General features: G+C 42.0%; 2 protein-coding genes across 11 annotated transcripts; both read left to right on the forward strand.

The window, feature by feature from the left end:
- The first annotated feature begins 615 nt into the window (after positions 1-615).
- Positions 616-68,297, forward strand: PUM2 (pumilio RNA binding family member 2). Of its 10 annotated transcripts, none has more exons than XM_071440136.1 (21): positions 616-819; positions 22,136-22,204; positions 27,842-27,947; positions 28,230-28,417; positions 29,039-29,211; positions 32,203-32,473; positions 32,771-32,864; positions 34,735-34,860; positions 35,748-35,887; positions 37,564-37,702; positions 44,648-44,791; positions 45,804-46,085; positions 50,780-51,016; positions 57,222-57,489; positions 58,074-58,203; positions 59,750-59,884; positions 60,147-60,284; positions 61,970-62,095; positions 62,633-62,754; positions 64,445-64,637; positions 65,378-68,297. In XM_071440136.1, the coding sequence occupies exons 2-21, from the start codon at positions 22,154-22,156 to the stop codon at positions 65,507-65,509; spliced, it is 3,195 nt and encodes a 1,064-aa protein (XP_071296237.1). In that variant the 5' UTR covers positions 616-819; positions 22,136-22,153; the 3' UTR covers positions 65,510-68,297. The 10 variants fall into 10 exon arrangements, with proteins under 10 accessions (XP_071296237.1, XP_071296194.1, XP_071296221.1 ...); XM_071440093.1 differs by lacking the exon at positions 616-819 and adding an exon at positions 987-1,068 and having other exon boundaries at positions 34,738-34,860; XM_071440120.1 differs by lacking the exon at positions 616-819 and adding an exon at positions 987-1,068 and having other exon boundaries at positions 34,753-34,860.
- A 10,904-nt stretch (positions 68,298-79,201) lies between these two features.
- SDC1 (syndecan 1) lies at positions 79,202-106,015 on the forward strand. Its single transcript, XM_071440160.1, has 6 exons — positions 79,202-79,356; positions 79,882-80,137; positions 101,233-101,314; positions 102,345-102,838; positions 103,018-103,147; positions 103,670-106,015. Exons 2-6 carry the CDS (start codon positions 80,081-80,083, stop codon positions 103,834-103,836), a joined length of 930 nt encoding a protein of 309 aa, XP_071296261.1. The 5' UTR covers positions 79,202-79,356; positions 79,882-80,080; the 3' UTR covers positions 103,837-106,015.
- Positions 106,016-144,179: the final 38,164 nt, after the last annotated feature.

Genomic DNA, 144,179 nt, shown 5'->3' on the forward strand with positions numbered 1-144,179 from the left:
GTTGGCCGGACACTGGAACAGGCTCCCCAGGACAGTGGACACAACACCAAGAGAGTTCAAGAAGCACTCGGACATTTTAAGGCACATGGTGACTCTTGGAATGTCATCCTATGCAGGGCCAGGAGTTGGACTTCTTGATTCTGATGGGTGCCTTCAAACTCAGCAAATTCTATGATTCTGATTCTGAGCACCTGCCTTTGACATATTTATATGCACTAATGAGATTCCCCTCTGTTTTCTCTTGACTGAACAGGCCCAGCTCCCACAGTGTCTTCTCATACGGGAGATGCTCCCGACCCCACATCATCTTTGTGGCCTCCGCTGGACCCTCTCCATTAGTTCCTTGTTTTTCTTGCACTGAGGACCCCAGAGGTGGAGACAGTAAGTGAGAGTGAGCACAAACACACAGAGCCCGACACTAACGCTGTCTGGCGGCGGGAAGGGCAGGGATAGGGACGTTCCCCTGCCGCGGTGCCCGCACTGAGGGGCGGCGGGCGGCGCATGCGCGGCGGAAGGGGCCGGGGGCCGCCGCCTCCTCCCTCCGCCTCCCCGCGGGCCGGGCCGGGGCGCGCAGGCGCGGCGGGGCCGGGGCGGGCGGGCCGAGCGGCGGCGGCGGCCGGGGGGAGCGGCCGGGGAGGTTCAGCCGCGCTCTCGCTGTCCCTGTCCCTCCGCGCCATGTTGTTGTGAGCCCCGGGCGGGCGGGAGGGGAGGCAGGAAGGAGCGGCGCCCAGCGGGAACGGCAGGAGGAGGAGGAAGGGGCCGGCGGGCGGGCAGGCGTGTCCCAGCGGCCGCTCCGGCTCCATCGCCGCCAGCCAGCCCGTGAGTACCCCCGGGGGGCCGGCGCCGCGCTGGGAAGGCCGCAGGCGGGCGGAGCGGGCGGGCGGGCCCCCCTTCCTCCAGCCCCCTTTTGTCTGCGGGCTCGGCTGCGCGCCGAGGGAGGGGAGAGGGAGGAGGAGGAGGAGGAGGAGGGAGGAGAGGGAGGGGGCCATGTTGTGGCAGGTCACCGGGCGGCGCGGGGCCTGCGCGGCGGCCTCGCCGCCTTTGTGTCCGCCCGGGAGCGGCGCCGAGGTGGGGACAGAGCGAGCGCCGTGAGGGGCGGTGGCGCCGGGGAAGCGGGCGAGGGAGGGGCGGCATTGTGCACTCGGAGAGGCTCGGGGGGAGCCGACCCCGGCCCGGCGGGGTGTGCGGGGCCGCGTTGGTGCTCGGGGGAGCTTCGGGGGCCCGGGGCAGACGGGGGCGGACGCAGCACCGGGGCTACAATGGGCTCCGGCTCGGGGGGAGCGGAGACGGGGGCGGCGCTCGGACCCCACGGGCCATTGCGTGGCTGGGATCACACGGGCTTTGTTCGAACGTACGAAAAACTTGTGTTATTTTTTTAGTGCTCTTAAAGATAATAACCGCTTCCTGAGAGTGCAGCGAGAAGGCCGAATGCCTTTAGTAGCTGGTGGCACACAATGAAGCGCTAGGGTTTGATTCTGCTTCAAACCTGCCCGTGCAGACCACAAAAACAAAAAGTTGAGGAAAATGCCTCCTGTCCTGAGTGGATCGTGCGTACAGCGAACAGTTTGGGGTTAATCTCCGTGGCAGTTATTGTGCAAAGATTTTTGGGTTTTGTTTTGGCATTGTTTTCTTTCGTGTATTTCCTAAGGTCAGACCTTATTTCTTTGAGAGAAAATATTTTGGGACGGTTTATATTCTTCTCGTTTACAGTTTGTAGCAAGATGGCTTAATACCAAAATGTGTAGCGTGTTTGAGATGTGATAAAGAGGTTCTTATCACCCGATTTCGGGATGCTTTTTTCTGAGCAATTAGATGTGTATGAGCAATGTGAATCAGTAAAACTTTTAATTCGCCTAATATTCCCTATATATGCTGCATGTTAAAGAAATAGTTTGAGGTTTATTTTACTTTCTCTTTGTTGCATTTCCACCGAGATATCAGGCCTTCATAGTTTCAGTGAGCTGATGGTGTAGCTCTTCAGGTATGTGGGATATGAATGCATTTGAAATATAATAACTATGCCATGTTACCGTTTTTACACATAAAGCATAGTTTTGTGTTATATTTAGTCACGTCTAGGTTTAGAACCAGATGTTAACAACAGTCGCAGTTTTGTTGAGAAGCTGAGGCAAATGTTGCCTGATTTGCTCAAAACTCTGTGTCAACACGAGTATAAATATGCTAGGGAAGTGGGAGAAGGAAACTCACATTAAAAGGGAAATGCTAATTTAGTGGTGGTGTAGTTTGGGTTATATGGGTGGAAATGACACCAAATCACCTGACAGTTTTCTGAAGTGTTCAGAGTTGAAAATTTGGAATTTGGCCCAGCAGAATGGTTAGTAGGCAAATGCATGTGAGAAACTGCTTGATAATGCACATTCTGCAGTTTATAATGTGGATGGTGTGCATAGGAAAGCCCATGTTATTTGAATACTCTTTTTTCTGCATTAATAACAATGGTTTGTTTTTATTTTTTCCTTGAGTGTCACTTTGTAGTAAAAAATCTTCTGTGTTAGGGATGTTGGCACAGCGCTGAGGCAATTGTAATTGTATCTGGTATCGTGATTGAGCTAATAGTGCAAGGAGCTGGACTCGCCTGCCTTTTTATGAGAAGATACCTCTTGTTATGACAGTTTATATTAAATCTTACAGTGGATTGTGGAGTACACTGAAGGCTTTATGTAGCTGTTTTCCTTGGGTGTTCCTCTGCAATGCTCTCGGTGGGCCAGATGTTGCACATGTTTAGGGCAAGGGTGTTAACAGAACATCAGCTTGCTGAAACTGTGAACTAGATCTGATTTTTAAACAGCACTTTCTAGTTCTTGCCCTTCTAGATATTGCCCCCTCTCCTTCATTTAGTGATATTTGAGTGTGCTCTGAATAATCAGCATGTGTAGAAACATTCTCCTTGATAATTTCATCTTTTTCTTTGTACACTGGTTTCCAAAATCCCCAAATTATTAGACCAAGTTTTTATACACAGAGGCAAGTAAGCCAGTAGAAGGTTTGAATTCCTGCTTGTATGTCTTCCTGCTTTTTTTTGAATGTGGAATGATATGAAAATCAGCTGTCTATTGCACTAAGAAGAAACCTAAATTCTCTTGAATGTTAAATTCTTTGTTGAGAATCTCCTGTAAAATGAGCATTAGTACATTGTATTTTCTTTTTACAAAGTTTGATAGAATCTCTACAGAGGAAACAACATAAGACAGTAGACATGGTGTGTAAGTGCTTCTCATTGTGTGTATCAAAAGTGTAGGCATGGAAGAGAGTTATCAATCTTCTTTCTTTTCGAGTAATTCAGGTGAAAATGTTTGCCTCATTTAATTGGGATTTCCCCACCCATAACATAACTGTTGTCTTGCTTGTTGCACATAAGCCAGTGCCCAGGCCTTTGTCTTGGCAATGAGGAAAGAAATCTTTCCTTTAAAAGCTCCTGTAACAAATAATACCAATTGTGTAGTGTTGCTAAGTAATGAAGTTGGAGTCACTTCACAGTTGTATAGTAGAAAAGCATTTTAAATTGCATCAAAACATGTGAAGAATTCAGTTCTAGCTGCTTCATGTCATTTCAAACAAGTTATATAGAGTTTATACAATGGCTTGCATGCTGAAACTTTACAGCAAGATTTAGTTTGGATTTCACTCAGAGTACCTGCTGTGGCTTTTAGAATAGTAGTCAAGAGCTGATATGTGAAATGTTTAGCTTACAAATAAAGACTACTTTTCTCTAAAGATTATATTTCATTATTGCTTAACAGATACTTTTTCTAAACATGGTTATTTAAGAACAGTTGTAGGTATGTAGAAGAAATACATCTGAGGAGGTTATGACAACCATCTTAGGAGTTAAGAAGAAAATGCCTAACTCCATAGCAAAAACATCTCAGTAATGAGCCACACTAGATTTTTTTGCCAGTTCTCTGTATATGCATCTCTTTGCACTAAACTTGAGTGGTGATGTGATCTGCTGTCCTCTGCAGGCTATGCTGAAAACACATCTGCGGCCTTTCTAGCAGGCTTATTTTTTGACACCAAATATTTGTGTACCTTGGACTAAATAATCTGGTTTACATTTTGTAGTTGTGATTATTTTTAATCTAATTTTTCATATAACTCCAGGATAGGTTGCCTCTTGCTTCACTGAGGTGTTGGCAAAAGTCTCAGTTACAGGTAATAGATCTGGTTGTCTGTCTTTCCAAATAATGCTTTCAGTATGTAAATCCTAGTGGAAGTAAGTGGAGTCATGTCAGATCTATGTGTTCATAACTTTGCTCTTAGGTTTCATCCATGTTTTTTTAGGAAGAATTTTGGGTGATGGATTGAACTAGTCATATGGTCATTTTGCATGGCTGATAGGAAAGTTTCATGTAGAATTAGATCATAAATCTCTTCAAAAAGGAAGTGAGTTTTTAAAAGCTGCATTAATTCTGTAACTCTTCACATGTGTGTATTGATTAAATACAAAGCTAGACTTGCTGGAAATGACTTTGTGTAGTTGATCTAAAAATAAGTCTAGCTTGACTCCTATATTTCAAGTATCTTCTGCTTGTCTCCTCTATGATATATATTGCTTAAATTTTAGTTCTGGCATGGTACAATGATGAGTTATTCACATAGTCTGAAGAAGTTGCAGAGCTTATGTTACTACGGTATTTTGACAATAAGCAAAAAAATACTGTAACAGTGCTGATAAGACAAAGTAGGTTTAGATCTTGCATTACTCACAAAACCAAGATTGTTCAAGATTAGAAAAATACTCCTACCATATAACTGTCTATATATTATATTTTTCCTTAAAGATGTGACATTTGGTAGTCTGTAAGACTCCGTGAATATGGTAGAACTGTGTAGAGGGATTAAAGGACTGGTTTATTTTGTCTATATTTGGGATCTAAGTGTTGTAGTCTGATTAAATATCTATCCACATATGTTAGATTTTAATTGGACTTGCCATTTTCCTTTAGCATGAAAAATAAGACATTTCTAAGAGTTGAATTTTTTTTCTCCCTTAAGAAGTACTTATCTGAGATTGTAGGTGGTATTTTGTGCTTTATTTATGTCCATTCAGATACCAAGAGGCTGATAATAGATCAGTTATGGAAGATTAGGAATGTGTGGAGATCATTAAGTGTGGGTGTTCAGGCAGGGATAGGTGTTTTTTCCTGACAAGATTTTGTCGATACCAGAGTGTTTTGCTGCTGTCATTTATAATTGTTTTAAGCTATGTCTTAAATGTTTCACAAGTGAGCTGTTGAATTTAATTTTAATCTGAGTCTGAAATCTTTGTTTTGTGAAGACCCCCACATGTACTGTTGTGTGGGTTAGAGACCTTTAATGTCAATTACTATGTTAGAATGTTGTGTGGCTTAACACATTTGAAAGAACAATTGAGACTGGGGTTTAAGAGTGAGATGTAGTTCCCATAGAAAAGTTAGTTTTCTCTGCTACTTTGATACATAGTCTCCTAATTATAGAATCAGACATAGCAGTATAACAGAATTAGTGGTTTTACACATCATGAGTAATAATGTAAAAGAAACTGCTGCCTTTGTGATTGAAAATTGTATTTTGATTTTTTTAGCAAGGAAATACGTGGGCAAGCATTTATAATGTATGGAGCTCTACCATTTTAATATACTATTTTGTAAAAACCTCTGTGGTGCTTTTTTTTGCTTGTAGAGTCGTAGTTTGGCAGTGGCATTTAATATTTAAAGTTTAAATCAGTAAACATATTTCCTAATAAGTATTGTTCTTGTATTGCTTGGACTTCTTTTGTTTTTTTCTAGTCCTAATTTATTAGAGCTATATATTTTAAGATACGTAGGAGAGCCTTTTTTGTTATTAAAAGTTTTTCTTTTTAGCTTTCTGTGTGGAATGAGCATTTTTTGTGTCCTAGGCATGGATGAAGTGTCCTGGCTGGAGATCAGGGGAATGATGCATTGGTGTGGAAGCCAGTGGGGTTGGAGTAGGGGTTGCCCCACCTGAAGCAGTAGCTGCAGTAACATCAGGGCCCAGTTCAGGTGGAAACACTCCTCACACCATCCCTGTAACTCTGGTGTCAGCTGCTTCCAGTGCCCAGCTACCTCTCAGTGAAGGTTCTCCATGCCACAGCTGGAATTTCTTCCAGCAGCAGGCTGGAGGGCAGCTGTGTCTGGCAAACCCTGCTGGCCCACAGGAGATGGGGTTCATATAAGTCATCCAGTAGGTCGTAGATTTGTTTTTCATTGAAACAGTTGCTGTGTGTTGTGTCAAATCCACATCTTTAAGAACAATATGTGTGAATTAAGCTGATTTTTCAATGCTGTAATAATACAACCTAAAACTTACCATTCATTTTGTTAAAGCAGTTATACATTTAACTGCATAAAATAATTTTGAAATGTTCAGTTGGAACCATTTTTTAACTTGCATAAGCATATCATATTTCTCTGAGTGCCTGTTTTTTATCAGAACATGATAAAATAATTAGTTTTGAATTTATGCAAAGCAATTGGTTCAGTTTGAAAAAGCATTCTCTCCTGGTAGGCTTTATGAGAAGTAATATGCATTTAGTACTGAGTCTTAGTTGTTGCACTTAGAGATAAGAATGTTTTATTCAGGTGAAATAGAAATCGAATTAAGTGTAGTTTAAAATGTAACTCTCCTTTTGGTAACCAAGAAGAAAAACAAAATCCAGTTTTAAGTCTTTTGCCCTCAAATGTTTGACACAGCTTCCCAAGTTTCTTTTAAAAACTTTTGTTTGGATTTGAAGGTAGGAATTGCTTTCTCCCCCAGGATTCTGGTAGCGTGGCGCAGTTTAGGTCCACAAGGAGCTTCTTGCACTGTCCCAAGTATGTAGGGACTGTACATAAAAATGTAGTAAGTATTGGAGCAAATGTAAATAAGCAAAATTTGCTGACCTTATAAGCAGGAATGCCTGTTGTGTCTTCATCTTCTTCTTCACCTGTTCTTTCTCATTCTTTGATTTCTTCTGGCATTTTGTTTTTGGCTTTCCCTTTTACTATTTTCTTCCTCTTATATTGACCTACATAGCAAAATAGAAAACCTTTTATCTGATGTCCTGCTTCATGCTGTATCACACTCTTTATTACTTGTGCAGAAGCTATAAAGCAGTTTCGTAAATCTAAAGTTTGACAATATTTTATTTGTCCATTTGGATACACTTCCTGAGAATGAAAATGATGAGTTTTTCCTCACTAGTGGAAGTTGCAGAAGTAATGGTTCTGATTTTCACTAGCATTTCTCAAGGCTGATAGGTTGTGTAGGTAAAACTATTCCCAGAGAAGTAAGTGCTGAATAACAGTTGCATCTCCCTTCTGCCATCTGCTTTCCATCCCTAGTGATCAGAGCCATGCCTTTATCAGAAGCTTTGCTTAGTTCAGTTAGGTCCATCCAAATACTTCTGGATTCCTCTTGCCAGGTGACTGTCATGAACCTCATATGTGTTTTCTGGTAACTTGAATGGGGGATGCAGAGGAGCTACTCTTAATTTTTGAAGTGCTTCACTGGTTCTGTGCATTATGAAGATTTGGTGAAGGGGAAGCTGCTCTTTGCTGTGCATTATCCATGTGGGAATAGCAGTTTTCACCTTACTGTCATCATCATCTTACTGTTGTGCCATTTTTTGACTGATTTGCTCTCCTTCTTCAGTAGCAATATAAACCAGCAGAAATCAAGGACAGATCAGGGGACTTCTCCATTTCAATTTTTTGAATTCTGTGTACCAGTGTTCTTTGGGATTTAGTTAAGATGAAGGTTACTGTTTTGTTCGAGGTGTTTCTGGTTTTTCTGGGTTTGGGGTTTTTTTGGGGGAGGGGTGTTTGTTTGTTGTTTTTGTTGTTGTTTTGGGGAGTTTTGTTTTTGAAAACTATAGAGTTAGATGTACCAAAGAAATGGGTTTTCTAAAATCTGTATTTATGCAAACAGTGGAAGGAGTTTAGCTAGGATTATGTTCTGTGTCTACTACACAGACTGCATAGGTTAAAATACTAAAAATAGAAATTTTTTGCGCATTCAAAGAAAAAATGAAAAGAAAACTAATGGAAGCAAATATAGTAGATAAGTATCTTGTAATGTCTGATGTTCAAAGAATCACTGAATGGTTTGGGTTGGAAGGGACCTTAAAGATCATCCAGTTCCAAGCCCTCCACCCTGCCATGGGCAGGAACACATTCCCTTATATCAGGTTGCTCAAAGCCCCATCCAGCCTAGCCTTGAACACTTCCAAGGATAAGGCATCCACAGCTTCCCTGGGCAGCTGATGCCAGCAGTGCCTCCCCATCCTCATGGTAAAAAATTTCTTCCAAATACCTGCTGTAAACCTGCTCTCTGCCAGGTTTCTGGCAGAGGCTCTCTTACCCTTGCCCTATCCCTCCCTGCCTTGGTCCAGCTTTCCTGTAACCCCTCTGGGTACTGGAAGGTGCACTAAGGTCTCCTCAGAGCCTTCTCTTGTCCAGGCTGAACAACCCCAGCTCTCCACCAAAACCCCAAGAACTTCTCCTTAGCATTGTGCTCCATGCAGTTTTTCAGGGATATGTTGCAGGGTGGTAGAAGTGCTGCAGCCTTCTTTGAAGTGTCTCCTTCAGAAGCTGCTCAGAGTAAAGCCACAAGAGCAGCCATTTCAAGCCCTTGCACACACACGGGCCCAGACAGCTCAGCAGAGGAGAGACAGGAAGGATCCTTGTATGATGTACTCCAGCGAGGGTTTATTGCATCTACAGCGCCAGAGGGAGCACGGACAAAGACAACAAGGTTAAGTAGGGGGGACAGAGGGGCAGTGCAAAGGGCAGTGGCTTACAGGGGAGACTGGGCTGGCCACCAGAGGTACCACAACCAGTGAGGAAACAGGGAGAAGAGAAACCAGGGGAAGTTTGGGGAAAGGAACTGGGATGGATCGGTGTTAAGCAAGAGTCCATGGGGGAGTCCTCTCTGTCCGCCCAGGTTGGGAAAACTCTATGGTAAGTCTCTCCAAGGCAGTGCTCTGGGGGTTTTCTTGAGGGGGAAGGATTCAGAGGATTCCACAGGGATTGTCTTCTGTCAAGTAAGTCCCATGAGCCTGAGGCCTTAATTGTTAATTTCAAGTTACTAGAGAATGTGGAAAAACCTTATATCCACTTTCATACTAGAAGATACCTGATACTTTCTGAATGACGCTAAGTGATACTTAGAAGTGAGTTGAAAGAGTTGCTGTTGCGAGCAGTAAGACAAACAGACCAACTTGGTTGGAGTCACTAATGGATTGTGAAGAATCTTCAAATTAGTTAAAATGCTAAAGAATCTCTGTAGGAAAATAAGAAGTTGATAAATATACTTCATTAACTGCAAGAAATTAATTCCTGGGAAGACTACCGAAACATTATGTTGGTCTTCTGAAAGCCATCTGAAATAACTTCAGAAGAACTGAACATAAGGCAGACAATGTCTTTAGTAAAGATAATTACTCGTCTACTAGGACATATAATTTTTACTGTGGTTCAAGACTGAAGAGTTACTTCTCAGTGTCCCTGATAAGGAGTTATTAGGGATGAACTGTGGGAATTATCACTGAAGTGTCAATAGTTGGAAGGCAGTTCATGCCATTAATAAGATGCTTTAACTTTTGGTCAGCTCTGAAGTGATCAAGTAGTTGGATTAGATTATTCCTTCCAGCTGAAATATTCTAAGTTAATTCACAGTAGCATTGTAGGCCTTTGATTGCTCAGAGAAAGATCAAGTGAGTTATCCTGGAGATCCATGGTAGTATTGAGGCTTAGTGTACCTAAATTTGGAATTACCAAGACTAATGAAAGAACTCCAGGTGGCACAAATATTTAAAAGAAGAGGAAATTCAAGCACACCACAAGTGGATTCAACACTTGGTTGAAATGGAAAATTCTTTTGCTAAGTGTCCACTTGACACATTCGTGTCCACATTAACCAGCCACTGGCTCAGAACTAACATCATTGTCTTACAGAACATTTCAGCATAAGAGGCACAGAAACATGCCAGTTGTTATTATTCTCAGTCTGATGTGTTCATCTATATCTGCTTCAGCTGCACAATAAAAATTGAAGTGGTAGACAACGGTTACTAATGGTCAACACTTCAGAGACTTGAACTATTTTGCAGGCAGAGGGGAAGTCTCTAAACAATAATTTGCAGCATAGAAGAGAGCAGAGGGTAGAGGAGCATGCTTTGCATGAGAGGTAATAGCCAAAAACCTTTGGACACTCAGTTGAATACTCATGCATGCAGAACTCCTCAGTACAAGATGTCAAAGCCAGCACAGTTAATTTGAGTTGGGACACCACCATTGGCATCTTCCATATTGAAACAGTAGTGACCATCCAGTCACTGACAAGGTTAAGTATAAACTCCTTAACCTAGAGATAATCATCCCTGACTGTCATTAATCTTTCTTTAAAATATTGAATAGTGAAAAGAAATATAAAGGATAACAAACTAAGTATGAAAGCTATTTCACTTGAGGCTTTGACATTTTTTTTTTCCCCTCAACATCAAAAAAGCATTTCAGTCTCTGGTAGCAGAGCATTTGAGGAAGACTGCTGTGTGCTGTGGCATCGTCCTTTTGTTCACATCCCCATGGGGCTGCAAATAGGTTAGTGATCTGTTTGTCATAAATTCACATAATTTCAGGAATGAAGAATTATTTAGGATAGAAAGGTTTAGTGATCATCAATCAGTATGTAATATTTGGATTTACAGAGAAGTTTTTTGTAAAGTCAGGATATATTTTCTAGGATGTCAGACTACTTGCAGATGTTCTTCCACATGCTGAAGCAAGCAGCTACAGCAGTGTGATACTGCCCAGGCTACTTATCCTGTCTTTTCCTATTCACCTCCATCTACTTCCCTCCCTCATGGCAAAGGTAGTTAAACACTTCATTAGTTTAATCTGAATACTTTAGGTTGTGAATTTTAACATGACCTGGGTGTTTTTGTGTCTTGCTTTTGAAGAAGCAAGAGGTGATAGGCAAGACTGACAGAGAAAAGCTTTGGCTATTGCAGCCTTTTCCAAAAGTCCAAAGCGTAGTGGTGCTATAAACAAAAGAACATAAATTGTGTCTTTACCCAAAGTTTCAATTGAACTGCAGTTGCTGCAACTCATTTGTGTTAGAATTGACAAACATCTCAAAGTTTTGTGAGTAGCTGCTGTAACAAAGAAAAACCCTTTCTTGGAGGGGAAGAGGAGAGAACAAAGGAAAGAGTCTTACTGAGTTCAAGAGCTTTTTGGTAATTCTGTGGTCTGGAGGAGAAGCTGTATATTTGTAAGTATCCATCCTGACTTCCATGGGGGTCTGTTAGAACTAATATAGCCATGAGAAAATGTATAGATGCTATTAAACCAGCAAAATGTGCAAATACTTAACAGGATGAAATGGACAATTCCTAGCAAAAATTCTGCCTTGGTTTTTTTAATAAGATGATTTTGTTTGTTGTTCAAATAAGATAGACTAATATGTTTGTGCAATACAAATTGGGAAATCATTTTCCCATATGAGACCTCACAGTTATGTAGCCATTCCTTGAAACAATGAACATAATCTCTTCATTCAAATTGAAAACAACGTAATCTGTTTCCTGACCTTACAGTGGGAATTGCATTTCCTCAATCATTAGTTCTTCCTTTTATAAATTTTACTTAAACTGTCCCTAGAAATCTAAATATGCTTGCAGTCCATTTTTTTATTTCCAATCTTTTTTTGCAACTTTTACTTCAGCTTAAAAGTGTAGTTGTGAAATATAGCAATTTTTAAGTGATTTCAAACAAATTTTCATCAACAGATTTTTAAGACTTTTTCAAGTGTTAATCACCTATACAACACACAAGTACTTTGTTAGTTTTTCATTGTAATAGCTCAAGTTTTATCTTAGCTGATTGATGGGGGTGTTCTCCCAGTAAAGGTAACATCCCTTTGAAGCTGTTTGGAAGATCATTTATTTCTGTTTCTGCAAGCAACAAGTTCTCTAACAACTTTTTTTAAGTATAATCTTTCCATGCTTGGGTTTGCTCTGGTTTAATTTTGAGTTTGCCATTGTCATCAATTAGTTCCAGTAGCATTTAGCTCCACCAAACTAGAAACCCAGATTATGGTTGTTGAATGTATGATTTAAGCAGCTTCTTAAACTTGCAAATAGCTAAAACTTTCCAAGCCTCACAAACTAGGAGAAGAAATCTTAGACTGGCAGGATTTTCCGTTGTGCCTAGAGGAGAGCTGAGGGGGAGGAAATTTGATTCCTGTTTTGGAAAATCTGTTCCCTGTTAAAAAATCTTGTTCAATAAGTTCCTGGAGAAATTTTTCTGTCACAGTAGTGTTGTATGAGATGGGGCAAATACTGTAAGTTTTTTGAGTGAATTGTAAGGTTGGGCCTTTTTTTCTGTTAAAAAAATAAAATGTCTTGCAACTTGATTAGTGAGCTATCACCTTATTGCCTGCCTGCTTGTGACTGTCAGTTTGGATAGCAGACATGGCTGGAAAGAGGAAATATGTCTGTCTTTCCCCTCTCTTTGATTTGAGGTAGCTGAAAAAGAGTATTTTGTGATGTATTGCATGTGGTTTCATGTACTTGGACCAAAAGAAAAGCACTGAGAAATTTTTGGTGATATGCTTTAAAGCACTTCCCTAGATAGAGAGAGGAAAATTACAGCGCTGAATTTTGCAGATACTTGGGTTGTATTTTTAGTATTTTCCAGCATGTAGTGCATGGAATAGGCAGCTTAATGTGACCTGTCATCAGGGCAGGGAAAAGGAGAGTTATTGCAGTCACCTGACTGTGCAAGCACGTTTGTTCTGTGTGACTTCTGTTCTTTAGAGACTTTTTCTTAATCACTCCTTCCAGTCACATGTGCTGTTTCTGTGTGTCTGCACAGTTTCTGACCTTTTCAGCAGCATTTCAAACTGCAGGTGATGGTTTCAGCCAGTGAGGAACTTGACCAGTTTCCCCCCACTGCATATTGTCTCATGTGGTGTCAGGTGGTGAGCTGCTACCTCCTGCACATGGACTTTGTGTTAGTTGTGTCTTTATTAAATATCTTCACCAATGTCCTTGTGCTGTCCAACATACTCCTTTATAGTTCCACCTGCCTTGATGTCTCCAAATACCTGGCAAGCATTGTAGAATGTCTTCATGTGAATGACTGCCTTATCTCACTTTACCAATTTAGTTTCTTCTTGTATCAGTCTTTGTACTATGTCTTAAAGTTCTTTGAAGCAGAGTCCTTCATACTTTAGTGCTTATTCAGTAATTAGCATAGGGAGAGCCTGGTTTGATATTACAGGAAACAAATGGCATGTGGTCAACTGTGCATTATCTTATTTACATATATATAGATAAACTTCAGTGTGTGCTTGTGCAGCAGTGGCTCTGCACAGAGTCCATTCAGGTCTGTGAGGAGTTACTGGCAGCAGCATAAACCTGAACAGTAGTGCTGCTTCCAGAGGGGGTGTGGGCTGGAAGTGGCCTTGGAGCACTGCAGTGGGAGCCAGAGACCTGAGCTGGTGGTGTATGGAGCCAGCTGGAGGTTTTTTGCATTCATTCCCATGTGCTCCAGGTTCTAGATGAGATTGTGAGTGAGGCCTTGTTCTAAACACGGTTATTGTGTAGTTGTGGAATTTTGTCCTAAAGTTAAAACTTGTTTTAGGCATTCTAGGAGAGTTTTGTGTGACATCCAGGTGGTGGGAGCCAGAAAACCTGGCTAAAAAAGGCTGCATATAGGCCTTCAAGCCAAACTTGGCTAAAAAAGGCTGTGTATAGGCTTTCAAGCCTTTTGCATTTGCAGCAAATTTCTTGATAAGTTCTTATTAATTTCCTTGCATTATTCATGGTGTCAAGAAAATAAAAATGTGAGTTAGTGTTAGTTCTTTTGCTTAATCTAAGTTCTTATCTGTGGGTTTAGGATGCTGTTTGCCTTTTTTTAAATGTGATTTAAAATTGGTGGTTTTGAAAATATGACACTGCTGTATTGCACAGAGGAGCTGCATTTAGCTTTCTGAGCTACCTTGACTTGGTACCATGACATTAAAGTCAGGGTGAAGAAGGCCCTTGTGTGTCTTTGTGAAGAGTTATGTGAAAGCTTTTTTCTCTTCTGTGTAAAGATGAGGTGAAAAGCAAAGTGGATAAATAGTGAAGGGAAGCCTGTAGCTGGGTAAATGATTTCAGGGAATACTTTATTTTGTGTGAAGATGAATAACCTGGAATTTAGACAGCTCACCAGAGATTTTGCTCATAAAATCACTGTCTGATATTTTTTTAGTGATAATTCAAATGTGGGTTGTTTCTATTCACAATTTCTGCTTTTGCCTGCCGTACATAGTGTCTGTTCATGTACTGATAGTGGCTTTTACATGTAACTGCTCTGAAATTTTTGGCTCCTTAAATGAAAAAGTTGAAGTATTTGGCTTTAAATCCATTGAAGCACAGATGTATCAATAGCAATCTTTGAACTAATTTTTGTTAAAAACCTTTTGTTGCTTCAATTTCAATTCTAAATAGCCTGCTTAATTTTATTTTTTACTTTTGTTTACTGTCATTGGTATAAAGTCTTTGATGTTATTTTAGACTGTTTTTACTTCCTTTGGAGGACTATGCTAGCCAGCACTTAATGAGATATTAATGTCCAAAGCTAGGCTGCAACTCTTAGTGAATTAGAAGTGATGCTTACTGAGTTAAAAGTAGTTGTGTTTTTTTAGAGTTAGCTGGTTTTTCCAGCTTTTAGGCAATTGTAGAAATCTACAGGTAGTTTAAATGCATGTTGTCCAAAGACAACATCCTTAGAAAACAGCCGAAATCATTGATAACAGCAATTTCTTTAAATGTATGTTCACCTGCTGTAGACAGATAAGTAAAAGACACATGTGCTTCCCTGTAGCAAGGGAGGAACTAAAAAAATACACTGAAGGAAGTTAGTTTTACTATTCCCTGGCTCTCCTTGAAGTTATGCAGAGTTTAAAAGCGCAAAAAAATTCAAGGTGGATTTTGAAGCGGACTGACATATACTTGAAACCTTGGGCTTTTTCACTGTTGTTTTATGCTGGGATACAGAGAAGTTGTGTGTCATGTCAGCACCTTTCTTTGCAAAAGCTAGTTATTTGTAGTGGAATGAGGAGTCTAAAAATTCCGGCTCTATGTTCGTTTGGGGTTTTTTTTGGTACTATCAGCTGTTCAATTAATTGTATAAGAACTAAGTAGTTTCATCTCTGGTTGTAGCACCCACTTTGAGAAGATCAGACTGTGTTGGTATCACCTAGTTTCTTCTTGCCTGCTCAGGAGGGGGAAAAAAAAAGGCAAAACCAAAAGGCCAACATTTAGTTCAAAGGGTACTGGATCATGAGGGAAAAGAATTCATAATGCTGGAAACTTCTGAGCAGAATTACTGGGACAACTTCAGTTTTTCCATGTAGTGTTACTGAAAACGAAATCCTTGAGAAATTAATATTTTGTGTGGCAAATGAATCTTCCGTATTCTGGAGGAAACAAAATGAAAGTAAATGCTCTGCAGAAGGGGATTGTTACTTAGCAGTTGCTGGGGGTGGGAGGAATGTTTGTGATATCAGCTCTACAATAACACAAAATAAAACTGTTTCCTGCAAATTCTGTTAGAGTGACTTCTGGAATTTCCTCAGCCCCACTTTTAATAGGTGCAGTGTCCATGTGTATGTACATACATATGAAATAATTTTCTTCATATAGATGATACTATGTATAAATGAGTTATGTTCCATGGAATTCCTTAGGATCACATTAAGATGGTGTTAAAACCCCATAATTTGTCAAACAGAAATTTAGTCTAGGTTTTTGTTTGGTTTGGTTTTTTTTTTTTTACTTTTAAGACATTTGTGTAGGAGAGATGCTCTGTTTCAGATTTCTTGGTAATAAACAGAAAAGTGAAGATAATTGAGATTTCTAAAGAAAACACATCAGCAGAAAGAATATTGATTAAAATGTAGAAAATTCATTTATGGAAATTTTACTTGATTCGAGGCCTGTGGATTCCAGTGTTCCAATTCTTGTTAACACATTTAAGACAATCTTGTTGACTCTATTAGAATGGAAAGGTATGTTTCATTAATCATTACAAAATACAGCGAGATGAATTGTCCCTAGTTCCTGCTTGTGTGTAGATATCTCTAGAGATTATACAGTTTTCATCTTCAGAAAAGGCAAAGTTTTACACCTTTTTTTAATAGTATATTGCCTAGAAAGCACTTAAATTTTATTTAAAGTTTTTTAGTTTACTAAATAAAGCTTTTGAATGAGAGCAAATGATGAAGCAATGAAAGCTGACGTCTCAAAACAGCAGCACATCAAATTAATGTCACGCTTCTGTATAGAAGTAGCTGGATTGTTATTACTCACTGACAGAGCCTTTCTGTGTAGAACAGGATAATAATGGTTAGAAATTTGGCTCTTAAATTCCTCTAAACTTCTGTTACACCACTTGTAGCACTTGCTACTGCTACCAGAAAGGGGATGCTGACTAACCAGCTTAACAAGAAGTGTAGATATTTAAAATTAGGAAAAAAAGAGTTTAGTCATATGCATTTAAGTAATCAGAACCAATTAAATTAAGCATGTTTAGACAGAAACTGCAATTCATATTTCATTTCACAGCTTTGTTTTCAAATTTCTGAATATATTTAGTGTCTTCCTTTTTTGTTTCTGGTATATTTATGAAGGATCATAAGAGTGAGAGTTGCAGAATAATGTGTGTGGCAAAGGAAAGTGGAGAGTCTCACCAAACTACATGGGATTTGTACCTAAACTATTTCATATTGATAATTAAACCTGTATGGAAAAAAATTCTTGTATGAAAATTAGTTCTTCAGTTTGATTTCTGAGCAGTAAAGGACCAGTCAGCCACTTTTTTTAAGAATTACATTTTCATGTATCTCATTTAAATTATCTAAAAGGTGTATGGGAAATATTATTTTAATCACTTGTTCTAATTAAATTTTTAAAATAATTTTCTGTTTACAGAAGCTCTCACTGGACAAGTTTTTATGGGCTTTTTCTTCCATTTTGTAAAATTATGCTACATTTTAATCACATTTCTAGATTTTTATTTTGCAAACTTCTATTACCCTCCCTGCTGTGCTGTACGTTTCTTAGAAACTCTTTTGAATGGATAACTACTTACACAATTTAAAAAGTGAGAAACCTGCTAAGGTTATTTAGTCTAAACTATATGCCCTGTTTATGTAGGAATATATCACTTCAGCTTTTTAAATGGTGCAAACAGTGTGACTGTTACCAATGCTTATGAAATCTGGTTTCAGTACAAACACATTAATTTATGTGAGCCTGGTAGCTCTGCCAGTATTTGGCTGTACAGATTAAAATCCTGAGCTTGAGGACATTTGACAGTAGTTTAGGAAAACTTGTACAAACAGTTCTGCCAGTCTTAGGGCAAAGCTTGAACTGGTTGGGTGGGAAGGAGAATCATGACAGCCCGTGCAAAGAAGAGGCAAATTTCTTATGTGATGGAAGAGTTCATTTTTAGGGGGAGCAAGTGCAATTTTTTAGAATCCTTAGCTGGCTTTGAATGAACCATCCTGTAGTTCTGAAACAGGGGGCAAGATGTCCATCATTTTCCTCTGCTTTTCTTTGTGGACAGTGATGATATAATAATAATAATTTCTCTGTATCATCTGTTGGCAGAAGACTGTGCTAAGTAAAGACTATTTACTAAGTAAATCAGTATTTTCCAAGCTTGATGGTGACTTGTGACAAGGTATACTATCCAGCATACTTTGACATATCTATAATAACATATATGAATTTTTATACATGCTGCTGATAAAAACCTACAGAATTCATTTCTCCTCTGTGCAGGCTTTGAGGTTATTGATATTCCTGTTGAAAACAAGCAAGAAAAGAATATGAGTTGGCTTTTTCAGCAGGCTGGACTCTGCTTTGGCTGAGGGTATTTCCCTGCCCCTTCAATGTGCTGCAGAAACTCCACCTCAAAATCTGCTCTTTTCTGTCATTGACAGCGTTCTCAGTGCTGCTAGGATTGCTTCTCAAACTACAATACAAAGCTCAAAGGAAATAAAGCACAAGAGCCTTAAGATCCCGAGTGATTGCTGAGCCAAGCCAACTAAACTGAGAAATTTGATCTTGTTAGAATATTTGGATGTACTAGGAGTCATAGAGTGCAGTAGTACAGTACTGCTCAGTCTGAGAATGAGTTAAGAAGCCAAAAATACTGCAGTTGAAGAATTATTCACTTCCCTGCAAAAGTTTTGGTTGGTTTTAAAGCACTCTATTTTAACACAGTGAAAATTGTTAAGTGCTCACTGGAGGTAGATGCACTTTTGAGATTGTAGCCATATAAATATATGTTAGAACTTAAAATTGGTTGCCTAAGTGCCTTATACCTTCTTTATTTGGACAGCTTAAGGAGCCTGGATGTTTTGGAGTATTTTGTGAAATTTTCAGTTGTGCTACTCTTCCGTGTGGCCCTCAGAAAACCTTGCCTCTTATCAAAACACAGCACCTGTTGACTTTGAATTACTTGGGAGCAGCAACTTTCATTAACCAGTTTGGTAGTAAGTGAACCTCTGGTTCTCTGATGCTTCCAGGAGGTATGAGAAGATGCATCTACTCAAAAGCAGCTTTAATCAAACAAATGTCTTGTTTTCTTTTAGTGTTACAGAAAATTGTTGGTGCTTAGGGTACAAAACAGTTCTGTTGTGCTTCTCGTAGTTTCCTGTTCAGCTACTCAACAGCTTTTGTTGTCTGTGTGCACTGTGGGTTGGCCTCTTAATCAGTAAGGATGTTTTACGTAATCTTGGCAAAAATATGGCAGAGTAGAAGTCTCATAATAGGTTTGGTGATGTGCACTTTAGGCTGCTAGTATAGTTATTCTTTCTTGTCCTTTGTTATGAATCTGTTCTAGATTTCCGTCTAATATTTGTATCAAAAATACTATTTTTATTTCGTAATTTCAAGTTGGCCACCTATCTGAAAGGTTTTTGTTGAGCTGTCTTTTTGGGAGCTTTTTAAATGTCACGTGTCTGACATGGCTTTACACTACAGTGTTCAGCTTCATGGAGGATTGGCAGAATTGCTATGTATTGGGTGTTCAAAGTAGTTTAAGTTGATCTTAATGTTAAGTCTCTGCCATAAGCATATATATTGCATAAGATAAATACTATGGAAGAACCACCCCTGTAGAAAGCTGGAAAGGTATTTTGCATTGAAGACATTCAGTAAAACTAAGAAAAAAGCGGAAGCATTTGCAGTGTAAACAGCAGCTTCCCTGGAACTCTTTACCTAAAGACAGCTCAGTGTGTAATATCTGTTTGTGCGTAATTTGGGGGCCCTGTGGAATGATCTGGTGTGTGCTGGAAGTTTGAAGCCATTATCCAACCCTCTGCCATGGGCAGGGACACCTTCTGTTAGACCAGGTTACTGAAATCCCTGTTCATCCTGGCCTTGAGCATTTCCAGGGATGAGGCATTGATGTAATCAAACAAAACCAGAAAAAAAACCTTGTAAATGTTGAGCAGTATGTTCCACAGGCCTCTTTTGGACTTAGGAATTATTCTGTATAACAGGGTATGAATAAAAATAGAAAAAGGGGGTGGGTTAGTGTTGTGAATTCGTGTTTTAAAAAGTATTAAAATGTTTATTTCTGGAACCTATGAGTTAAGTTAATGCTTGTATTGAGTTAGAGAAAATAAAACTCCTTGGTAATACAGGTGATCCCAACCAAAGTTTCTCCCTTGGGGAAAGGGCATGTCTTTATACACAGGAGATCCAGCTGGATGTCATTCTGGATGTTTTCTTCTGGTGTTGTAATGATAGGGCTGGGTTAGTGTTGAAGAAAGGCATGGAGATACTGGTGCTGCCTGTGCTTTCTCCAGTTTGTAAACGATCTGTGACACAGAAATTTGTGATATGGGACAGGCTCTTGTGGGCTGTTGTTTTTGGTGGAAAAAAGGACTGTATTTATTTTCTTGCTACTCATAAGCAAAAGATAACGCTAACTTAAATTTTAATTTTTTAAGAAAGAGGCCGGTGAGCAAAATTATTGCTCGTTGTGCTAAAATGTATTTACAGTTTCATAAAACTTCAGTTTCTTATAATGGTCTTGGGACAGCTTAGAGGAAAAAAGGAGTTAGCTGTGCTCTTACCCCGATTCTTGGATTGTCTTTTCTCAGAGACAGGGAAGGAGGGGTGGTCGTGGTTTTTGACTTCACTGAATTGTGAAAAATAAGCATTTATTATTAGGTCTTGTAACACCAGAAGAACACAAACAAATAAAACCACCACCACTGAAAGTTAAAACCAACAAAAAAATTCAAACAACAAACCCCAAACAATCCACCCAAAAACCACCACAACCAAAAAAATGATGCCTCTTTCAAGCTTGGTTGTTTGTTATCTAACAGTGATTTGGGTAGTGTTTATGGTAAATAGAATTTGGGAAGCTTTACCTGCATATTTGTTTAGAGATCATTAGATCAAAACTACATATTGAGACAGAAGTACCTAAATTAATATTGGTTTGTAATTGAAACCAAAGTGCATGACCTCAGCATGAACAGTGGCCTAGCTAGGTAAGATAATCAGCTCTCTCAGCAATCCAGAAGAAATTATGTTTTCAGAAACTGTAATATTCAAATTCAGAAGGTTTGAGTTTCTGATTTTTCTTTTTAAGTAATTGCTCTTCTACTGTTATATTTTCTGTGTGCATGCACAAATATTTGATTATCCCTTGGAGCGAATAAAAGTTTTGCATAAAATATGAATCTGTTTTTTAAAATTTGAAGAAAAATTTTAGCTTTTTTAAGGCTACGTTAAAGTCGGCTTTTAGTTTTTAAAAAACTAAAATCAACCTAATTAAATGTCAGCATTACTGGAATAAAGCCAGTGTGCTGATGTGCCTACCCCATAATTCAGTCTGAAACTAAATTTGCTCTTCAGTATCTCAATGAAATTGTTGGAAAGTGATTTCAGACTCCATCTTAACTAAAATATTGTTCTTCTTGAGGGAATATTTGAGCTGTGAAATTTCTTTGTTAAAAGCACAGAGACAGTCTCAGAAGTTAATGGCTTAGAATGATTGAGGCAATAACAATAGTTTGGGAGTAAATTTTTGAGAATGGAGTATCTATTGGCCACTTTTCCAATCCTAAGAAAGAGTTGTTTGTGCAGGAATGTTGAACGCACCAGATTGTTTCTTTGCCTAGTATTTGAGCATCTATTGAAAAGTGTTAGTTATGTTTTATCAGCTGTGTGGAATAACATCAGTTTGGTTTATTGGCTGGTGTAAACAGATGGATTTACTGGTGAAAGTAACTCCTCAAGAGACTGGTGTAGGGAGGGAAATTAATTTTACTTTGAACTTGAATAACTTTGCCTGCTGGATGTCACTATTGGGGGAGAAGAGAAGGGAAAGAAACAACTCTGAATTTCCTTATTTTATTTGTTTTTCTAAACTTATCCTGGCTTTGAAAATTCCTTATGAAAACCATTTTCTCAGGAAAGAATGAGCCCAGTGCACTGTGTCTGTGCCATGGAAAAAGGAAGGAGGTGGTTTGTTGCAGCAGCAACTCTCACTTTAGTAAATATCCTTTTATATTTACAACAGTTAAAAAAAAAAACCAAACACCAAGCTGTGGAGAAAGAAAATGTGATTTCCTGGAAGAAGACATGAGGAATTGTGATAATGCACTCAGTTATTAGATTTTAAAGCCACGCATTGCTAGTAGGTTTTGTGACCTGCCTGGTGAGCTTTTCTTTGTTTGCTGCCGGGTGTACTCACTAACAGTGTGCAACAGTTCCTCTCCTTTCTAAAGGATTTTATATGGCCAAATCTTTAATTTCATCTCTTTCTTTGACGTTCATTGCAAAGGTGCTATAGTGAGCAATATCTGTACAGATATGTGGAGATGAAATTGTTTAAGTCCCTTGGAATTTCTTGCATGTTATTATATTAGCAGGGTGCATTAAATTGGTCACTAACTGTATCTGGTAATGAAATCCAGACTCATGTTCAGACTGAATGGGGAATCACATTTTTTGTGTGCTATCAATATTCCGAAATCTCCAGGAGTACTGAAAACTCTAACTTTTGTAAAGATATTTGACTAATGGATTTTTCTTTTGGTTTTCCCTCTGCAGGTTCGATCTGTGGATGAGATGAATCATGAGTTTCAAGCTCTTGCCCTAGAATCTCGGGGAATGGGAGAGGTAATTACTGAGGGCTGAAAATCCAGTTGGTGGTTTGGAAACATTGGTACAGTTTAAGAAGTCTAAATAATACAACATGAAGCAAAGGAGCTTCTCTTAAGAACAAGTTAATTGTTTCTGTCTTAGGTGAAGGGAAACTAATTACGTTAAAAGAATGTTGGGATTGTTATTGACTGGTTCTGCTGTTCTCTGTCGTTCTTGTTAGATGAGTGATAGTTCTAGGGAACTGAAAGGGTAAGTTTTTGTAAGAGTGTACAATTCTGTGAAAGAGGGCATGTTTTCAGTCTCACTGTATCTAAGCTAGTGGAACTTGCTACTCCTGAGAAGCCAGGGAAACTGGGATTTGGAAAAAAGGTTTGGCTCCAGAAAAATGAACTGGCATACCCAGCAGAAATGTGTGGTAATTTACTATTTTTTCACTGGTAATTACTCCTTAAAAGATTTTAACTAGGCTGAAGAGTGCTGTTATGTAATTTAGCTGGAGGGAAGGAGGACTATTTCTTTTGACTGATTTGATTTGTTTGGGTTCTTTTAAGTCAGTGTACTTTAAGGTTGGGGGAAGGAATTTAAGAACATGCAGGATGACTTGGCTCCTTCAAAAGCAGTTCCCTGAACTGTTTAGAAGGTAATTGACAAGTATTAGAGTTATTTGCCCTGACAGGAATCTGGTAAAGAAATTCATGTTGAACTAAGATTTCAAATGTGGATCCTTTTGTCTTGCTGGGTATTTACCTAATTCAATTAATGGTTGAACCAGTGACAATATTGCAGCCTAACTTTCTTAAAATGATGGTAGGAGTCTTTATGGAAACCATAACTACTGATAAAAAATAAGTGCTGTGCTCTAGTTGCTAAGTGTTTCTGAGCTGAGACATGGCCATTCCTACGTGATTTTTTTTATTTTAATGAAGCATTCAAGCAATCACTTGGCTTTTCAGCAATTTTTGCTTCATCCAGGGTTGTCTTTGCACCATCTCCCATTTGAAAAAAATAATAGATGGAGTTTTCTTTAGAAACCTGAGTAGCCACGCTGCTCCCCTCCCAGTTCTTAAGACTCCTTTTGAAAAGTAAAAGTGTTAGTGAAGTATCTGTGATAGTACCACCAGTGTGATAGAGTGGATGGGTAAAATTCATGGTGGTATTTGGTCTTTTGACATCCACAAAGTACTGTAAAAAGATTGAAAGCTGTAAAAAGTGAAAGTGAAGGATGGCACAAATGCCTGGGAATTAAATTACAGTATATATGACTGTTCATACCAATCTTTATTTTAGGTTATCTCAGATGGAGGGATGTATTTCTGCATGATTAGGATTCTATTGGTTTGTTCTCATGGCATTCAGTGGATCTATAAAGATGTTTAAAAAAGCCACACACAAATGTCAGAGTTTTGGTATAGTACTGCAGCATCAGAAATTGATACTAAATTGTGAACCTGCACTCACCAGGTTATTTTGTCTTTTGTTTCAATGGTATCTTCCAGGTATTTTGAGGTAATACAGGTTAACATAGCTAGGTTGACTTACTCAGTAACTTTCTTGATGCATTGCACAACAGTAAAGTAGCTTTGGGATACATTCCATGGCTGTTTTAATCTTCCTTTTGATTATAGCCTTCTAGAATATTAAAGGAAACGTCCTTATAAAGTAAGCTAGAATTGGTGGAGGCTCCTACATGCTATCCTCCATATGCTTTGAAAGGTGTGAAAGAGAGGTCATGTCAAGTGAACCATTTCTAGCTATTGGGAAATTATGTTCCTTGTTTTCTCTGTCTGCCAGGATTTTTCTCTGAACTGAATTTTTTTCCTAATCCTTACTGATATTTTTCTTCACAACTGGGTATCAATACCTGGCTGTTAAATCTGTTGCAGACATCTTTCTCTAAATGTGTTTCACAATTTTAGCTTGGTTAAATTGTTACATTGGTTATTCACAGATGATGCTTCTGGCTCCAGCTCCCAAAATCTATGGTGACCTGTAAGGTCACTTTAGTATTCTGAAGAAATAAGAGCACATGGCGCTGATTCTCTCTCTGCATCTGTTTGCTATATCAGGGCAAGCCAGAATGGTCTGCAGGACTTTAGTGTGACCCACCAACCACAGCCACACAAAACTTAGTGCCAAACAGCACAGAAAACTACATCTTCTTTTGATAATGTCTGTTGGTTTAACTTACAGGGTCGAAGCACACAGAGTTCATTTTAGGAACAAAGTATTCATTTCCAGTGTCAAAACTTCTTTCAGAGAAATTCAGCTGAGATGTTCTTTGAGCTCTGTAGGAAGAACTTCTGATCTTAAAGATAAATTTTAAATAATTTTAAAATCCTTAATTCGAGAGTCAGTAATGGAGACTGTGCAGTTTCATATCAGAGAGCTGGTTGAGAGACAGCGTTAGCATAACTGCTTGTTGTTATTTGTGTGTAGTAAAGGGCTTTGTTTGTCTTTGTCTGGCAGACACCTAACAGGGATCAGTGCTGGTACTGCAAAGGACACATTTAGTGTACTTTTGGGAGAGTAGTAGTAGTAAGAAATAGTACAACCTTCTCCATTATTTTTACTTATAATTGGATGTATCTTTGTAAAGTTTGTGTTTTATTACACTAAATGCAGAAAATGTTGAGGAAAACACATGCTATCAGTGTAAAGCACAATGCTTTTAACTATATGTATTGATATGAGATGACTTCTAGATGACGTCTTTTTCGGTAGAACTAATCAAACACATTGTTTTTCCTGTCTGTTTCGTTTTTCTGAAAAGTACTTATTTTATTTGAATTCCACAATTAAAAGAATTGACAACTGATAGGGTTGTTTATTTGACAATCCAAGAGCTAATACCTTCATTTTAAAAGAGCATAGTGTATGTCATACCCATCTGTCAAAATAAATAATAAATCTAAATCAGTGGCTCTCAGGGAGTTGCAGTATTGTTAACTTTGTAAAATTGCATTTATTTTTTATTTAAATATTTGAGGGACTTTGTTGTGTAGAAAGTTTGTGAAAATCATTTCAGTAAATCTGTTTAATTTTCAGTAGTTTAAATTTAGCCTCTCAGTATGGATCATGCATTATGTTTTGTGTTAAAGATACTTTATATTCTTTGTCTACCAAAGTACAACTGAAAGCAGTTGAATTTGTCTGTTTGAAATTTGAGAGTAAGTAGTTTAAAAAAAAGGCAAACCTCAAAAAACCCAAATCAAACCTTAAAAAGCCCACACAAACAAGAACAGCAGCAAAATTTCCCCCCCCCCCCCCCCGAAACAACTTGTACTTTTGCAGTGAGTATTATTGCTTCTTTCTCCCAGGGGATAGTTTTCCCTCTCATACAAATCATATGAATGAGTTTTTATATCAAAACCAGTTTTGCAGTGTGTTCTGCTCTAAATTTGCTTATTTCTTAACACTGAGTTGTCTGAACATACCTGTCTGATAGTAGAATTTACTAATTTCTGGGTAAGCATACTTCAGGTAATTCTCATTTTATGGCACTTGAGATATTACTAGATCTGTTTTATTCTGACAGGGTTGTGTGAGGTGGTGACACCTTCACTTAGGTATTTCAGAGCTCTCAGCTGGACACATATTTGAAATTGGCTTAGACAGCATTTAAAATAAAATATGATTCCCAAAAGCAAGATTTTGTAGATAACATTAAATGCTTGCTTTCTGTTCTACCACTCTCTTACAAAATGAAAATTAAGTAGTATTGCAAGCCTGATACAAATAGAAAGCTAAAAAGTATGTGTATATTCCATAGGCAGATCTGGATTTTGTAATCTTCTGCTTTTAGCTGAAAAACAGTTGTAAGATTCCATTAATCTATTTCTCTGCCTTCAGATGGCTAACTTCAGCCCTTAAATTTGACGTAAAGTTATATCCTGCTGCTCACAAATTATGTTTGGTTGACACTTGGTGGTGATTCTCCAATGCATTTGGAAGTGGGCATCTCTGTCAGGGCAGATCACAACAGTACAGCAATTCTTGCAAGCATAACATTCTCCTGTCATTTTGTTGAGCTTTGGCTGTTTATCATCCTCCCACCTGAATCCTTCTCTGTTAATGAATTTCTGTAAGGAACCCAGGGATTTGAGGTTAACCAGTCAGACACCTTCATTTCTGGTAAGAGCTCTGGGCAGCACAGAAAAACAGCAATCCTTAATTTGTCCAGAGGAGCTCTTGTCACCTCTTGTTGCACTGTTAGTGCTGGGGCCTGCAAGTGGCAGTCTTATCCACCTCCTCTTGAGGCTGTTTTCACAAGTGCTTTCAGTGTCATACTAAGAAATATCTATATTATATACTGACTCCTGTTACTAGTTTTATCGAGGCTCATACTAACCAGCTGTGAAGTTCAGAAGAGTTTTTTAGTCACTTAAGTTACAGAAGAAGCAAATTTCCAGAACGTACTCATTTATTGCAGACAGCTTCATCAGATTACGTTTGGTTTTTTTCTAATTTAACAAAATTTAAAATTCTAAATACAGCATTACATTATGCAGAATCTGATGGAATGTGCAGCTTTCTTCTTCCCTACATATTGCAAGTTGTTTTCACTTTCCTTTCTGTTGATGTACCTTGTAAAGTACCTATTCTGTCTAAGAATATCATTTTTTAGTTACATATAGGGAAAATATGACATGCAGAGTTTGGCAGTTGTACTGTAACTGATGGGAAAAGGTACAGGAATAAACTAGTAAAATCAGAGCAAAAAGAATGCTAGTATTTGAGGAATTCTTGTTTGTGTGGTGCTTCTGTCATGTCACACTAAGTCTTTCTGCTGTTGAAGACAGTACAAGAAGTGATCCTGATCTAACATGACACCTTCTGTTTTACAAGTAGGAATGAAAAAAACCATACATCTAAATAACAGTGTTGGTATGTGGAACTTCACATATGAATGTCACAGATTTTTAACAGCCCTATGGTCTAAAGGAGCTGACTTGCTACCATATGTATTAGTCACTTTCTAAAATTTGGAACATGATGCATTTCCAAGTGAAGAGAACTTCACAATGAACTGCAGCTCTTTCTGATTATCACAGTATTAGTTAACAGCCAAACTTCTTTGGCAGGAAGGCACTGTTAGTTAAAGCTTCTGAGAAGACTATCTTGACTTAACACAGGGATTAATTTGATTTGCTTTTTTTCACAGCTGCTTCTATATTCTATATTTCCTCCTCATAACTTCAGAATTTCAATACTGTTGGAGTTATTTTAGCAATTCCTTTTTTACAAAAAAAGAGGCAGAGCAAATTTTTACAAGGGCAGAGAGTGGTAGAATGAGGGAAAGTGGTTTTAAATTAAAAGAGGAGAGATTTTTGATTAGATGTAAGGAAGTAATTCTTTACTGTGTGGGTGGTGAGGCCCTGGAACAGGCTGCGCAGAGAAGCTGTGGCTGCCCTGTCCATGGAAGTGTTCGAGACCAGGTCAGATGAGGCCCTGATAACCTGCTCCAGTAAGTGGCAATCCTGCCCATGGCAGGTAAGATGGAATTAGATGGTCTTTAAGATCCCTCCCAACCCAAACCATTCTGTGATCCTATGATGTTAAACTAATTACTTGCATATCCTCTTAATATCCTCCTGCTATTTTTGCCCATCTATAAGCATATTTAAGTAAAACCATCATCTTCTTTTTTAACAGCTTTTACCTGCCAAAAAGTTTTGGGAACCTGATGATTCAGCAAAAGATGGACAAAAAGGGATATTCCTTGGTGACGAGTGGAGAGAGACTGCATGGGGAACTCCTCGTAAGTGATTGTTGTATATGTACTGAAAAATCAGTCATGATTACTGAATGTTACTCAAAGCAAATTTTGTAACTGAATCTTAAATTTTATTTTCCTTTCATTTTAGTTGTGAAAATGTAAACTGCATGGTGATTGTATTTCAATAGCACTTTTTGGAAGTTTGATTTGGAATTTTATGTTTAATTTTTTGTCTTAATATTTCTGTTGTGATGAAATGCGAAAACATTACAAGCTGTATTTTAAAAAATACTATAGTTTTATTTATTTGTTTGTTTTTAACAGACCATTCTATGTCCCAGCCTATTATGGTACAGAGAAAGCCTGGACAGGGTTTTCATGGAAACAGTGAAGTAAATGCTGTATTGTCTCCACGATCAGAAAGTGGTGGCCTTGGAGTGAGCATGGTAGAATATGTGTTAAGTTCCTCTCCAGCTGATAAATTGGATTCCCGGTTTAGGAAAGGAGCTTTTGTAAGTAATACAGTGTGTTAAGCTTGCCTGGTTACCTGCTATGGTCTTTGTTACATGGTTATATTTTCAGTTCTCTTTGTCTGTTTTTAATTTTTAACTCTTTAGAAGGAAGTAGTTGCTATCTGTCTGTCTTCCTTGGTTGGAGGGGGCAGAAGAGGGAAGTGGTTTGGGAATTTTAACTAAATAGCTATCTTAAAGTGCTTTCCTAAAAACCTTATTTAAAGGTAGGGAAAAGACTGCAAATTGCTTAATTTATAATGTGTGATGAACTTTATTCTAGATCTTCTGTGTTTTCATGTGGGTTTGTTTTGTAACTGGATGTTTTAATTGTATAATATAAACTTTTCTCTAATTCAAAGTGTTACTGCTTTAACAGCACCGCTATAGTTAAGGTTGAGTTAGCTCTTCCATTATAAATCTTGGCATTCCTTTGCACATTTTGGCAGTTATTAATTGCATGTGGTTGAAACTTGATGATCAAGTGACCCACCAAATGCAATTTCATTGACAACAAACTGTTTGTGTTGTTTACGTGCACTGTAGTGTAGAATTAGGTCACCTTGTGGTGCTCCTATTGTGTTCTGTTCAATACTCAGAATCAAACAGATTCTTTTTCCTCAGGGCACTAGAGATGCTGAAACAGATGGACCTGAGAAAGGAGATCAGAAAGGCAAGGCTTCTCCATTTGAGGAGGACAAAAACAGAGATCTTAAACAAGGAGATGATGAGGATGTTACTAAAATAAATGGCAGAGGTTTGCCAAATGGAATGGATGCCGATTGCAAAGATTTTAAGTAAGCTTTTAACTGTTTCTCAAGAAGACAAGCATGTCTCTTAAGGGCATTATTACAGTTCTGGTTTGTGTGTCAGCTTTAAACATTACCCAGCTGCAGACTGATTCTTCCCCTCTCGAGTCCTCCCTTTCCCACCGTGCCACGTGTTTCTTAGGATGTCATTAATGTGTGTGTCACTTCTCATGAGACAAATTCATCTTAACATAGTAACTATTAAAAGTAAATGGGTACCTTCTGGATGTGGTGCATTAAAGAGGGATGAAAACTTCAACCCTTTTAATATCAAACTAAATTTCTTTCTCTCTCTGCTTCTTTTTAATGCTCTTTTGCATCTGAGTGTTGTAGAGAGTAAGTCCTACAGAATTTTAGCTTTCCTTCTGATATTGCTAGTGGATACCACAGCCTAACACAACTAATCATTTCCCCATAAGTCTTTATAGAAGCCATATCTTTGACTAAGGTGGAGCAATGTATTTTCCTATTCATATAATTAAATGTCACCCATGGAACGGTGTTGCGGTTTGGTTGTTTTTGTAGGGAAAAATAGATTCGACCAAGCTCAAGCTTTTGAACAGTGAACTCTTATGTGACAGCACAGCCAGTCTGTTTTTTTTTTCTAACACTAAATTGCATTTTAAATTGAGTATTTTTTAAGGGCTGATTCTTCTTTCTTGAATGACTGTGATGCATTTGTAAGTGTCATACAGAAGAATTAAAAAGATAGAGAACTAGAGTGCTGCTCATAAATTTATATTAATGTGATAAACATGACCAGATAGTTGTGGTTTCATTAGTTCATTACTGAACAAGTATAATAAAATGCATGTTTGAATCCCATATGTAAGTATTTCCTACCCTTTAAAAAAATGTATTTACCTGAGGCTAAAGAGAGATTCTTGAGGTCTATTTTTCAAGACATATCATTGAAAATAATACAATTCCAAGCGTACCAGAGAGCTCATGTTGGCTCCTTTCAGTTGTGTGCTGCAATATACACAATAAACAAAGTTACCTTCATTGTTACCCATAGCAAATGCAGAAGAACTTCTATCCTGCTTTTCTTTACCAGTATCTATTTCAATTTTGAAATAGGTGTTTGTGAAGTACCTTCTGTATTATTAAAAGAGAGAAGTTATTGAAAAATACACAAATGCAAAAAAGCATCCAAAGCCAGTAAACCTCTCAGAAAAATAAAAAAATAAGGCCATCTAAATGAAATGGGCCATATAAAGTGATGGTATAGAACCCTCCAAACTGAGGTTTATAATTGAAGTATTGACACAACTTTAACTATAGCAACAGAACAGCACCAATGTAAGGAGCAACCTGTATTAGCTAACCATAAGTATTAACAAAGAAACTTCATCCTGTCCTCCTCATTGTATTTTTATTGTACTTGTAGCATTTTTAAACTAAGTATGTACTGAAATAACTGCCTTTTTTCCTTTTGTTTTTCACTTTGTTTATGCTGTATTTCACTTGGGAAAAATAGGGAGTATTAAATGGCTTAAACTCAAGTTTTCAGCAAGACATGGTTGCTTGCTAGGATACTTAGATGGTAAGCCAGCATGTTATATGCAATCCTCATGAGGTTGCTTTTTACATTAAAAAAGCCTCTTGTCAAAAACCTCTTCCTTTCTGTGACATATTTTGTCCAGAGTAATAAATCATACTATGTTGCTGCAATAAACTCCCTAAAAGGCTGATTTCTAGCTGTACAGACTTAAGTGGTATTATCAGCCATTACATAAGTGCTAGTAGATTTCTTTGCATTAGTCATGGGCTTCAGTGAGGAACAGATACTTTGGCTCTGGAGCCCCGAAGAGGAAGCAGAACAGGTAGTACTGAGGCTGTGTCTCTGACCTAGAATTAGCAGTACAGCAGACTGGTCTGGCACTGTACTGCTGGAATAAACATAGGTTCTTCCTGCAAGATGGCATTTGGTATTTGAGCCCGGTTTTCACAAGTAAAGCCAGCTAAACTTGAAGTTCTGCAATTCCTGAGAAACAATATATAATCATAAAGTTCTGCCAACACAATGTTAGTGGATCGTAGATTTTCTCACACTACTCTTTCCTAGAAGTTAACTTAGATTTTTGCCAGCAAAAATTGATAGTCTAAACAACCTGGGCTCCCACAGAAGGTGGGATACCACTCAAAGAGTCCTACATCTAACCAAATAGTGTTGGGAATCTCTTTAGGATGTTACTCTGTTGACATCTCACCTCATCAGTTTGCCTGTAGATGTTTATAGGTGTACAAAAAGTCCCCTGTAGACTGCCAATCAGATGAGAAAGCAATTCAGCTTTTATATATAATACTGTATCTTTGATGTTGTATATTCTTTTCAGGGTTATATTAGGAACCCTTTTTCCCCCACCAGTCATCACTGTAGTATAGTCTATTAAATGAGTTGTGTAGGAAATGAAATGTTTTAGTCACATGCTAAATGAAGTGATTATTAGTTTCATTTTACTCAAGGTAAAAATATATTGCTTGCTTTTCAGATGTGAAAAATGGTTACTGTATTGTATGTTTGTCTTTTCCAGTTGAAATTTTGCTGTGTCTTTCTGTTCTTTGGCATGAAATGCCCTTAGCCATTTCTTTTTTTTAAATTTCTCTGCAGTACCTTTCACGTCAGTACAAAAATACAATAAAGAGACATCCCAAAATTCGCAGGTGACCACAGTTCACTCCATTTGACTCAAAACAGCCTCACAAATCAGTTTATTTTTCTCACAAATGATTTGAAGAGCTCTGTAGTCAGTCTTAAACTTACCAAAAAACCAAATAAAATTATGCTTGAGAGTTAAATGCATCCTTTATCTTGAGCCATCAGTGCATGCTGGTTGAAAATGATAAAATTAGTCTGTCACTTCCCTTTGTAAAGTCTCTTGAGTTAGAGCTGCTTTGAAAGTAGAAATACTGTACTCTGTCCATGGACAGCTTTATTTAAGACTGAAGAGTCTGTCTTAAATTCCTTCTGAACAGTCGTACCCCTGGAAGTCGACAAGCCTCCCCAACAGAAGTAGCTGAACGCTTGGGCCCCAATCCCAGCACCACAGAAGGATTAGGTCCACTGCCCAATCCTACAGCCCACAAGCCTCTGGTAGAAGAATTTTCAAATCCAGAAAATCAGAATCTAGATGCCATGGAACAAGTTGGTCTGGATTCTCTACAGTTTGACTATCCTGGCAATCAGGTACAAATGGACTCTTCAGGAGCTACTGTAGGACTTTTTGACTACAATTCTCAGCAGCAGGTTAGTAATGGACTGTGGAAAATTGATCCTCTAAGTTGTTGATTGTCCTCTTGATAATCAGCCATTGCAACATTCAGTGCACTGAATATTCTTTTGTCTGTGACTAAGTCAAGGGCAAATAACTGTATAATTAATCTAGAAGAATATTGTTGCATAATTTTCTGGTTTAGTAACTTGCTATTACGGAAGCTTGGTTTGACATATTTTTTTTCCATAAGCAAATCCAAGTATATTATAGCCCTGACTTTGGAAAACTGAAATGCATCTTTTTTTCTTTTTTTTTTTTCTTCCCTATAGCTTTTCCAGAGGACTAATGCTCTGACTGTTCAGCAGTTGACAGCAGCCCAGCAGCAGCAATATGCACTGGCTGCAGCTCAGCAGCCGCACATAGGTGAGGTTTCTGCACAATACAGCAAGTGTCCCTGGCAAAAGTGGGTGTGTTGTTTTGATAGACTCCTTTCAATTTACCCAGTCTTCTCATTCAGATAGATACTGATCACTTGGCCCATTGCAATGGTTCTCATGAAAACTGCTCAGAATGACTGCCTATGACTGTACTGTCCTTAGTGGATGTTTTCTGTTGTAAATTTCCCCCTTTGGACAATTGTATACAAGGAAATAAAACTTGTATTTGCTTCTGTAGCAGTTGAATGTTGGTGAGAGTAAAAGTTAAAAATGCTTACTTCTATAAGCAGTAATAGAAACACGAGCTTTATATACTAAAAACCAGTATGCAATTCTAAGATTCTATTGCAGCTTAATATTTCTAGTAATCCAGTTAAAAACCATTGCACAGTAGAATTTTGAAATCATGCTGTTGTGTTGATTAAGTTTTAATTTTTCCTTGTCAATGGCACCATTTAAACAGCTCTTTCTTCTTGCAGGTACCCTAATGAGCTAATTCTTTAGCAGGCATTTTTTCAGTGCCTTTAGTTCAGTGAGTTAGTTAAATACACCAAGTTCTTCAAGTGCTGCAACTCGACAAGGAGCCTTCATTTCAGTGACAACAATTTTATATTTCACTGTGGAGAAGCTGTTGGTGTTTAGGGGAGGGAGGTTGGAACACACATGGAGGCAATTCCTTGTTTAAGGAAGGGAGATAGTTGAGGTTTAAAGATTTCTACCCTCTCCACTGGGCTGTTGAGGTGTGTGCACAAACTTCTTTCCTCTGTGAGAAAAAAAAGGATTCTCAGGATCAGACGGGCAGGCAGAAGTAGGAAGTATCTCCAGTGACTTGTGTCCATGCTCTCCTGTAAATAAGTTTTCCCACCAGCTTGTTGTTTAGGTAGGTTGTGAGGTCTGTTTAGACCAGGATCAGCAGCCTATATCTGGGATTGAAAAGTGACAGCTCTTCACAAATACAGGCTGAGAGCTGGAAGCATGGCAGATTGAGATGTTTGTGTGAGTCCACAGGTCGTGTCTTTGGCTTCTAAACTTTGGAGAAGCCTCTACTTTGTATGAAGTGTTGACTAAGTAGGCAGCTGAAATTTTTCTCTTTAAAATGCAGCCTCTTCTCATGTGCATATTAATAGAAGTTTATCAAGAAATATTTGGAAGAAGGAACATAGTTTGATGTGCCTTGCTTGCTGCAACAGTTGCTGACTCAGTGTTGGATAAAGTACATGAACCCGACCGACTGGGGAAACTCTGGGTAGCGATGCTTTGTTTGCTGAGTTTCTGCAGTTGTCTCTGCAACTGTCAGTTCTGCAGTTGGAATTCCATTGCAATTCCTATATCAAATTAGGATTCTTGGGAAGTAAGATTAGCATCTCATATCTGGCTGTTTAAAGCTAGGTATCTAACTTAAACTATGTGGTTAAATTTTTTCCTAATTGTTAGTGAAGATTTTTGTCTCTAGCAGGTGGTTTATTTCATCTGGCTGATTCACTTCACACACTAGATGACTTGTCTGCTACAGATTTCCTTGCAAGATTAGTTGAACTTTCAGATAGTTAAAGTTGGGCAAGATAAATTCCACTTTGAATAATCTCTTCTGTGTAAGGATGGATAGACGCATATGAGATGAAGCTCCTTGGAGTCTTACAAAACAAAACAAAGCTGTTAGGCTTTGGGATTAGTAAGAAAGGACTGATGAGAAGACGTAGAAGTGTTGATTTCTGTACTTACATACCTAGCCTTAAGAGCTTCCAAAGTACAAATAGTTCTGATTTTAACAGATAGGCTGTGTGATTTGGGTGGTGTGAATATGATGATGCTTGCTAAGAATGTTGGCTGTAATGAAGCTCTGTTTGTTACTGCAGCAGGCGTGTTCTCTGCAGGCTTGGCCCCAGCTGCTTTTGTGCCAAACCCTTACATTATCAGCGCCGCTCCTCCAGGGACTGACCCGTACACCGCAGCTGGATTAGCTGCAGCAGCTACCCTGGCAGGTAACTGAACACTGGAAGTGTCTGTCTTGATAATGCAACCGAACAAAAAGAGGAAAAAAGTGAAATCTGTCCTGTTTATTCTCTGCAAATATAGTTCTAGGAAGGAGAGAGTTGTAAAAAATGAGTACTGCCATTTTGAAAATTCTTACTACAATAGAAAGAATTTCAGTTTGTTATATATGGATTCCAAGTTTCTCTTGCCACTGGACTTTCACATAGAAATCCTAGCTAGTGCTCAGACTTGTGCATAACATTAAAAAAAACCCCAAAAAACTCCTTTGTTTCCACATGGTGTTTCACACGGAAGGCAGTAGAAAAAACTAAAAGACATGTATACATAATGGTTTATATGTACAATCCCATGATACACAGAGCTTATTCTTCTACAGGTTCTTCATTGATAGACTAGAAGAGTTAAGTGTGCCCACTTTGAAGAGCATCATGTATGTGCAGGGGAGGCACAGGCAATAGTGTTTATAAGCAAGGGCATCATACAGAAAGGAGGAATCATAGATTATCAAAGTCTCAGTACATCACTATCAGGAGGATAAATTTTGTTCATACTGTGATGTTCTGAAATCATCTTTTCTTCCAACCATGAAAACCGATTTTGAATGTTCTTTGGTACACAGACTCTGAATGCTTTAAGGTTTTACTTTGTCATTTGAGTCTCACAAGGGTATTCATTTTTTCATAAAGATATGGCTTGGTGTGAATTTTTAAAAATAACTCATTTGTATTCATGTGTCATTGTAGCTAATGTGGGATTTTTTTCTTTTTAATACTGATTTCTCTTTTGAAACTGAGAAGATGGATCAATGAGGGATGATAGAAACAGTATTTTAAGCAGCTGCACTAGATGGAATAATCATGCTTTCTGGTTTTAGGTCCTGCTGTGGTTCCACCTCAGTATTATGGCGTTCCATGGGGGGTGTATCCAGCCAATTTATTCCAGCAGCAAGCTGCAGCAGCAAATACCACAGCAAATCAGCAAGCGGCTTCCCAGGCACAGCAGGGACAGCAACCGGTACGTTCAGCATGAAAAGCAGAGCTGCCTTACCTTAACATCCCAGTGTGTAAGGGTCAGCTGCTGGAAAATTTTACATCATTCAGATGTTGCATTTTATTGTATAATAAATGAAGGTTAAAAACTCTCGATTTCCTTATTCATTGTCACTGTCTCACACCAAGTTATTTTACAGTCTCATTTCTTAAAACAATAAGCATTTAAAGTGGTTCCTTTCTTCCAGTTGCTTTTATGTGTGTAGCTGATGCTTCCTGTGTAGTAAATTAATGTAAAGTTTAATCTAGAAAACTGACATAAAGGGATGAAAAGATACATTCTGGTAATTTTAGGAGGATGTTGTTTCTTTTAAGCTTGGGGAAAAACAGATCTGTGTTTTCATGAATTAGCTGGAAGATTGAATGTTACACATTTTTCTGTCCCTTTGAAAAGTAGGGAAATAAAGGTGTTACCAGTAGTTTTGTTGCTTCACAGGAAGGAAGGGTTGCCCAGCTTATTTTTCTGTGACATTAATTGTATTGCAGCATCACCATGTGCCATATGGTGTTTTTGTCTTGGTGATGCAAGACTAAGCAATTGTTACAAGAATCTGTTGAAAATTCAGTTTCTTTAAGTACTTCTTGAAAAATGCTAATTTTCTATTGTTACTCTGGATACATTTTTAAACTATTGTATGAGTTTTCAGTATAAATTAATGGCAATTTTGACAAAGGAAAACCCCGAATTTTACAATAACTTTACACTTGAATGAATGCAAGCCTTTTAAATTTTTTTCCAGCAGTATGGTTAATTTCAATGCCATTCTTAGAAATGTAACTTAAGAAGTCTGAGATACCTTTAATTCCAGGGGTTTCATTACTGTTTTTATGTTCAAGTGGATATTTCTTTCTACTGCTTGTTTTTATCAGTGACCTGCATTGGTAACTGAACATATATTGTCTCTGCAGTTTCTTTTTGTTTTCTCTATAAAGTTAATACTGATTTATGCAAATAGCATATACAATTCTTTGTGGGAATATATTGTGAGTTGTATTTCTCCCTTATTTTGAACCTGAAAAAGCTGATTTTAACCAAGAGGAATAGAGTAGTTGCAAGAATTTAGATTGCTTTTCAATCAGATTCCCAGAGATTTGCTGTCAGAACATAATAAAATATGCCTGCGTTGCATGGTGATGGAGTGTTATGTGAATGTTTAAAACTTAGTGGGTGCATTATTTACAGCACTGTTGGCAGTGGAGTGTTAATTATTTAGACAAGTTACTACAAGTGCTGAAATACTCAGATTTACATCATTCAATTGCCTGGAAGTAATGTCAACAAATGTGTTTATCAAGGAAGGTCAGGTGTTCAGTTAATAAATAATGTAGGTTGTAAAATGTATCACTCTTACAGATTTTCTGCCTTCCTGTATACTCATTACCATTGATGGAACATACCTGAGTCCTGATGTCCAAAGCAGGGCAGATGTTTTATGGTCGCATGGGTCAACAAAATGCTGTATACCTTTTATTCTTTGTATGTGTATATTCTGGAAACCAATGAGGTGCAGGATTCCCAAAGTGAAAATCAGGGCTGAGAGGCATCAGATACTCAAAGCAACTGTTCTAGACCTTTGTTAGTACATAATAGATCGGCTTCCTTACCTTTTAAGGAAGGGGTGTTGTGTCGGCCTTTTCCAGGTCCTGCGAGCTGGAGCAACTCAGCGCCCGCTCACTCCCAACCAAGGGCAGCAAGGGCAGCAGGCAGAGTCACTTGCAGCAGCTGCAGCAGCAAATCCAGCTTTGGCTTTTGGTCAGGGTCTTGCTACAGGCATGCCAGGTATGTATGTTATCAGTGGATTAAGAGACTCACAGAAAGTAAGAATATTGGTGTTATTAGGTAACAGATTAACAAAGTACTGTTCCATTTACAATAAGCTGCTTAGAACTGAGTTTTATAGTTTTGTGTTATTCAATTGGTTTAAAATACTGGCACAGTATTTTTAGAGCACAAGAAGCTCCTCTAGCATTTGTTATTTGGAGCATTTTCTCTGTGTTTGCTGTTACAAATGCACAAGAAATAAAGATTTTTGCAAGGTAATTTCATATATAGTGAAGCAACTACATGCTATCTTAAGTCATTTGTCCTCTGGTTCCTTTGCAGCAGGAAGTATTAAGTTTTGCTGGAATAACTTTTTTTGGGGGGGCATAATAATATCTAAAATTCAGAATCCAAAATTAAGACATTTTAAAAAAATTACTACTTGATCATATCTGAAGATCACAAAATGCTTGGAAGCACTCCAGATGTTGGAGCCTCAGATTCTTCTAGTGTGCATGGCTTCTGACTTGCTGAGAAGTGGTTCATGTGTTGTGGAGTGGCTAGGTTGAAGTTCAACCATCTGAGTGTTTGGTACAGTTACCTGAGCAAGAGCAGTTTCAGTATACATGGCCGTTCCTCACTATGAAAGTTAATGTTTTTGCATAGTTGAGTTAGATCATGCTGATCTATTCCTTTGACCTGTGCAAGTTCTCTCCTTGGTCGACACCACTGTGAGATGTCCTGCAGCCTGGAGTCAGAGTTGTTCGCTACACGCTCTGAGGCTGCATCGTGCACTTGGCCTCCCATGAGCACATTTTTGATTCTAGCTGCAGAGCAGACTGGCTATGATGTTTTTCCTGTTTTCTTTTATAACTGCAATTTCTATTTCTTCTCATGCAGTAGTTATCTTCAGCTTATAGCATCTTTCTCCTAAAAATGAGGAATCAGCAAAGTACAGTCCTGGTACCTGCCACCTGCCAGGTGGTATTTTGCACCTCACTGAAGCAGTGGATGAGGGTACAAACAATGAGGCATGTAAGAGATGTTATAACCATCTTTGCACAAGCCTCAAAGGCTTAGCTATAACTTCTTTTTTTTTTTTTTTTTTTTTTTTTTGAGAGGGGGTGTGGTGTACATTTTTTTATGGTTACTTGTTAGTTCTTTGGATCTGGAGTAGTAGCTGTCTTAAGAGTAGTTCTTAAAACCCATGAACCCTGCCCAGGTGGATGATTGAAAGTAATACTGAGTGGTCAGATACATAACCTCAGTAGTGCAAGAGCCTGTCCTTTGAAGAAGGTACTTGAAGACTTTTTTTCCACTTCCACAAGTCCTAAAAGGTTTTCCATGAGGGCAGGAGCCTTTTTATTCAGTTTCTGTTGTAGGCTCCTGCTTTATCCCATCTGATGCTTCAAGCCTGGATGGCCAAAGAACTTTATTCTTCTGAATATATTTCAGACTGTTGTATAATAGGAATTGTGTGCAACTGACTTAAGCTTTACCAACCACACTATTACAGGGAATAGAGCTCAAAATATAAAGACATTTTTTCAGTCATCATCAGATGGATTTGTAGTGACTCAGGAGTGCTGGTGATGGTGATATTCCTCTTTTTAGGTTAAGAAGAATATAGAATGAGGAAATGAAATATGTGGGAATCTTGTTACTGAGTTTGGTGTCTGTATTTGAGAGAGATGCTTGGGCTCCATTTATAAGCAAAGAGAAATAGGAACTTTTACTCTTGATTTGTCTGCCTCTATTTTAGTTTCCTGATTTAGGATAAAGTGAGTTTGGCTCCAGAGATGCGTTTTTCTATTACCTTACTATAAAATTGAATCTGGATGACTAAATAATACCTGGATACCAAAATGTGATTCAGTGAATCCCAGACAGCAACCACTGAGCAACACCTGTAATAAACAAGATTTCTTGTGAAATTCATGTTTCAATGGACTATGACATTTTACAAGAAGATGAAGGTCCGAATTGAGTTTCAAGCTTTTAAATACTCTTTACAGAGAGGATATTTGTAGTTTGTTTCACTGTGAACTAGCAAGTCAGAATATATTGTTCAGTTTGTCCATACTGCTGTCTTGAAATTATTTTAGCTGCTTTCTCCTTGTCACAGCCTTTGTGTTGGATGAAATTCATGTTATCCCAACTATTTAATGGCTTTATTTTGAAATTTGATGTTTCATGTGTTTCTTTGTTAGCTGTTAAGGAAGATGTATTCCTGTGTCACTTAAGGTACCTATCTCATTCTGTGTGCAGAGAGAAGGGGCCTGAAATCCAGGTTACTTTGCACATAATGGTACTGTTAGGTCTCCTTTCAGAAATCATAGAAGGATAGAATGGTTTGGATTGGAAGGGGCCTTATAGATCATCTCGTTCTAACCCCTTGCCATGGGCAGGGACCTTTCCACTGGCCCAGGTTTCTCAGAGCCCCATCCACCCTGGTTTTGCCAGGGTGAGGTGGCAACAGCCTCTATGGGCAACTGTTCCAGTACCTCAGCACCCTCACAGTAAAGAATTTGTTTCTAATATCCAATGCAAAACTGCACTCTTTCATTTGGAAGCCATTCCTTCCTGTTCTATCACCTCATGCTCTTCGAAAAAGTCTCCAGCCTTCCTGTAGGCCCCTCTGGGTACTGGAAGGCTGATAAAAGGTGAAACTTAAGGTTCTTTTTTAAAACCACTTAATGTGAAATGCATTTTGCATTGAAGTTACACAATACCATTTTAAATTCTTCCTATCGTAAGTGAGCAAGTCATTCAATAACAAAGATTCTTAAAAAACAGTGTTTCTGCCTTAATATACGTGTGCAAGAAAGTATCAGAGGGTATTCCCAAATTCATAGGGCAATTAGTATACATTCTGCTTATGAATAAAACCAGTTCTTATCACAGGCAACTTCTGGACTTGGCTTAATCATCCAAAGTCAGGAGTCTACTTGAGACTTCAGCTGTCTTAAGGAGTCAGTGGAGATCTTCCTTGTGCAGTTGCTGTAAAGAGACTGCAGAGCTGCTCAGCTTACCCAGAAATAGATGTCTGTAACAGCAGGTCAGCCAAATCGCACCAGAAGCTCCACTGACTGCACTGACTAGATCAGATACAACTTGGTTTTATGGAGCTCACACAGTAAAGCTGTCATGGTGCATCTGGCTTGCAGGTGGACATGTAAAGTGAGTAGTCTGGGAAAAAACACCCAAATAAAAAGCATTGAAATCAACAATTTCTGTCCATTGGCTTAGCATTTTTTTGTTTTATTACCTAGAGGAATTTGAAGTGTGACATTGCATTGGGAAGTATGTAAAAGAAGTCAGATTTCATTGTTTCAGATATACAGTATAGGCAAAGTTACAGTGGTTATAGAAAGTATAAATGGGTTACTGGCTGGATAGTAAGTTCTGAATTTGATTTGTGAGAGGATCCAGAGATAAGGCTGAGCATGTCTTCATCAGTACAAGCAAAAGGTTATAGGGGTTCAGGTTTTGGACAAAGAGAATTGGGGAGGGTAGAGGTTGGCATTTTTAAAAGGACCAGATAATTCAGTTGCACTAAGGAGTGTCACAGCTGTTAAACTGTGTAGAGACAAGTGGCAAACTGGCATATATTTGGATGTCATCACTGAGGGAAGTTGCACTGCTGGATGGAGAAGGGCAATACTAAGGATGAGATGCATGAGCCAAGAGAGCAGATTTCATTTCCTCTCATTCTTAGGTATATTCAAGGTTTGTGTGATAAGAATCAGAAAGTTTTTCAGTGTCTGTGGTTTCTGGAGACATTTAGAAATCATTTCAGCAAAACACCATCGTTTTAAACTAGATTGTTTACTTTCACATTCCCTGCTGATACAGAGACAGTAAATATAGGTAGAGCAATTGAACTCTAAAATAAAAGGTCTGATTAGGAACTGATTAGGAAACAGTATGTTTTAGTTTTCTCACTGCATGGGAACACCACAGAGAACTTGAATATGAAGGCACTGAAGTAAGGTTGATAATTGTTAATTTTGAAGGGAAATTGCACAGCCACAGTGAGAGATGGTGATGTGATGGAAGGTAATAAAAACTGAAACAGGAAGAGGGGGAATTAGAGAAGAGATCTGCCAAGTCATCACCTTATCTCTGATAAGAGAGAAGCCAGGGGAAGTTTCTAGATTTGTGCTCAGCTTTCTGGGATGAGGCACAATTTGTGGAATAGCGGAAAGGAAAGGAGAAGCTCTAAGTTTGTTGTGAGAGCTCTTCTTCAGTTACTTAATTTGATCTTGGATGGTCTCTCTGAAATTTTATTTTTGATATCAGAGCAAAAAATTTTATACCTTTTGAGGCTGCAGATTCACTTAGCAAGGTTTTAGCAATTTCACAAATAGCCAGTCCTATGTTGCTTTGTTGTGGTAGATTTCAGTAGAAAGCTGAGACCTATTTTGGTTCAGAATGTATTTCAGAATTTGGAAACAGAAATGAACCCATCAGTTCTCATTCATATCTTGACCCTTCTGTGGCAGTATCTGGATGCTATTGACCTAGCTTATCATGACTTATTTTAAATGTACTGTCTGGGGGTGGATCACAAGTTCATATAATGTCAGGGAAGTATCAAGAGGGCTTGGACATCTTCTAATGTAAAGAGCAAGGGCAAATTGCTTCAGTTTTTTAATTTAGCAGTCAAATGAGTAAATTATTTTAGAAAATCTAATATTAATTAGATAATAATGCATTAGTATTAATTTCAGTAAATTTAATTTATGCAATGTGTAAGCTATCTCCCCTGCCCCCCCTCCAGGTATTTTGCATTGGAAAATAGGCTTGTTTACATTGTGGGCTTGAAGTCATATAAAAAGCTGTATGTCAGCTTCAGATGAGTGGAAGGGTGTAAACATAAAATCAGTGGGTGTTTTATGCAGTTATACTTCAACAGTTACAGCATTATCCATAGGTTTGTGGATTTGAAGAGGGTAGGTGGGCAGAGTAAATACTGCTAAGCATTAGCCAATTCTGGGTTCTGAAAAAGTGGTTTTATAAGATACTGCAGGAACAAACAGCAGAACCAGCATGTTGTTATCAGTTCAACCTGCTACGAGTAGAAGCAGAAATTATGTAGGTACGAGTAATTAAACATTGCTAATGTGTGCAGGAACGTGTGTTTTTATAATGAGTTTCTGTACTGTGTCACTAATCTCATATTTTGTGTTATCTGCAGAACTACGGTAAAACAGACAATAGTTTGTCACCTTTCCCTACCTTGGGAATGTAGCAACTTTTCTTAGTAGTGGAAGGGGTAGAGCAGGCCACATTTTTGTAGGTGGAAGAGGCAGTGGCACCTCTAGCAAAGTATTTTTATCTAGTTCAAGTGTGAGAACCCATTTTGGTTGGTTTTAACTGGCCAAATTTTCAGACAAATGATGTGGAGGGCAACTGTCTTCTTGTGCTGTTGGTGGGAAAGAGAAAGTAGATGTCCCTGGAATGCAAGGCGAGTAGTGAGCAGTGAGAACAAACAGGTTTAGAATTAGAGCAATGATGATTTTTCATAACCAGTATAATGCATTCACTTCCAGAACTGTGAATTGAACCTAAAAATCTGGATTTTCATTGCTCCTGTCCTGTTCAAGGCTACCTGAGTCTCCTTCATATTTTCTTAGTGTGTGAGAATTTGGACCTGTGTATCCATCTTCCCTGCAGAGCACTGCAACCACCAGGCCAGAAGGCAGATGATGTTTCCAGCTCTTTTTTTGGCTGGTATCTAGGCAGAGGAGATTAGAGATGTTTTAGAAATTGAGGACGAGAAAATATGACTTGGAAGGCTGGTGGTTGTGGTACTCACCTTAAATCAGAGGTCCAGTTATGTTCAGGTCCATATGTATTTCAGAGAGAAATCTGCTAGACCTAGTTCTGAACATACCAGGCAACTGATGGGAACAGCTGACTTAGAATGCAAAATCTTTGTTCTGACATGTACAAAAATAGATGTGTGACTTTTGCAATCTTGTCTTTTTTCTTAATACTGTTAGTATATATTTGAACATGGGAGGAATATTGAAATTACATTGGGTTTTGTTTCATTGCTTCATAAGAATACTCAACCTAACAACTAGAAATTGTTGTATTTTAAATCAGCACCCTTTCTTAGATTATCATAGCTTGTCTTCCATTTTTGAGGGATTCTTATTCCAATTCATCTACTTCACGATAAAGTGTCAAGAGCTTTAAAATTAATTCTCTTGCTCTAGTTCTAAATAAAGGGGTTTTTTTGCTTGGCTTTCTTTTGGATCTTTCGCTTTTCTTCATTCATATATTGTATCCTGTATTCCTTCCGACTGCTTGCTTTTCTCCTTTTTCAACTCCTCCTCCCTTTCTTCATCAATTCCAGTTCTTAACTGTCAACTGAATGAAGTGTTATGCTTGGATTACAGTCTTTTTTATTCCTGTGAAACTGGCTGGTCCAAGGTACTCCTGCACACACAGCATTCCTTTCCTAATGTGTTTTTTGCAGATGGACTTTTAAGTGTGGTTAGGTAATGTGTGGAATTGCCAGACTTGCATTTAGCTTAGCCTTTTAATTGTACTCCTCTCAAGAGCTTCTCCATGTGCAAAGGAGTACAAGAGAAAAGTATTTTAAACTACTGAAAGAAATTTATTTGATAATGGTCCAAATCTGCCGGTTGTGTTGTACCTGTACCTTCTCACTATGGTGTTAGAAACTTTAACCTTGACAGTAAGTTCAACTTTAGACTACTAATTTTAGCAGTTATTTTAGTTGTAAAAAATAACTTGAAGCATTTCTAAATCTTATTTTATCCCAATATTTTATGATCTTTATTGCATTTGCTTTGATGTCCAGTTGATATTCAGAGACTGTGGCAGAAATGCCGGTTTGTAGTTTGTGGTTAGAATATTTCAAGGAGAGGAAATGCTGGCTGTGTGAGCCTGTGTGTAGCACTGATCCTTGTCTCCTGTGTGGTGCAGGTTACCAGGTGCTGGCTCCCACTGCCTATTACGATCAGACTGGTGCCTTAGTCGTAGGCCCTGGAGCAAGAACTGGCCTTGGCGCACCGGTCAGATTGGTGGCCTCAACTCCTGTGCTAATCAGTTCTGCAGCTGCACAAGCAGGTAAATATTTAATCCTGCACAGAGGTTTCTTTCACTTCTCTACTGAATCTTAACAGTAATGTTGATTAATACTTGACATCGTGTTTTTCTGTGCATCTGTAAAGTTTTCTAGTTGTGAAGGATATACTGTGCGTGCTTGCTTTTTTATTCTGTCTTCTGTTCTTTCTCACAGATGGGATTTTCCATTTTTAATTGGAATTTACAGTCCTCTTCCCATACATACACAGGCATGTTTCTGCAAATGTTACTTGTCAGATAGGAACATTTTCTCCTTCCTCTCCCCATGCATTATAACATGCACTTCTCATCAGTCCCCTAAATGGTGTCCTCTAGGTAGCATCATTTCATTGCTTCGGCCTGGCAGAAGATGGACTGCTCTGGAACCTTGCTATGCTTTTCTCATGAAACTTCTTTTCTCCTGAAAAATGTGGCAAGGAGAAAGCTATGTATAGAATGGAAAGCAAAAGAGGAGAATTCGTTTTATCAAAACTCTCTAGTTTCCTTCTTGTTTACCAGGTGTAAGGTCTAGTATTACTTTACTGAACCGTTTATTGCATTTGTTAAATTAAAATCTAGAATATTAACCCTGGATTAATTAACTTAATCTGTTCAGAAAATTAGATTTTAAGTTAATCTGTCAGCTTCTTTCTCTGTGCAGAGCTTGCTTCTGACAGTAGCTGAAGATGTCTTTGAATGACTCTTAGCTGCAATTCTGCCACTGCAATTTTGGATATAAAAGTTCAGTAAACAGTAATGTCTTATATGTTTACACTGGAAATTCCCTCAATTACATTAACAGTTCTGCAGCCTTGATTAGCCTAAAACATGTGTTGTCTTCACCCTTTTTCCTTGAGTAAGCTTGTATAATACTATTAAGTCTCTTAGTCTTTAATATGTGAATTTCTGCTTGTTTTAAGAGGGCTTCAGGAAAATACAATTTAGTTCTGAATAATCCATTTTCAGTCAGAAATGTTCAAGAGAGTAATTGTGATTGAAAACATGTGTTTTACAGCTGCAGCTGCTTCAGCTGGAGGAACAGCAAACAATCTCGCGGGAGCCACGAACGGTCTATTTCGGCCACTTGGTGCCCAGCCACAGCAACAGCAACAGCAAACAAATAGTAGCCTACAATCCAATTCATTTTATGGCAGTAACTCTTTGACCAATAACTCCCAGAGCAGTTCCCTTTTTTCACATGGTCCTGGCCAACCAGGAAGCACATCTCTTGGCTTTGGAAGTAGCAGCTCTTTAGGAGCAGCTATCGGCTCTGCACTTGGTGGATTTGGCTCATCAGGTAGGTTGTTAATATAGTGAGGACATTCTGTGAGACTTTTGTGCTAAGCAAAAAAATGTATCTGTATCAGGCATCATATATATACAAACATTTCTAAAAAAAATGCAAAAATAGGTTATATAAGTTTAAAGCAAATCAGAGGGAGAAATTAAAGAAGTTTTTTAAATTCACTTGGGTTCTGTATAGAAGATGCATTTTTGAACAATATCTTGTAGTCACAGGAATCTCCAAAATACTTTTCCATACTGATCACTGAACTGTGCCCCAGAAATTACTGTTTCTGTAAGCTGCTTTTGTTTTCAAGAAAGTCTTCATTCTGTAGTTAAAGTAACAATTGATGATAGTGAAGATATACATTCTTTTGTTTTAATAATGATATCAGAAAAATTCCTAATTTTCTTAGAGCATATAACTTTCTAAATTTGATCTAATATCAAAGTGCTTGTTTCCATAACTTTTTTAAAGAATTTATAAAACAAAAATACCTAATACCAAAGAATAGTCCTTGTTAGCTCTAGCAGGTTTAATCTTGGATACAGTTAAGCTAAATAGTTCTGTGCATGTTTGGGGCCTTTAATTGTTTCAACAGATACTCCTAAATATTACCGACCTGTTTGTATTTTTAAAAAAATCATTCTGTCACATTTCTGCTCTAAAGCAGGAATTTCATATTCACAGTTCTTAAACATGCAAGGTAGGTTTTTTATATTTCAAATTCAGTTTTAGTAAAGCAAGATAAACATTTTTTAAGAAATCGCCTTTTGCTATTAATCTCTAAGTTTACAGCACTGAATTGCTTCTTATTACTAATATTATTTTAATGAAATCAGGGGAGCATGTTTGATCTTGCATATCTTGCAAATGGGTAGAAATTGGGGGAATTTTATGCACTCTAACATAATTCTTTGCAAAATTAAGGAAAACTAGCACTAAAGAAAGCAACTTTTATAAAATTACAAAATGACCTAATATATGGGGGAGAAAAAACAGAAGGAAAAGCACACCCTTCAGTGTTAGTCATGGTAGTTGTTTGGTAACTGTGTGACTAGTGACATCAAATATGTTGCATACAAACACAGTTTTTTTTCTCAGTGTTAATTTTCATAAAATAATCAGAAAAATTATTTGCTTTAACAAAACTAATGCTAGGAAGTCCAAAATCAGGTTTTTACAGTGATCCTGTCCAGTATTTGATTTTAAAGAGGAGACCCAAAACATCCCATGTTCAATTAAAAAAAAAATTGAGGCTATTCAGTAGTGTAGGTTTTCCTAATTTTTCCTTAATTTACAGCAAGTAAATTTTATTTACAAAACTGTACTATCCAATATTACATAATATAACTTGTCCTGAGCTATTTGTGAGGTTTCAGTGAATCCTTAGCAGCTGTGTTTCACTCTAGGGACAGTTCATTACAGTTGTAGATAGTCATAATAAATATATATATTTAATACCATGCAGCTATTTAAGGTCTCTAGATAGAATAGATATAAGTTGTAAAAGTTTTTATCCTGCATTATCTGAAGAACCTCCATAGAACACAAATTTTAGTTGTGTATCTACTTAAGAAAATCATCATAGCTTTTTCTGGCACAGGAGATTAAGCCTTATTCTTGTAGCAAAGGTCAGTTACAGAGCTTTATCCAAAGCCCTCAGCACAGAGAGCACATGCTGAAATCTTGGAGCAGTATCCATGGTGATTTAATTAGCATGGTAGTTTGCACAGGGAAGCAGGAACCCTATGCTTTTGCAGTTTGAGAAGTGCTGATGAAAGGTGCTATCTAAACCTGAAATATTTTTAGTAGTATTATTAGAATAAAAGTATATTGAAAGTGCCCTTCTTCCAAGTATAAATTGTACTTGCCCTAATAGCCACTTGAAAAATGCTTCCTGATTACTTATTTATTTTTTTTAGAATTCTGGCCTGTGTGTATATATGAATTGAGTTACACAGATGAGCACTTAAATAAGTGGTATTTGTGCATATTGAGGCAAATTGAAAGTTTAATTTTTTATGTGCCATGGTTTCAGTTTCTTTGTAACTCCCATCAGTGTGTTGAAAATGTTGAATTTCAGTTAAAATATAGCCATGAAGACTGATAGATGGCAGAACACAATTTGCCCTTATGTTTTCAGTTTTTGCAGGGGGCAAAAATAGCTGCAAAAAATGTGAAGGTGAGCATGTTCTAGCTTGAATGACTGAACAAAGTAACAGCTGAAAGCAGCAAACATACCATATAAATGACTGTATGTACTCACAGTCTCTGTTCTTTTATAATAAAGTTATTCATACTCCATTTTAAAGGTTTAGGTACATGATGATAAGTCACTGCAGCTTAACAGGTAGCCAAGAATTAGATCAACTGTGGCAGCTTTCCAGATGCCGCCTTCTGGCTTGTAACAACTGTAAAGGAATTGGATTAGATAGTGAGGGGGGAAGAGGAGTAAGCTAATGCAACTTATCTTCTGGGTTTTGTGAGCTTTGCTTGTTTTGTGTGTGAAAATGCAGCTCAGCTGCTTTGTGGTAACTTGTTAAGCTGCAGTAATTTAGCTGAATAAGAAACGCTGAAAGATGGAAAAATGGCAGTCCATCATGTAGCATTGTATTAACATTGATATGGCTCACTGAGCCAGAGCCTGTAGAGCTGGTCTCAGAGCTTGAGATTTCTTTCAACTGTTGCCTTAATTTGCTCTTCTGGTTCCTTATTCTCAATCTCCTTGCCTAGTTAGTCCAGTATCTTTTCCTTCTGGTTTCTCCTCTAGTATGTCTTCCTTCCCAGTTTCCAGGCAACATTTATCTCCTGCTTCCCTCCTAAGTATGTTTCTGTTTCTACTTGTACTGTGTGATGTTCCCATCATCAGCTTACTATTCAGTCTTTTTGCCCCACAGTCACATACACCTTCTACAGCCTAACTTTTCTTCAGATCTGCTTTCTTCTCATCCTCAGTCCCACTGAAAGTACTTGCCACTTTTTCTTGCAGTCTCTTTGTTGGCTCCTTTGTCTTACCTTTCTCGCTTCCTTCTGGTTTCCTTTTTTCTCTTTCCCCTCTCCCTAGTCTACTTCTTGTGTTTGGCTTTTGTCTCCCTGCCACTTGAAATAGAAAACTTCCTTTCCTCATTGCCTCGTGGGCCCTTCCAACACAAGGTGGAATCTTGGACAGCAGTTTCAAAGTCTGTTTTTGACATGACACACTGAAGTTCAATTGCAGGCACAACCTTAATCAGCCATCTCAGACGTGCTGTGTATGGTCAGGAGTTTAAGTTTTCAGCTATGAGTCTGTAGCAGATCTGTGCTGAACTTGGGTGAACTGTGATTTTGCAAAGATTTTTAATCCAGTTTAAGAGTGTGAAAATAAAGGTCTCCTGTTGCTAGCATATTTGGTCTGAGTGCATGAAAGCATCAACTTCTCAAAGAGGTAGCTAGATTATTTTGGTAAAGATAAAGCACCTTTCTTTCACAATATTCCTGAAATGGCAGTGTTTAGACAAAAGTTCTATTAAAAATTTTGTCCAAGCAAGGTCCTGCCATGAAAAATATTAGCCAAGTTGTTAATGTTATGAGAAAACAAATTAGTGTCTTAAAAATGGAAAGTTTCAGGCGACCTTTATATTGTTCCATGCTGCCAGCTTTAGTAGGAAAGTACTTGAAAAGGACAAAGTTGATGGAAGTAAAAATTTTGACCTTTCCTTTTTAAGTTGAAATAGTCGATAGTAGTAATCAATTTTCCAAATTCAGCTTAAGAAAGATACTAGTTATTAAAATATCCATAATCTTCATTTGGTTCATGATTATAATAATGTTCAATGTTTAAAACAGGCACTCTAGTTTAATACTTCACTAGTATGCAGCAGATACTAGAATTTAACATTTCTAAAAGCTTTTTATTGTTCTCCTAATTTGTCCTAGACTGCTCATCGCCCTGCTGAATGCTGCTGTGCAGGATAACCAGTCCTTCACTAATACACTGTTATCCAAAGCCTCTAGTCTAATTTGACTTTCAGAAACACTGATAGCAGTAAAATCACATTTTTAATTTCTCACTTAATTTTCCTATCTCTGCTGTGCTTCTCATCTTCTTTCTTGGCCTATTCCCTCTTTATAGTATCTTTTCAAAACACTTCTTTGAGAGCCATAATTCTCATAGGGAATTTAAAGTAGTCATTTTTTTCCTACAGGTGAGGGTTTCACAAACAAGGAAGTTCAGAAACAGCTGAACGTCAATATAATTATTTTGTGAACCCTTAAACAACAACAAATTTCCTCTAGACTTTTTCCTGAAATGAGCGTCACTGTCTGACTAATAATTTATGGTGGAAAAAAAATTATCAAATAATTTAGCGGCAATATTTTTAGAATAATTTATCCAATAAAGTGACAGTGTAATCTAATCTTATAAATTCCATATTTGTCCCAAAGCCTGAAGTCAGGCATTTAAAACAGAGTACTGCAATATTACTGTGAGAAGTCTAGTGTGAAATGTTGAAAGACATGGACATTGGTGAAATTATTTGCCAGTGGTATGTTTATACCCACTTAGATTTACTTAAAAGCATGTGTGGTTATCACAGTGATTGTCTTTGTCATAACGATTGCTGTAATTATTGTGATCGCATCTGTTGTTGCCCAGCTGTAGTTGGGGATAGGTTTTATTCAGTTGACACTGTGTAATTAGGGTCTTTTTATTTCTTCTTCAGTTGGCAGTTCTGCAAGTAGTAGTGCCACAAGGAGAGATTCTCTATCTACTAGCTCTGACTTGTACAAAAGATCTAGTAGCAGCCTAGCACCCATAGGGCAGCCATTTTACAATAGTCTGGGATTTTCCTCCTCTCCAAGTCCAATAGGCATGCCTCTGCCAAGCCAAACGCCAGGACATTCACTTACGCCACCGCCATCACTTTCATCACATGGATCCTCATCCAGTTTGCATTTAGGTAAAAAAAACAAAAACAAAAAACCAAAAAAACACTTTTTGTTTGTATGTGTGTATGTATTTCTATGTGTAAAATATGTGTTGCATAAGAGATGTCACATTACCTTTGCTGTTAAACAGTTTTGTAATGAAGAGGGGCCATTCCTGAAAGGTGAAGAGCACGTTCAGATGCTCATTGATTTGACAGTGGAGGGCACTCAGCTTTTAGCAGTATCGGGCCAACAACTGATTTTTCTTCCCTTGTAGAAGCCCAGTAAGAATTATTGGTCATTTTTCTATTATGTTTCCACAGTATGACAAGCGAAGGTGCATTATTTTTGTTTCTCCTCCACTGTGTTGCCACTTTAAGGACATTTTAGATGATGTGTTTAACAGTGAAGTGACTTTCATTAATGCCCCTTGCCATGATAAAGTAGAAAAGTGAGCAGTGCTCTCTCTCAATGTAAAATGTATTGAAAGATGATTTTTGAATCAGTCAGCCTCATGGCCCAATTACTTTGCCAGGAAGACAGTAATTTATCACCAGACTGATGGAAGGAGACAAAAAAAAACATTTGTCAAAGAAGTAGCAAAGGCATTGTTAGTGGTGGCTCTCTGTTATCAGATGTATTTTTTAAGGAATGCTGAAAATAATTACTCAAATTTTTTTTTGGCTAGTAAAATAACATGAGAGCTCAACCTTTCTTTAAAAAAAAAAGGTTAAAAAAAACAAAGGATCTAAAGAAACCCCACCACAGTATACAGTATATTTAGAAGATAATGCCTCTAACCTGAGGTTACCTAGTACATTTTTTCTTTTCTGCTGCGAATATTTGCAGTCATTTAATTTAGATGCTAAAATCATACAGTGGAACTGGATGTAATTCAAGATTGAGTTGTCATTTGCTCCAGTAACTGTTCAATGCACAGTTCCATGCTTGCAATAGGCAGCATAATCCCCTATACTTCTTAGTGCAAATAAAACAGGAAACAAATATTTTAAATGCCTACCATAATACACCTTTAGTGAGAAAAGTGTGAGTGATTTGTATAACAAGGGTAAATAATTAAATATATTACATTTGCAGTACAGTATCCCCTTCAAGGTTAAGTGCTGAATACCCGAAATAAAACTGGGCAAGGGGATGTTTCAGCACGTTTTATTTTTTTTTACTTACCTTTTTTCCTTTTTCAGGTCTACAAAGTGCACCTTTGGGCTGAGACCAAGCATGGAAAGTTTCAGCCCAAATGGAGGCTTTTGAGAAAGTTCTGAACATCTGACAATGGGGTTATCATGGAAATCTTTTTCTTTCTTTCTTTTCAAAGTACTCTCACCATAGTTTTCATATGGCTGAAAACTATACTTAAACGAAATTTTGGAAGGCATTATCTAAAATTTAAACCATTCAAAGTTTTGTTTGTTTCACATTTGATAAATGTTAAAAGACTTTTTTTCAGTTCTGAGAAAATAGGCTGTGATCAGTACAGAGGATTGCCTCTATCAGCAGAAATTGTTAAATACTGACTTTGACCCATTTTGAACTGTTTGGCAGTGTCAACTAAGCCTAATAGCTTGTTAAAATCATGTACTAGATCAGTGTGTAACTGCCAGAATATACAGTTGTACTCTGAAAATTGACACAACCTTGTTGGCTTCCAGGTGTCCTCTTCATCATCCAAATGAAGTGGACCTTGATTACTGATAAAAACTTTTTGCTATATTACAAAATCTGCCTGAAATTTGGAAATGGAGGACTTTTGGATATTTGCTTTCAGAAAAAATGCAGAAAAATACAGTAATCTTTTTTAGCCTTTCTGCCCTGTGCCATATTTTTGCACAGTTGCATTCAAAGTGCGCCATCTAAGAGTTTAAGGTTATTTCTGCAGTTAATTGTCTGTCTTGTTATATTTATTCTGGTGTGTTCATCAACCACTCTTGGAAGCATATTTTGTTCTCACATACAAAAAATAAAAAAATCAAAGGTTTCTCACTAAGTGAGAACTTATACCTGAAATCAAACAGGGAGTGTACTTTAATAAGGGGTATGGTTACCATGTAGTCACTTTTCAGAGTAGAACAACATTGTAAGTTCATGTGTGCATGCAGTTTCCATTGGTATTCTGATAATGCCTGTCAAATGCAGCTCTCCCTCCACCTTCCAAACTTGTCCTGCCTGCTTGTATCAACAGGTTCAGCTAAGTTTAACTCTTGTTTTAAAATGGGCATCAAACTCGGTTGCTCCTGTTTCAGCTGCCAGAATCTAGAGCACTACACTGAGAAAGGGTGCATGGTTTTATAACCCCTTTGTCAGACACTGCTGCAATTTGTAGCTTAAAAGAACAATTTCCCTTTTACAAGAAATTTGTGATATTTTACTGTTTTTATCTCTTCTCACCAACTTCTATCCAACATCCTAAAATAGGAATGTGTTAATGACTTTGTGCTAGTGTCAGTTTTCCTGTATTTGAAGGGATTTGTCAGTTGTCTGTAACTGCTTCTTTACTGTAATCAGCTGGAGCAGTAAGGTCATGAATTTGAACTACCCTTTCACTCCCAAGTACAAGGAACTGCAAGAGGAAGTGGGTTTCCATTGTTGTAAAAAATCCTTTTAGATTAGTAGTCCTTACCCTGTTTGATGGTAATTGCAACATATTAAGAATAGAAATCTGGTGTAGAGCAGAATTTCTAAAATCTGGGCTTTTGGAGGTAATTGTTTCCTGTGTGTTGGGAGCCAGGCTTGTTAGCAGTTGGGATTGCTGTTGCACCTTCAGAGATGGTTAAGAGTAAAGGCCCCTGGGCAAGGCAGTGTGGGAGCTTTGCATTGCCTCAGCTGTGCCCCTCCTCTGTAGGGCTGCAGGGAACCAGTCATTATAAACACATGCATTGATTACTGAAATATACATAGATCTGTGTAATTCTGTTTTCCATATGAAGATGAAACTTTAAGCTTAGGATGAGCTGAAGCTACTTTTTTACAGATGAGCAAATACTTAATAGAAATTAAGTTTAAAACATTTACATACATGTATGTGTGTTACTAGAAAAAACTGCTGACACATGTAAATAAGTTACTCTGCAGTAGACGTATTTTCTGTCTTTATTAGAAGTAATTGAAAAAATACTTTGATAAATACTAACAGACTAATGCTGTCAAAATACACGTGCCTGAATCTAGTTTCTAGTGTTTTTTCATGTTCTCCTTAACACTAAATGTGTTAAGGAGTCAATAATTTAACATGCTTTGTGTCCTTGAAACTTAGGCTCTGATTTAGATGATCTATATCCCCTTTATATCTCTCTGCCTTTTCCTACCTATGGATTAGCCATGGGGGTTTAAGTTCAATTAAACTGTAAAACCATCTTAGTGTTACTCGGTGCTTTGGAGGTCTTTGTTTTATGAGATCAGAAGTGGTAGGTAATTGATTATCTGAAGATCAAATGGCACACTTCATTCCCCAAGAGTTTGGAATTGTGTGGCTATACTGATGTCTAATAAGTACTTGAATTTTTCAGTGCTTTATTCAGTAGAGTATCTTCCCCAAATAACTTACAAGATATAGGCTATTACTTGCCTAGTTTGGTGAAGAAAATAGGCCATTGTACTCACAATTATATCTGCATGTAATAAGTATCTAAGACAATATGCCTTTATTTTGGGAGTTTTACTGTTTTTCAAATCTGCAGAGTTGCCACTGAGCCCTAACATTGCTGTAATTGAAGGTTATGTGAAAATAAAAGCTAATTACTAATTAAATTACTCTTTTTTATAATAGTATCCAGTGTTTTACAATGTTCTGCTTTCTGAGTACCACAGGTTCTTCTGGGCACAATGGATGTGCTTTCTTAGTACAGCCTTCCTGTATTATTGTCCTGCTTAACGTGATTGTCCAAAATAGTCTCACAGGCTAGACAGGAGCCTCCCAGTTGCAGCATAGTTGTCTTACAAGTCTTAAAAAGTGATGGTTCCCAAATTAGACTGAAAAGGGCTTACTAATTCTCAAGAGGAAATGCATATTACACATAAATAGCACATTTGTTAAAAGCTACCAAATTTCTGTTTTAGTTACTGGATAAATTGTTGCATTTGATTTAAAGAAATGAAGGCTCAGTTAAAAAACAACGAGCTGAAACAATTCCTGATTCACATGTTCAGTTCTATGACCGTGTATGTTGACTGAGCATATGATCAAAACTGCCCTATTAGTTTCTGGCACAGAATTAAGCATGTGATCAGTGGAGTAATAGTCATCCTGCAACAGGAAGGTAGCCTGTAAGTTCCTTTCAGATGGGCTCTGGTGCCCTCTCGTGATATTAAATAGTGTTACTGCACAGCACCTGCAGGGGAGCCAGGATTGCACTGGTGTGCAATGTTTACATAGTCCAGATGAGAAATACCATCATTTCAGCCACATAACTTTTTTTTTTCTGTAGAAGTCCATTCCTAGAGGAGAAATTATGGCAGACCATCACTCTGCACACTGCTTCACCTGCAGAATGTTGGGTTTCCTTTCTTTTTTTTTTTTTTTTTTAGTACCATAGTGTTTGTCAATGGAAACTAAAAACAATAGTTACAAAAAATTTATTTTTCTGGCTGTAGAGAATTAAGAGACTTTAATTTAAGAGAAAACCTAGTAGTTTTTAAAAGGTATTGTGGGACATAAAGTATTTATTGATGTTTATCACAGAATTTTGAAGACTAATTATAAAATAAGTACTAATTATTTCTATTTTAGGGCATAGTACTATATAGTGCAATAAATGTTATGTTTGATGTGTCTTGCAGAGCACTAACATTTCAGATTCTGGTACTAGAATTTGACCTTTTGAGAAAGATAACTTCACCATCAATACATTGCCAGTCCACTGTAACACTGCTGTTGCCTGGCCTTATAAATACTTGGAACCAAATGAAGGATTGGCTAGGGCACAGTCAGCTGGATTTTTTCCTTATTTTTTCTTTTTTTTCCTTTTCCTTTTTTTTTTTCCTTTTTTAAAAATTAAGTTTATACTAGAGCACCATTCAAACAGCACGTACTGCAATTTGTTTTAAATTCAAATGTAGATATTTATTCTGTTGACTTTGATAGGGCTTTAATTACAGTGTTACTTCCTAGACAGGGAGACACAATGCTTTCCTTTTCCAGTTCATAGTCAATACTTTCAGGGAGTGTTTGGTTTTTTCTTTCCTTAGTTTGGTTTTAGTAGTAGAATTGAGGTTTCTATGTGGGAATTGTCTTTGAGTATTTCTGCTTGTAATATAGTAAGAGTATTTCCCTGAAAAATCATACAGCAGTTGGGAAAAATGCTTTGGATGCGTTTTATGATAATTGCTGCCTTTTGTAAAGAGGAGGAAAGAGGCATGCTGGAGGAGTTCAGAGTGACACACACTGCTTAGAGAGCAGGGTGTGAGGAGAAATGCACAGGACTGTAGAGTGACAGGAGCTGTAGGTGGAAAAACTAGCAAACAGGAGCGGGACATAGACACAGGAAGGCAATTCAGTTTTTAGAAAGCGAGGAAGGATGAAATGAGAGTGTTTGTGCAGTGAGGAAAGAACTTCATGTTTCTAAAAGGAGCTTCACTTTGATATATCTGTGGTTGTTGGATAATTAAGTAGAGCATTCTTAGTTACCTGGTTGGAAATGTGACATATTTAGTGCTGAGGAGAGGTACCACATTGAAAGCTTAGGATGCTGAAGTCATCAAATAACCTGCAGGACACGTACAGCTGGCAAGAGGCACCACATGTGCCTCCCCAAAAATGCCCTTAACGTGCTGTAAGCTGGAAAGGTATCTCAGTAGGGACTGAAGGGTAGTTCAGATTTCATGGTCCATTTTGACACAATTGGCTAACTTCAAGACTACTAACAAGGGTATAAGCCAGTATGACTCGCAAAGTGGAAATCTGCCCACTAAGCCTAAGGCCCACCCAGTTCTAAAGTTTCTGTAAAGCTGAGTGGGTGCTCACTTTACCTACCTTGATATATTCTTCTAATGACACTTCTTTTCCTGGTGCCTTTCACATAAAAATGAGGAGGATAATGGTTTTATTTATTGCAAGATAAAGCTATCTAACTCCTCTGACCACAATGAGGTAAATACAAATAACAAGACAGCACTGTTGTTTTCTTTGGCTCCAGGGTGTATTGGTAGTTTTAGTTCACTTGCTGTTTTGCTGTTGCTTACTTCCCTCTCATGGCTGTGACTGACAAAGCTGCTTCCTTGTAGGAGGACTGACAAATGGTAGTGGTCGCTATATTTCTGCAGCCCCCGGAGCCGAAGCCAAGTATCGCAGTGCAGCGAGCACCTCCAGCCTCTTTAGCTCCAGCAGCCAGCTCTTCCCTCCTTCACGCCTCCGCTACAGCAGGTCTGACATTATGCCTTCCGGACGCAGCCGGCTGCTGGAAGATTTCAGGAACAATCGTTTCCCTAACCTTCAGCTAAGGGACCTTGTTGGGCATATTGTTGAATTTTCCCAAGACCAGCATGGTTCTAGGTAATTATTATAAAAATAGTTAATAATATTTGGCTGCTTTGATATTGTTTTATTAATATGAAACTTTTGAATGAGGTGCTTGTCATCTTAACTCAAAGCATCTTCATTGGGGCACACCCTCTTAGGCTGACCTTCTCTAAGAAATTTCATTGTAAAAGTAGTATTAATTTAGCTGCCTGTAGAAGTTCTCTGTGTAGAAATAGCCTCATAACTAGACTTGTAAACTCAAGTATTAAGGTATCAAAAAGGCGTTGATTAAGAAAACAAAATATGTGGCATCTGGAATGTACAACTATTTTTTGTCAGTACATCATCAAGTACTTAGTTACTGTTATTCTTTTCATCTTTAACGCTTTTCAAATGAAAGTTTTTAATCTTAATTTTAGTAAAATGTATCCTTTTATGTGCAGAGGCACTACTTTCATTTTAATAAATTTTATAAATGTTGACTGCTTTCTTTAGAGTGTTGAGGTGTCTCATTGAACTCTAGGTGTCTCATTGAACCTCTCAAACACCTCTCTGAGGTGTTTGAGAGGTTTTCCTGTTGTCGATGCAAAGCATAATGTACCTTTTTTTGCACTTAGATTTATACAGCAAAAGCTGGAGCGAGCTACTCCAGCTGAGCGCCAGATGGTATTTAATGAGATCCTGCAAGCAGCCTATCAGTTGATGACTGATGTATTTGGAAACTATGTAATACAGAAGTTCTTTGAGGTAAGCATAGCACTAAGTGTATGGATGGACATGCAAATGAAGTGCTGTAAATCTGATTAAATTTAACTGGTCTTGCCATAACACTATAGCAGAATTCTGCATGACTTCCACAGAACCCAAGGGTGTAACTCTGGATGGGTGTTTTCTGTTCTGTATCCGGTGGTTTTTGCCATAATGGACACGGTTTCTCCTTACACTGATGGTGCATATGTTGGTGAAACTTTGCACATTGAGGCTTCACAAACCTCTGAGCAGAACTTACAGAGACTTTCAGCAGATGAAAGGGGAACATAAGTATTTGGAAAATGCTTTTTATTGGTTACTGCATTGTGGTAGAGAATGGTCTGGAAAATGCACTTGCGCTCAATCAGTCTGTGTGAGCTTCATCCAGTGCTGTGTATGGGGAAACTCCCATAAAATGTACAAAGGCAGAAGAATTTTGAGTAAAGGGTATCCATCATAAGATACATCCAATATTACTACAACTAGTATTTTAAACAGATTCGTCTTCTCTTAAAAACTATGTGGTAAAAAAAAAGCTTCATCAAAGAATTACAAGATTTGGCTTGCAGAGAGAAAAGTAATGCCTGTGTCCTGGGAAAAGTTATATGTAGGAAAGGTATCTAGTATAATGTACTTTAAATCAAGGGCCATATCAAAGACTTGTGGTGAGAAGGTGAAGCTGGAAAATGTCCAGTAAGAATAAGATACTTGCTGTAAACAAGAATGTGATTTCTAATAGTCTATAAAATAATGTGCTCATTTTTTTAACTTCTTTTTTAATAACCAGTCAAAATATCTTCTGTAAACTGTCACTGACATATGATATACAAGATTTTGATTTTGCTTAAGGGTCATCATTTGCTGTTTTTTCCATAATGTTAAGTTGGATGAACACACAGTTAATCATTGTTAGCTGAGTGTTTTCATCTTAATTCTGCAGAACACTTCTCAACAAAAGTGCATGTGGCCTTACATGCAATAGGGGACCTCATTTTACTGTAAAGGTAGGCAGCTGAAGTTGTTGGTCAGGCTTTCTTCAGAGCTGACTACAGGTGTGGAGTTTGACAATTCTCAGCAATGCTGCAAGAATATTGCTGTGACACCAGCTGGTTGTCCAGCTGGTCACTTCTGTGTCCTCTCTTACAAGATGTGATATACGCTACACAAGTTTTGAGATAGAAAATTGATTTGGATTCATACATAATAGTGATCTGTGATCAGTTTGCCAGTATAATTTATTCGAAAAAGTGGTTTATTGCACTTAAATATTCCTACAGACAGACAAATATAAACTATATTATTTCTTCTGTTGTCTTTCAAGGTCATGCATTTGATAGCAGGTATGTGAACTGGTTGTGGAATATTACAAAATGTTGCATTTAGAAAAGAAAAGCTTCTGGTAAATATCCCCACCAAAATACAAAGTGAAAAATTACTCAAATGCTACAGTCATGTACATCTTGACGATATTTACTCTGACATGTAAATTCCAGCATGCTGCAGTATGTCTTAATTTGTTAACAGCACATTTATTTCCTTTTAGTTTGGAAGCCTGGATCAGAAGTTAGCCCTAGCAACACGCATCCGTGGTCACGTTCTGCCATTGGCCCTGCAGATGTACGGCTGTCGTGTCATCCAGAAAGCTCTCGAGTCAATCTCACCTGACCAGCAGGTAATTGTAAGTTAGAGCAATGCTTTTTTCATTTTATTTATTTTTATTGTATCCCTCTTTTTACTTGATTAAATTGATGATTATTCCCTTCATCATGAAATATGCTGGGGGGCTAAAGTAGGTGTTTAAATGAAAGTACTGAGGTACACAGTTAACACCATTGAATATGAAGGTTGGAGTCAGGATGAAATTAAATTTTTCCCCGTTTAAGGAAGGAGGGGTGGGGGAAATACCATCATAAAGACAAGGATAATCTTTGTTTTTCCAGAACGAAATGGTGAAAGAGCTGGATGGCCATGTTCTGAAATGTGTGAAGGATCAAAATGGAAACCACGTCGTACAAAAATGCATTGAGTGTGTTCAGCCCCAGTCGCTCCAGTTCATCATTGATGCATTCAAAGGACAGGTAGTGCCAATTGTTCATTTCCTCTTTGCAGGTTGCTTAGATTTCACAGAAGAAGATTTGCAGGTTTTTGTCCATCATTTGCATGTACAAGATAGCATTTGCCACTTTGCACTCAGCTTATTTTAAGTAGAATGAAAAAGGGAATGATGGCATGAAAAGCTGTTGGAGAGGCAATTAACATGCTGTAAAAAAATGAATTTGTTGGAGATAAGGCTCTAGAAAGACATATTTGTGTATGTATTATAAATAATAATAAATATTTATGTAATATAAATACATAAAAGGGACTTTGCATGCCCAGGCTTTGTGTTTGTGTGTTGCGATAGCACCATTTCACATTTCCTTCACAGCTCTTGGCAGGGCCATTTTTTATATAATAATAACAATGTACATGTTCTCTAGTATACATTTTTCATTAAAAATTACATTTTCCTGTCCTGTTGCACATGTGTCTTTCAGTGTTTCCCAATGAATGTCAGTCCTTAAGGAACTGCACTGATGAAATTCACTAATCTGTTCCCTACATATGGACTAGTGTGAAGGGGGTGTAGTATTTGTTTACTTCAGATTGGGGTTTTTGTTTTGTTTCCAAAAAAGCATTATTACTGTAAGATTGATATTGTGCTGCAGGCTAGTGAATGTGCTGCAGCTAAATAACATTTTAATCCTCTGAGACAAGTGTGTACTTTTATAGTCTTGAGAAGAATTGTAAATAGAATAGTAAAAATCTTACTAACTTGGCTATATAACTAAATTTTACTTTAATGGATGGCCAAATGTATTTCCTAATAAAATGTACAATATCTTTCTCATTTTACACAACAGCAATACCTGAATTGTTGTTGTACATAGTACTAAATTGCATACCAAGATTTCTAGGGTTTGGTCTTTTTACACCAAAAAGCGTGTATGAGGGTGTATGAGGTACATGAGATTCATTTTTTAAACTGTAAATAGAGCTCCTTGACTAAAGTGTGAGTTTATGTACTGAACGTCCATCCTAAGCACCAAGTAATTGCATATAGAAAATAGTAGCTAATGTGAAATGGCAAATGAAAAATGTCACACTTGTGATATTACTTATAATTTTCTCCTGCATTTGAGTTGATGCCTAATCATACAAGATTCTGTGTTTAGTCCTGATCAGCAATGACATTTTCGGAATTACTTCCCAAATCACAAATGTAGCTTCAGGAGAAGCAAGCAGAAGGAATAAGCAAGATTTGGCTGTATGTTTTGAGTAGTTATTTACAAACTTTGTATCTGTAGCTGGGAGCTTATTGTGTATACTGGAACATGGAATTGGTGAAAATCAGCCACTGTTACTGAATTCCTTTTTATAAGGGTCAAAGTCCTTAAATTTGAAAAGAATGTAAAAAGGGAAGCTTGAAAGTTGAACAGCAATTACCTAAGGGTCATACTTCCAGGCTTTCCTCTGCAGCTATGTAGGCTAGAAACATTGTAATGAACACTTGGGTTCTTGTATGTTTTCTGGAATCCTTGACACACAAAAATCTGCTTTTTCATATTTTCCTGACTTTTCCTGGAAATGGAATTCTGGTCTGGGCAGACAAAACTTTTTTTTTAGTAGTAGTTGGTATGTTCAGTTCCATTTCGAATGCAGCAATATTGCAATAGATGTGAGCTTCAGTTGGTGTAATTCAGTTTGCAATCCTGTTTTCAAGGTATTTGTGCTTTCAACTCATCCATATGGTTGTAGAGTAATCCAGCGTATTCTGGAGCACTGCACTGCTGAGCAGACTCTGCCAATCTTAGAAGAGCTGCATCAACACACAGAGCAGCTGGTGCAGGTCAGTGCATGTAGGCTCATTGTTAATGCACTTCAGAGTTTTTTCTTATCATCATTTACTCCTGTATCCTAGTTTAAATGCATTTGCCTCTTTTTAGTTTTGTAGACATTGATTTTTTTGTTTTTCTTTCCTTCTATAGTTTTAATGAAAATGAATTTGGAAGTTGGGAGGCAAAGAAGATGTAAAAAGCAATTTTCTTACACTTTTGACTGTAGCTTGGTGTTCAGGGGAATATTACAGCTGTTTAAAAAGTATGATCTTAAATTTGAGGATTTCTTTCTTTAAGAGGATAAAAGATACTCTGCAAAACACTGGTTTTACAAATTATTTACATTTTTCATGTAAAATATGTGGTCCATTAGGTAATTCTTGATGAAATATTTCTTGCATCACTTTGCTTCTGTAATTTTGACATTATTGTTTTTTCCTTATATCCATGCAAAGAGTAATTTCATACTGTATGCTTACATACAACAGCTGTCAGTACTCATTATTTGGTATGAACACAAAAGAAAATTTAAGTCATCTTATTTTCAGGATCAATATGGAAATTACGTTATTCAACATGTACTGGAGCATGGTCGTCCTGAAGACAAAAGCAAAATTGTTTCAGAAATAAGAGGAAAAGTTCTAGCTCTGAGTCAGCACAAATTTGCCAGGTATTGCATAATTTTCATATACTAAAAATTCATTAACCTTGTAAAGTTGTAAAACTGGATTTATTTCTTGTGTTACTAAAGGGATACAATAATTTTTTTTGTTTATCTTACCTCCTGAAATTCCATATTTTTATAGAGATGAATGGTAGTGACATTTTTATACTAGGTTTGGGGAAGGGAAGGGACAAATGTTCTGTAGCAAAACAAAAGAGGTTCTGTGGGTTTATGGGATGGCTTTTGTTCACTTTGTGCAAGTGCAGGTAACAGGTTCCAGGTTTTCATGTAAGGATGCCCAGAGCCAGGCGAAAAGCTCTGCTGGAACTTGAGTGATTTGCTGATGACGATGAGCTGGGACCTGCTGACTCTCAATCCAGCCTAGCAATTTGCAAGTATAAAAAGGCTAGCTTTAAAAAATGGTAGTTCAGTCTGACAAGGATTTTCTGTGTTAGAAAGTCTGAAAGACTACTGTAGGAGGACTGAACTATTCTGAAATTGGAACCTACAACTCCTCCTTTTGTGCTTTTTACTGAAATACGGATTATGTGCCTTTTGTGAAGGAAAAATACACCTGAGAATTCATTCTAGGTGATTTAGTGAGAGTAACCTTGTCATCAAAATGACATAGAAATGCACTGTGATTTTATGGGAGCATTTGTTTTAAAAACTGCTAGCAAACCAGTTTATTTGGATTTTTTTTTTTTGCCCGAATAGAACTTTTCAAAACCCTCTGACTTGCTTAATTTCTAAAGCACAGTTTTAGGACTGGGATCATTTTGCTATGTTACAAGCTTTGATGGCCTTTCCTGCTTCTGAAATAAACTGGAAGGTCAGAGACTTGCTCTACAAAAGAATATTTGATGGAATCTCTGATGTAGGCATGCTCTTGGAAAGTGCATTTATTTAAAAAGCAGGAGTCTTCATACCGGGCATTCTCTGTTGGGTCTTCAAAGGGCCCTCAACCAAAATAGATGTGCTAGAACACATCTGCAGCCTGAAGTCCAGTATACCTATGTAGGTTCAGTGTAAAAGTCTCTCCTACCAGATAATCAGAAAATAACCCTGTCACATGGATGAAGTAATAGTGATGTGGTGACTAACTTCCTCAGTCATTAGACTGGAAATTTGGAAATGAGGAATTGATGCGTTTGCAATATGCTCTTTACTGGCATTAAGAACTGGTAAACTTCCAGAGAAATTGATAGTAGTTACCTGAAAGAATGTTACCCCTCCAGTCCTATTGGAAATCACGGCAACCCTGACAAAGGGAGGAAATTATGCATCTGACTCCATTGATATCAGAAGGCTAAATAATTACTTTATTATACTATATTATTCCATACTACATTACACTACATCTAAACTGAATCTGCACAAGCACTCAACTCAACTGACCAGAATCCTGTGACTGTCAGCCAACAATCCCGACACAAACGCGTGGATTCAATAGGTCAGTGAATCAAAACACTCACACCAGAATCCAATCACCAATTCCCTTCAGGTAAACAATCTTCCACAACATTCCACGTGTTCCAAAACAGAAGCAGTAAATGAGATAAGAATTGGTTTTTTCTTTCTCTGAGGTTCCTTGCTGCAATTCCCAGAACTTATCCTTGGGAAGCTGTGCCTTGCTTTTCTCTGTGAGGAGAAATGCGGCCACACAGTCCCACCGTGGACTTGCCTTCTTTTTCAGCAACGTGGTGGAGAAGTGCGTGACGCACGCGTCGCGCGCGGAGCGAGCCCTGCTGATCGACGAGGTGTGCTGCCAGAACGACGGCCCGCACAGTGCCTTATACACCATGATGAAGGACCAGTACGCCAACTACGTCGTGCAGAAGATGATCGACATGGCCGAGCCCGCCCAGAGGAAGATCATCATGCACAAGGTATGGGCGTGCATGTTTGCAGGGATTCGGAAATACGTCTGGGAGCTGTTCTGCCACAGCACCTTCTCCCCTGCAGATGTAAAACTCAACGCTTCTGTAATCTAGAGCTTGATGGCATTTACCAAGCTCCATGACATTCAGTGGAGCTTGGTAAAGGAGAAAACATTCAGGTCTCTGAGCACTGAGCTAAAAAAGGAAAGTTTCGGTAGTTGGATTTCATCTTCTGTCTTCATGCCAGCTTTTATGTGAAAATACTTCTAACAGGAAAATGTAGTATCTGTCATCACTATTAATATAACGGGAGAAATACTTGTTTTCTCTTTTTATTTCCTGATTGTGGGTATAAATCCACTCTGCAGTTCCCCCAAAAAGAGATTCCCACACTTCCTAGCATTTCTACTTCCAGGCACATTTCTACTTAAGAATATCCAGACATGGAGAAGTGTGCTGTTGCCATAATGGCCAGAGGCTATTTAACACAGGGCCCAAGATATTCCTGCAGTAGCTCTGCTTCCCCCAGTCACCAACAGGGCTCTCCCACAAAGTACTGCCTCCGTTTTCCTGCAATAGGAACATCAGTTATTTGATGAGTCAAAATCACCAGTTTTACATCTTTCCAGAAACTTCCAGCGCTTTGAAATACGGGCTTCTGGCATCTTTTTGCATAATTTTTTCAAAGTGTAGTCACCTCTACTTAAAAGTGTGGATGTTAAAAAAGCCAAACGTGTTTCTTATTACAGATTCGACCTCACATCACGACTCTGCGTAAATACACCTATGGCAAACACATTCTGGCCAAGCTGGAGAAGTATTACCTGAAGAACAGTGCTGATCTGGGGCCAATTGGTGGACCACCAAATGGGATGCTGTAAAAGACAAAGAGAAACAGAAGAAAAATTAAATTGTGAATTATCAAAACCTACAACTTAACTCTAAATGTTCTGATTTTTTTAAATCTATTTATTGACTTTGTTCATCCATTTGTAAAATTTTTATTCTTGTGTATATTTTTGGGGAGTGAATTGTTAAAAAAAATCTCCAGCCCTGATCCGGAGACCTATCAGATTGGATGGCTGGCAAAGCACAGAATGCCTGTATATGATGTAATTGTATCAAAATAGCTGTCACATATTTTGTAAATTTTTACCTTGTAAAGTCACTGAAATAGTTTTTAAAGGGAAAAAGTACAGTATTCTTTTAATACACTGGCTTGCAATCTGGTAGGTCTACCCAGCATCATAGCACAACAGGTTTATAGAGTTGTATATAGAATTAATCCTTATTTTTCCCTTTGTGTGAAGTCTTTTATACCAGATTAAAATTGATCAGCTGCATAAACATTATTTAACATGTTGAAAAGTTAAGTTGTATTTTGGTGGTTCACAACATCCTATCCAAATAACAAACAGGGCACAGCAAATTAAAGTAGGGAAGAACAAAACGATGGAAACTTTAAAAGACTAGGTTTTGGCACTTGCTGTGGATACAGGTTTTTTTAAATCATGCCCTAAGGTTTTCTCTAGCGATGTATTAAAAATAAAGTGCTGTATATACTTATATATTTAATTGTTGTACAAGGTAGAGCGATTAAAATGATGGTGGTACTTCCATTCAGCAAAGTACTCTGTTGGAAAAGGAGTGAACCTGTATTAACTTTACAGTCAGTTTTACAATGCAGGAAGAGTAGAGATATGTATTTTTTTATTTTGCATATAGAATTGTAAGGATTTGAAAGTGTTGAGCATTTATTTTGCTTTCTCACTGTAGATGCAAAAAATAGGTAATGATAAAGAGAAGGGGCCACTGAAAAGTAAACTTGATAGCTCAACATTTAAGCATGATTGATTAAATATTCAGATAGCTTTTTGCTTCCTATAAATATATGCATTGTATACGTGTAGTTAATAGGTGTAAGTTTACAGTTTGAAAACAAATCTCTCGTTTCGATGTTTATTACGAAGCCTTGCTAATTTAGTAGTGATGCTTACCTTGGTTGTACAGATGTACATTTGTAAACCTTCATGCTGTAAATGTAATTTGTTTTACTCCTTTTTGGGACAAAAATTTGCATTTTAGTGTATATTCATATCCTCATTCCCTTCTTTCCCCCGGCATATAGTGTTGTATAATGTAAATTTATTTCAGCAAATCAAGAGTGATTTTTTTAAAATTCTATCTTTATATGGTTTCAAAAATATGAACCGGCTTTCTTTTTATCTATTGTGAGAAACATTATGTTTTGTTTATAACATAGCTGTTAAATCTGTTCATATGGACACTTTGGGAAATCAATCTGTTCAAATTTTAAATCAGGATAAATAAGCATAGTAAGAAGTGGACTGAAATATTTGGTTATTACAGAAACCAATGCTTCTTCCATCTTAATAAATGTGGCATGAATTTTTTGTACAGAAGAGTACTGTATTTTTGAATAGCCTTCTCGCAGCGTAAAGCAAATATGTATGATACTGTCGATTTTTTCCTCTGGACATATGACATTGTAACAGTAACATAAAGATGATGTACATATACAAGCGGCCTTATGTACATTTCCCAATGATCTTTTTAAGGCAGAATTGTGACCATATGTGTATAATTAAAATCCTTTTTAATCCTTTGCCTATGGAAATATTTTGGAAAAAGCTTACTTTGTATATTCAGTTTCTGAAAGATAAAGAAAGTGCTTTGTATGTTGTTGAAGTAAGTATTTTGTGTAAAATGTTCATTTGGATGGCTTAACCTAAAGTTTTGATCAACGTGGTAGTTTGGAAACAACGTCTTGAGCATTGATCAAATAAAAGGCTGTTTTGGTAGGGGTGTGATCATGAGAAAGAAAATAGTAGTGGTACAAACTTGTATGAGGAATTCTGTCATGTTACTGTTGGTACCAGGGTTACATAACTGTTATCTAGCAGACATCTGAGGCGCTGCGTTTCTAATGGTAGTGAGAACTCCTTAATAGGCAAATGGCAAAGTCTCTTCCGGCCTACTTCCAGTGCCTGCATGAAGTGAAGTAGGAGGCCTCGTTATTTTGAGTAAGCACAATTCTAATTGCCAAGTAGTTTTTGCATGGCAGTTCACAAAATTCCTCCCCAGAGGTACCAGCCCAGTCATTGGAGCCAGAGCTTTCCCATAGTCACCCAAAGGATGACTTTGAGCCACTCCCTTGGACACATCAATTCTCAGTGACTGTCTTTACCCTGTGAACCTGTGCCGTGTGTTACAATCCACAGAGCCGGCATTCCTTCACCACCTAAAACAGTACAGCAGGCTTTTGGGGATGTCCAGGCAGAAACTGAAAATGTCTCTGTACTTTGTCCCTGCAGCACTCATGCCATGGTTGAATTTAAACAGTCCTGTAACTGTCATCCTTGGTGCTTTCAATATCTTGAGTATAATATTCCACTTGCTCTCCTGAGATCATTTGTGCACAAATTCTATCCAGGAACATGAAAATCACTGGATTTCCTTTCAACTATTTTAAGGTTTGGGTAGAACCACTAGACTTTTTGCTCAAGTATTGCTTTTTGATATAGATTGTTTACGGACCAGTTTGATTAGGTTTGACTCCAGGTGGCTCGTATTGAATAATGTAATGTTCACGTGTATATACTGTAAAAATCAAAATGAAAATGTGTGAATAACACTGTGTGAAATATATCTGGTCTTGTGTTTTTCCTGTAGGAAAGCAGCCATATTCTCGTGTGACTTACCTGTGTCTGTGGAGCTCAGCTTTGGGAAGGTGCTCGCTCACTTGTTCTGATAGGAACTGGGCAATTATTGAAGAACCGTGGATTAGATCATTAAATTTTCAGAGGGCACTTTTGAGCGGCTAAACCTTCCTGTTTTATACAATGTCTTTACTGATGCCTAGTGAAAGCTACAGCCTGGTGACAGTTTCTTTTTACATCCCTGCATTCAGGATGAGTTCAGGAGCATTTGAGGGGGTTTGCTTTCAAATGAGAGAAGAAATTGTTAGCTCTCTGTGGCACCCCTGGATCCACACTCATTTCTGTTACTTCCCAGGAGGTTTTTCAAAAGACCATTTTTAGCTGAAGGTGTAGAGTGAAGTGGACTGACAGCACAGGAAATGAGCCTGGTGGGAAATAACTCACCTAAGGGGCCCCCATGGACAGAACAGTCATAATGCCCATCCCTCCATCCCTGACTTTTCCATCACTGCATGGAGAAAATTGAGGTTTTGGGGTCATAATGCTTAGACGTTTTAAAGCACTGATGCAAATTCAGAAACCAATTTAGTCACTGTTTTCTCTTCTCCAAGGGACGTGCATTTGGAGAGATGCTTATGGCTCACCGCAGCACAACAGTGAGGTTGGGCTCCATGGGAGTGTTTGATGCTCAGCATTCCAGTAACTGGGAAAGTGGGTTAACAGTGGGGTGATGACAACTCCCACCATGTCATTCGGGGAAGCTGAGAGAACGCAAAAGCATTTTAACAGCCAGTGACTGGTCTTTGAACCAGCAGATGCATCTGGGGAGAGAACTCGGGGTAAACGACAGAGCAGCACTGCCCCTGCAGCCAGGGTGGCCACAGCACTCCAGTGAGGAATTCTGCATGGAGCGGTGCCTGAGCATCCTGTGTCCTGAGAGTGGCAGACCCTGCCCCCGTGGTGGCACAGTTCTGCTGCTTGAGGAAGGAAAGGGGAGCCCCATGAGCTGTGTGGTCTGAGCTGTTGCAGCCCACAGCAGGGCAGGAGTGGCTGTTGGTTTGTTAACACAGCGGTTCACATCATTCCACGCTGCCAGTAGCACCTGAAGTCTCATTAGTCTGTGGGCAGCGCTGATGTGATGAGCTACAGGCAGTGCTTTACTCAGCCCAAACAGTTGCAGATACACAGACACTATCTGTGCCCAAAGGATGCTGATTCAAGCACCTCTTGGCTTGGGAATGAGGAAGCTTGGTTCCTTTCAGGGATATATCCCTCTTGGGGCTCTGCTTGGTTCCTGGTGTTGGGCTGGGGAGGTGTGGGAGAACTTGGCAAGTGTAGATCCTGCCACCCAGGAAGAGACAATCTGAGATGCTGCAGAGTGAGCCTGGGGTGTTTGCTTTCCTGTGCAGCAGAGCACCCCAGGCCACCCCAACTCCAGAAGGGGTTAAAAACCAGCACTGTCATCACAGAAAGAGTCACACGTAAGAGGATGAAAGGATGTCTGTCCATCCAGCGTTGATAGTGCTCCAGAGCTGATACAGGACATGGGCCTTCCTGAGCTAGTGCAGGAAAGGCAGTAACTGCTTTGGCCAGGAGAATGAACCAGATCCCAACATCACACATTAGGTGTCACAACACAGAGGCTGTGGGGTGGGGGAGCAACCACCCTGCACCGAGGCAGGGAGGGGTGGGAAGACCAAGCTTAGGGATTTACCTGAGCTGCTGGTGCTCCTCAGTGAGGAGGTGCACGGGCGTTTCCTGCGTTGGACAGAGCCTGCTCCCTCTGCAGGCTCGCTCTGTGGTTAGGGAACTTTGCCCAGCAAACGAGATGCTTGAATTAGTTTCCATTACCAGCCTCAGGGTTTTGAACCCACCTCCCTCACTTCACAAGCATTTTCCTAACCACAAGGAGCTGGGCGGGTTTACTTTCTACTCCTGAATTTGGGCTGGGCTTTTAGCACCGCTCGAACCATTCATTGCATCACAAAGAGCACAAGATGGAGCATGACTCCTAAAGCACGCAGGTGGGAGTTGGAAGTTCTGCACCTGAGATCCTTGTCTCCACCTCGATTCTCCCAGACTTAATGCAAAATATATCTCGGGAGCAGCATTCCCCCATCATTATCAGACTGGAAACTTTCCAGAGGCTTTATAAAAGGCAGCTGAAATGCAGGAAGACCTATTCTAAAGACCCTCTTTCTTTCGTTAATAAGAACAAACATTGGAATAAAACGTTCAGCTTCTCACCAGTATCAGTACTGTGGGCACAGGAGGTCTTCTGTCTCTTGCTCTTCTGCTTGCACAGTGCCTACCCAACCTCAAACTCCCCAGATCTGCAAACAAGAGCCGGGGCGCATTGCAGGTGACACAGCTGGTGTGCAAGAACATCGAGTGGGCGGGGAGAAACCCCTCACATAGCTGAGCCCTAATGAGCTTCGTTTGAGCTTCAGACCTGCCTGGAGGGCTCAGATTTCCTGGCAGCCGCACAGCACCGCAGCCCTTCCTCAGCCTGGCTGCTGGATCGTTTCCCAGCCCAGCCTCGGGGAGCGAGGCAGCCCTGCCCCAGCACAGCCGTGCTCAGGTGCTGGAGGCTGGGGGAGGGCTGCCTGCTTGTCTGCTGATCACAGGGCAGGTTCACACGCTGCAGCTTCACAAACACTCGCTCTGAGGACTGGCTGCAGGTCGTACCCACAGCAGAGCTGCCCCAGTACCCGAGTGCCGCAGAGGAGTGTCACTCCTGGGCTCTGGGGGGCATTGGCCAAGCCTGCTGAGCTCCCTCTCCCTACAGGCGATGTTGGCTGTGCCTTCTCAGGCTGTGAGGCCACTGTCTGCTCCTGTCAAAGGGCTTCCCTCAGTGTTGGGGAAGCAGAACAGTTGCAGGTGTCAGGTCCCAAAGTAAAGATCCCCAAAGACATACAACTGCTTACTGAGGGCTAATGGGAACTAAGAAGGGAAGTGTTACAGCAAGGGAACACACGCAGGTGGTGGCAGAAACACTGGCTAACAAGGGAGATGATGACAGCACATTTCACAGTTATATTCTCTTCTCCCAAATATAGGCACCCCATTCCCTGTCTAAACTGGAGGATCAAAAATTAAAGGTTCCCTGGTGGGAGTGACGACTTCTCTTTCCTCCCCTGTATAAACCTTATCTCCCTTTCTCTGAGACAGCTAAAATACAGGATCAGAAAGTATTTCCATTCCTCTCTGTACAGGATCAATTCAGGAGGAGAGATTTTGGGAGGCCATCCGTTCATACAGGCTGGATCTTGGAGAAGGATTCAGCCCCTTTGCCTGGGTGTGCCTAGATGCTGTTCCTTGCTCCACACCTGTGTGGGAACTGGATCCAGAGGCTGGTACAACAACCACAGCAATCACTCAGTAAGCAAGAATGAGAGGGCTGAAGCTGGGCTGAGGAGCTGAGGATGGGCAAACTCAGTGCAAATCACAGAGTCTGTTCCAGCCCCTTGCATGGAGGGGTGGGATGAATGGAGCAGAGTTCAACCCTATCAGAGATCCAAGCTATACACTGATCTCTTTCAAGAGAGCCATTTGGCTCTTAAAAAGCCTTTTTGTATGAAAGCTCACCATCTTAAGTACTCTAAAACTCACATGATGTCTCCTGTTTCCTTGAAACATCACGTGTCTCATGAGAACTAAGAGTTTGATTATTCATCCCAGTTTGGGAGTCATACTAGTTCACATCCTGCAGGGAAGGGCTCTATCATGCAGCCCTTCCTCATGTGCCACCCCCTCCACATGCAGGGAACCAAAAGTTCAGAAGTCTGATCAGGGTGTTAAAGGTGACCCAGCCCACATTTCTGTGAAGTGCTGCACAGCCCTCACTGGCCACTTGGAGAAGGGATAACCCCACAGGGCCATGCAGCTACACCCCACCAGCGAGGCTATGGGGGAAATACCATCCCAGTTTAAAACCAAATCTGTTTAAATGTGGATGCTCCCAGGCAGACTCATCCACTGGGAACAGATCCTGTTGCATACTTTGGGATCTGGTGCCATTGGAGGAACCCTTGATCATCCAAGACAACTGGGCAGGGCAGGGAAACATTCTCTAGGAGCTTGCCTCAGCCAAACCTTTTATTCCAGCAGAATGTCTTAGATGGCACTGGACACTTTCATATACACAGTTGGTCTCTTCACCTAGAACATACCAGAAATCAGTAAGCAACATTTTATAAATCAATGGTTAAAAGGAGGAGGAAGAGAAGGGAGGGAGGGAAGAGAAGACAGGACTAGGCCCAAAGGGTTTGTTTGGAGTGGGAGTGAGAACAACTTTATACTGAAGAATGGAATGGGATGAGAGGTGACGAAATAAAGCATCTACATCTACACACACACACAAAACTTCTGCAACCACAGTGCAATAAACAACCATAAGGACCTTTTGGATTACAAATAATGGGAGAAGGGATGGGGAAGGCAGAAGGAGCACCTAAATGATGCTTTTTAAAAGTACATAATATAGTAATAATAGTAATAATACATACATAGTAATAATAGTAAAAAGACACTTTATGCATTGCAAAACCTTCATTCCAGGCCTCCCTGTGAAGTATAGCTAATTTCACAGTCATCTTAAAAGAAAAATTAAAACAAAAAAACTAAAAAAAAAGGAAACAGAATAAAATTTGAGGCAATTAAAATATCTGTGTTCACCGCCTGTTGCAAATATCTTTGTTCACCCACAGTCAGTGCTGTCAGAGTGAAGCAGGCATCAGGCACACATTCCACACTGAGCTGAAGCCCCTGGTAAACCCACAGCTTTCTCTTCCCCACAGACATGTAGGTCAGCAGTGCAGGACCCAACCAGGGTTACAGCCCCTGCTCCCATCCTTCCCTCCAGCTCCTCGCCCATGTATGTGCCCTGCTGTGCCCCTGCCCTCCTCCCTGTGCCCGTCCCCAGTGGGGCAGATGCCCCCATGGAGGTGGCTCAGCCCCAGGAAGGCGCTGGCAGGCAGACACTGGGGCACAGCTCGGTCTCTGCCTCAGCCTTGCACCTGCACCACCCCTGCAGCACCGACCCACCCGCGGTAGGGGCATCCCCGCCCCCGGCAGCTGGGGAAAGGCGCTTTGAATGAATGCATGGGAAGGGCCAGGATGAGGGATGAGACAGGATGGGTGGGATCGGTGTTGAATCAATGCTCTGGCAGCCAGGGCCGGGAGGCACTTGCACCGCCTGGAGGGGTCGGCCAGGAGTGACTGCACTCAGCCCTCAGCCAGGGCTGCCGATGCCTGCGGGAGGGGGTAAGTGGCCTTGAAATGCGAAATGAAGGGTGATAATTGCAGCGAGATGCATCCGTTTGGTTAATCAGGAAGAAAACCTGTACGTTGTGTCTATCAGTTTCACCACTTAGTCACCACTGGTGGCAAGAGGAAATGGTAAAACCTGTGGCTGGCCCCAGAGCCATCGTTCCTCAAAGACTTTCAGCCAGTCTGGGGTCCAGATCACCTCAGCTTGATGAATACATAAAAAAACAACAGTATTTTTTACCATGTTCCAAATATCTGTTCTAATCAGCTGTTACTGAACTGGAACTAAAATCTCTGATGCAGTCTAGCCCTGCTCTCACAACTGCTCTGCTGCAGCATCTGCTTCTCCCAAGACCAGCTTTTTTGCATACGTAGGAGTATTAAACCTGCTTTGGCAGAATTCCTGAAGTTGGACGTGCTTACTCAAATTCTCCATGCAGCAGAAACACCTAACTCAAGACACTTGGCTGTTTAAAGGCGACAGTCTTGAAACTCATAGTCAACATGTTTCATGTGGACTGAATACTTCCATATTTTGGCTAAAACACTTTCATTTTTTCCTTTGTTTGGAACTTTTTAACGAGCAGTACTGCTCTAGTTTGTGCAAAAACTGATAGCTAACTTCAAGGGTATGCTGTATATTGGGTATGGTCAGAGAGGAACAGGGACCACATTCCACGAGGAGAACTTTTATTAAAGTTTTGTGCAAGTTATTCAAGTATAACCTATCATAAGATAGAGCATAAGCCTCTATCACAAATCAGGACAATAAAGGAATACAGAGAAGATACAGGAGGCCTTTGACAAGAGATTATACCTCATTTGATCTGGAGTCCCCATCTCCCCCAGGCAAATAATGGGTCTCTGTGACACTGCCAGAGCCAGCTGTAGGATTAAAAATACATATATTTTATTGTCATTTATTGAGGTACTATAAAAGCACCAAGTATCACAGTTCCTATTTTGCAGGGTGGCAGGCAGCTGTACAGGGTCCAACTTCTCTCATGGTCAGAGGGTGTGCAACTCAGGCAATCTGCAAAACTTCTTCTCAGCACTTCCCCACTGAACACATGAAGAAAGCTCCCCTGGAAGAGCGGGGTGGCTGCCAGAGGGGAAGGTAACAGGTACCAAGCAGGGGGTGCTGTGGAAACAGGGTAGCTCTGTCCTCCCTGTGCTGCTTGCCTTTTCCCCAGAGTTCCTGCACTGCCTGCCTGTATGTTCCTGGGAGTCATGATACCCTTCTCTCCATGCTCATTTTCATGCCAGGGCAAATCCCATTCTGTGTTCAAATTATTTAGGGTCACAGAGGTCGAGGGATCATGCACTGCAAGCCAGCATGAGTCACTGTGAGTGAGCTGCCCTGAGCTGACTACGGGTAAGAGCATCACGGAAAGGCAGCAGAGCATCTCTCTGGGCAAGGGAAAGAACAACAAAAAAAGTGGTTATTCAGATGAGTGCTTTCAGAAATACCTGCCTAGTCCACAAGCTCTGAAAGTGGTGGGCGAAAATTGTTGAACAGTGAAAGCAGCATCCAGTACTACAGGAAAAGTCCTCATTAAGAGAGAGCGAGTCAGTCTTTTCTTGTGGGCAACACCCGGGTAACTCCAGGCTAATGGGAAACCCCTCCATAGGTTTTCATGCACCAGCCCCCAAAATCCAGCTCTGAGGCTCTCTGGAATGAGCATGCAGGATCCTACCAGGCCCTCACATGAAGCATCAAAGCAATGCAGCTGCTTTTATTACAGCTGTTTATGAAAACTATCACAAAAGTGGCATGCCACTGCCAGCTGAGCTTTTGCCAAAGGAAGGTCTGCTTAATTAGGTCAAGAATTATTTGGTTAGTGGCACAGACATATTTATACATAGTTTTCAGTGTCCACACAGAAGTTCTCACTAGCAGAACAAAGGGAAAGGGGATAGAGGAGAAAAAAAAAGGTCAGCAAACTCTTGGGAGAGGCAGCCAAGTTGATTCAATTAGCAACTATAAAGCCAGCACTACAGCTACCCTAACACTTGGACCATTACACTTTGCATTGTTTAAGCAGAAAAAAACCCCAACCTCTGATTTTTTACAAGAAGATTTATTCTTGTCCAAGTAAGCAAGGTCATCCTTTCCATCAGAGCATTACACCAGGAGAAGAAAGGAGATCAGAGCAGACATGGCCTCAGGCTAACTGCAGCTCCACACCTTAGGGTGGGCCAGAGGGAGTCTCCTCCGGTCTCTCACTTCCTGGGAGTGCAAGCCAGGAGGAGATGGAATTGCTCAGAGATGTCTGACTCACTGCAAAGGTGGCTGGACAGAACAGGCAAAATCAGATATCACTGTGCAAGCAAACTGGGTGCATTCAGGTGATCCTGCTGAAGTCACAGCTGCATGTGAAAGGGTCAGAATCAATTATTTCTACATCAGTGCAAAAGGACATCCAAACCAAAATGCACAGGATTTGCCAAGGCATGCAAGGAGTTAGGAAGAGCTAGTTGTATTTGGTGCCACCAGCCTGAATGAAGAGAAATGGCCTGGTGAGCAGTGGCCCCTGTGTCTGGGGACCCAGAAGATGAGTAGCACAACGGCTGGACAACAAATGTTGCACTCTGGCAGACAAGCTCTTGGTAATCTGAGGCTGAAGATCCAGCTTGCTTCCTCTTCAGACTCGTTCTTAATGCTTGTATTCATTTACTGACTGGGCAGATTGCTCCTTTGTTACTGCATGGAGTTAGAAAGTGAAGGATGTGGTGTGGGCCATGGATAATAGAGACACTGGCCTGAGGAACTTGAAAGGGGAAGAAGAAGAGAAGCTCCAGGCTAGCAGCAAATGAAACTTTGCAAATCTTTCTGGTCTACACAGTCTCCAAATAGGTCACCAGCCACACTGTCCTAACCTACTCCTGTCAGGACAATCCTTCCTCTTCCATCTGCAGGTATTAGCTCACTGATCAAAGCTTCTTGTCAGCTCACCATTCTGGGGCACCATGCATGGGAAACCCTGATGTCAAAGGCACTGTCAGTGACAGTACTTTGCCCTTCCCAGACACCATCCCTTTTTTTTTGGGTGCATCTCCCACCTCACTCCAATAAGTTTCTAGGGCAGACTGAATCTGAATGCATTTAACTAAATATATTTAACATCCTGTTACTGCCTCATGTGTTCAGAGGCACCCTCTTTCCTCTCTGTGCTGTTCAGCTATCACCACAGAAATTCAGGGTTTCACCTAAAGCCTTGCTTACATGTTATACCTGAGAAGTGAAACACACACAAGAGCTGGGGGTTTCCTGTTCTTACAAATCCCCTTTAGCCAACTGAGCTACCACATAGGGGGAAAACCAGACTTCTTTCTCTGTCACAAAAACAACAACAGAGAAAATGGCAACCATCACCTCGGAAGCCAGATACATGATGCCAACCAGAAATAGCACATGTGAGCAGTGAGCTGTCAAGCCCAGCAGGTGGGCAGCCTGGACACTTACAGCAATCTCAATACTTGCACATACTCTAACCTCCCACTGTGTGTTAGGGAATATATTTCTCTTCTCCATCCCAAGATGTTGGGCTGTAGCATAGTTAAGTTTGCCAGCTGATGAAATCATTGAGAAGTGATGTGTGAGTCTGTCCAGCTTGATGCCACAGGTACAGTCCAGCCCTTGTTAAGGAACTCAAAGCAGAATCTAACCCTTTTTCTAACCCTACCCCACCTGGTCACAGACCATTAATGAGCCATCTAAGGACACCAGGCTATGGCACCAGGCTTCAGGAGTCATCCATCAGTCACCTGCTCTGCAGGCTGCACTGCTGCTGACGTGCAGCTTGGGGTGAGGACACAGAGTAACAGTGGCACATCCTCACACACTACTGTGGGTGGCTCTGACACCTGGCAAGCCAGGCAGGCAGCTCCTGCTGCTGTGTGACACTCACATTCATCAGGGCAGGGGACAATGGCTTCTGCTCCAGAGCCCAGTGCAGAAGGGTGGTGGTTGCCCAACAGCAGCAGTTGCCATCCCTGCTCCCAGCTCGCCTCTGGTGGTAGCAGAAGCAGTGAGCAGGATTCCTCCCATGGCTGTGTTTCCTCTCTTCCCATGGCAGCACACAGTTCAAACCAGCTCCTTTTCCCCAAGGAAACTGAGTTCAACTGGGCTACACTGCTGGAAGCCCTTGATCCAATTCTGGGAAATCCCCACAGCTCCACTGTACTGGGCAGAGGCAACCAGCTCCTATGATCCCCTGAGCTCCAGGCTGCCAAGAAACTCCTCTCCATACAAGTCTCATCTGGCTTTTCAGCATGGAGTTCTTTTGACTGAAACCACAATACTTAACATGCTTCAATGATCAAGCGGAGGGCACGGGAATGTCACTGAAAACACTTGGCTTCCAAACGCTGCATTGTTCTTCTCTCACCCCATTCACAGATCCCGACCAGAACATCCCAATCAAGCTCTAAACCTTTTCTGGCCAATCCAACAAGAAGCACCACAGTCCTATTTGACTGAGGACACACACAGGCCCATGCTGGCATGAAACCCAGCGCCACTCAACCCCAGTAGTGCTTGCCACTGCTCTCAGGAGTGCTCTGGAAGTGTTCCCTCCCTCCACTGTGCTGCCAGGGTCCACCAGATGCAGCCTTGGCCAAAGTGACCCCTGATCCATCAAAATCTGCTGAAAAGGCTGGCTGTGCCCAGCATGCATTTCCTGCAATGACCATGCAGATGGATGTCACCACCCACCCATCAAGTCTGGGTGATATTTTCAGCCTCGTGCTCTGCAGGCCCAGCACCAAGCACCTCTGACCCAAGCCCTGTCCCAAAAGTCTCATGTCCAATGTTCTGGTGGCACCAGGTCCAAGACATGGCAGGAAGAAGAACCTGGTGGCCACGGCTCACAGCTCACGTGAGGGAAAGGCAGGGTGGTAGGAGCTGCATGAGTAATTTAAGAGAGAGGGAAAGAAAGCAAGGTAATTAAAGACATGATAAAATCTCAACAGTTTTAGCCACATTGAATATCCAATTAGGGCTATAAAGCCTTTGGGGCACAGCTGTGGGAAGGGATCCTGGGTCTGGCACAGATTGACCAACACCCACCGAGAGCCTCCAGAGCAACCAAGAAACACCAGTTAAGGCTCTTTTTTGGTTACCCCTCTCCCCAGCAGCTCCAGGGCAGCAGGGCCCAATGGCTGCAGCCTTAACCACATCCCTCATCCATCCAGCTGTGCCATGGCCATGCTGTGCCCATTGGCCATGTGGCCAGTGTGTGCTGCTACAGCTTCCAGCAGCTGTAAAAGTTCCTAAAAACGGCTTTTTTTTTTTTTCTAAATAATATTTGCACACACATTCAGCTGCATTGTTTATAGCAAACATTTCAACATGTGCTGGCACAAGCAGAGAAAATAAAACAAAACAAATGAATGGACTGGAACAGGAACTCCAGCCCTGACCCCGTGGAAGGGTGATACAATTCGTCCTGCGGTGTGTTTTTGCTGGATGGTTGTTGCCTCATTTTTGCCATCCTCGGTGGGACGTGTGAAGACCAAGCCACAGCAGCACTGAAGTCGCTTTTAACTCCAGAAAAAAAAAGGGCGAGTTGCCGCTTCTTTCAAAGCGGCATTTTTTGCCGCAAACCTCTCGCAGCATTTTACGCTGCCAGAAATCCCGTTCCGAGCAGCAGAAAAACGTGTGCACGAAGGCACGGGCAGAGGCTACGGGGCCGGCCCCGGGGACCCGCCAGCAGGAGGGAAGACACCTCACTTCCCCAGACACGCATTTTCTGGGGGAGAAGCCCCCGCTGGAGGTGACCGGCATCTAGGAAGGTTGCCCTGGGTGTGGGGCCACCGGGGAGCGCTCCCGCCCCTCTCTCCGGAGCGGCGCCGGGGGGAGACAGCCGAGCGCCCCCGGGCTTTTCCCACAGTGAAACGGGGGAAAAGCTTGTAACAGTTATCATTATTGTTATTATTATTATTATTATTATTTTGAATTATTATTTTTAGCGAGAGGGAAGGAAGCTCGGCGGGAGCAATGCCTCTGCCAGAGAGGAAATCTGGGAATGCAGTGGAAGGGAAGCGGCGGCTGCCGGGGGATCGGCCGGGGAGCGGGGCAGAGCGGCCGGGGAGGGGGCACCGGCGCAGGTAGCGCGGCAGGAAGCGGGGGCGGGCGGCGGGGCAGGGCGTGCCGGCCGGGCCGGGCTGGGGAGCCGGGCTGAGCCGAGCCGAGCCGAGGGGAGGGGAGCGGAGGCGGGGCCGGCCGGGGGGTGGCCGTAAGGTGAAGGTTGTTGCAGTGGGTTCATTAAAAGACAGAGTTCAACTCCTCGCCATCGCAGAGCGCTGCTGGGAGGCTGGTTCGGCTGCGTGCGAAGGGGAAAAAGGAGGGAAATAAAACAAAACAAAAAAGAAACCAGAAAAGGGAGCAAACCCGCAGCTACTTAAAACAATTCTAAGAGGAGCGGAGCAAGAGCGGCGTTGGAGACGGCGGGAAGCAGGGGCAGGCTGCGCGCTCCCGAGGCCCGGCGAGGAGGAAGGATGATAAACGTGGTGGCCCTGTGGCTGGTGGCCCTTTGCTTCCAGGCTGCTGTCCCGGTGAGCCGAGCGGAGCGGGGCGGGCGCGGCGCACGTGGGGCGGCGGGGCCCGGGTGCGGAGCGGGGCCGGGTGCGGGGCCAGGGCGGCGGGGCAGGGTGGGCCTGGCCGGGCCGAGCTGGGGGGACAGCCCGGCTCCCCGCTTCGACGGGCTCCCGCAGGGGATCGCAGCGGTGCCCAGCCGTGCCGGGGTGGAGGGCTGCGGTGGCCTTTGTGCTGGCGGCGGGCCCCAGCCCGGCTGCCCCGGCAGCCTTAATTCAAACCAGACCCGCCGCGGCGGCTCCCGACCTGCCGGCGGCTCCGCCCCGGGGCGCCGCGGGGCGGGCGGGCGGCTCTCCCCGCACCCCCCCGGCCACGGGACCCCTCGGTGCGCCCGGGAGGGCCGGGGCGGGGGGGGGTTCGGATGCTGCCGCCGCCCCTCCGGCGTGTCGCGCCCCGGCGGCGGTGAGCGGCGGTTCCGGGGAGCGCTGGCATGTGGCCCTTTGTGGTTCGGCTGTGGCCAAGTCACGGGTGGCTCCTGAAGCTGCGGCGCTTCTGCCGTGCCCCGGCACAGCCCCGGGGAGCGCGGGTTGGTGGCTCTCCGCCGCCTTTGTGCCTGAGAGCCCCGGCCCAGGGCAGGGTAGTCCGGACTCTGCTTTCTGGAACAAAGGTCCCGGTGCTGCCCGCATGGGCGCACGGCCGCGCCGGTGCTGGCGCTCCCCGGAGCGTGGTGACCCCAGCGAGGCCCGTCCCGGCTGCCGTGTCCCGGGAGCCGCTCTCGGGGCAGCCCGGAGCCGCGGGGCGCGCTGGTCCCGCAGCAGCAGCAGCCGCCAGGTGTCATCCGCGGACAGGGCATGGCTCTGCTCCCGCTCCCGCCCCGCCAGCGAGAGGCTTTCCGCGGAAACCCGGCCCCGCAGCCCCGTGAAGTGCTGTGTTCGCCGCTTCAGGTCTGTGCTCGCAGCCTGGGCGGCGTCGAGCCCCGTGTGCGGTCGGAGGGTGCGGGGCAGGAGATCTTGAGGCCGCGCCTCGAGGGGCGCAAAGCCCCAGTCCCGTCGCTTTCTTCTGAGATGTGGGACATGCTTCTTTGCTTCCCATGTGGTCCCTCACCAGACCCGAGTGTGAACCGGTTGTGGAGTCTTCCCCTTTGGATGAGTTAGGAGAAAAAAGTGGAGCATGAGATAGTTTGAGCAGGCAGGGCCATCAAAGTAAAACTAGTGGGGTTTCTTCTTTTTGAAATGATTGATTTAAAACTTGCTTAGGGGTAAACTGCAGCACCAGTCGGATAAGGAGTGGCAGAACAAAGTGCACAGTGGGATCTGAGCTGCTCAAAATACCTCTGGTTTTGCTGTACCATTCTGTCTGTGAACTTTGCCTATAGTTCTGAGCATGGACCCTCCTGGCCCACATGGCAGTGAGTCGTTATGAGATGGCTAAAAATTACAAACATGTGAGTGTAGGCAGCACTGTTCCATGGAAGGAAGGCTCTGCTCTCAACTTCTGAGTAAGCTTCTGCTTAATGAAGTGGGGAAACTGCAGTTAATTTTCAGCCTCTGTATTCTATTTGGATAAAATTCCCCTGTGATAAATATTCCTTACTAGAAATTAGAAGGACACGAAGTAAATGCTTGTCTGGAGTTCTCCTGTGCCTGTGAGATGCTCAGGCCTGGCTGGCCTTTCAAGGGGTTTCAAGGGTGAGCACACAGAGGAGCAGAGGTCCTGGGGCTCTCCAGGGTGACTCAGCACTGAGGCTGTTTCCCTTCTGGTGATCACATGGCTTTTTTCCCCATGTCAGAATTTCAGTGACATGGACTAATCTGCCTTTCCCACCCATCTGGAATAATTTTGATTTTGCATTGAGTGTCTGAAAACCTCTTGTGTTGAAGCAGAGTGGCCTTGCACAGTACTTTGAATCTGCCAGACTGCAGTGCTGTGGGCATTGCCATGGTTGTGTTGGGTTCTTGGTGGTCTGATTGTTGGGATGGATGCCACTGCTGCTGGCACATGGCTTGGCCCTTGGTTGTTGCTATGTAACTTGGCTCATCTATGTATATTGTCATTGGAATAATAAACAGGAGCAAGAAACTGTCCAAACAATAATTGTTTTCTTCCTGAGTACTCTTACATGCAGGAACGACTGAGGAGGTTCCTGATCTCCTTCAAGGTGACACTCTATTGCTTAAAACAATCTTTATGAGAGTAATTGCCCTCTGTTATTATGATGGAGACATGGACTTCCTTGAAATTAGAAGGTTGATACATCTTACCATTTTAAGAGTTTAACCTTGTTATTCTCTAAAATAGAAACTTTTACAAGGTATAACACTGCCCAGAAGCTAACTGATCCTGCTGCAGGAGGGCAGTGGGCAATCCAGCCCCTATGGCGAGAGGAGGAGGGTTCTGATTGTTTTGTCTGGTGTAGGTGCATGCTGGTGGTTGACAGAAGCTTACCAGAACAGGCCAAACCTTTTTCCAAGGTTGATGTCATATCTGAACATAAACTAGTTAGAAGAAATTGGGTAGTCCAGCTTGCTTGTTAAACATGCAGGCAGTGGGTAAGGAGGAAACACTTCTTTTGTACAGTATGCACAGAACAGTGTCACAATATTCATCTAGCACTGTAAACAGAACTGCTCCATCTGAACACTGACTTGCTGGTGGCCACCTCCCGCTGAAATGGTGACTGCTGTATCTGGTCAGCTCTGAGTAAAGCAGCAGCAAATGAGCTGGGGTTTGTATGGTGTAAGGGGGCTCTAGTGCAGTTTTGTAGTCTTTGTTTCAGGTTTCTCTCAGTTTCAAGCGGTGAGAAGAGCTAACGTTTTAATGGCAGCACTCTGAAATTTCTGGAAACAAACAATCCTCTCTAACAACCTGAGACATGTTACAGCAAGTGCAAGAAATCTGTAAGCCTTCTAAAATTAAGTTAGTGTACAAACCTGAAATGTAGGCTGCTGTTTTAGCAGCAAAATCGGTCCATTTTAAGTATGTGTTTTGCATTGCCTGTACTCAGATGTCTCCAGGTGGCCTGTCAAACCACCACACAGCACTCTGTCCTAACCTTGTTTGAAGTGATTCCTGTGTCCAAGAACCATACTAATACCTGTGAGAGAGACATTCCACACTTGTTTCTGGCATCTGAGGAGCTGGGATTTTAGGCCCTCCTTACAGGGAGGAGGGAGCTTCTTGGGAGGGAGAAGATAGGGCCTTCTCCTGAGTAGGTACTGCTAATTATAAAATTGCAGTGCTTCAGCATTGCAGCGTTAGTGTTTTCATCCTAATAGCTTTGAGATAATAAAGAGTAGAAGATGTCTAATACAGCACTCCTTGACAGCTGAAGATTGATGGGCTTGCTATGTTCAAATGGCACTAGTCCCTCAGAACAGCGTTCAGCTGATGCTGAAGCACCTAAATGTAGGTGTCTGTGTGTGCTGGGTGCTTAAGCCCTCATTAGAGTCAAGGCGATGTAATCGGTGGAGCCAAAGAGGGTGATTATCTGACCAGCCCCTGCACGTCTGCTCCAAGGTGAGTTGCTTTGTCAAGGCTTTATTGGCTAGATCTCAAGTTGCCTATAGAGGAGCACAACACCTTTACTCTGGTGCCTTTATCTAGAGCGATTTAGCTCAAAGTGATGGACTTTTTATCTGTGGGAATTAATCGTAATTCTCTCCATAAACAAACAGACTGGACAGAACTAACAAAGCAGTGGGGAGCATCAGCTGCTGGCTAGAACAGCAGCTCCCTTCTAGTGTAACTGTAGTTTTGCTCTGCTAAAGAATGTGGAAGAAATTAGGGATTATAGCTGGGTCCCATCTCAGCATTCTGAAGTGAGCAGAATATATATGAGCAGAAACATAAGTGGTTGTATTTGGGGGGGATGATTATGAGCTGTTGGGTTAGCATCAGAGCACTGTAATATTTAAAGACACTGTTTATTTGTGGATTAGATGAGAGGAGCTTTTGTTACTCTGTAGACTTTGATACAGGCAGTGAACTTACAGTGGGGAAGTTGTTTTGAGCAAGAGTGCAAGGACTTCTGATGTTTCTTATAGGCTCATTTCTGAGTCGAGAAGATATTCTTAAATGCAGAAGGCATGTGGTGTCTCCTTTGGAGTGCTGAGTGTTCAGCTTTGCTAACATGTCTCTAAGTTAGGGCTGACAAGTGTGCTTCACCTGAGCTGCAGCTCTGCTGGCTACTGGTGCACCACAGCCATGAGCCTTATCTGGCCTGGCTAGAAACTTGGGACAGTGCCCTTTCTACTGTGGGGATGCTCATGGAAATATTACTGCTCTGTGAAGCCTCACCTCAAGGTGAGATAACATTTGGACCTCCTACAAGCAACTCTTGTGCGGCAACATCTGCTAATGTGGTGGTTTCCCAAGCTCTCTGTTTCTCAAGCAGTGCTTGGCTGCAGTTGGTATTCTGGGTCTTGTGGAACCGGCATGGGTCCAATGGAGTCTGTTAGCTTGGGCTCCTTGCCATGCTCCACTGTAATGTTTGTATCTTGCTGCTGAGACCAGTCTCACCAGTGAGGCTTGCTCCGCTGGATGGGAACCAGTGTGTTAGTGGGATTTGGATGGAGTTGGCAATAAAACTTCCCGTTGAGTCACTGGAGCTGCAGTAACAACTGAGTCATGGAGGTGTTGTAAGTCATGGCTTTCCCTGCTAGGCTTCTAGTTAGAAACTCCTTGGGGTATTTGCAGTTGAAGAACTCTTGCTGCTTCACCTCTGTGTCTTACTGCTTGCTCTCTGGCAGAACTATCTTCTCCATAGCCCATGTTTTTGCATCATGGTTCTCCTTAATGTCCACTCATTTTGTGTCTTGGTGTTCAGGCTTTTCCAATAACTGAAAGGTCTTCTGGATTGCTCTTGCAGAATGACTCCTGACTAAATCAAGGGTGCTGATGTAACATAGGAAACTGCCTGCCAACCAGCTTAAACTACTCATGGGTATCCTGCCATGCATGAGGGCTCTGTGTTGTCATACTCCACTGTGTAGCTTTTCTACACTGCCTGTGCAGTAATGTCAATGTCTTGATTGCCAGTTGTAGAAGCAAAAGCTGATGGTCTTGATTTTTGGCTGTGGGCAGTCCCAGGTACACACTCCTGTCAGGCAACCCTCTGCAGAGTACAGCCAGTTCACACAACAACTCCTCAGAGTGCACTGGCTCCATCACCTGAGCACACACAAACCATAGCTGGAGACTGGGGCTTGCTCTTTGTCTGACTCTGCCATGTGATGAGGAGCTTGTTGCCCCTTTTAAATGTAAGGAAACTTGAACTCTGTTCCACTTGGAAGGGGAGTGTGCTGAATGCTTTCTGGGCGGCACTGCAGACTGTGATTGTCCTGTGCTGTACACAGGAAAGCTCTTGCTAATTAGTTCCTAATGCTGGTGGCTGTACACATCCTGGTCGGAGGCAGGCAGCAGCTCCAGTCCAGCCCCTTGCTCATATAGGGATTACTGGAGGAGCAGGCTGTAGATTGAAGCCAGAGGTGGGCAGGGGTGACTGGAGCCAGTCTGCTTTCTAGAGAGCAAGTGGTGATTAATGTAACGAGTTCCAGATGAGAGCTCTTGTGGAGCTCCATGTCATAGCAGTGGTGCTGCTGTGGCTGTGCTGGTAGGAAGTCTTTGTATGAATATGATCTCTGGGGATCAGAGCCGGCAGCTACAGTGCTGTAGGAAGAGACTACCTGGCTCTTTCCTGTCCCGGAACAGGATCCCATTGTCCCATCCCATGTTGTCTTTTCCTATGCTTTGAGACCAGAAGAGAGGAGAAATACAAATATAGGTATATATTTATAGAGAGAGACATCTATGCCTGTCACATGCTACTTGTTATCCAGCTGACAGCAGACTTTGGAGGTTGTGTGCCCTGGCCCTAGCATGGTGATCTGGGAGATTTGATACCTATGCTCTGCACAACCACAGGAGCTCAGAGCAGCCTGTTGATCTACCAAAACATCAGTCTCTGCTAAAAGCATCTGCAGAGGAGAGAGCTTGTTATCCCATTGACCAGCTAATAGGGATCTTCTGTAGGGACAGAGTCCAGGCTTTCTTCAGTCAGGAAGCTGATGGGTAAAGCCCAAAGTAGAGGAACCACAAAGCTTGCCTGAATTAATATCTAACACAGATGCTAATATGTGTGATATTCTTCACTCACTTGCTGTGCTCTGTTGCTTATGAAACTGTGACAGAGACTCTCACACCAGCAGATTTCATGGACAAATGAGATTTGTCCACCTCACTGGCTCTAGCAGCATGTGAGTGGCACCTCCATGCAGTGGAAAGTGGTGGTGAGGCTTGCATCGAAACTTGCCCAACAGCCTGCAGCTAGACAGCTTTGACTTCTAAATCTCTTTCTGTCCTAACGGAGGAATCATCTAGATCGTGACTACTTTCCCATCAGTGAACAAAGCACGGAACAAAAGAGGCTGACTCTGGCATGTCTGGGCAGTGGCAAGGAGTGCTGTGCTATCGTGCTCTCACATCGACTGACTCATGGCCTGCAGAAGAAAGCTGCTGGCTTAATCCTGCAGCAGCACCGGCTCCCTCTGAAGTGTGTTTAACCTGCAAAAAGTTCCCCAGTCTGCATCTGTAGTTGCATTGAGCTGTGAAACACTGGTGAGCTTCTTTCTACACAAGCTGGAAGATGCAATTATGAATAATTAGAAGTTGTTACTCTGGTAGCTCAAGAGTGTTCCATGCTCAGTGTACCCTCCCCCCTACACCCAGCATGCAGCCAGAAGGGGTTAAAAAGATTCACCAAATGTTCCTACACTGGTGCTTGTAAGTAAATGTGGTGGGTTGGCCCTGGCAGGACACCAGGTACCCACCGAAGCTGCTCTGTCACTGCCCTTCTCAGCTGGGCAGGGAGAGAAAATACAACAAAAGACTTGTGGGTCGAGATAAGGACGGGGAGAGATCCCTCACCAGTGACCATCGCAGGCAAAATGGATTCGGCTTGGGGAAATGAATTTATTAGCAAACAACTCAGAGTAGGATAGCAAAAAGTAAACCCACATCTTAAAAACACCTTGTCCCCATTTTTCCCCTCCTTTTTTTGGCTTAACTTTAATCCAGATTCTCCAGCTTTTCCCCCCAGGAGTTGAAGGGGGTGGGGAATGGGGGCTGTGGTTGGTTCATCACACATTGTCTCTGCTGCTCCTTCTCCTCAGGGGGAGGACTCCTCACAGTGTTCCCCTGCTCCAGTGTGGGGTCCCTTGCAAAGGGTTTGTCTCTACAAACTTCTCCAGTGTGTGTCCTTCCCATGGGCTGCAGGTCTAAATCACTGCTCCAGTCTGGATCCCTTCCATGGGGTGCAGTCCTTCAGGAACAGGCTGCTCCAGCTTGGGTCCCCCACAGGGTGACAGGTCCTGCCAGCAAACTTGGTCTGCTGTGGGCTTCTCTCTCAATGGGGGCTACAGGTCCTGCCAGAAGCTGCTTCCAGCATGGGCTTCCCGTGGGGTCACAGCCTCCTTTGGGTGTCCCCTTGCTCTGTTGTGGGATCCTCCACGGGCTGCAGGTGGGTCTCTGCTCCACTGTGGACCTTCATGGGCTTCAGGGGCACAGCTGCACTAGGGGCTCTGGGGGAATATCTGCTTGGGGCCTGGAGCTCCTCCTGTCCCTCCTCCTTCACTGACCTTCTGGTCTGCAGGGTTGCTACTCTCGCATATTCTCACTCCTCTCTTCTCTGGTTGCAATTACTCCTGTGCAATAACTTTTTCCCCTTCTTGACTGTGTTATCCCAGAGGCACTGCTTGTGTCACTGATGGTCTCAGCCTTGGCCATCAGTGGGTCTGTCCTGGCTGGCTGGCACTGGCTCTGTCAGGCACAGGGGAAGTTCTGTCTTGTTAGAGAAGCCACTCCTGTAGTTCCCCTGCTACCAAAATCCTACCATGCAAACCCAGTACAGTAAAGCATGTTAGACACAAGGTGTCTTGTGACCAACTTAAATGCTAGAGCCACAATTGTGTAGGAAATCTAATTGTCTGGCCCATTCTGTAATGCACCCCCCTCAGCAGACTGCCTGCTAAGAACCTTCCTATGCTTATTTGGGGGCATACTGCTTGGCAAGGCTCAAAACTATGCCATAAATCATTCTAATAATATGATGGTATTGGTGGCGTTCTGGTGCCTGGGGATGTTCTCTGATATTATTTAATTTACTAGTATGATGTAGCCAGTGGGTCTCTGGCTGCAGGCCCAGAATATTATGAAGTTGAGAAAACTGCAGTATCCAGTAAAAGAAAGTGAAAGTTCACAATAGAGGATCACAACTCTTCTCTTGGAAACTGAGCCTGTTTTGGATAATTCAAAGAGCTGAGCAAGTACAGTTGTGTGAGAAGTCCTGTGTAATCCATCAGCTGAGGGTTGTGAGGTGAATACTGCACACCTGGGACAGCATTCAGTGTTGTTGTGATGGTGCTGGTACATGCCAGTGGTTCAGCCTGTGCTTTTAGACTTGGCCCATAAAGTGGTCCTTCAGCATTTTGTGCTCTGCTTTATTCAGAGGGATAATGTGCTGGCTAGAGTTGGTAGTCACAGAGTAGACCCAGACATTTATTCATATATATGAAATATCTTCAACTTAGTGATGTTCAAACAGTGTCTTATGAGTTTGATCTGTTGTTATGTCACATCTTGGCTATGCTCATGGCACCTCTTGACAGAAACTGGTCTGAACTAGGGGACATGCTGTGCTAGGAGTAACTTGGTAGTAAAGCATTCACCTTGCCTTGCAATTTTAGTGCTGTTTTATTGACTTGTCGTGGTGCCTGTCAGTCTGTCAGCAGTGGCATTAGTGGTCTAATGGAACAGAAGTGGCTCTTGTCTCTTCACAGTATAGGTGTGTAAAACACAGGGATGTCCAAATCACAGCTTGAAATCTTACAGTTGCCCATATGAGGCAGGAGAGCATCCCAAGTGCACAAGCATGGCAGCATCTCCCACTAAAATCTAACCTCCCCACCTGATTTGATGGCTGCTCTGAAAGAAGGCCCTGGGGAAGACAGGTCAACAAGCTGTACACCCAAAAATGACAGCAGATGAGGCTTGGATAACAGCTGAGATCAAAAGGAAGCTCTGATTTATCTCACCTTGTAACAGTCCCTCATTCGCGGCTCTGCTGTGCAAACGTGGTGTGAAACAGTGTAACTGGGTGACTGGGTCAGAGTCAGTTTAATCCAGTAGGTCTTTGGGCAAGAAATGCCTAATGTCCATTAATTAGATGAGTGGAACCGTAGGTGACTGGAGCACAATTGCAGCAGCAGGGTTTTTCAAGACCGTTTCTGGTGGGAGGATTTCATTTGGTGCTTCATCACTGGAATGATACTTCAACACCCTTGTGACTCAGCATGGAAGTACACCAGTCACATCTCATAATCTCACTGAGGTGTTGCATAATTTAACTGTGAATGGTGCAACTGCTGTCAGATCTTTGTAGCATGTGCAGGATTAGCAGTGCTTTTGTAAACCTGAGCACAGAGACCATTAGTGTCCTCAGAGGGAGTGCTGTGAGCTTGGTCTGTGCCATTTCATGTGGGTAGATCCCTGGCTGTGTGCTCCAGTGCTTGTGAGCATGAATGTTTCTCAGAGGGAGTCCATGCAGTCTGACCTGTGTTCCACCTTAGAATAACTCAGTGGAATGTGGTCCAGCCTGTGCCCAAAGACCACCTGAGCTGCTGCTGTTTGTTCCAAGGAGACCAGTAGCACCCACAACACTTGCATGGTGCTTTTCTTCAGGAGCTGCCAGGACTGTTGTGGAAGGAGGGGGTAATGGTGAAAGTGCCTCTTTGAGAAGACTCTTGGGATAGGGAAACAGGGTATTCCTGATCTGAGATGTGCCTCCTGCTTCAGGGGGAGATGTTTCAGTCCTTTAGTGAATGGCTTAGTCATGGCAGTGTAACTGCCTCTGTTACAGGGATGACTTGTGCATTATAAACAACCTTGGCTTAGTCAACACTGAGATCCTGTGGATAAGACAATGTGATAGCATGCCTCATAATGTAGGGAGAGACTTGATTTCATCAGATCTAAGCTGGCAGTGGTGAGCCATAGAAACAAACATAAAAAGAACACCAAGAATCATAGAATATACTGAGTTGGAGCTCCACAAGGATCATTGAATCCACTGTGTGCTAGTGTAAGACCTGCCAAGAGGCAGGAGCTGCCTTGTATTGGGTCAAACCCAAAATGTAAAGCTGCCTGCTTGGTCTGTGTGAGTCCAGCCACTGCAGCCACTGGCTGTCGATTGGGACTCATGAGTTCATTCCTAGCAGACTGGTTGCTGGTTGCTGTGAGCCCTGCTGAGCAAGAACAGAGTCACTTAGAACTGTTTGGAGCTTAGCTGTGACCAAATCAGAAGGGTGCTGTGGAATGCCAACTCTTGGCTCATTTTGCTGCCTAAGTTTCGCTTCTGTAGCTCCCTTGCAAGTAGTCAAGGTCTTCTGTACCAGACTGACAAGCAACAGCACCAACCAATCGGGTTTTGGGATGTCCCTGGTCCTGCCATCTGGTGTGCACATGTGAGAGAGAGATTGCATTGGTGCCTGTTCAAGCCAGGTGGCTCCTTCTGGGTGCTTCCAGTCCCCTGATTCATCAGCTCTTCAGTGGGGGTTGTGGTTGAAAGGGTTGGTGGTGATGCTGCAACTGAGAAGTTGAGTTTTAGATTTATATTGAAATGCAGCATTCCAAGGGAAAACATGTCTGGGATGCATGTATGGAAAATACAGATTGTTAGCTGTCCTGGCTTAGGTCCTGTCACCGCAGGACAGTAGCAAAAACTAAGTTCACAAGCCTTGGAGACTTCATTGTGCACCCTCTGAAGAAAATGTGGAATTTTCACAAAAGCAATCAAGGAGGCTTTGTCTTGGGTTGTTGAGGCTTGGGTTGTTGTCATGATCTGAAGGAGCTAGTGTAAGTTAGACTGTGAGCAGATCAGCTGGGAAGATAAAGCAGAGTTTGATAGCAGCAGGCCTGGCAGCTGGCAAGTGTTTCTGTCACTGAGGTGTGAGCAAACAAAAGGTAACTTTTGTTGTCCTGTCCATATCCGGTTGCTGCAGAATACATCCTCTTATAAAACATTATCTGGGCAGTTCTACTGTAACTCTCTGTAACTAATTGGAACACCTGGTCAGCTTTTTTGCTGTTGTAAGGCCAAGCATTTGTAAGTTTAAGTAGTCTTACTTAAGTTTACCAATGGCTTTAGCTGAGACTTTTGGTACTCCTGGGTTGCAAGTTCATCTTTCTGCTGAGGTTTAAACAACATCCTAGCTGCTGGGAGCCATAAGTCCTGCCCTAAGTACAGGCTTTTTAGTTTGGTACACTAGGGATTTTTATCTGAAACTTGGATTTCACTAATTTAATATAGCACTGCAAGCAATTTGCTCAAATTAGAAACATGTATGCATCAGTAGTAGACTGAAAATGTTTCTATGATCCTTCAAGAAATCTTAGAGCTTGGTCTCCTGGCTCCTTGGCATATCTCACGTTAGGTAATTGCTGGACTTCAGGGTGGAGAAGAGGGAAACTCTTGAAATAAGAACCTGAGTCTTTTCCTATCCTTGTGTCTAGACACTGAAGGCTTTTGCGTTTTCTCTTGTCTGACAATTGTTCCTGGCTGTGTGTTGGCTTCTCTTTCTCAGGTGAAGCAGAACAGTGTCTTTCTCCCTCAGAATACTGTGTAGCATAGTGATGAGGTGGTTTTTGACTTCTGGGATCACATCTGCTCAGGTCAGAGCACTTGTGCAGCTGTAGCACTGCTTGTGGTAGTTTGCTGATCACATTAAAGCTACCATGGAGCTCATTTGAAATGGGTAGTAGTTCCAGCAAGCAAGTTGCACAGCATTTCTCTCCAGGAAACGGGCTTCCCTAGGCCAGAGGCCCACGTGTTCTGATGCTGCTGAGAGACATCAGCGATGCACAGGGTGCCACCACCCCAACTGGAAGACCTGAGATGCCACAGACCACATCTTGCTTTGCTATAGGCACACCTCTGATTTCTGAGCTGGCACTTCCTGAGCTGACTGGCTGAAGATGACGAGAGCAAGCTGTGCTCCCGTGGGACCCAAATCCCTGAGCTGCCTCTGCCATGTCCCCACACTGGTGTGCTGCAGGCTTGTGCTCTGTCCTGCAGCCACGGCCTGGCCAGGAGGAGCGTGAGGGGTCGGGCCGGGTCCCTCGTGCAGGGCCGGGTCCTCCCCCGAGTGTGGGGCCGGGCCCCTCATGCAGGGCCAGATCCCTCATGCAGGGCCAGATCCCTCATGCAGGGCCAGATCCCTCATGCAGGGCCAGATCCCTCATGCAGGGCCGAGCCCCTCGGTGTCCTGGCACGTGGCCCACAGCCCCACACTGAGCATTTGGAGCGCACAGGGCTGCTGGGACAAGCCAGTCTCAAATGGAACAAATGGGGGCACTCACCACCTGCAGCTCTTGCCTCAAACCCAGTCCTGGGCTCCATTCAGCAGCCTCAGGGCTGTAATGCCACTGGTTGCTTCGCTGGGAGCTGGGTGGTTTCTGAGGTGCGTGGAGAAAGGAGCCTGGCTTCCCCAGCCCACTGTTGCACTTGTCAGGATCTCTGGTTCTGCAGCAAGTTTAACTGCAAGGACACTTCTCAGTGCTGATTTGCTGAACAGGGTGAGTGCTGTCAAGAGATGGGGCAAGGAAAGGAATTTGCCTCCACCACAGGTCAGCTGGTTGGGAATAATTGGCAAAGAATGCTGAAGACATAAGCTCAGTGTGTTTATATGTGCTGGAGGCAGCACTACAAAGTCCAGTCTCTTATTTAAAGTGGCTGTGGCTGCTGATGCCTTGTGTGAGGTGAGTTGCTCTTTCTCACCTGAACTCCACAGCAGGGGCTGCATGTGTGCAGGAGGAAGAGGCAGCAGGTATTTAGATCCTGTCACTTCTCATTTCTTCTGCTGGCAAGAGGGTTGCATTTATCTGTGCTGTAGTTACCAGTACGTGTGGGCAATGTGTGGGTTTGGGCTGCTGGAGTCCTCTGCTGGATAGGTTTCCATTCCATAAAGATTTTTCTGCTTGCCAGCATGCTCCCCTCTTTAGCCTTACTTTGTCAGGTTTCAGGGATGGGTGGCCCACCTCTAGCCTCTGCTGAAACCAAGCAATTCCTGGTCTGTTCCTTTCTAAACAAGCAGATGAAGTGGCTGTTGCTGTAAGAATGACTCTTCCCTGCTGGTTTTGCTACACTAGGAAGTAGGAAGTGCTGGTGACTTTCAGTCAGAGGGTTTTAAGACAAGCTAGGTTTGCCTAGTCTTGACTTAGGCAACTCAGTGCTCATCTCTCAAGCCAGCTTAAGTAGATTGAAATTAATTTCCCAGGATGGATGGCCTCAGTGAGGTGCACCTACTTTGCACAACCCTTTGAGCTTATATATTGGCTGTGGCTTTCTTTTGCTAGCTCAAGCAACAAATGCCTGAACTATCAAGTATGTTAAAGAGCTGCAGGGAAGGATCTTTAAAGAAAAGTGGTTTATAACATAAAACTGAACTGGCTGCTTCTCTTGAGATTAGCTGCAGGGAAATGAGCTTTCTCATTAGACTGCATCTTCAAAGCACTGACTGCCTTGAACGTGGGAGACAAAAGGGACCCCCACTTTTGGCTATATTGTGACAGCCTGTCAGTGATACAGAGTTAAGCTGCGTGCCTGTTGTGTGCCACGTCTGTGCATGTGTTGGTCTGTGGTGAAATTCAGTCTTTGGCCTGGGCTGCATTGCTTGACTGGAAGGAGCAGGTTGGTGTGGGTGAAAGCAGTGTGTAGTAACTTCCTTGTTTAATACATAGTCCAGGTGAAAAAGCAGGAGCACAGGCTGTAACTCACTTCTCTATTGCTGAGGAACTGAGCAGGCTTCTGGTGGAGCTGGCTGAGAGGGACTTGAGAGGCAGCTGACCTCTTCTGCATCAGAGCTGGCACTGATGCAGGCATCATGGCTCTGTGCACTGCTGGCACAGAGGGCTCCCATGCACAGCTGCTGTGCTGTCCCTGCTGCCATGGGCATGGCCATGAGCTTCCCCTGCTGAGGAATCCGTGGCCCTCTGGGACTCCAGCTACTCCAGCTTTGCTCAGCCCTCTCTGATGAAGGATGTTCAGTGTACTCTTTGTCAGGAATAAATGGCAATTGCACTGGGCCTCCTGTAAAGTTCAGGTGGCCCAGGATGAAAGCAGAACTGCTCTGGTTTGAGCAACACATCTGTGTAGCCTTTGCTACCGTGTATTCAGCCTCCCAGGAGGACTGGGAGAACTCAGAAGCACTGCTGTCAGACCTTGGAACAAACATGATCCACGAGCAGACACTGCAGAACCCTCCCTACAGCCCCTGTCCCTGCTCATTTTTGTATGAACCTGTGTGGCCCTCTGAGTCAGGCTCTGATTTGCGTGTTGCCTGCAGTCTGGTGATGTGCATTTCCATAATGCATGGCAGGCTGGGGAATGAGTGTCAGCAGCCCAGAGTGCAGGCTGTGGGCCTGTGTGAATGCTTAAGCAGCCCTGGCTGCCACGCTCTGCCCTGTGCCAACACAAACACTTGGGCATTCATGCACTGAGTAGGATTGGGAAACTGGTCCTGCCGGAAAATTCTTTGCATGATATTTTATCCTCTTCTTAATTTTTTTTCTTTTTTCTTTTTTCTTTGGATTTGTTGGGTTGGGTTTTTTTTTTAGGGGGGGAGGTTTGTTTTGGTTTTTTTTTTTCCCTTTGCTTTTTCTTTTTCCTTTTGTTTAGTTTAACAGGAGCAGTTCCCTGATCTGGTTCACCATGAAAGTGCACAAACAGACATGCAGGGGATGGTCCAGGAAGCATGAAGTGACATGCTCTTGTGGGAGGTGGGAGTTGAAAGGGCCCTGCTGTACAGTGTGAAACTTAACCTGGTGGCGACAGGCTGGTTCGTTTTTGCTCTTGGCATGTTGATTACTGTGTTTCTGCCCTACTTAATTAAAAAAGTTGCTGTCACTCTAAGGAGAAAATGTAAAGCTGATTGGGCAATAGTGTGGAGCCTCTAGAAGCACTGGCTGCTCTGCCTGTGGAGCAGCTGGATGCTCTTCCTTGGTCACTGCATCTTGTGCAGGGGATCAGAGTATGCTCCTACAGCTGGAAGAACAGTAGGATCACAGCCTAGTGAACAGTGGGCAGTCTACTGTCTGGTTTTTTCTCCCCATAGTGGAATAGATCTTAAGAGCTCTCATCCTGTTTTGAGCAGCTTTGAGAGCTGAGTGCCAAGAGGAAACTACTGTGTAATGATCAGGGAGTTCAAACATAACTCCCTCAAAGATAGTTCCTCTCTCAAGTCACCAGGCAAAAATAGAAGAGGACACCAGTAAGAATGCAATTAACCAAGATTTTCCATATTTCTTTGCACTAATAATGGTCTGATAGACAAGCAGCCAGATTAACTGGCTTGCTTACCTCTTTCTGCTAAAATGGTGCTTGCCTTGCTGAGCAAAAGAGCTCCCTTTGCTTTCCACTTGCTTCTTTGTGGAAGGAGCACCCTCTGAGCCATTCTCCAGCCTTGCTGCAGGTGGCACAGATTGATGGATGGAAGGGTGGGGATGCTGAAGCTTGTTGATACACATCAAAAGGTTGTTGAGGGCTCGGGAACACCACCATCTGAAACAGGGAAGGTGCTAAGAAGTGAGAAGTGCTGGTGACTTGGTTTGTAGAATCATAGAAGAGTTTGGGTTGGAAGGGACCATAAAGTTCCAACACTCCTGTTGTCACAGCAGTCCTTGATTGGAACACTAGCCAGGGATAAAATACTGCTGAAATCTAGGCTGTCCAGCCTTTGAACTGTGTGTGGGGTGGTGGGTAGCTGTCCTTGGCCTGTGCTGTTAGTCTGCATCTTTGGCTCCTCTAGGAAGAGAAATACTTCATTAACCTATGTGATTACCAGGGAGCACCAGGGTTTATTTTGAGCAGTGAAGTAGCAGGAGAAACAACTGCAAGAGAATTTAGGTGAGGTGGTGCCACACTGCTGCTGAGTTCTGGTGTAACAGGCTTGCATGCAAGCTTCAATCTTGACTTACCATATAAAAACATCAGCTCTCTTTCTGATATTCCAGAATTTATGGTGGACTGTTAAAGAGAAGGTCTGCATGGCCAACTTAATTCCAGAGTCTGTATGTATGTAAAAGAAGGGGGATAGGTGAGGATGCTGCTGGTGGGTTTTATATGATTGGGTTTTTTTTGGTTGTTGGGTGGTTTTCTTTTTAATTTCTTTTTCCACCTTAACCATTGAAGCTGTCTCCCGACCATGAACATCTGGGATTGGAGTTAATTGTGCATGGGCTATTAACTGCAGAATATCAAGGCTTAACAAAGCTAAAGTTTCCTTCAGCAGGTGGTTTTGTCTTCCCCCCACACTAATACCAATATTAGGTTGAGGTTAGAAGCTCTTCGTGCTGCTCTGCCTCAGATAGCATTTCTGCTCTTCAATGTATAGGAAAAGGTGAAAGACAAACCTTTCTGTTTGAGTTTATTTAAGAATTAATTGTTCCAATCCTTTTGAAAGTATTCTTCTAGATGCTCTATTGTAGCCAATTTACAGGACAAATGTTTGTCTTGCTCTTGAATATCTCTTAAACAAGAGCAAACTATTGGTTTTCCTTCCCATGCAGTTGCAATGCTCTCACAGGATGGTTAGGGAGCTGTTTGAGGTGGGAGAACTCATTACAGTTCATTCTTTTTCAGCTGAGTAAGAAGGATTTATTAGGGGAAATAAATGTGCAAATTTAACAGCTTTATTCAGATAATGGAGGATTTCAAGTGTTTTTGACACTGCAGATCACTAACTGGATTAAGAAGAGTTGGATACAAATCATCCTTAATCTAGTTAAGGGCTTGTAGCAGCTTGTGGCAAAGCCAGTGGTTTTGCTTACCTCAAAGAGCAATTTGAGAAAAGCTCTTTCCTTTTGCATGTATCAAATTAAATAAATGTGGTTCCCAGTTGGGGCAGGGTTAGATCAACTAATCAACTACAAATCTCCCCCTCATCATGAGAGAGTGCTTCAGATCTCTGCTGTAGCAGGAGGGAGCTCTGTAGCAGCTGATGGGATAAGCCCAGAAGGACCTATGCTTTGAGACTCTGACCAAGATGAAGACTGAAGAATAGTTAAAAATGATACTTTAAAAAAGAAAAAAAGTCTGGATTATGTCGGCCTTCTGGATCCAATAATATTGCTAATGAGTTGTGAAAGCCTGGCCCATTGTTGATTAAATTGAAGATGCCACTAAGCAGCTTTCTGGTTGTCCCAGCAGAACTGAATAACTATTGTTCTGCAACAATGCAGTGCTCAGCAAGAGCAGAAGCTAACAGTCACCCCAGGGTTTCCCCTAAACAGGCTGCTTTGATCCTTGTGGAAGAGGGTCTTCCACTGGTTAATAAGAACTGGTTAAATTATATCAAAAATACAGTTAAAAATTTTAGCCCTCACATGCAACTGAATTCAGTGACAGCAAATCAAAAGGACTGGACAAGTATTTCCAACCAGTTGTCTGAACTGCTAACAAAACCATACAAGCTTGTAAAATGGTAAAAAAGCAACATATTGTAAGTGCTCAATAAGAATGTAACCACTTTTTGACTAGAGTACATGAGATACCATCCAAGATCCACTCTCTGAAAGGTAGAGTAAGCTTGTTTTAAGCTGGAATTATTTTCAGCTCTTTTGTATGATAGCATAACCCAGTGTTCTGTACCCCTAATCCTCTTGGCTAATCAAAACCTTTCCCATTGGTGTAAGTCAGCTTTAGTAAAAGGTCATTGAAAAACCTTGACCATGAGGTGTTTGTTCTTTGAACAGCACAGTCTGTCTTCCTGATGCAAACCCAAATTAGTTCAGTCCCTTCCAATGCTGTCCTGAGTCAGTGTTTTCTAACCTTGCTGTGTCTGAAATCCTTCAGCAGCAGATCATCATAGAAGCATGGCCTTTCTGCAGTACTTGTGTTTTGTGGGGAGGTTACCATCTTTAATGCCCATTGTAGCTGTAATTTATGGAGAAAGAAATGTAGTCCTTATATAACCATACAGTTACAGAAATTGGGCAAATGTTCCTTAATGCTCATGTGTCATGAAATTGGATGATGTCACGAAATTACAGCACTTTGTGGGTATTCTGAAAGTGCTATCCACATGTGCATAATCCTGTACTTCCCTTGAGTATTTGGGCCAAAGAAAGTCCCTCTCAGATCCCAAGCCTCAAGCTGCCTGGTTAAAGGGAGGTGCCACAATGCCCAGAGGAGCAGCTGGGACGAGGGGACAAGACCCCTGGGGACATGTAACTTCACTAAGTTCTCATATAAAACTGTGGAAAGCAGGCTTTGCTGGTCCTGATTCATGTTTTCTATTATTCTTATATGCAGCAGCCAGCCTCAGGGGTTGGTGGGTCGTGTTTGGAGAATGGGTGCTGAGCAGCTGCTGGACAGCTCTGCCCTGGAACACCTCGGGTGTCTCTTGGTTTAGGCTGAGCTGCCCTGGGCTTCTCTCCTCTGAGGAGGCCCTCACTATCCCTGCTCAGATACAGGAATCAAACTAGGACTCAAATGGGTACATAACAAAGGCTGTGGAGAAGCAGAGCTTGCAGCAGCCTGGGAAGAGGCTCGGAGCTCAGGTGTGTGGGGAGGTGTTAAGGGTAGGGTGGCTGGACACACTCCTTAAGAGCAAAGGAAATGTGGCACAGCTGAACAAGCCACACCTATTCGACCCCTCAAGGCGAAGGGGTGCAGGGTCAATAGTCAAGATCAAGAGTTGCCATTTTATTTCTTGGCAGTCTGTGATCCTTTCAGGAGGATTGTTGAGGTCTGCAGGCAATCAGTCTGTCCAGGTGTTGGAAATCTATATGAGCTACCCCTGAATATTCAGATTTGGGGGGAAGGTAGCCTTGATCCTGGCTGAATGTGTATGGTGATACAATCTTAAACTGTATTGGCAGTGCCTTACTTCAATAAAAAGCTGGAGAGTTTGCTTTCTAGCTGCTTCCAGGAAGTTTTCCCACTGGGAAGAGAATGCAACCCCCACCTTTAGCAGCACATTCCCCTTTTGCACTCAGCCAGGCTGAGTGAAAGAACAAAGGGTTGTGCTTGCCACTGCTGGTGTGAGAAGTGAGAGAGAAAAATGGTCTCCAACCCCCCATCAACAAAAACAGTGCCATTTCTAAGGCCTCACTTATCTTCTGACAGTACTGGGAAGGGCACATGAGGGAGCTGAGTTGGGCAGCCTGGCAGTTCTTTCTTTATTCTTTATGCACCAACAGTTCGTACTCTTTAATATTTGAAGTGAAGTGAGATCAGCGCGTGTGAGTCACCACCCTTGGACACAAGAAGGAAAACACATGGGAAGCACTTATCTGACCTACTTTCTGTGTAAGGGTGCAAAAGCTCAGTGCAAACAAGCAGGGACAAATCTAAAAGTCAAAATTACCTCATGTCTTTCCGTTAAGCAAGAGATCGAAGGGCAATTCACTCTAGAAATATGCTTGCAGAAGCTTAAGGAATAGTACTTTGGGGTTTATTTTTAGTAGGAAAGAAAAGAGCTAAAAAAATTGTATGTCTATATGAGGGAGTTTTATTCTTAGTTTTTTGTTATTAAAAAAAAATCATAGCTACAATAATTGCCTTATTAAGATCTTGGGGCTGAATAGGCTGGTGGCAACTTGGTTACTTGTCTTCAGAGAGGTAGAATCTCATGGGCTAGTTAACCACCTTGGAAACTAGTTCTGTTGAAATGTGGGGAATGGATAAAGTATTAAGGATGGAAGAGAAAAATGGATAGACCTGGTATCTTAAGAATAACAAGGAGATAGGACCAATAAACACATCCATTGTGGGTAATAAAGTGACAACTAAAGAGCTGGATTGTTTTGACAATACATAATGGTGCTGGCTAACTTCTCCCTGGGATGAGGATGAATGTTATATTCATTTTAAAGTGACACTGTGTTAATGCATGCTAGAGAGATACAGTGGGCCTGGTGGCAAGAATATGTGTCCTTTTTTTTACATAATAAAATGAGACTTTGCACTTCTTGGGATCATAGGGATCCCACAGCTTGGATGAGTCAATGCGACATCTAAACTTGCAGATGGCAGTGCTGGAAAGGGGTGACAAAGGTGACTTTAGGATGGGCTAGAAGTCAAAATTTGTGGAAACGGGGAATGTAGTTGGGTGTCAGAAAGATGAAATTTGGAAGAAGTGACTTAGAGGGTTTTGGTTTGAAATCTGAGAAGGGAAAATGACTGGTTAGGTAATGGTAGCCCTGCAGAAATAAACCTGAGGCTTGTCATGAGCTGAGAGTCAGGCATGTTGTAGTGATAGGAGCAGTAAGTGTATACAGCACAGGCCAATGAGATGCATGAAATAATCATTCTGTAATTAGTAAACTAGTAAACACTGAAAGAGTGTTGTCTTCTTTGGAGATCCTGAGTAGCTTTGAGTGTTGTATGCTCTGACAAACAAGTGCCATAGAACAGGGATTTGGCCTCTTGTTTCAGCAACTGAAATTCAGTGCTGGGTAGTGCACTCCTTGGAGTGCAAATGGAGAAAGTTCAGGGCTTATTCTCCAATAGTGAAGGCTGGCTTCTATCTCTGGATTTATTTTGAGTGCCCACACATAGTAAAAAGGGACTTGGATTCTCCTTCTAGCTAGCTCAGACCAAAGCTAGGTGCTTTGGTTTCAGATATATGAACAGTATTTTCTTTCCCCATAAAGGGAAAGAAAACAAACTATTTTGCCTTCCCTTCTGCTCCTTAGAATTAATGCAGTGATTTGCAGATGGAGTGGTTGGTAGATAGGGAAGGCACAGTCAGCACCTGAAACAGGCTGGTAAGGACTGGGCATTGCCTGCTCCCAGGATACAACGCTGAATGGATTCCTTGCTTTCTTCTTTGCCAAAGCAACTGCAGCCTGGAAGCAGTGCAGAGAAAGGAGACAGCAAGACTGACCTTTCCAACACTAGAGCTACTCTTCTGGGGAGGGGAGCTGGAATGAGGGAAGAAGAAAAAATGCAGTCTGAACAAAAATTTTGTGTGACCTCTAGGAACCCCTAGAAGACTCTGTGCAAGCAACCTGATCACTTCAATCTCATCACTGACACATCTTTTTGCTCTTCTCTTTAAAGCAAACTACAAATCTGGACCTTCCCCCTGAAGACCTTGATTCATCTGGTGATGAGGAAGATGCATTCTCAGGTTCAGGTGCAGGTGAGTTATTAGCAGTTGTGCTGGTAGTGCTTGATCCTTCTAGGATGTGGCACTTGAGATCTCAGTAAGCACCCAAGGGAAGGGGGTAGAGAGAGGAATCCACTCACCCACCTACCCCAGAATATGAGAGCTGGGAACAGAGAAAGAGCCTAATCTATTAATCTTGTATTCCTTGAGATTCTAACAATTAGTAGAAAATGAGCTGTAGGAGACTTGAGAGGGAGCAGAAGCAGAGGTAGACTCCATGTGACTGCTATGAGATGTGTGAAGAATGTTATGAAACTGGAGTGATTCTTCACTCATGGGGAAGAGAGATCATAACAAGGCCCTTTATGAGCAGGTAGGAGATAATGTTTGAAGGTGTGTAAACCCCAGCCTACCAACATGTATCAAGTACAAACTTTATCTGTCATCAGATGTGCATGTTCCCATGGGCCATAGGTATTTATAAGTGATAAGGGGGATTTGGGGTAGGGGGAAGAGTCTATAAAAATGATTGCTAGACTGCATGAGAGAGACCCTTGGTGTTCAGTACTGAAGTTGAGGGGATGCTAGTGAGAAAAGAGCAAGCTATTGAAAGCTGAAGCATGCTATGCTTCTGCTTCCTTCCAGCCACAAGTTTGTATTTTAGATTATACTCTGAAGAAATTAAGACCCTGAAATCCGTTCCAAATGCGGTTGAGACTGAAGGTGTGACTGCTCTGAATCAAAAGTGTTTATGGAAAAAGACTCAGATATCTACACTGAGGAGTCAGTGTACTGAAAGCAGATTTCCCTTGTCAACCTCACCACAAACAGGCACTTTTGGCTTGGGGAGAAGCAGATGACTAACAAAGTATTGCTGAATACCACATTGGTCTGTCCCTTCCTTATTCCACTGAAAAGGATGAGGAATTAAAAACTGAACATTGGTTATTATGAAAATTGACTGTGAAGGTTAAGCATCCTCCTTAGACCAGTGTCCTGAAGATACTATTAATAGGCCTCTAAACTGGCCAAGGGTAATATTTTTTGTTTGTTTGTTTTGCAGGTCCCCTGACTGATCAGTCTCACACTTGGAAAATCCCAGGAGAATCAACTAATTCCTCAGTAGTGGCAGCACCAGTGGATTTCAGTGAGCAGCCATTTCATGGGATTGAGAGCAGAACTGAAAAGGAAGCAGTGTCTCCTTCTGCAACCAGTAATCCAGTGACAGAGAAACCAGTTGTAGCTGTGAAGGATGAATTATCCATCCTGGGCTCACCTGATGGGAAACCAGCAAGCCATGTAGTCACAACAACAGTGAGAAGTCCTACTGCTCACTTCCCTTCCGTGGTTCATGTGACTCCTTCAGAAGCCTCTGCTGTGGTCCATGAGCTTGAGCCTGAAATCCCCAGCTCTGATGTGCCAGACACCAAGGATGTCCCTGAGCCCCACTCTACTGTCCACGGTGAGGGAGAGGTGGCTGCCACCCCCGCGGCCACAGCTCCGGAGGACGTCGCTCCTACACATGAGGAGGTTTCTGAAGTTGGCTCTGGAGACCCGGTGAGGACTAACAGTTCTGACACCCTTTGCAGGGACATGTCGTCTTTAGGTAGCATGTACTAAGTTGGTTTGGTGGGAATGGGTGTTAATTAGTCAAAACCAGTGATTGGTTTAATGGGTTATGTTGGTAGACAGACATGATGAGAAACATGAATAACCTGCCCTGTATGTCCCAACAGGGAGACTTCATCTTGACTAAAGACGAGGAATTTCTCCCCACCCAGAACTCAGAAGTATTGGCTGACTCTGAGAGGAATGCCAAAGCAGCAGGAGCCTCGGGAATTATGGACAGAAAAGAAGTTCTTGGAGGTACCAAATATTTTGGATTTCTAGTTGGTAAAAGCAGATTCCTGGAGTCTCCTGGAAGAAGCTGCAGTTGTGCAAATACATCTCTGAGCAAGGATGCCAACCTTTTATGTTAGACCTCTGAAATGAGGGTGATGATTCTGTGATGTCAAAACCCTAACAGGGGCAAATATTAGTCTGCTAATAGCAGCTAGCAGTGGCTGCTTTATCTGCAACTTTGTTTAAACCTCTTCCTTCACTCCTCTGAAAATTTACAGTAAAATTTCTCTGTTGCTGCCTCAGTCAAATTACCAGGGTTGAGCACCATAGCCTTGTGTGCTGTGCAGCATGGCCCAGTGGGAGATCCATGTCCCTGGGACTGGCTGCTGTATTTGAGCAGGTGCTTGGTTTGGGAGGGGACAGAAGGACACATTAATTTAAGTCATTAAGCCAGGGATAGGTAGGGAGCAATCTGGAACTTAAAATCATAGTAGCACTATCTGGTATGGCATTTAGAGTAATCTGTGTCTTTTTCTCCCCTTCCAGGTGTTATTGCTGGAGGACTTGTAGGCTTGGTGTTTGCAGTGTTTCTAGTTGCATTTATGCTGTACAGAATGAAGAAAAAAGATGAAGGCAGCTATTCACTGGATGAACCAAAACAGTCTAATGGAGGATACCAAAAACCACACAAACAAGAGGAATTCTATGCATAAACACTGATCTTCAGGACACTTCTTATTCCATCTTTCTTGGACTCTTCTCTCCCTGCACGTGGACCTCCTAGTGTGCTTTGCATTAAACTTAAGCCATATGATCATTGGGTTATTTGCCCTTACCACTTTGCCATTGGAAATTTTTTAACTACAAAGTAGATCTGGATTCATTGAACATTCCCTGCTTTCTTGCACAACTTGGTTTTTTTGTTGTGTTTTTTTGGGTATTTTTTTAACAGAATTGGAGCTTCAAGTTCCTAAACTCACCTTGGTTTATCTAAAGACTGCTGGGACAGGCGGTGGGGAGAAGATAAGGGAGCACTGTATGTATAAAACTCTTGATATTTAGGGAAAGGGCTAGCAAGAATAACCAATTACCAGTGCTCACACTCTGTATAGCAGGGGTCCTTCCTATTTAACTCATAGATGTGTTTTGAGTGTAACAAGTGGCTGTGCTGGGCAGACATTTGGTACACTGCTATCCTCTAGCTCTTTCTGACAGCTGTATTTGGAGCACTTAATGCCTATGAAACATCAAGCTGAACTTGATCTCTGCCAAAAGGAGGTGTGAGGGGCAGGGTAAACAAATGACTGTCACATGGTTTAAAATAACTTATATTTTGGAAGCATTATCCCATACTCAGAACCAGTTCCTAAGCAGCTGGTACATACACTAGCAAAAAACAAACCCCAAGAACCCCAAAACTGAGCGGAGAGCTAATTTTGCCAATAGTGTTGGGCTGTCCCACTACACACCCGCTCTCTCTCTCTCTCTCTCTCTCTTTCTCTCTCTCTCTCAAGGCTTAGGTAAGAAGTAGATTTTTCCAAGCAGTCTCATCTCAGACATTCCCTTTCCTAGGTGCTGAGTGGAGGTTGGCTGTCCTGCTGCCTGATCTCACCCCGGGCAGTAGCAGGCGATCGGGGCCGTGTTGTAGCACCTCCAGTCACCGCGGCTGTTCCAGAACGTGCTCTGTCCTCTGTGCCACAGGGTGCCGTGGCACACAGGGCTGGGAGGTGGGGAGCAGCACCTCATGGCTGCAGCTAAGGAGTAGAGAAGCATCTGAAATGAGCCTGGGGAAGGCTTGAGTGTAGGTGGCCTTAAACAGATACAACAGTTGGTGTGCTTGACTCTCACTACTCCGGAACGGCTCCTTGGAAGCTGTTCCTGCACTTTGGAGAGAAGCCACTCCAGGGATGTCAGTCTAGTAAGGGCAGAAAAGCACCCCCTGAGCACAGTCTGGATGCCTGAAGCTGTGTGTGGTCAGTGTGCTGTCAGATGTCAGGCACTGGGGCCTCACTGGGGGTCTGGAGTTCTCCAGAGCATCTCAAACTGTGCAAACACAAGTGTGGTGTTCTGTACAAGCCTTACTTCTGCTCTGCCTTTGGGTAACTTCTTGCCACTTCAGTTCCTCGTCACTCAGTGCAGAAGGTATGGGGTGGGTGGAGGAGTGTTTACAACTGATGTAAATATTTGTACTGTTGAGCTAGAGGGAATGATCAGAGTACATTGGACAATATTGCAACAGTTGGTACAAATGTTGCATGTTAACAGACAAACTTAAAAACCTGTGTAATTTAAATGAAGTATAAAACACTCCTGAGCTGCCATGCAGCTAAAATTGGTGCCTTTGCTGCAAACACAAGAAAAAAAACCCCAAAATACCTTGATTCCAAACTCTTCTTTATGCACGTGGAGAACTTGTGCATATGTGTAGCTGGCTGGTTTTTTAAGTAAAACTGCAACAACCATTATGGTTTTTTGTTAGGGTTGTTCTGTTTTCAGTTGTTTTGTTATTTTGGGTTTGTTTTGTTGTTTTTTTTTTTTTACCGAATGAATTTTTATAGGTTAATGCAATGACCAGATGGTGTTAATTTCAGCTGTAATTCTTTGCTTTGTATAGGAATGTAGAAATGTTTGATAGGTCTATCTATGAAAAGGTTCTTGTAAAGCACAGGAAGATAAAGTAGTAAAATTCAGTTGTACCTCACAACCTTGTTAGGGGGAAAGGAAAAAAACTGTATATTTTGGTAGTCTTAACTGACAGTTTGTGAAACAAACATGACATTCTGGATTATTTAAGTGGTACAAATGAAAAATGAGTTCTGACAGAAGATGCAACATTGGGTTATCTGTATGCCATGTAAAGGTATACTGCAATAAATGGCATTTTGGCAAGAACGTGTCTGACACAGTCTGTCTGTGAACATTGTTGTGTATAATACATCAAAAAGTAGATGTTGTTGTTTTTAAGACCACCTAGGTCTTTAAGGAATTTGGGTTACAGAACTGTGAATTCTGGGGCTAGAAACACAGAGATTCAGTTCAGCGCTTGAAGGGTCAAAGTGTGGCCTGCCTTCTCTCTCACCCTGCCCTGAGTGTCCTGGTTGCAGTGAGCTGCTCTGGCTGGAGGCACTGGTGTGGGATACAAATGGGCTCCAGTGGAGAGCAGAATGAAATGGCTTTGTTAGAGCCCTGCAATATTTCATGCTGGTTCTGATTTTGGGACCTCTCCTTGTGCAGAATGTCACCATCCCCAAAATGGTGATAAAAGTTTCAAGTCTTCCACAGGGCTTCCTCCACCTCCTCATCTTCTGCCCTCAGGAGTTAGAGAGCACTGAGGACTGTAGGAGGGCAGCCCCAAGCCTCCCCTAAAACCTGCTTTCCAAGATGAATGGGAGATTGTACCCCCAAGGAAGGAGAACAGAGCAGGCCTGTCCTCAGCATTCTGCTGTGCAACATCAATTACTCTGGGGTGCTATGGCTTGTGTGGGAGGAGATGGAGCATCACAGAAGTAGAGGAAAATTATTCCCCTCACAAAACAGGGAAATCAGGAGCTGCTGTCTGTCTGGGTGGGTCTTACTGCAGCTTTGCAATTACTTACTTTTGTAAAGGTTTTGAACTGCAAGAAACTTATTTTTTGTTCTGTAAACTGGCCACTGTATTTTTAGTGTGCTTACACTGGAACTGTGGGGGCCTATGTTTACAGAAAAAACCTAAACATTTGGAAGAATCTTGGAAATCAGAAAGTTTTGAATCCAGGCAAAAGGATTGAAGGGTTGAGTTTAGAAGACTTGTTTCCATAGTTAAATACAGCTGAAAAGTGCTTTTTAACTTCATGCCAACTTTGCCAGTCCTTAAACTGGCTAGACTTGTGTAAGATCAGAGTTGGCTGGTTTGCATTGCAGGGCCTTACCAGCTGTGAATTCACTTCCTTAGGGGCTACCAAGACTTTTGCTTCCCCTTTTCTAGTCAGTGATAATATCTGAAGTTAAAGCAGCAGGGAGGGAATAAAATGAAGTGCTAAGGGAAGTGAGAAATTCCTGTGTGAAAATCCTTGCAAGTGCAACACTTACCTGATCCTCAGTGTGCACTTCAGAGAAATTTTGTTGTACCAAGAGAGAATTATTTACAGGAAGGCTGGTCTGCCTCCTGCTTTGGCACAGGTTGGCCTGGGTTTTCCTGAGTCACATTTCTGTTCACTGTGCTTCCTGACTTTCTTCTTCATCCATGCTGGAGCAATTATCACATTTGCTCTTGTTCACAAGTGAGATGCAAAGAATGTGCCTGGCAGAAAAATTTGACCCCTTCTTTGTTCTGGAAAAATGAGCTGGAGGGTGTAAATGCACTGGATGTCAAAGAAGGCAAACTATGAGAGAAGGAGGACTTTTCACAATTCTCACTTTGTCAGGTTGTATTAGAGCCTATAAAGGAAGCTAAAGCAAACCTAAAAGGCTGTGTAATCTTGTAATTGAAATAGAGAACAGGAGAAAAAAGAGGGCCACTCTACAGGGGTGCTGAGAAGAAAAACTATGTCAGGCATTTCATAAATGCCTTATCTGAGTCTTCATCAGGACTAGTGTGTATGTTGATGAAAATGAGTAGTGGAATGAAGGTGCAGGGTGAAATTTGCTCCATTTGAGAGCTGCAAAACAAAAAAACCCCAAGCTTTTAAATATGCACGAGGTTAGGTAGAGGCTCAAAACCAAATAGTTACTTAACATTCTGGAGCAGTGTTTAGGTCATAAAACTGCAAGCCTGATGGACAGAATTTTTAATAAGTTTGTCAAGTTAGAGGACAGCAATTTTACTGCAGAAAACGAAACACAGTGTCTTCACTAAGGAAAGAGGAAAGGAAAAGGTGCAGCCTCAGCAGTATGCAGGGTCTTACAAAAGGATCTGATGGATAGAGAAATTAAAAGGTAGGATGATCATATACAGCACAAAATAGATTCACCAAAAGTAGATTGTGCCTGACTAATCTGATATCTTACTTTTTGATTGCAGGTTTTTTTCAGTCAAAGGCAATCTTTTCTAATTGGACTTCACTAAAGCAAGTTATCAGTGCCACACAGAAAATGAATAATCAAAAGGAGGAAGCTAGGGATTAGTGGAAAAATTGTAAAGTGGTGAGAAGTCAGCTAAGGAACAGCAGACTATGCAAGGCAGAGAGTTAGTGGGGAGAAAAGACCTCATTTTGGGGACATCTTTCTAAATACTGTCTGACATAGAAGGAAATACACAGAATTACATTTGCTGTTGGGAATTTGGGCACCCTAGACAGTTTAGAGTATGAAGGATACATTAATATTCTGACAAGTAACATTTAGGGTCAACTTCAACATGACAAGGTCAGGCATGAAGGGGATAACAAAAGGAATTTCTGCTCTAACCTGGGAATAAAAGGGGAAGAAAAGGCTAGGTGAATTAGTCAATCTTAGAATAATTATGTGTGATGTAGTTGTAAGAAAGGAAAAAATAATACAGGATGTATTAGCCAGCAAATACTTCCAGCAAGTACAGGGAATTGCTGGCATAATGAGTATCATTATACAAAGAACTGGTGAGCCCTTTGCTTACCATCATCTACATGGTCTAGGGTTAACTCATGGTGGGAAGGAACAGAGGAAAAACATTATGTGGGAGAACAGAGTCTTTTCCCACAGTAAACTCATGGTATTTGGTTTGCCCAGCTCAGGAAAACACAGACTGACAGGTTGTACAGTTGCTGCATGCTTGTCATGGTAAAGGACAGTACCAGGGATGGGGATGAACAATTTAGGCAAAAGAATAATATGGGAACAAGAAGAAAAGAAAAAAATAATTTGGCAAGTACAAGCATTAAAAAAATTAAACTTGGACAATCATTCCATTAATGGTGAGGGGGAAAGATCCAAATGTACTGAATACAAAGCTGGATACTCAGGAAAATTACAGTATAAAATGTTCCTGAGACAGTGGGATGTCTTTCAGCCAGTAGTCTGTGCAAAGAACACAGAGACCAGTTAAAAACCCTTCCTCTTTCTTACCCAGTTGTTTTTTGGTTTTTTTGGTTTTTTTTTTTTTTTTTGGTTGTTTGGTTGGTTTGGTTTTTTTTTTTTTAATTTACTCTTAATTTATTACTCCCCTCCTTTAGCATGGAAAAGCAGATGGGCAACCTTCTGGAGCATTCTTTGAGATGATAACAAAAGATGATTTGGACCCATGTACTCTGCTGTGTGCACACGCACATGTATACATGTACATGTGATTATGCATCTGCACGGACACACAGCTATGTGCTAATGAAAAATTAAAATAGGAACAAGGGAAGGGGAATCACTGAATCACTAAACTTTAAAAAGTCAGAAAATATTAGGTGCTTTTAAAAGTAAAAAATGCTACTTTAAAATGGCATAGAGCAAAGGATAAATAGGTGTGATTTAAAAATAAATATTAGGATTTGGACAGATCCTAGACCCCAGAGCACAGCTGTTCCAGTTTAACCAAAGCCACATGACACTGTTGTATAAAAATGTCCTCAGCATAAACCTCTACTTGTCTGAGCCAACCATCAAAGCATTCCTGGCCCCTGAGAACCTGTGTGGGAGAGAGTGGTATGCTTAACATGTGCCACAAGGCCAGGGGTCCCCAAACTGTGGTACCCCTCTGACATGCAATGCATTTGAAAATAGCGTGCAGAGAAAAACAATCGCAAACCCCCAAGCCTCAAAAAATCCACCACCAAAACCTATCTCACCTGCCTTACCTGTGGAAGCCATAGGCAGGAGTCAGCAGGATTCCTCCTGCACACAGAGCTGGGGCTGCTGAGGTGACTGAGGTGAGGGCAGGGACACAGAGGAAAGGAGTGGGGCAGCCTGGAAGAAACACATGCTGATCCCACTAGTGCATTTCTCCCTCTAAACAAAGCCTGAGAACCTGTGCCTTAGGAGACTGGACAGCTGTTTCCTTCATGTGGCAAACCAGGTTGCATCTCCTCCTGAATGGACAGGGTTTGAGTGCCAGCAGAAACTCAGCAGGAGCAGAGAAATGCAGGTTGTGCATAAGATTCCTCTCTCTTCTGGCACCTGACTCCCATCAGATTTGGAAGTAGTACATGCTGAGAGCAAGGGGCTGCTTCTCTGGATGCCCCCTTAGCATGAGCACATGCTGTTCATGAGCCTGCTGCTGTGCTTAGGGATGTGCTGGGTGCCAGTGTGGGACACACACACACTGCCTTACATAAAACCTTAGCTGAGGAAAGCTTAAAAGTATTGAAGCTTAGGATGTCTGTGCAGAACAAAATCAAACCAATCAGAATTGAGGCTGAAATAATTTCATAAAGCCATTAAAGAATATGGTTGTATTTTAACAACCCCCACAACCAGACTAGAATCCCTCAAAATAAAGCAAAAAAAGGAAAGAGTTGGCATGTATCTAAACAAGGGAGCAGATGGCCCACCTAATTGTTTATCTGTCCATACCTGGAGAAGATCTGAAAAGCTGACTGCTGGCAATCAGAAGTCATGTCAGTCATGGTCAGAGGCCTTCAAAGCCCATGTGAATGGACACCAGGGCCTGGCCAGCCCTTCAGGGACTGGCACAAAGAGAGTGGGACTGTACATGCAGCCACATGCAGCACACAGCCCTGATGTCATTCCTCATTCAGAACATGCAGGCCTCAAGTTGCCTTTATGAATAGCTTGATGAAACAGTTGAGTGTTCAGTCTTCATAACACAGGGCAATGGTTCAAGAACTTCTAGGAGTTTTATTATTCTCAGGGTGGCACAGAGAAAAATATGAATATGGCTGTTTTGGAGCAATATTACCTACCTTTTGTTCAGATTGAAAATATGGCATTATTATTATTATTGCTATTAGTGTACTACTGGAGGAAAAGAGAGTTTGCAAATGCTCTTGAAAGTGCTGTTTGAGTCTGCTCTTCCTGCTCAAATAGTGCAGTTAATGTTTGATAGCAGCTGCCTGAGAACACAAGCCTTTGAACTGTTTATTGTTCTTGGGAGGTGGTTTGTCTTTTTTGTTATACATATATATATATATACACACACACTGGAGCCTGGCTGCAAGTTTCTCAGGCATGACATAAATGATTAGAGCTCTGCTCAGAAGTGTTGTCAGTTTTAAGGATTCTTTTCAGATGTTACCATCTCTACTTCCGACCCAAAGCCGCCGTGCGCTCGCGCCGCTCCAAGGAGTGGTTGTGTGGTTACTGCACAGTGAGGATTAGTCACATATTAACCACAGCTGTAAAAACACATCTATGGGAAAATCACAGCCAAACACTGAGCCCTTTGAGGCTGCTGCTCCTTTCCAAAGAGGTGGGTTTCTGTTCCATTTTGCTCCAGCATTGTGCAACAGACTGCTCACTGGCATGTTCATTTTGCTATTGAGGTGCACTGTAGCTTTTCCTCTGGCACTCCCCTACCTTCTCCACTCCCATGGGCCATGGTGGACAGAGGTCTTGCAGGTAGAGCCAAGTCAGCCAGTGTCTCCAAACTAGCAGGTCCAGGCAGGGGAACTCACACTGTTCGAGTGATAAACCACTTGATTCCAGTGCTACCTGAGGCAAAGCAGGTGATGTCAAAAGATGACTTAGGGTTAGAAGCTTTTGGTCTGAGAGGAACAAGGGCAACCTTGCTCATTGCCAAGATGACAACTAAATGCTGTGGCAAGTTGCCTTGCTTTTTGCTCAACAGGATGTCCCCATTCGTCACTGTTGTCCTTCTCTCAACATGTCCCACTCTGCATAGTTCTTAGCAAAGTACAGATCCTGCATTCAGTTTCCAAGTTCTGCTCTTCACACCTTCTCAGAGGTAGTAAAGCTGGAGAGCTTAGAGAAGAAGGAGAAAAAGGACAGCAGCATACCCCTAGGAACATGTGACTTGTTAGAGCCACTCTGCATTGAGCTTTGGCCTCTGAATACTGCTGGTATTGACACAAGTCAATGTTTCCAGGACAGCATCCCAGATCATCACCACCAGCCATGTATTCTGTTATCCCCCCACTGCTGTTGGATTCCATGCAAAGTATGACAAACCCTCTTAAAGGGAATATTTTTTGAGGGGAACAAAAAGGCAGTGCAAATGAGAAATATGCAATTAGGAATGCTTTCTCCAAAGCTGCTTTGGGCAAAGAAAGAAAAGCAGCACTCATGGAGAACATGTAATTACCATGTCCTCTGCCCCACCCTTGACTTCTCAAGAGAAAATTTCTGTGTTTACTGATTTGCTTAAGGCCTGTGTCACATGTCCCATTGCAAGTCAGCAACCAACAAGTCCCTTTCACATAAAGAAGTGAGGTTCCTTTAGATTCCTATTGAGTATATCAAGGAGAACTGGGCAATGAGAACAAGGCAGTCCAGCTCCCTGGTGTTTCTGAAAGTGATGTCCCTGTGTTTGAGAACTGGAGCTGGGAATCCTCAGCCAGTTTCTGTGATTCCATTAGGATTTCTGAAGCCATATCCTTGTCCTGGCTCCTGCTTGGAAAGGGAATTTAGGCTGGGCTAGGAACTTACAAAATAACATACTGTGAGGAGTTGTATTATTCTGGGAAAGGGTGTGTTTTCTATGCATTGAGCTCATTTCCCTCCTTACCAAGCCCCACTGCCTCTGATGCCTGCTCCAGCTTGTGTTCCTGCTGCCCCAGTAGCACATTTCAGACCATGCCTACCTACAGGAATAGAAGGTTACCTGGGGCTCCTCACGTTTTCTCTGCATGAGGCAGCATAAACTCCAACTTTGCCTTGAGCATGGAGGAATTAATATTGATCTAGGAAACATCTTACAGAAAAAAAAAAAGATCTGAAATTATTCCATGCAGAGGGTTCCTACACTGATCCCCAGTTTCATAAATGGGAAAATAAATCCTGCACTACACAATCCCTTGGCCAGTTAGGGCACTTTGCATGTTATTTCAGCACTGCCTCTTGAGAAGTTTGCTTGTCTTCCCATCAATCCTCCAGCTCCTTTCCCTTGCATTCAGCCATGTTAAACAAGGTATGAGCAATGAGAAACACCATGCTGCAGTCTTCACACAGCACTGCTGGCATTTCCCCTCCAGAGGCAGCTGCACAACCTTCTGTGCCGTGGTTCTTCTTCAGGTACACAAGGACTCAAGGGGGGCTGAAAAGTATGCTGAAGTTTCAGGAATAAGTGTTTAAACTTTTTCCTGTCCCCCTGCCTTCCCTCACCCACTTTAATACTAATGACAATATTGGACCCAAATATTCTCTTGTTTATTACAATACATGTTTTCAGAAGTTCTTGCACTACATAGTAAAGAAAGGCAACTGAAGGCTGGTCCCTGCAGTCTGGAGATGGTGGCAGAGCTGAGGGTCTCTAAATCCCATGTGCCTCTTGTCCCTGCAAGAGGAAGAGCAGGGTCACATTCTGAGGGCTGGGCTGCTCTTTGCACTTCCAGCATGGGGACAGACTGCCCATGAGCAAGAGAAGCTGCTGTCAAAACCTACAAGAAAGGGTTCTCCATGTATGGAAACAAAAAGAGGAAATAGAAAGAAAACGTTGGCCTGCCGTCCAACAGGAAAGCTGAATTAGTCACCAATAACACTGGAAAGACAGAGGTTCTCAACACTTTCTTCATTCCTGTCTTTACCAGCGCTGCTGGACCCTCAAGCCTTCAGAACAAAAATCCAGGCTGAGGCAAGCACAGACCCACAGCTGGTGAAGGAAGAACTGGTCTGTGAACAATTGCTTGGCCTCTGCACATGGATGGACTCTGGCAACATCCACCGGAGGGTGTCCAGAGACCTGGCTGATGTCAGGGTTGAGGTGACTGTAATCTTTGAGAAGTCGTGAAGATTGAAGGACATCCCAAAAGACTGGGAGAAGATTATGGTCACCCTCATCTTCAAGAAAGGCTTAAAGAAGGACCCAGGAAATAAGAGGCCCATCAGTCTTACTTCAGTCCCTGGGAAAGTTATGGAGTGAATCCTCCTGGGGCCTATCGCAAGTCAGATGAAAGATGATTGGGCAAAGCCAGCACAGATTCACCACAGGCAAATTGTGCTTGACAAACCTGATTGCCTTCTACAATAAAGTAACCTGCTTGGTTGATGTGGGGAGAGCAGTGGACATTGTTTACCTAGATTTCTCAGAGGCTTTTGATAGAGTTTCCCACAGCCTCCTCAGCAGAGATGCTGATGTGTTACAGTCTAGACAAGCCATGGGAATAATCTCCCCAGGGAAGTGGTGAGTTCCTCAGCACTGGACACTTCTGAGATTTGGCTCAACAGGGTAGAGACACATCTTGCCTAGACCAGGCTTTTGCCAAGAAAGGTTGGACCAGATGAACCTTGAGGTCCCTCCCAACCTGATATTCTGTGATTCTCTGACACACAGCTAATCCACTTTGGATCTTGTATGTGGTAATGCTGTTCTCCACCAAGGTCATCAACTGTGTTTTAATTATCTTTCTCTATTAAGGGAAAAAAATGTTGCCTTAAAGTAGTGATTGAAAAGTTAGTAGAGAGAAGGCTGAAAAGTTTTTACAATCCTACAGCAAAAGTCTGTATTGATGCACATAATTGATAGAATAAATTTGTTTGATAGAATCTGTGCTCAATCCAAAATATAATCCTAAATCTGCGCTCAATCCTAAATCCTTTTTTTCTGAAGCAAAAAAGGCTGTGAGTGCCTATTTCTACAAGGATTATTCTTCAGTTTTCAGTCCCACATCTGAGGTCAGGGTGAAACCAGCAGCTGGGTTTTGGTGGAGTTATCTTCCTGCCCTGCCTCCTGCCAGCAACACTGCTGAGGTGCTTGGTCATCCCTAGGGATGGGTGGCTTTGACCAGAATGAGGCATCTCTCAGGTGCCCCATCTTGTGTGAAATGAAAGTTTGTGAGGGGCTTGAAAATCATATTTATGTTTACAAAGAAGTTCAGCTAAACCCTGCCTGGTGCTGACATGAGACACATAGATAACAAGGAAGATCTTATAAATACACAGATGAAGGTATAAACAGCAGGACAAAAGTTTCATGGAACTTACTAAACCTGAACCAAATGTCATTTTCTTTTCTTGAGAAATTACTAAATATCAATTGTGATAGGCCATAACCAAGAGAAAGAAATGCAACATTTCTTTCTGAGAGAAGATCAGTCATACTCTGCTTGCAGTGCTTTTCCTTTGGCTTCTTTGGTTGAAGCCTTGTGCTGTTTCATGTACCCAGTGAGCATCACCTGTGGTGTGAGGTCTGACCCCATTCAGACATAGCTGATGTTCACTTGTTGGGAAACATCACATACCACCAGCATCTGCCAGTACATGATGATTTGTTGCTAAAAAGTGAAGTAGTTTTACAATAACGTTTGCAAAACAAAGTGTATCTGACTAAAAGAAAAAGAAAAAAACAATAACTGAAGTTCAGGATGGAGCTCCTCCTCTGGAGCAGCTTCCCAGGGCCACCAGGCAGGAGAGTTCATAAAGATGTGAGCAGCTGGTGGTGGTGAATCAGCAACAGGCAGGAAGGAATCTGCTGAGGGGGCAGGAGCAGGACTTCATGCCAGCAGCCACTGTGGTTGGTGGAATTTCCTGTCTGTCTGTCTGTCCTGTGGTCAATGTCACTGTGTGGCTTTTGAAATCCGGAGAGCTCAGGCTGAAGGAGCCTGGCCTGTGCAGGTTCTCATGTTCCCATTGTTCTTGCATGGTTCTGCTTATGCAAGGGAGGAAGGCCAAAGGGCTACCCAAAATCCTTCAGGAGCAAGAATCATGGTGAAGTACAACCCCAGCTCTGAATGTCTGAATTGCTGAAACCTGGGCTTTTCTTTGCTTCCCAGAGAACAGAACTCAGGAGGCAGAAGCTGGCTGATGGAGCTTCATGTGTGCCTGCCTTCCTGATGGAAAGCCAGTCCAGGGGAAAAAGCCAGCTGGACTGTAAGCGTGTCAAAATAACCAGCAGGGAGAAGGCCCTGGGGAGATCTTAGAGCACCTTCCAGTACCAAAAAGGGCTTCAAGAGAGCTGAAGAGGGACCTTTTACAAGGGTGTGGAGTGATTGGACAAGGGGGAATGGCTTTACACTGAGAGAGAGTAGGTTTAGGTTATATGTTAAGAAGAAATTCTTTCCTGTGAGGATGGTGAAACACTGGAACAGGTTGTGCAGAGAAGCTGTGGATGCCCCATCCATAAAAGTGTTCAAGGCCAGGCTGGATGGGGCTTTGAGCAACCTGAGGTAGTGGAAGATAGTGGAAGGTGTCCCTGCCCATGACAGGAGAGTATCTGTATGTAACTAGATATCTTTAAAGCCCCTTCCAACTCAAACCATTCTGTGATTCTATGTGCAAAATAGATTTACACGCAATCAAATTTCAGCAGCAATCAGTTGCAGGACATCTGTAACCATTTCAGGATTCTGGTACATTTAGCAGCTCTTCCATGCACTCCTGGCTGCTGACATCAGATGAATACTGTGTGTGCTTGTTAGGTACAGGAGCCCTTTGAGAGGTCCTCCTACACTGACCAAGATTAGAAGTATGGTAAAATGGATCAAATTAACATGATTAAGCAATACTCCTTTCCTAGGGAAGAGACCCTGACATTTATGATAAACCGGTGTTGATAAGCTGAGTCAGGTACAACACCTACACAAAACCTGCATTCACAGGACTGTTAGCACAGCAGGAAGCCGTTGCAAAGGTCTTTATTTTCCACGGATTTCACAGAAATAGGAAAAGAAAGCAGAGTCCATTAGTGGCTGACTGAGGGAGAGGCTGCCGAGTTCAGCCAGTGTTAGATAACTGAATGAAGAGAGAAAGGGCTTTGTAAGGAACGCTTCGAGCACGGGAAACGACCAATTAGTCCCGCTGCTCACAGGGTGACTTGTTTTTCCTGTCAGTGCTCAGAAGACTCCTAACAGGGAGTGACAGGAGCGATTTGTAAAGGTCAGCGAGAACCTGCGGGCACGTTTGTCCGCAGCAGCAGCAGCAGCAGCAGCAGCAGCAGCAGCAGCAGCATCTCGCTGCAGGCAGAGGGGCAGTGCCGGCCCCAGGTGGCTGCTGCAGTCCCGTGTTTGGCACCCGGAGGTGACATGGCCTGTGACAGCAGTGAGCGGGAGTGATGTGTTTGTGGCAGCGCACGGAGCTGCTGCAGTCTCCAGATGGCTCTTGAGCATCCTCCTGGAAAGCAGGAGTTTGACAGGGAGTGCAATTCCTGGGGAACCCACGTGGGAAACTCATCTCTCATCTCATCTGGCAGATGTGGTAACCCTCATTTTAGCTGATAAATGAAAAGTTTAATGTTGAATTCTGGGGCTAAAATATTGACATCGTGCAGTTCAAACTAGTATGACCAGGCTAGAGATGGTAATTTTTTTCACTTCCACAGGGCTCAGAATAAATGGCATACATTGTGAATTACCTGAAGTGTAATCTGACTCTTCATTGTTTTTGCTAGAAAATGAAATAAACTACATTAATACCTGCTTTGCCACCAGTACAATGTATTTGCTATGTGAGATGTCATCCATAATAGCACTGTGTAAGTTCAGTAAGGCCATCTTTTTTTTCGGGAAAGAATTATGCAGGTAATGACAGATAAGACATCTCCAATCTTTCAGCCCTAGCAATTCCTGAGTCCTAAAAATGGTTACACCTAAGAACTAATAGAGACACACTCAAGGCTTCAAGTCTATCACTTGCCTCAGGAGCAATGCAGATGGTTAATCACTTTCCAGGCCACAGGTAAATAAATCCTGTGGAAAAGGTTTTAAGCAGAGTAGTGTTTCATTCCTACTTTGCAAAGCACTTCCTAAGAGCCAGGCAAAAAGCTTTACAGTGCTCAGTCACCATAGGAACCTGCCCTTGGGCTTTGGCTGTGCAGGGGTTGCCTGGAAAACCCACACTCCCATTCACACCCTGGCTGAAGCTGTCCAAGACATCCAGGTGTTTAGTGAAGAATAAATAGCAAAGTGATGGTCATTGTGGGCTTTATTTCTTCCTGAAAATGTATCAAGTTTATCTAGTCCTCTTGAAGAAACCCTTGTGGTCCTTGACCATGGCAGGATGCAGATTAACTTTCTCATTCTCCAGGATGTTGACAAGATCACTTAGGAAAAATTTTAAAAAATTGTCTATGATTCTCTATGGTGAAAGCACGAGTGGCTGTGTGGGTGTTACATTTCAAAATTATTTTTGTTTTGTCAGGTTTTCCTCGACCTTGTACTCTGAGTGTGCTCTGTCCCCTGAGCCATCTGCCTGTGTATTTTTTCTGACTTTCTCACCTTTGCAGATGCAGTTCTTAAGCTTTTATAGGCCATGTTTGCACAGCTTGACACCCTGCTTGGCCACAGCCATGAAGTTCCTGAGTTGAAAATTAATGAGATAAATTATTACATAAATTAAATAAAATTGTCGACTCTTTTTTTCCATCCATGCTATTTAGGAGCATATGCTACAACTATCTAGAAGGCATCAGGATTTAGAGAACTAAACTGGGATGAATTAATTCTTCCCAGGTACATCTATACTGGCCCATAAAATGAGGCTGGAGTGGGGGTTCAGCCACAGGCACACATGACAAGCATGTCCAGCTGTTAACATGGACCCCACCACTCCTGGCTGGTTCTGCCTAGCACTGCTCCAACAGTACCCTGAACCAGCCAGGGAACACCACAGGATGATGATTTTTCCCTGTGGTTGGTTCTGCCTCAGCCAGAGTGCATGGGGCAGGAACAGAGCTCAGCCATGTGCATGGGAGCTGCACTGGGCTGCTCTGCCCCAGAGCAAGCAAATGGGCCCTGGCTGATTTTATTTATTAATGAAGATTGAAGAGAGAGGCAAAACCTGGGTACACTCTGTTAAGTGATTTTAAAATTGAAGTAACTTGTAAATGTGCATAATGGTTTAAGCTGGACATTGAGTTCCATGGAGCTGCTCCCTTCCCCCATCCCGAGACAGGGAGAGACAAAAGGTAGAAATTCTGAGCTGAGCTGAGGACAATTTACTAGAAACAGCAATGGGATAAGAAAACAAACAGTGACAGCAACAGCAACAATATTAATAACAAAAGTATACAAAAAGAGGGCAATTTACATACAGAAAATATTCTCACTGACTCACTGTGAAAATATACATACAGAATATATACATACAGAAAATATAACATACAGAAAATATTCTCACTGTGTAGCCCATGCTACACAGCTCCTGAGACAGGAAAAAAAATTGTCACCCAGACCCTCTGCATGCACCTTTTCCTTCCTGACTGCAAGCCATCTCCCCTTCTCATTGGAAGTGAGAATTCCATAGTTCTACCCCCTTCAGTGATGTGAGTGGTGCAGAATAATAACCCAGAGGTGCCCACACAGCTCCAGGCTCCACCCTCCTCATGGCCTTGGCCAAAACTAGGACAATGTGCAATTGGGGATTTAAAAAATATTAAGTGTAAATTATTTCCAGCCTACAGACATGATGAAGAAACTGGGGTGAGCACACTTGTTCCATGCCTTAGCAGAGAACAAGCACACCAGGGATAAATGCTGGGAACACAAAGCCCCAGAGCCATCCTTTCATTCAGTGCCTGGATTCATGAAAGCTGAGTCCGTGCTAGAGCAGGTCAGGGAGCACTGCAGTGTCCTGTCCCTTGCTGTGGTGATGGGGCAGCAGCTGGAGGGTGGCACAGGCTCCCACTGGAGTCCCCACTGCCCCTCCTTCTTCCCCTGGGAGCCAGGACACATCCATCCTGGCCCAGGAGCTCAGGAGCATTGCCAGCTACCTGAAGCCAGAGTGATCAAGGAAGCATTGAGTGAATTTTGAAAGCAAAGATAGATTTTCTTTTTTAAAAAAGGCAGTCCACTGACTTCTATGGTGGCTGTTGAGGGGCTTTTTGTTTGTACTTTGCTGTAGCAGCCAGACTGCTAAACACATGCTGGGCTTGCTTATCTGCCCTTGTATCTTCCATAATAAATGCAAGGCTCACCTTTACAGCAGCATTGTTTAGAAGGGGTTTTTCTTTCACAAAACTCAGTTAAACATCTTTCAATAAGCATCTTTCAACAAATGGAAGTTTTCCCCTCAATATGTGCAAGTAGAAAAAGATGTGCCTTCAATCTGTGATGTGCCAGCAGATAGATGGGTGTTCAGCAGGTGGGAAGGCTCAGAACTTCAGAAAAGAGTGACAACAAGCCTGAGGGGTGAAATGTTTGCCCAGACACTTTTAGTAAGGCAGCAAAGAGGAAAGAATTTTTTTTTTTAATGCAGTTCCATCCTTCCACAATTCAGAGGCATTTGAGCTTCCAGAGTTCAAGAAGAGTTTGGACAACTCTCTCAGGCCATGGAGTGACTCTTGTGTTGGTCCTGTGCAGAGCCAGGAGCTGGACTAGATATTCCTTGTGGCTCCTTTTCAGCTCAGATTATTCTGTGATTCTAATTCCATCTCTGCAGCACCAGCTTGAGGCATGTCCCAGTGAGGCAGAGTTTTCTGGGACCACTGCTCCCCCCCTCCTCCTGCTGGGATCTCAGCCATGAGGATGGGTGGTGCCCCAGGGCAGGAGCTGGTTCCCCAGCAGAGTTTCTGTGGTCCAAGGAGTGAGCAACAGGAAGGTTTGGGCAGGCAAGGGCCCTGTGAGCTCTGCATGAGCAGCTGTGGGATTTGGGACAGAAGGGGATAAATACACAGGAGTTTGGTCCAGGCTGGGCTTCCAAACCACCATGCAGAAGAAAGGAGGGAGATGGCAGACCTGAGATCACATTTTATGCTATTTCCTGTGCCAAATCATGAATCTTTGTCTAATCCCAGTGGGGTTCAGGGCCCTGGGGTGCCTGTGCTGCAGCCAGGCCATTTTGCAAAAACACAGCCCAAAGGGCTCCCAGAGTGGATGTCAGCAACCATCCAGCCTTGGCGGAACTTTTTTCCCAGGAAGTTGCAAAACCTGCCTGGGAAGACAGGCGAGTAACCAGGCTCCAGGCAGCCCAAGTGCTTCCTTCAAAGCCTTCTGGAACTGATCTATGAGTGTTGTCACACATGGGATTTTATGAAGTGCTCATCTCCATCCCTGAGCCTTCTCCTTTTGCAGTCTCTGGTGAGATTGCACTGAGGGTATGGTATTACCCAGGAGTGAGTCACACACACCCCCTGTGTAAAATTTCATGGCCTGTGACCTGTTATTATATGGCCCAGACCTTCCAGCAGCCTGGAGAAGCCTCACAGTTCCATAGAGGGCTCCTTGCCTCAACACTGGAAGCAGAGCTGGGAGATCTTTGTCCTTCTCCTCCTCTTCCTCCTTTCATCTAACAAATGAGCAAATAACAGCCTATTATTTATTATTTATTGCTAACCTGCTGTCTGTCTGGGTTAGTGGGATAATCAGCTGCTGATGGGCTTGGTCAGTGACCTTCAGTCAGCACAGGTTTGCAGAGTGGTGGTTTTTAGGACGTCAGAGAGTAAAGGTGCAAGGTGTATCATTAATAGTGCTGTGACAATGTTTAGACTGCTTTATTTTATATATTGTGTAACAGATATGAAGGATACTGCATTTTATGGTATATGTGAAGGCAGGATTGAGGCAGGACTTCCAAGGTCACTGTCACATTTCACATCAAGAAATCTCTACCCTGCTGCTGCATTGTTTCTAGCTGTGAATAGAGACTGACACAGAGATCATTTTGACCATTAACAAACAGCACCTCTTTTGGAAATGCAGCCAAGTGCTGAACTGAGAAAGCAAACATCAGCAGTGTGTAATCAGGCTCCCAGCAGTTCAGGAGAGGAAGTAATAAATAACTTGCCTACCTAGAACTGCAGGAGGAACCCAGCAGGTTGCGTGCAAGGACCCATCTGGGCACTAGGAGGGAAGTTCAAATGGGTTCTCCTGGTGCAAAAAATAGGCTGGGGTGCTCCTGTAGACACAGCACCTGGGCAAAATTTTCATGGCTTTTTCCTAAACTTTCCCTTTGGCAAAACAATGCACTGTCATGATTTGTCACTTTGTTACTGACACAGAAAAACCATTACCAGCCAAATATGCCTGAGCTATCTGCAAAGCCAGGGTTACTTGGGTAAGTTTTGCTGAAATCAAGCAGGTATTTTCCAACCAAGCAGGTATTTTCCAATCAAGCAGGTGTTTTCCCAGGAACTGTGCACCAAGAAGAGCAGTGCAGAGCCCAGGTATGGAAGGAGCCACATGATGCCTGTGCCTGCTTGCCTTTGAGTGCAGGGAGAGGCTGGGATCTCCTGCAGGAGCACAGGTGGCAGACCTGGAGATCAGACTCTGAGTTCAGACCAAATCTACTTTTGGATAGTTTTGCTTCTTTCTGGAAGTCTCACACCCCAGGACTGGGGATCTGGACTACATCTTTTAAAAAGAGTTCACTGCCTACAGGGGTAGGAGCTCAGTGATGGGAGCTTGCCACTCTCAAATGCACATTGCAACTTTATAGCATATAAATGTGCCTCCATTGAATTCTCAGTTTAGAGTGTTGTTCTTCCTTGTTGCCTTAACTTTAGTAATATATTTATTGCTTATAATAATACTGAATCTGTAACATGACTGAATGTTACATGACTGTTTTATTTCTAACTTTAAATAATGGCAAAACATTTTTAATAAAGTATATATTACATTCCCATGTACTATATACACTATGCTTACCTTTAAAGTGTGTTTTATTGTGTTAGTATACACATTTTTTCATTGGAAGTTTTATCGTGGCAAATTATTAAAGGTGCTGCAAATCATAGAATCACTATGTAGAATCACTTTATTTAATACATGTTAGGACTTAGTCTTCAGAGATTATGCAGTACATTTGTGAAATAATTATCAAATATTGGCTTGCTCTTATTCCTTTTAACTTCAATGGAAGTATGACTGACTGCAGTATAGTCATGTGTCAATATGTTTCATTGATAAAAAACCTTATGTTCAAAATTCCTTCCTTATTTGTAGCTAGGAGTTCAGTTTTTGTATTGTTTACAGAGCTGCAAAGCAGTGTAGTGTCAGAGTGACTCATGAATGGAAGTTAAATAGATTACAGTGGGTGATAATGCAGCCTGAAAAGGCTGGGTAAATATAACCCCCAGAAGGGAAATTTACTATATTTTTTCCATGAAAGATCAGCTGAACTTTGTGTTTATCACTCAGGAACGTAACAAGTTCTGGCTAGCTCCTGTGGATTAGAAACTTTTCACCTTGCAATTTTGATACTTTATTTCCAAGCTTCCTGGGATTATTTAATTTAAATTTTGACTCTCTATTATAGTTTCTTCAGGTAGAACAAGATCAGATGTTTTATTTCAGTGTTGAAGTTTTGCTTTTGGTTTTTTTTCATGAAGAAATCACACAATGAAAGTGTAGCTCCAAAGTATTCTTTCTCAGAGCTGCACGGCGCTTCACATCTGCCCTGACTTGCATAACCTTCTCTCTGCATTGAACAACCATCTTTAATGAGGGAGCTGTTAAAATGTGCTCTGTTCTCTACTGAGACATGTGGGCAAGGAAAGAAAAGATTTTCAATTGCTGTTAAAAAAACTCTGGCTTCCTCTGACTGTCTTTTTTTTATCTTTTAAATTTCATATAATAAATTACTTTGGCTGCTTTTAGGAAAACAGCTCACATACCCATTCCCTGTCATTTTATTTCCATACATCCCTAGACTGCCTGATAACAAACATCTTCTGTAGGGAGGGAGCGAAAGAAACAAGTTGATTCTTGCACCATGGTCACTTTTGGCCTGAGTATATCCAACCACATTTATTTTCCTGCATGTGCTGTGGTGCTCTGTGTGTTTATTCAGGGAGTGGTATGTCATCCACAGAAACACCCTTCCCAGGGAAAAGTTTTCACTCTTCAGGGGAAAATGACACTTGGATTACCTATGTGCACCTGTGAAAGCTGTTGCATTTATTCTCCCTTTCTGTTGAAGACAGTCTTGAGTAACACCACTTGAACCCACTGTGAATGCAGGGGTGAAGAATCTTAACTTGGAAGCATGGAAGAGGTTGGAAAATTGGTGCTACTTACAACTTGCCAGACATTATGTGCAAGAAAATATAAAAAGCAAAAGAAACCTCATAATGGATGAATAATTACATTTGTCCTTCCTGTACAGTTAACTGCAAATAATAAAGTTGTCTGTGTAATCACATCTGGTAAAATGCTACTGTTTGTCCTTCCTCATGTGTTACAATGAGCTTTACAAGAATACAGATGCAAAGGCCACAATTCACATTCCAGGGGGCTTTCCTCCCCTTTTTGGGGAAATAAACCAATCAAAGGTACTCCAGGGTCTTTGTGGTATAACAGAGCACACTTTATATGGAGGCATGGCTTTTGTCTTCAGGTGTCAATTTTTGAATCAGGGTTCCAGAGAATTATTGCAAAAAGCACTTGGTAACAAGCACTGGAGATTTCAGCCTGAACCCTGCAAAGAGCAGGGCCAGCTTCAGAGCTAGACAAGATTGCCTACAGGATTTTTCCAGACAGGTTTTCAAAAGTCTCTAAGGATAGAGGCTCCACAGAATCTTCACATTTCCCAGCTTTTAAGTTCTGAAGACAAAAAAATCCTGAGATTGCCCCAGAGTAATATTTGGAAAAATATGTAATTAATTAACTCTCATGTGTACTGCATATTATCTCTGCCATAATGTCTAGTTTTTTACAGAAATGTGTTGAATTACAATATGTTGGTGCTCATAAAGGTAAATGCATGACAAAATGTGAAGAGGTGTGATGTGTGGTTGAGATAAACTGGGAGAACAGGGGCACCTGTGAACTTCACCCCCACCCAGCAGATGGGTGATCTTTTGCAGGAGAGATCTCTATTTCTTCTTCCTTTCCTCTCTGCTGAGCAAGGTTAGATTTAGATCTTACCTCAGTGCAGGTTCTGTATGGCTTTAATGACACTGGGTTCTCAGCAGTGTTATAAAACTGAGAGTTATAAAATGGGTTTATCTTTTTGTGCATTAAAAATCAGCAGGAAAGGGAGTAACCTCTGCTGCTAGATGATAATTTAATACTGGGGATAATACTGGTATATTGATGAAAAACAACCCAAATGTAAATGGCATTATGGCAGCATTAAGAAAAGAAATGCTTGATGGGAATTCAGATTTATAATTATTTATTGTAGCAATGCAAGCAGATATCTACATTTAATTATTCTGTGGTCAAGAGAATAGTTTCAGCCAGAAAGGTTAAGGGAAGGTCATTTGAGCCAAACAGGCTGATGGTGCATTCACCTGAGGGGAAGAGAATAGGGGTGCAGCTGAACAAAGCCATTTACCTGTGAAATAAGTTTCCCTGTTCCCTGAAGAGGAAAACTTCCCTCATCACTGCACAAGAGGCAGGCACAGCACTCTTTGGAGATCTTGGGAAAAGCAGTAAAGTTCTGCCACCTCAGCATTCCCATGAAGAGTGCATCTTTAATCCATATATACATACATATATATATATAAAAATGGAAGTATATATTTGCATATATATTTGTATGCACTGTAACCAGACTTCACAGCCTCCCTTTCACAGGAGTCCACTAAGAGTTGGAAATAATCTTGATATCTTCCATGATAACAAAAAATTCCATTTGTTCCCAGATGCCAATCCGCTGCAAACACTTCTCACAATCTCTGAGTACTCCAAACCTTTTTTGGTACTTAAAGTACATTTTGGTGCTTAAAGTACATTCCAACCACTGCAAGTTATCCTCAAATATGCAAATGTTTACATTTATGGAAACTTAAGTTTCTGCTTTTTCTTTCTTCCTATCTTGGTCTCACAACGACCGAATTCTTGTGCGGTTTTTGATAGCGCTCATTAACATCAGCAGTTTTATTTTGAGCCCATGGCTAGAAATCCTGTGATAAATCCTACACTGATCCCTTCTGTGTTTTGACATGGGCAAGAAGTGTCAGGTGGAGCTCAGCCCACCTGCCTGAGCTGGGCAGGACAGTGGTGGTTGTGCGTGGTTATTCATAGCGTGGGGTGCAGCTTCAGTGGGCAGCTTTTTAATAATGTAAGCCAAAAGTGAAAGGGTAATGTTTACCAAACCTGTTTCAAAGTGGCTGATTAATCAAATAAATGGGTGTTTATTGAGGCTGTTGCTAGGTACTTACTGTTATTGAGATAATTGTGTGACTCAGCTAAGCCAGACAAAGAACTCCACTGTTGCTCTAAAGTGCCGACTGGCCAAGTTTGCATCTTACACCAGGGTAAGGGCAGAGACTTTGCTCTTTCTGCTTAGTTTTTTTCAAAAAGCTAATCACTTAGTTTATTTATCTGACATATCATCCCCTTTTACAGCCAGCTTAAAATGCCTTCTTCCCATGAACCCCAGAAACACTGACCCTTCTGCAGAACCCCTTCATTTCCATTACTGACACCAAGGTGTGGACAGACCTTTCCCTTGTGCATTTTCTATATTATATTATATTATATCAAATTATATTAATTACATAATATTATATATGATATTAAATACATAATATTATCTATTATATTAATTATATAATATTATATTAATATTTCTTGTATTCACGCCTTTTTCTGCTAAACAGCTGTGTAAACCATAAAGTCATCACTATTCAAAGCACTTGTTTACTAAATAACTGAGTACTTGATTAGACAGGCTGTTAATGGAGATTTAATGATAGAAATTGCATATTACAACTCATGGCTTATGTTTTTCATCTAAAAAAAATGGAAGCTGTTTTTGAGACAGCTACTAATGGGTATAATGATAGAAAACTCCCCTTGCTTCTCAGAAGAAAGCTTGGAGTACATGGAGTCTGAGGTACAGGAAGAGATTTATATCTGCTGATTGGGGGGAACACTAAGAACTTAGACCTGCCCTCCAACTAAATTTTCACTACATCTTGCTTTTATTCTTTTAATGTAATAGGCCTTTTCTCATTCCAAAGAAGCACGTCAGTGTTCTGCTGATGGTAGTTTGCATACCTCAGTGAGTAGTAAAGGGTATTTGAAATCACAGGGACATGTTTACTTCAAGACATCAGTACAAATTTGGAGCAAGGTTACCAGCAGTGGTGTTATAATCAGATTTACACTGATATATCTGAGAGGAGAATTTAACCCTGGACAGTCATATTCTGTAGCAGATTTGCTGAGTTTTTTAATCTTCACCAAGATAAATTATATATTATAAAGAAACAGTATTTTACTTGCTCAAGGTTGTATTTTGATTAGAAAATCTTCTGATGTATGTTAGAGAGATCACCACATTTTAGCAACAAACACTTTAACTTCCTGGCAATGCTCAATACTTATTTAAAATGTTCCACTAACATTTTCTTTACTGTAACATCCAGGCATAACTGAGAAATTTAGGTCTGGAGGTTTATGGATCAAGGTCTGAACCAGGCTTTGAACCAGGAAGCGGGCTCTGTTTGAACGCCCGCTTTTGATTTCTCAAATTAATGTTTTACTAGAAGAGTTTTCACTGGAGGAAGAGAACAATCCTGCAGCTGATCTAACACTTCTTACCCTCCCAAATATGTTATTGAAAAAAAATGTAAGGCCTATGATGGCTTTCTTTCCTTTCACTGGTCATGAGCATAAATCACATTGAGCCTGTATTGGAGTCTGGAGCCAGCCTCCCAGGTATGACAATTTATTAATGGTCTTTGTGGATATCCAGGGAAAATCCCCATAGCAAGCCAGTGTACAGAGGCAGGCTAATGAGAGATTAGTGAGTGTTAAAGGAAAGTAAGTGAAGGGTGGAGCAGAAATCCCCTCCAAGTTCTGCACATGGCCCAGGGGGAATTAGTAATAGCATTGCCCCAACTCTCTCTGCCAGCTCCCTCCAGCTTCTCAGACATCACCTCTGTCACACTGGTACAAACAAAAAACAGTGGTTTTTCTCACATCATCACCTTGTGAAGGTGGGGTGGCACTGCCATCCCAACAGGTGGCACAGGATTGTCTCTGCTGGGATTGTTGCTGCCAGCAAGGCAGGAAGCACAGTGGGAAAATTGAAGAAGGTCTGGATGCAAGGTTCAGTCATTTTCTGAGTTTCTCCACAGGGCAGAAGCTGTTAGCAGAAGCCAGCTTTTTCTCCAGAAGCATGTGTCAAGTGGCCACCAGTGGAAGATGATAATGGTGTTAAGTTAAAAAGATACTTCCAATACAAGAAAAGGTTAAGAGGCAGCAGCTCTTCCTTGGCTGTCCCTTAACCTGCCTCAGAATTGGGAAGCTCATCTCCCTGCTGAGAGGGCAGCAAGAGCCTTTCCAGGGTCCCTTCTTCCACATCCCTGCTGTGGGGAGCAGCAACCATGAGCTCCTCTCTCCTTGGAGCTTTGGGCAAATATCAGGAGGAGAGGAAAATATCAGCCTTTTTAATAACAAAATATTTTACATGCCAGATACTAAAGATATGTAGCCAATCTACCCAGTGGGTGCTAACAACCTTTTTTGACAATGGGCAATGTAATTTACTAGCAAGTTCAATAGCAACAAACTACCCTTGAAAACACTTCCCTCAGGTAGAAATTTGGATTTTTAACTCAATTATTCTTGGGTTTTTTTTTTTAAACACAGAATTTTATTACATTGCATTTGCCCTGAAAACAGTGGGACATGTATTTAGTGAAGGGGGTCTAGATACTGAAAAATCCTTTGAGGCTTGGAAAAAAATGGCATACTTTAATTGATAGCTGTTTCCTCTTCTAAATTTTGAAAGTAACCTTTGGTTTTGGGGTTATTTTTTTCTTCTTTAATTTTCTTCTGTTTGCAAGCAAACAGAATGAAAAAAAAATAATGTCTTCATTATTTCTTTTTTTTAATGAAAAGTTTCAGTTCTCCCAGCTAAATGCTTTCTTTTGGCAAATGCCTTCTATATGGCCCAGCCAGACCTTGCTTACAGACTGCAAATCCTCAAGGGATTAATTCTACCAGAAGACACAATTCCTTTCATTCCTTTTACATTACCCATTCCTTGGACAATGCTAAACAGAGCTGGGAATGCTGCTCCACACCCTTGGTCCTTCCAGTCTGACATTTTCCCAAGGGGGAAGCAGCCTGTTGGAAGTGGCACTGCCACCTTCAACCTGAGCAAGCACAACTGGCTGGGCTGCTGAAATGGTTTTGGATTTGGGTTGCCTTGCAGCAGCCTCATTATGCCACACCTAGGTCATGTGCAATATGAACTGTCTTGATGAAGGACAAATGGTTTATTTTTGTTTTAACCATGTAATTGGTTTATGTATTTGCACAATTTCAAGCAGTGGGTGGGAAGGAGGGAATGTATGAAGGGAAAGCTGTGTCTGAACTTTGCTGCTGCTGAGTTGTTTGTTGAATCTATTTACCAGTGTGATAGATGAGTAATGCGATGATTGACTCTCACAATTAATGGACAAATATCATGTATATAGGTTATGAAAAGTTTATAGATTTATAGTTATATTTTACCCCCTCGCGTGGTTATTGAGGGACAGCTGGAGTTGGGACATCTGGGAGGGCAGGCTTGTCACTATGGCAACATCTGACCTCCAATCAGGATTTGAGGAAGAGATCTCCACCACTGGACAGGGAAGAAGATGTTGATGAACGGAACTTTGGGAAGGGTTAAAGGGTTAAAAAGGGAAAATATTCCATTGTGAGGGGGCTGAGCACATGGCGGGGAAAATGTTTTGCTCACGGTGCTGTAACCTTTTTTCTTTATTCAGTCTTCTGTTGTATTTCAGATAAGGTTTAATAAACCTTCCTAAACTATGAAAAGTGAGTAGCTATTTCTCACACCAGAAATTACAGGAGTCAGATGAAAACAAAAGCTCAAATAGCTGACATTTGGTGCCATCTGATGCATAAGGTGAAGCTGGGAAGGTGCTTCCCTAGTTTTCTGTCAAGGTGGGTATGTATTCGAATTGTTTGGATAATATTTGGATCATTAAGCATCTCACCTGGGAAGCACAGGCCAGGTCTCACTGACACCAACCAGTTCAGACCCCTCTGCAGTGCAGGGAGCAGGTGCAGGGCATGGCCTGGGGGCAGCATCAGTGCCTGGGAACAGCCTCCAGAAGAGAGAAGGTTGAGGGCTGTGTGCTCAGTGTCTGCCCTGCTCACACTCCTGTCGCACCACAGCAGAGCCCTGAGTGGAGACCCCCTGACCCTGCCTGAAGAGCCTGTCCAGATCTGCCCCCAGGCAGAGCAGATCAGTCAGGCTCGTGATCCTGGTGGCACTGGGGGGTTCCTTTCCTGCAACAGGACTTGTGCACGTGTTCCTCACACTGCAGTGCCAAGGGATGCCCTGAGCTAACATCTTTTGCAATAGGCAGGTCCTTCACTGGGACAGTGTCTTTGTTTATGGCTCTGAGCTGCTCTGTCTGCCTGTGTCCCACTTCTCCCTGCAGTTGCATCAGTTTGGCTTTGTTAACCCTCACCTATGATTAACAGTCTGAGCTGCTGTGCAGAGTACATAGCACAGTGAACTGTGGGGTGAAGTTTGCAATATGTCCTCATTTCAACTTCAAAATACTAACCTCTTAAATAAAACCAGCTGCACAGAGCAATTAGCAGGCATGAAAATTTTAAAAAGCTTAACAATTTGATTTGGGAAGCTTCTGAAGACTCTGTGCTCATGTCCCTGGGAACTACAGCTTTACAAGTTCATTAAATAAATTACTTTCTTTTTTCCCCCTTATCTAGGCACAATTTTTTTTTTCATATAAGAAGATTTAAAAAGAAATATTAGAGGGTCATGTATACATGCACAGAAGCACACACATGCTTACATGTCCCAATTAAACTGCAACTGCTTTGGCTGTAGGCAGATGCATTTGGAAATTGGAGAGTCTGTTTTGCTTAAGAGATACGGGAAACACTTTGGGAAAGTGTTAAAGAGCATCTAAGTTGCATGCTGAAGCAATACAGTGCAGAACGAGTGCCACTTTATTTATAATGGCAGTGCTTGCAGTTTGCATCAAAGACACTCTGGGTTTTTTAGGTAACTTGCAGAAGTAATGGGAAGAGAGTTCTCCTTGGGAATTTCACCACATTTCTCTTTCCCATCCAGAGGCAAATCCAATTCCCTCTCCAGCTGGCAATGAAGGAGCATGCTGAGACATCCTTATCACCTTTCAATTGATCACAGGGGTTTTCTACTGTCCATCTAGGACTGTCTGGAGCACTGCTGCTTTTGCTCCTCCTTTGCTGTCACTGTGGAGGTGTCACCCCGTCCCTACCACCACAGCCTGTCCAAGGACACTGGGACAAGGCTGTCTGCTGGTTTTCCATCACACATCACTGTGTGTTTCATGGTGGAGAACTTTGGGGGTGGATATGGGGGAGACTGGTACTGCCCCCCTCCTTCCTCCCTCTTCTGTTCTCTTAAATGAAAAATCTGAATAGTTGTATTAAGCAGACACCTAGGGAAGAGCAAAAACTCATTGAGTGTACACAGTGTGTCTCCAAATACTTTCCCAGAATCCAACTACTCCAAAATCAGGGATTTTCTGAGTCTGTTCAGCAAAGCTCTGTTTCAAGCCTCTCCATAAAGCCACACGGCACATCAGCACATCAAACTGACTCAGAATGATGAAATCCTCTTGGAAGAGCTGTTCCTCAATCCAGCCAGGCCAGACTCAGCCACTGGAGGAGGAGGTGAATACACAAGAATTCAGACACCTGGGAAACCAAATGACATTTCCATCTTGGTGGCAACTGGCACCTCTCATCATCCATGATCCTGCAGGTTGAAAACAAGCTGCAATTTGCTGGGGAATGTCCAGCCCACTGCCTGGCCCCAGCAGGGTACCAGGACTAAACCTCTGCCACAGAAGAGACAACCACAGAAAGGTCCCAGCTGCTCCTCCCACACCTCTGAGTCCTCTGAGCTCTCCAAAACTGCCATTTACTCTCCTAAACTACCTCCACCACTTCAGTTTACACTTGGTGGATCCTGCATCACCTTAACCCCTCCACCTCAGCTCTGGGCACAGCCACAGGTCAGGCTGCAGTGGCTCTGCCCTGCAGAGGGATGGATAAGCCATGGCTCAGCAGAGGCCTGGCTGCAGCAGACCCTCCCAGCAGAGCCCTCCCATCCCTGCCTCTTGCCGTGGTTTATTTCTCCCCCACGCTCCCTTGGCCCATGGCTGCAGGCTACAATTCCTGACAGTAACTAATGAAGCAGCAGAGGGCTCCAGATGAGCTGGGAGAGGTCAGCCTGAAAGCAAGGCTTTAAGAGCAGCCAGAATTGTCCAGGAGCAGCCCCAAAGCAATGCTACTCCAGCTAACACTACCCCTCCACATAAATAACTACTCCTGACTTCTCCAGGCCTTTGATTTGCTCTGTTGGAGGAGCTCGGCTGCTGCTGTCCCCCCAGCAGGTCTCAGCTCTCTCTGTGCAGCTGTTTGGGCTGGGGCTGCAGCTCTGCCCACACCAGTTCACCTGGAGCAAAGAGTGACCCAAAGTCTGGCCAAACAGTGACCCAAAGAGTGACCCAAGCAGTGCCTGCCCTTCCATGGGCTCCTGCCAGTTCCATGTCATGGCATCGAGTGGGCTCCTCACAGGGCTCTGCAGCATCCCTTCAATACTCCTTGGATTATTTTTACTTTTTCCTTTGGGCTTGTACACGTGGAAATCATGTCTTGATGCTTTAAAAGCTCATGTTTGGTATCTACAAAGAGGAGCTTTGCCATTTTTTTCCAAGAATGCTGTAGAAGTGGAAGGGACCACTCAGCAGGTACTTGAACAAGGTGCCTTTAAGCCAAAAAGGCCCCACCATTTCCATGTGACCCTATGAATGCTAAGACTTCACATGATTTCAAACAAGCAGCTGAACAAATTCATACTGGACAAAAGCCCATGTGGGTATGAAATGCAAAGTCCCTCCCTCTGGTGCAGAAGGCCCTGTGCTTTGGGTGAGAGAGGCTGGGAGATCACTGTGGCTAGGCTGGACATCTGTTTGCCCCATTCCCAAAGCCTGCCTGTACCAGATGGGACAGGAACAGGGACAGGGACAGGGACAGGGAGGGGACCCTGGGCTGGGTAGATGTCTGATCCCACCTGGTTGTGTGCAGCCATCCCTGTGCTCTCTTGTAGTGAGCAGTAAGGCTGCAGGGACAAAAATTTCAGCTGATTTTACATGATAATAAATATATTTCTAAGGGAAATTGCATAATGTGGTGGCTACAGTGGAGCCTCCTCATCTTTTAGACTCCTTCCAGCCTTTTCCTTCTCACTTCAGTCACAGCCATTTCCAAATGTCTGATATGAAGGTTTGATCCATGTTATATCAAATAAAAGATCAAATCCCTTGTTTTTCCAGGAGCAGGGCCAAAAGTGAAACTCCAGTGTTTTGTCTGGATTCAAACCCAGTTTCTTGCTGGGTTTGATATTAGATATACCTGGATCTGATATTAGAGATACCTAGAATTTGGCCCACATGGTTTAAAAATCTCAGGAGCTCTGAGGAAAGTGAAAAAGCGGCATCAGATTTTAGACAGAAGTATATGCTGGGGAAAAGCCTTCATGTTTTAGCTGAAGTTCACACAGTTACCCCTGTTCTGGATGAATCATAATAAATCCTTTAGCCTAATTGTACTCAGGATTTCATCACAGAGCTCTCTGCAGAGCTTATGACTTAAGAAGAGGAAAAGAAACTGGTTGCAAAATATGGGAAACGCAAAAGAGGCTTTTGCATACACTTATGCTCTGTAACAATGAACCAGCATTGTCCTGGTCCCCAGTAAATATTCAGAGCATTTTATAAACATAAGAAGGCTTGTGAGTTAATGAGAACACAATACCTGGGTGCTGCAAAGCATTCATACTGATTAGATGAAGATCCTTTACCCAAGCACAAGGATGAAATGTCACATAAGAGAAGTAGCAATGAAAATGTTGTAGGTGAATGCCTAAATACAGGTTTTTCTTCTATAGCAAGGGAAAGTCTGTTCTTTGGTCTTCAGAAAAGGTGTCAATAAGTAGTGTTTTTTCCCAGCATGTTTAAAATTCAGAACACAGTTTAACTACCTCACTGTGGAATTAAGAGTCTATTTAAGGTCTTGCTATTGATGTTTCACCTGGTAAATATTTGAGGAATTTGCAATAAATATTTTTTCCACATTTTTTCTCAGTTGCGTATGAATCAAGAAGTCTTGTGAATTTTTAAAGGCAGATTTGTGTTGCTCCCTGCTGCACAGTATACAGGAACTCCAGGTATTTTATAGAAAAATACAGAAAGTACTGAGACTTGTCTAGAGTTGTTGCTATTTTATGCTAAAACGTTAGTTAGGTGTTAATGTTCTGATCTCACAAATATTTATGCCAATAAATAACTTGAGTTAAAGGGGAAACATTGCTTACATGTGTGACATTAGTTACAGTCACAAAAATGTGCAGGACTGGGGTTTCATCTTGTAAACCTTCATTTGCTGAAATTAAAATCATAAAAGGCCATGTTATTTTAAGCAGCATAGATTTTCACAATATTTTTTTATTCTATCTCGTAGGATGTCATCCATCATTTATTGGTTTATTATTGGAGTGGCTCTATTGCAACCAGGTGACAGGACTGTTTGTACCTTCTACATGCAGGAATTTGGGATCACCCTTCTGACTCAGTGTCCCTTGTGTTCCATTGCAGCTGCCCAGAACTCATCTGGGATCTCAGCAGCAAAAGTCTTTTCACCAGGAAATGTCAAAATGCAAAATCCAGGGTTTTTGTCAGAAAAATGTTGGGTTTGATCCAACCCACTTTGAGAGTTGCTTTTAAGAGTAAAAAAAAAGGAAAATAAAAAATTCTGATTAAATTTAGAGAGGCTCATTGCAGACTAACAGAGAAGAGAAGCATCTAGGAGCTTTCAGGAGCCCAATATCTATTAACTGGTTTGGCTTGGGCAGAGCAGAGACTTAAACCTTGCTCCCACACACAGGCAGCCTGGTGTTTAGTTTACCTTACTCTACACTTTCTGCATTTCCTGGCCAGTCCCGAGGGTGATGTGCACTCCTGACACATTAGTACATGCTGGGAATTACAGCCAAAGCATCGACTACTGAGAGCTCTTTAGAAGGCAGCAGCACCACACCATGAGCACATCTGTGCCCTGGGACTGAGTAAACTGAACAGTAAAGTAGCAGAGGAACAAAATGATACAAAATGCAAGCCACCAATAAACACATTTTCATGCTGGGAACTCTGTGAAATGGTGACCTTTTGTTTTCTAAAGGGAATCTGTGCAACTGCTTACCAGGTTATTACAGCATCAGCATTGCATCACTCCCAAGTACACTGCAGACAGCACCAGTATAAAGGCATCAGAACAATGAAAGATGACTGTGACATTTATTATGTGGGATGTAGTTCTTGCCTTATTAAGCAATCTGTTTCCCACTCCTTTAGGGCAACCTGAATATGCTTTCAGCAATCTTGCTTCATTCCCTGGCAGGACAAAGATTACAAGGCTGTTAGAAAAGAGCCTGAGATGGAAGAACCCTTTTAAAAATATATAGGGACTAGTTCAGTCCCTGGAGAAGATTTGTTTTAGGTAAAGACAACGTAAAACCAGATCAACAGGAAATTCTTGTCAAGGACTTAGAAACAAACAACTGCTACACGAAGCATCCTAACTTCAAACACCTTAATGCAATAATTTGTTTTTAATCATCCACGAGATGGAAAATATGAGGAAAATGTAATATAAATGTCCAAGAATAACAGTGGTTAGTTGTTTGGATTTAAATCAAAGGCGGTTTCCGTGCTGTTGAAGGTTTCCACACCGATGGGAGCTCAGGGTGCAGTAGGCTTCCATCTGCTGAGGACAGGCACTTGTCCTCCCCATATCCTCCTGCAGCCCCACGTGCTGGGATAATACTGCAAGGAGCTGTGCTGATGGGGCAGTGTGGCTTAGCCACTCCCTGGGGGCGAGTGAGCCTGGCTGGAATCATTCCTCCTGTGGAGATCCTCACCTGGTGCCAAAGTTCTGCTCCAGCAATGCCCGGCAGCCGCCTCACCTGGACCTTCGGAGTGTCTGCGGGCCCTGCCAGCACTGGGACCTGCCAAGCACTCAGAGAGGTCTAGAAACAAAGCAGTTAGAGGTCCACTTTGGAAAGGCTCCCTCTTATTTTCATGGTGATAAAAATAAAATGTTTCTACCCTCTTTTCGGGGGCTCTCAAGCCTGGTTCAGGATAGAAAGGAAATAAATTTTTATCGTGGGGAAATGGAACACAGAAAATCTTCTACGCACCTGTCTGCTTCTTTTGGTGCCTAAATACCTTTGAAAGTCCTGCCTTGAGTGCCAAAGTGATGATGGATCACACAGTATTTCCTTTTTATTATTGCACTGCATCCTTTGGGCCTCACATTAACATAATTAGGGCCATATGGCACCAGAATCTTTGTTGGTTCAAACCGACGCAGCTCCTTTGAAGTCAGAAAGCCTGTGCCAGTTTATACCTGCTGAAGAGTTGGTTTATGGTCTGGGAAATAAGAGAGAGTGGGGGGAGAAGGGACCCAGGCACTTTTTGTAGTTAATTAAGAACTACATAGATGTATTTGTGCCCCACTGCTGCTGTCCACCAGGAGCAGTGCCTGAAGTGCCTTCATGGCTGTAATATCCTTTGTGTGATTACCTCTCACTGTCAGCTGCCCTGCCTCTCCTTGTGACTCAGAGTGTTTCAGTGGCTGCAGGTAAAGCTGCATGCAGTGAGTCAGAGCCAGCCAGCCACCTCTGGATAGCAACCAAAAACATCCCATTCCCATTCCCCTGGTCCTAAGGAGGGAAAGAATTGCCTGAGTGACTGTAGTCTCTGTGCAAAGGAATTACTCTCACTTTTCCCCCTTGAATTTATTGTGAAAACACTTACAAGTAAATAAATTCTAATGAAAATATCTGCTGAGTAAGACCAAAAAGATAACAAAAGGTAGAGAAGGTAAGTAATGTAAATCCAAAGCAAAGGCCATGAAATTAGAGCCAGGGAGCAGAGAATTATTGTGACTGGATGAAGCTTCAAAGCCCAAGACCAAAATTCACATTCCTGAACCCCTTTACAAGACACCCAGAAAAAAGTAAATTATACTGTCAGAGATGTTGCAACTGGAGTCACTGAAAGCTCTGAGTTGTCAGTACCTGGAAAACTCTGGTAATTGGCCGCTTGGGAAGTAGAGTCATGTCTTTTGAGAAACTGAAATGTGAGTTTGTGCATCCACATTCTGCCCTGTTCCTGTGACAATCCTAAAATGATGTTTCAATTCCAAACACTTCCCTGTTTTGAGGCAGCTCATATTGACATCTAACCAAGGCTGGTCTGCAGTGGATCAGACACCCATGTCCTGCAGCCAGCCATGGTCTGGCCCAGAGGGCTGGCTGTCCCCTACCCCAGCTCACCTCCAGGGCTCTGACCCATCCTGGGATGCAGCAGCCCAGGTCACCACTGCACACATGAAATACATTCCTGGAAGTCCCCCAACAGCTCCAGTTAGCACCAAAATGGGCCCAATAAAAACTTCTTTGCTTCACAGGGCTGTAGGTCACAGGTAGAGAAGGGTAATCCAAGTGCTCAGCTGTGGGCAGAAAATACCCAAGCAAAGTCTGGAGCCCAAACATGCCTTGGCCACTTTGCAAATGCCACACTGTACCTGTCAGCTGAGCCACTCTGTGCTCACTGCCTTACAAATAACCCCTTTTAATCATAGAACCACATAATATGCTGAGTTGGAAGGGTGATTGAGTCCAACTCCTGATGAAGAAAGGCAAATTTTGGTCTCAGAAGGTCCTTGAGATGTGTAGCAAAGGGGGTCTGGGACTGCACTGTCTGCTTTTTCCCGCCCTCTCAGTTTTCCTAAGAACGTGCATCACCACTCCCTGCAACACGAGCTCTCCCTGTGTCCCTGGGTGAGAACAGCAGCACTGTGACCTCTGTGAGCTCAGACTCCAGGATTTGGCTGGGGGTGTTTTTATCCCAGGCAGATCCAGGACAGTGGAAGCTGTCCCTGCCCATGGGGAGGGGCTGGAACTGCAGGATCTCTCCAACACAAACCATTCCAACACAAACCATTCTATGGGTATGTGATTCAATCAAATAGAAAGGCAGCTGAGTCCTGCCTGAGCCAGAGCTCTCCCTCTTCCTGAGGAAAGGGGAAAAATCAGCTCTTGCCAAGTGCCAGCAGGGAGAGGGCAGCAGCAGGACAAGGTGCAGAGGTGCCAGGCAGAGCCCCTGCCAGCCAGGCACAGTGTGCCAGGGATGCTGGGCAGGGGTTTGTGTTTGCTGTAGGTGTAGCTGATTTTCTAGATCACATCTGTTCCTAATCTTCTGCTACTATGCAGAGTTAAACATTTCACAGGGCTTTTATCAGCCAGCCCTCAGCTGGGACTAGGAGCTGGTTATTCTGAGGAATTTCCTGCTCTTAAATTAGTCTGTCATAGGGCAGAGAGGGCTCATCTCTAACCACAGCTTCAGCACACGAGGACTCCTTCCAGATCTCACTGGATGGCAAAGTGATTTCATGTGGCCATTACCTCTTGGTAGTAATACTGAAGATCAGCAGCCTTTGTTAGAAGATTTCACATAACCAAGAGTGTTAAGCTTTGAACAGACTAAAGAATGTGGATTTAGACAATGAGACCAAAATTTGGTCTGTGTGAAAAAGTTACTTCCCCAAAAGAAACTTTAAACCCCCCATTAATCTCATATCTCATCAATGCAAATCAATCTAATCCAAATATGGAAAAAATTACCATTGAGATGAACAGATTGCAAAAAGATTTGTCTAGGTGTGAGGATTTTTAAAAAGGGGGGAAGTGCAGGTAATCAGGAATGGGTGCTTAGAGTCAATACAATGTGGGGTCATTCAGTCCCTCATTCATGGGAAGAGGGAGAGCTCTGGCTCAGGCAGGTTGGTGGAACAAGGAACAGTATTTTATTCCATCCTCTTCCTCTCTGTGATGCAGAAAAAGTGGAGAATTATGTTCTAAATAACAACACACAGAGTAATTATCAAACTGTAGTGACTTTTACCATAAAAATCAGCAACCCATTTGTTGTCTGCATATGCAGTAATGTGAGTAAGGCAAATTAGCACTTTTTGACTCTCCCAGCTTGAAAAATCATAGCTTATCTTCATGTTTTGGTGTTGATGCCACTGTTTTAATGTGGTTACATAACTTACAGCAATTAAAAGCATTTCATTAAACTTGTTTTGCAGGTTACATATCACTTTATACTTCACAAGTGCCCTCCATCAAATCCTCTTTGTACTTTTGGTAAGCATTCATTATATCCTTTGCCAGTCCAGCAAGGTATGGCAGCAGTGTCACAGTCAAATTGATTTGGCAGTGAGAGTCAAACACCTGCAGGTGCTGCTGGAAGAGATCAAGATTGTTTTGGGGGAGCTCAAAACTGCATAATTCAGACTTCTTTAGCCCTATCCCAAACCAACATAGAGTCAGGATAGTGGAAGATATTGAGCTTTGGCCTTCAAAAACCTTTGTGCATTCAGGTTTCAGAGCAGGGCAATTCCCTGGGCAGGGATAAGTTGCAGAACAGGGATAATGCTGTTTAGAATGTAGGTGCTGGTGAAACAGGACTGAGAGGAGTTTTCCTTGGCTGCAACAAGCCAAAAGACTGGGGATCAACCCTCCCCTCTCCTGGTCTAACTTTGTGTTTTGCCTAATGCTGCAATGACACAAAATGCTCCTGGCAAGGGAAGGACATGAGTTTCCACCTGCCCATGGTGCGGACAAGGCCAGACCTGGACTGGTTACCCCTTGCTGGGAATGCTCCTCAAAGCTGTGCTGTTTCTGCATGCACTCAGGTGTTGAGGAAGCTCCTGTGGCTTCTCTGGACCTCCCTGGCCTTTTTGCAGGGGCAGGAAAATGACCAGCCCCTTAAGCAGAGTGTGGCTTGAGAGGAGGGCAAGAGGAGGAAAACCAGGAGAAGTGTGAGAAGTGGTTGATGATGAGAAAGAACCCGTGCAGGGAACCATATTCATAGTCCCAGGTAAAGCTTTTCCTGGCTGGCAGGGGAACAGGCATGTCCTGGAGCACATCACCCAGCTGGTGCCCATGCCAAGCTGGCAGCACTGGCCACCACCTGCAGTTCATCACACCCTGGGTCTGAGTCCATCACAGCAATCCTGACCTTGCTCTGTGCTGTTTGCTCTTCCTCCCACTCCCTTTTTCTGTCTTACACCAGCTAAAAGTACCCAAGTGTTTCTGAAATGCGTTGAGTCCCACCTCCAGGTGACCAGAATCCCAAATATAAACTGTTCCAAACTATTTCTCACTTGAGTCCAAGCACTCCCAGCTTGTCACCATTGACTCTTTCAGCATCATTTGGTCACTTTCCTCCAGGGTCCAGGTCCCTGTCACCTAACTTCAGCACCAGGCAGAGGAGCATAAGGTTGGAGCCAACCTTTGCCTTCTCTGAGAAGCATGAGAGGAGAGGAAAGAGTCAAACCCCTTTGGACCTCACATCCCTGGCATAATACTATTAACTGACTTGGCAGGAGTAGCATAAGGCTTAATTAGTAGCTATTTGTAAAGAGCATAAAGATAATTTGAAGTGCAAGATGATGTATTAACCTGAAGAACTAGTCTAATTAAATGCTTGAAATTGCTATTAGATACCTAACATTATTAGAGCAGAGGCTTTATATCAATAATGTAATGCAAGCACAGTTTTGATTTTTTGTTTTGAAAAATACCGCCATAAATTTAATTACAGGCTGCTTAATTATTTTATCCCCATTAACAATAGTCATATCTTAAAATAATTTTAGTTTCTCTATATCTTTCATGCAGATATGACTAACAGTGGTTTTTGTTTCTAGGAAATTAATGTCTGAGCTGAAAACACAGGAAAATATCCATCTTTTTGGTTTTTTTTCAAAATCATCTTTCAAAGGACTATAATATGCAAATTTGGCTCCACAGTGAAGTGATATGGACAGAGGTGTAAACTCTCCATTCAGGCAGATCCAGAGTTTTCTGGGATAAAGTGTTCATTATGCAGAGTCAAACCAACAGTGGCTCATGAGAAGTGTAGTCCTGCTCCCCTTTCCCATCCCCTCCCACTGCTCCCAGAGCAGAACTCTGACCTCATTGTGTACCACCTTGTGGTGCTGACCCTGGGGAACCATAACCCCTCAATGCACAGAACAATGTCTGGGGGAATGAATCCCTGAATCAACTTACTGTAGGGTGAGACAAATGGCAGAGCAGAGGAGAGGTGGCAGGAGACTGTGCAGCCCAGGATGGAGGAGAAAGCAAAGCAGCAGCACTGCTTTAAACACCAGCTCCTTCCAAAATGGCTTTATTTGTAACATAAAGCCATGCTGTTGGAATGAGGGGCAGCTACCCCAGCACACTACTGCCAAGCAAGGAGAAAACAATTAATAACAACACAGCAATTAATAGCCCACCAGTTGTGATCAGAGATGCAGCTGGTCTCAGGCCTGCTGCAGTATAGACTTGCCAAGGACAGGAGCCAGGAACAAGACCAGTTCCACCCAAACCTCTCTCCTGTTTCCCCATGCATGCAGTAGCACGAGGAATTAGGTCAATAGGCTGTGTCTGACGGTGCAGTGCTGACACAACTGAGCAATGTGCACCTACTCTGCACAAAGACAGGAAACATTCGTGCCAGCTCCAGCCAAAGGCTCAGGCAGCCCATCATCGTGCTGCCAGCAGGGATCAAAAATGGGCACCTGGGGAAATACATCAGGAAAATGCAAATGTAGCATGACACTTGCCCCATGTACTCTGTCAGCCTGCACATGCCCATAGCTTGTGGGCTCAGGCACTGTGGAAAAGAAGCATTTCATTCTGTGAGTTTTGAATCTGCATCTCTTATCTTTGTGTTCCTCTTGCAGTGACAGTGAAAGCAGACAGTTCCTCTCAGCTGGCCCTCTTTGTGATTTTACACACATGTATCTCTAAGTCCTCAGCTGCCTCTCATGGCAGATGAACTGAGGCACACATGGGTCTTCCTCATGTAGTGACCATCCTCTGCCTCATTCTCCCTGCTGGCCTTCTTGGGTATTCTCTTTCCATGTGTGGGAAGCTAGATCCTTGATGGATGGACAAAGGACAATATTCTGAAGGTGTAAGGTGACAAGCAGGATATAAAAAGAGGAGAGCCAATATCATAAAAATACTGATCACTCAACTCCCAGAGGAGATTAAAGTGAGAAGGCCAGAGATCCTACACATGTTCCTTTTCTGTAACAAGGTCTCTCAGTGACCTACCCTTCAATCTTCTAGGAAAAACTAGTATTAGGTTTTTCCTGGTATAAGACTATTTAAGGAAAATTCTACGTTCCTCTTATTAACCAAATACTTTGAAGACTTTCCATACAGTCATGATTAGTCACTACTGGCACATCCCATCTATGCTGCTTTCAGAGCTGCACACCATGCCCACTGGATCTCTAAAAGAATTGTTTAAAATGTATTTAAGTGAATCCTTTTAAAATGTATTTAAGTGAATCCTTTTACAGAGGTACTCCTTGTGCTTAAGACTAATGTTTTAAGGACCTAAATGTGCAGGTTAGAGTTTACCAGAGTTTGAATGTAAGGGCCACATGTATATCACACACCTAAGCACTACAGAAAACTGCACTAGAGCTGAAACATCCATGAAAGTCACATTGCAACCCTAAGATACTGTGGAGAATTTGGAAATCACAGTCTATGATTTATTTTATTGGTATTTTTACTTTTCTTTCCATTTCCTCATTGTCTCCATCTCAGAAGAAGAATCAAAAATGCATGAAATAGGACATTCAAGAGAGAGGGACCCATCAAGTGCAGTATTGCCTGCAAAAAAAAAAAAAAAAAAAAGGAAAAATCAGTATTGTTGAGTAAAGCCTCAATAAGACATCATTTAGTCATCCTAAGGTAAGGAAAAAAGGATTCAAACTGGAGCAAGCTCAGAGAAGAGTAGCTTGAATGGCTGGAAGAACTGGCAGTCTATTAGACATAGAGAAACAAAAACACCTTGGCTCCTTAACTGATGCCATCCAAGTTAAAATGTGTTGTATAAAATGGTTGTTATACAGTATGAGGGTACCTGTGAGACATGGAAAGGCTGCTTAAGGAAAATGTTGGTGCAGCAAATTATTTATAAGCTAGCCATGAATAAGGTTAGGTTGGAAATTGGAAAGAAGTTTCCTCCAGGGGAATGTCACTCTCTGAGCCTTTCCCAGAGAAACAAACAATCCAGTCCCTTTTAAGCTTAAACAGTTTGTGAAAGGGATTATATCATAAGGCCTCAAGATTATGTCACAGCAAGTCTCTGCCAGTCCTATTTGCCAACATCCTCATACCCAGATAGAGCTGAGCCAGACAAAAACAGCCTACGTGAATGGGGGAACTTGGCACAGGCACCAGGCTGCAAAACTTCCTTGTAAAACTGCAATCAGAAACCTCCTTTTGGGGGATGCACTGAAGAAAGCAGAACCATTCAGTAAGTGTTTCTGTAGGGGCAAGAAAGAGAGCAGTGGGTTTCTATGGCTTCCCAGTCCATTAAGAGGAAAATGGTGAACGTGCTGGGGAATCAGCAGGTCCAGGTAACTTGAACTCCAGAGCCACAAAGAAGTTAGGGGAAGGAGACTTAGTGCACTGATGATAAACAATAGAAAAGCTGGAAAGTTCAAGAGGGAAGAAATGGTCCCATGTTAAGGCAGTCACACGTGGAAATCAGGATTATTTGCATAACCACAGGCCAGGTATCCCACTGCTCTCAGACAAGAGAATAATTCCATTAGCAAGATTCATGTCACAAAGAAGGAACCAATAAGAACATAATTCATGGTTCACTGTCTTATTCAGGACTAGTTTGATTTAATTATTGGGGGGACTGAACAGCTGAGTGGTGATGGTAAATAGGGATTCTCAGAGCTTGGTACTCCTGTATCATTGCAATTACAAAGACCAGCATACACTGCCAGTAAAGCACACATTAATTGGACTGTGAACATGTTAATTGATAGGTCTCAAACAGTGATTGTCAATGGGGAATCATCTAGTGATGAACTGCAGGGATCAGTGTATAATCAATGCTGCTCAAAATTTTCTACACTGTTCTGGAAGCACATACAAGGAACATGCTGAGATAACTTGCTGTAGGTGACACAAAGTTTGACAGGATGACAAATAA

The sequence above is a fragment of the Agelaius tricolor genome, unplaced genomic scaffold (assembly GCF_023055355.1).
Source record: "Agelaius tricolor isolate 1412-34295 unplaced genomic scaffold, bAgeTri1.0.p SCAF_1, whole genome shotgun sequence".
Classification (NCBI taxonomy): Eukaryota; Metazoa; Chordata; class Aves; order Passeriformes; family Icteridae; genus Agelaius; species Agelaius tricolor.

Bases quoted from the DNA above. Each gene is read 5' to 3' on its own strand.
- PUM2 (XM_071440086.1), top strand. From the start codon at position 988: ATGTTGTGGCAGGTCACCGGGCGGCGCGGGGCCTGCGCGGCGGCCTCG. The intron at 34,861-35,747 runs GTAACTGAACAC...TTCTGGTTTTAG, and splicing joins TGCAGCAGCTACCCTGGCAG to GTCCTGCTGTGGTTCCACCT. The intron at 58,204-59,749 runs GTAAGCATAGCA...ATTTCCTTTTAG, and splicing joins TAATACAGAAGTTCTTTGAG to TTTGGAAGCCTGGATCAGAA.
- SDC1 (XM_071440160.1), top strand. From the start codon at position 80,081: ATGATAAACGTGGTGGCCCTGTGGCTGGTGGCCCTTTGCTTCCAGGCT. The intron at 102,839-103,017 runs GTGAGGACTAAC...ATGTCCCAACAG, and splicing joins AAGTTGGCTCTGGAGACCCG to GGAGACTTCATCTTGACTAA. The intron at 103,148-103,669 runs GTACCAAATATT...CTCCCCTTCCAG, and splicing joins CAGAAAAGAAGTTCTTGGAG to GTGTTATTGCTGGAGGACTT.